General features: G+C 37.4%; 6 protein-coding genes, 2 long non-coding RNA genes, 1 other non-coding gene and 2 pseudogenes across 10 annotated transcripts; 4 read left to right on the plus strand and 7 right to left on the minus strand.

Annotated features, from left to right (window-relative positions):
- Positions 1–39,310: 39,310 nt before the first annotated feature.
- TRNAA-GGC lies at positions 39,311–39,381 on the minus strand. The gene has a single exon. It is a non-coding gene; the product is annotated as a tRNA-Ala (tRNA).
- Positions 39,382–39,466: 85 nt separating this feature from the next.
- LOC113298878 (nucleolar complex protein 4 homolog) lies at positions 39,467–44,526 on the plus strand. Its single transcript, XM_026547747.1, has 15 exons — positions 39,467–39,916; positions 39,998–40,090; positions 40,234–40,313; positions 40,577–40,635; positions 40,798–40,828; positions 40,968–41,068; positions 41,473–41,531; positions 41,839–41,940; positions 42,049–42,107; positions 42,189–42,363; positions 42,519–42,692; positions 43,233–43,392; positions 43,512–43,569; positions 43,658–43,763; positions 44,005–44,526. Exons 1-15 carry the CDS (start codon positions 39,557–39,559, stop codon positions 44,248–44,250), a joined length of 1,863 nt encoding a protein of 620 aa, XP_026403532.1. The 5' UTR covers positions 39,467–39,556; the 3' UTR covers positions 44,251–44,526.
- Positions 44,527–44,911: 385 nt separating this feature from the next.
- LOC113350083 (disease resistance protein RGA2-like) lies at positions 44,912–48,209 on the minus strand. Its single transcript, XM_026594159.1, has 6 exons — positions 47,883–48,209; positions 46,839–47,462; positions 46,668–46,740; positions 45,957–46,572; positions 45,426–45,489; positions 44,912–44,986 (listed from the first exon to the last, which is right to left on the minus strand). The coding sequence occupies exons 1-6, from the start codon at positions 48,207–48,209 to the stop codon at positions 44,912–44,914; spliced, it is 1,779 nt and encodes a 592-aa protein (XP_026449944.1).
- LOC113298886 (putative disease resistance protein RGA3) lies at positions 45,116–49,466 on the minus strand. The gene is made up of 2 exons (XM_026547754.1): positions 45,910–49,466; positions 45,116–45,489 (listed from the first exon to the last, which is right to left on the minus strand). The coding sequence occupies exon 1, from the start codon at positions 49,388–49,390 to the stop codon at positions 48,683–48,685; it is 708 nt and encodes a 235-aa protein (XP_026403539.1). The 5' UTR covers positions 49,391–49,466; the 3' UTR covers positions 45,116–45,489; positions 45,910–48,682.
- Positions 49,467–60,540: 11,074 nt separating this feature from the next.
- Positions 60,541–62,614, plus strand: LOC113332416. Its single transcript, XM_026578964.1, has 2 exons — positions 60,541–61,927; positions 62,467–62,614. The coding sequence occupies exon 1, from the start codon at positions 61,122–61,124 to the stop codon at positions 61,923–61,925; it is 804 nt and encodes a 267-aa protein (XP_026434749.1). The 5' UTR covers positions 60,541–61,121; the 3' UTR covers positions 61,926–61,927; positions 62,467–62,614.
- A 6,592-nt stretch (positions 62,615–69,206) lies between these two features.
- LOC113332424 lies at positions 69,207–70,777 on the minus strand. Of its 2 annotated transcripts, none has more exons than XR_003351499.1 (4): positions 70,682–70,777; positions 70,129–70,517; positions 69,882–69,979; positions 69,207–69,766 (listed from the first exon to the last, which is right to left on the minus strand). It is a non-coding gene; the product is annotated as an uncharacterized LOC113332424 (long non-coding RNA). The 2 variants fall into 2 exon arrangements; XR_003351500.1 differs by having other exon boundaries at positions 69,882–70,017.
- A 28,407-nt stretch (positions 70,778–99,184) lies between these two features.
- Positions 99,185–101,110, minus strand: LOC113350100. The gene is made up of 3 exons (XM_026594176.1): positions 100,761–101,110; positions 100,593–100,707; positions 99,185–99,193 (listed from the first exon to the last, which is right to left on the minus strand). The coding sequence occupies exons 1-3, from the start codon at positions 101,108–101,110 to the stop codon at positions 99,185–99,187; spliced, it is 474 nt and encodes a 157-aa protein (XP_026449961.1).
- Positions 101,111–101,640: 530 nt separating this feature from the next.
- Positions 101,641–102,394, plus strand: LOC113332431. The gene is made up of 2 exons (XR_003351501.1): positions 101,641–102,110; positions 102,200–102,394. It is a non-coding gene; the product is annotated as an uncharacterized LOC113332431 (long non-coding RNA).
- A 14,108-nt stretch (positions 102,395–116,502) lies between these two features.
- On the plus strand, positions 116,503–120,470 carry LOC113298902 (annotated as a pseudogene).
- Positions 120,471–120,875: 405 nt separating this feature from the next.
- LOC113298894 lies at positions 120,876–122,907 on the minus strand (annotated as a pseudogene).
- A 1,540-nt stretch (positions 122,908–124,447) lies between these two features.
- On the minus strand, positions 124,448–132,731 carry LOC113298909. Its single transcript, XM_026547782.1, has 2 exons — positions 130,789–132,731; positions 124,448–125,047 (listed from the first exon to the last, which is right to left on the minus strand). The coding sequence occupies exons 1-2, from the start codon at positions 130,859–130,861 to the stop codon at positions 124,719–124,721; spliced, it is 402 nt and encodes a 133-aa protein (XP_026403567.1). The 5' UTR covers positions 130,862–132,731; the 3' UTR covers positions 124,448–124,718.
- Between the last annotated feature and the right edge of the window lie 11,448 nt (positions 132,732–144,179).

Consider the following 144,179-nt stretch of genomic DNA (forward strand, 5'->3'; position numbering starts at 1 on the left):
GTTGTTTTTCTTAATGTAACCTCCACCTTCTCTCCCAACCAACCAAAGAACAAGCTATTCAAGTTTCGTTCAGTATTCTAAAGTGATTGGCAATCGTGACTTCCTATCAAACACCTTGAAGATAGAGGCTATACATGTATTGGTAGATCGTGCGCGTGCAAATTTCTTATCACTATGTGAATTGTGCTAGAATCAGGGTGCCTAAATATCTAGACTAAGACTCCTAATAATTACATATTTGCACAAGAGTCAACATTTCAAGGTAAATGAGCTCCATTTTTATTTTTTTTTTTTTTTTTTCAATTTTTCATTTTTTATTTTCATTTTTCATTTTTTTCAAAAAGAAGGAGTTCTTGTTTTCAATTATAACATGTGATCGTGGTATCTACTCTATACCCCCAAACCTAAACTAAATTGTCCTCAATGTTTCAAAAGATAACAAAATTATAATGCAACATATGAAGAGGAACATGCTAAGTAGAGTAAAAGGAGAGAGAATACCCGATTCGTCGAAAACACGAACGAACTCCATTATTCACCGGCTAGAATCCAACATTGTCACTTAGATCATATTGGATTAACAAAATATATACAAAAGAAACCAAAAAGTTTTAAAATTTATCTACTGGATTATATACAAAAAATTCACCATACACCAAAAGTCTAAAGAGTTGAGGATCAACCCAAAAGACAAAGTGTAGCGGTTTCAACAACTTCACACATGAAAGAAAAGCACGTGAAGCTGTGAAACCAAATGAGCTACTACCCCAAACCTGGATTTTACAGAAGATATAATTTTGAAAACAAAATCGCGCAGTTTTGGGGGTTCCTCATGCACAAGATCTAACTCAAACTGTACTTTGCTATGGACGGGCAAACATGCCATTTCCAACTGTGGTTCCTCAAAGATATTATATTTAGATGCAAAATGGTCCAAGAGGACTTGGGAAGCACACAGTTCCAAACCTAGATTAGGCATTCTCAGAAAAATTGGTTTTACAATATTGGTACAAACCAAATCTTGGTTGGGTGGAAGGCCATCAGATTGTGACTTATGTAGAGGAATAGGCACATCATTATCAATCAAATCAAAATCTCCTAAATCATCTACACATGTCACATCATGCTCACAATCATCAATCAAATTAGCAAGTTCACAATCAGAATCATCAACATCATCAACAGATTTATCCTCATGCATCGGCAAATCAGTGGAAACATAACATGGAATACTAGAAGAAATATCATTCATTAAGGTCGGGGCAGAGAAGCCTAATGTATTTGAACCCAAGGGTTCCATAACATCATCAGCATAGACATGTTCTTCTAATATAACATCACAATTATTATCATCCTCAACAAAACAAGAGTGTGCTTCCCTAAAAACCATAGTGTTTCTATTCCACTCATTTACCTCTAGATTAGGTTCATGTTCAATGTTACTAGCATGAGTAGGGTTAAAAACACTATTTTCATAATTAACTTCATTAGGGAGAAAAATGCTGCTATGATCATTCAATGTTTGCATTTCTAAACTAGCAGTGGTTCGTTTGAGGAGATTTTTAGCTTCCATCAGAAGTTGCTCACTAAAACTCATGGGAGTTTGAAATTGTTCGTCTTCCCATGGTGTTGATTGATACATGGGTGGATGGTCGTTAGGGTTTATAAATGATTGATCGCAACCTACAAAAGGTTTATTATGGTCCCAATAACTACCAGCATAATAATCTGTAGGTTCTTCAAACCTTGGAATTTCTCTAGTCCGCCTAAATTCATGGAAAATATAGCAATTCGCAATAATGTGGTCTAAGCCACCACATGCGGGACAAGCATAGATTTCAGGTTGCCTAGGAAAATTAGATGTGACAGATTCCTCATGTGATTGCATTTCTAAAGCTGCGACTCGAGCTTCTAATTGGTCCAAAAGAGATGATTGTGTGAGTGAGGCACTAGCAATATGTTCATTTTCACGTTGTGACGAATGATGCATGTGTGAATAGTCATTAGGGTTCATGTATTGAGGCTCGGGACTTTGAGAATGTCCATAATAATTCTTATAACTATTGACATCATGGTCCGTGGAAGGTTCATAACGTGAAGTTTGTCCATATGCAAGTTCTCTTAAGGATTTGTTGTGCTCCCCAACTGTAGAAAAAGATCTAGACATGATTGGGCTCAAAGGCTAAGTAAAGAGTTTACAAAGCTCAAAATTTGGTTTTTAAAGGGTTTGGATTTTTGGGAAAAATTTGGTTTTGGTGGGAGACATTTTTTTGGTTTTTTTAAAATTTGGGAGCAAGTTTGGTTTTAATGGGTTAAAGAAGAAAAAATTTGGTTGTTAAAATGGGAGCAAGTAAAATTTGGTTTTTGAATGGGAGAAAAGTTTTGGTTTTTGAAATTGGGAGCAAGCCCACTGTTGATTTTGTGTTTGCTTTGGCTCAGCTGGTTTTGAAAACGTTTGGTGAAACTGAGTCCAAAATCTCGGCCTAGAATTTGGGTACTCGGCCCACTAACGAGTTAACCTAGCGTGATCGGTTACAAGCTCAGCTGGGTTTAAAAACCCAGAATACAAAATACAAGTCCAAATTAAACAAGCTCACAAAAATTAAATACAAGCCCACAAATTAAACAAACAAGCCCACAAAAATTAATTACAAACCCAACAGAAAATAAAAAGCCCAAAAATTGGCTTTAATATTACAAGCCCACAATTAAAAATTGGAAGCCCACAATTCGGGTTCTCTGAATGGGTTTACCTTTTTAGCACAGCCCAGCTGCTCTGATATTGTTGCAAAAACCCAGTTGGGCTTTGGTTCTTTTCCTTGGTGGCGTCCCAGCGGAGGAAAAACTGGTTCAGAACAGCAGGTCCAACAGCAAATGAAGTGAAGCAGATGCAGATGCAAATGCTATGCAGTGAAAAGAAAAAATAGCTAATAAAACTACTAGAGAAACAAACCGAGTCCCCGGCAGCGGCGCCAAAAACTTGGTGGGCCCGAAGGTGTGTGAAAATTAAGCGATAAAACGGGCCTACAGTAATACCGCAAGTGCACGGTCGTCGGTTGTAGCTCGTGCAAGTACGGGTCGATCCACAGAGACTGGGGGTGTTTGGAGTTTCTAGCTATTTGGGCTCTAAATTGCTATTGGGCTTCTAATTGTGCTTTGGGCTTAGTGGATTTTTGTAACAATGAAATGGTTTTGGGCTCAGTGGGCTTTTGGATTGACTGTGAACTTATGGGCTTTTGGTCTTTTGAATTGCACTGGGCCTTGGGCTAACAGTGACTGTGAATTGGGCTCAATGTCTTTTGATGTGAATTGGGCCGTTGGGCCTTAGGTTTCTAAACAGATACAGTGGGCTTTTGTAATGACTGGACTTGTAGCCCAGAATTGAACTGGACCTGGAGCAGCAGTGGTGGCTTCAGCAGCAGCAGAAGCAGTGCACAGCAGCAGCAACAGCAAGTAGTAGCAGCTGGGGGAGAACTGCAGCAAGGCCAGGGAAGGAAAAGGGCAGAAAAGCCAAAAAGACCTAGTGCAGCTGGAGCTAAACAAGGCAGCAGAGCACTAGGCCAAGGTAAAACATGGATATTTACAATGGCAAAAGCAAACAGCAAACAACAATGACGATGGTGAAGGTGACAATGGCATATACATGGAAGCAACACAGGGAAAAAGGATGCGAATTTACAATGGCATGGCAGTGATAAATCAAAGGCAATGGCCAAGGGCCAAAGGCAAAGGAAGAACAGGGCACAAAACAGCTATAAAAACAGTGATAAGAAGCCACAAAAACAGATAGATAACAAAGAAGAACAGGAAAGATGCTAGGCAGTGGCTGTTTTTGGTTAAATCCTTGTCCCTAATGGAGCTAGGTGGAGGTTCTAGCCTGCCTATGTTCCAGGGCATACATAAATGGAATGGAAGGAGAAGAAGCTTGTCCAACTGTTTTACTCCTAGCATTGACTGTCTTTTAACAGCACACATCAATCACAAGCAACAGTGGACACTAAATTCCTCCATTTCTCAATCAGCTCAATTTACATGAATTCTAACCTAAACTTCCACCACTAACAGTGAACAACAAGTGATAAGAAAGGCACAAAACAGCAAACAACAATGGAGATAAACAGTGAAGCAAAGACAATAAAATGACAGTGTAATAAACCAAGGCCTAAGCCAAGGGCAGTGATGTGAAGAAAACAGTGAAGTAGAAATAAGAAACAATGAAGACAAGAGGATGATCACTAGGACGTTGAATCCACCATTAACCTAAGGGATATTCTAATCACAGCTAAAATACTTACCAAAGTGCTAATTGTCTGATTAAAGCACAACTAGTCTAAGGGCTTAGCAACACTGAACATGAGCTGCACATGATGAAGACTATCTCAGCTGGTTCATAACTTCATCTAATCCTAGCATTTGAGGTTCAGAACATGATAGACATGAAGATAAACATACATTAACAGTTGACAGTGAAACAAAACATGAATTTAAACACAATAACATGACATGGGAAGCACATAACAGTGGATAAACTTAGAACAATTGAGGAACTAAACATTAACATCACATAGTATTAAACATAAAACATCACAGTGAACATAAATGGAACATCACAAAAATTGGAGAGACTGGCTAATCCAGTTCTCCCAAAATCAAACCAAATGACACTGGCTATTCCAGCATATCCAAAACATTACACCCTCACTTTCTATTTAAATCAGAACACCCAATTAGGGTTTTTACACCAAACCCCCAAATTTAACAAAATTAGGGTTTATAGGAATTTGGGAAAAACTCACCATACCCTCTGAATTTGCTGTCCCCTCTGCAATTGAGCGCTGACTCATGCTTCAACTTGCTTCTGCTACTCGAACGCTGCTCCAATTTCCTTCTTCTCTCCACTGTGAAACCCTAGTTCCATCTCTGTCTTGGATGTAGCACCTAAGAGTGGTGGGTGCTAAGAACAAGAAGGAGAGTAACTAGGGTATGGTTGTTCTGATGATGGTCGGCTGGGGAGGTGATGGTGGCGATGGGTGAGGTGATGACTGCAACTGTCGGGGGAGGAAGAGGTTTTTGGGAGAATGGAATTTTGGGGAAGAAGAAGGTGGGTTGTTTTGGGTCGATGGGTTTGATGTTTAGGTTTGTGTCAGGTTCAGCGGAGTTTGATGAACAACGAGTGGAAGGCGTTGGATCATCAACTTCAGATTGAATCTAACGGCAAGATAGAAGAAGGCTCTGAGCGACCGTTGGATTAAGTGATACAACGAAGCTGACGGCTCCAGATGGAGTTAGGTACTATGGTGTTTGACCGGAGCTTTGGATTTTGATGCACAATGATGAGGCGACCGTTGGATGACAAGATGGATCCAATCTGACGGCTCTCATGGAAATGGGTATGGATAATGGAAATGGATTTGGGTAAGGGTTTTGGGCCTTGGGTATGCCAAGCCCATATATCTTTAAGAACAATTCTTCTCTTCAAGCCCACTTCTAGTTGATCCGGCTCTTGCAAACATCATTCTTCGCTTCCTCCTAGCGAGAGTCTTTGCCGTTTCTTTGCTTTTTTGCTCCCTGAGTTAACCAGGCTTTATTTAGTACCTAAAAATGCAAAATTAATTAAGAAAAGTATTTATTCTTGAAAACAACGAAAACACAGAATATGGGATAAAATGTAGAATTAATGCACAAAAGATGAGTTAAATGCCAAGAAAAATATATAGAAATATGCACTTTTAGCACTCATCAAATACCCCCAACCTGAATTTTACTTGTCCTCAAGTAAAACAAAACTAAGGAAATCCTACCTATACCACTGTCGCTGGTCTCTCGAATGCATTTAGCGTATGCACTAAGCCTTTTAAACCACTAAGTGTCCTAGGGACGAGTGAAGTCTCGTGAAGGTTTGCTTAGAACGTACCTACAAAGTTCTAGGACAAAATATAAGCTCATATTCCATCAAATGTGACATGTGCAAGACAGTTTAAGCTCACAGCAAATGGAGATGTCAATCTAGCTATCAAAGGCACAATCCTAGCACTGATAAAAATAAAGACATGTGATAAGAGTGTAAAGTGTATCTACACATGTGTAAAGAAAGATCGGATGTTATGACTACTAATCACCAAGATATAGTTTCTCAGGCTAAGAACCAAGGTCGAAATCTAGCTAGCTGTCCGGACTTTACGAGAATTGTGAATGAGTTGGAGGTATTTCACAATTACTCGCGTTGTACATCAATGGCATACACCCTTCCTTGCTTATTACAATGAAACAACAAAATGACTATTTACATGACTCTTATTTACATTGACTACTCTCTTTATTTTTGGGACAAGAGAGGATGGAATTGATAAATACTTGATTGATTTTTTCATTTTTTTTTTTTTTGATAAGGAAACACTTTTGATACATATACAAAAGGAAACAAAAAATTACATGACACTTTGCAAGAGGTAGCCCTTTTTGATGCACCCAGTTAAATTCGATGGTTGTTTTTCTTAATGTAACCTCCACCTTCTCTCCCAACCAACCAAAGAACAAGCTATTCAAGTTTCGTTCAGTATTCTAAAGTGATTGGCAATCGTGACTTCCTATCAAACACCTTGAAGATAGAGGCTATACATGTATTGGTAGATCGTGCGCGTGCAAATTTCTTATCACTATGTGAATTGTGCTAGAATCAGGGTGCCTAAATATCTAGACTAAGACTCCTAATAATTACATATTTGCACAAGAGTCAACATTTCAAGGTAAATGAGCTCCATTTTTATGTTTTTTTTTTTTTTCAATTTTTCATTTTTTATTTTCATTTTTCATTTTTTTCAAAAAGAAGGAGTTCTTGTTTTCAATTATAACATGTGATCGTGGTATCTACTCTATACCCCCAAACCTAAACTAAACATTGTCCTCAATGTTTCAAAAGATAACAAAATTATAATGCAACATATGAAGAGGAACATGCTAAGTAGAGTAAAAGGAGAGAGAATACCCGATTCGTCGAAAACACGAACCGAACTCCATTATTCACCGGCTAGAATCCAACATTGTCAACTTAGATCATATTGGATTAACAAAAATATATACAAAAGAAACCAAAAAGTTTTAAAATTTATCTACTGGATTATATACAAAAAATTCACCATACACCAAAAGTCTAAAGAGTTGAGGATCAACCCAAAAGACAAAGTGTAGCGGTTTCAACAACTTCACACATGAAAGAAAAGCACGTGAAGCTGTGAAACCAAATGAGCTACCCCCAAACCTGGATTTTACAGAAGATATAATTTTGAAAACAAAATCGCGCAGTTTTGGGGGTTCCTCATGCACAAGATCTAACTCAAACTGTACTTTGCTATGGACGGGCAAACATGCCATTTCCAACTGTGGTTCCTCAAAGATATTATATTTAGATGCAAAATGGTCCAAGAGGACTTGGGAAGCACACAGTTCCAAACCTAGATTAGGCATTCTCAGAAAAATTGGTTTTACAATATTGGTACAAACCAAATTGGTTGGGTGGAAGGCCATCAGATTGTGACTTATGTAGAGGAATAGGCACATCATTATCAATCAAATCAAAATCTCCTAAATCATCTACACATGTCACATCATGCTCACAATCATCAATCAAATTAGCAAGTTCACAATCAGAATCATCAACATCATCAACAGATTTATCCTCATGCATCGGCAAATCAGTGGAAACATAACATGGAATACTAGAAGAAATATCATTCATTAAGGTCGGGGCAGAGAAGCCTAATGTATTTGAACCCAAGGGTTCCATAACATCATCAGCATAGACATGTTCTTCTAATATAACATCACAATTATTATCATCCTCAACAAAACAAGAGTGTGCTTCCCTAAAAACCATAGTGTTTCTATTCCACTCATTTACCTCTAGATTAGGTTCATGTTCAATGTTACTAGCATGAGTAGGGTTAAAAACACTATTTTCATAATTAACTTCATTAGGGAGAAAAATGCTGCTATGATCATTCAATGTTTGCATTTCTAAACTAGCAGTGGTTCGTTTGAGGAGATTTTTAGCTTCCATCAGAAGTTGCTCACTAAAACTCATGGGAGTTTGAAATTGTTCGTCTTCCCATGGTGTTGATTGATACATGGGTGGATGGTCGTTAGGGTTTATAAATGATTGATCGCAACCTACAAAAGGTTGATTATGGTCCCAATAACTACCAGCATAATAATCTGTAGGTTCTTCAAACCTTGGAATTTCTCTAGTCCGCCTAAATTCATGGAAAATATAGCAATTCGCAATAATGTGGTCTAAGCCACCACATGCGGGACAAGCATAGATTTCAGGTTGCCTAGGAAAATTAGATGTGACAGATTCCTCATGTGATTGCATTTCTAAAGCTGCGACTCGAGCTTCTAATTGGTCCAAAAGAGATGATTGTGTGAGTGAGGCACTAGCAATATGTTCATTTTCACGTTGTGACGAATGATGCATGTGTGAATAGTCATTAGGGTTCATGTATTGAGGCTCGGGACTTTGAGAATGTCCATAATAATTCTTATAACTATTGACATCATGGTCCGTGGAAGGTTCATAACGTGAAGTTTGTCCATATGCAAGTTCTCTTAAGGATTTGTTGTGCTCCCCAACTGTAGAAAAAGATCTAGACATGATTGGGCTCAAAGGCTAAGTAAAGAGTTTACAAAGCTCAAAATTTGGTTTTTAAAGGGTTTGGATTTTTGGGAAAAATTTGGTTTTGGTGGGAGACATTTTTTGGTTTTTTTAAAATTTGGGAGCAAGTTTGGTTTTAATGGGTTAAAGAAGAAAAAATTTGGTTGTTAAAATGGGAGCAAGTAAAATTTGGTTTTTGAATGGGAGAAAAGTTTTGGTTTTTGAAATTGGGAGCAAGCCCACTGTTGATTTTGTGTTTGCTTTGGCTCAGCTGGTTTTGAAAACGTTTGGTGAAACTGAGTCCAAAATCTCGGCCTAGAATTTGGGTACTCGGCCCACTAACGAGTTAACCTAGCGTGATCGGTTACAAGCTCAGCTGGGTTTAAAAACCCAGAATACAAAATACAAGTCCAAATTAAACAAGCTCACAAAAATTAAATACAAGCCCACAAATTAAACAAACAAGCCCACAAAAATTAATTACAAACCCAACAGAAAATAAAAAGCCCAAAAATTGGCTTTAATATTACAAGCCCACAATTAAAAATTGGAAGCCCACAATTCGGGTTCTCTGAATGGGTTTACCTTTTTAGCACAGCCCAGCTGCTCTGATATTGTTGCAAAAACCCAGTTGGGCTTTGGTTCTTTTCCTTGGTGGCGTCCCAGCGGAGGAAAAACTGGTTCAGAACAGCAGGTCCAACAGCAAATGAAGTGAAGCAGATGCAGATGCAAATGCTATGCAGTGAAAAGAAAAAATAGCTAATAAAACTACTAGAGAAACAAACCGAGTCCCCGGCAGCGCGCCAAAAACTTGGTGGGCCCGAAGGTGTGTGAAAATTAAGCGATAAAAACGGGCCTACAGTAATACCGCAAGTGCACGGTCGTCGGTTGTAGCTCGTGCAAGTACGGGTCGATCCACAGAGACTGGGGGTGTTTGGAGTTTCTAGCTATTTGGGCTCTAAATTGCTATTGGGCTTCTAATTGTGCTTTGGGCTTAGTGGATTTTTGTAACAATGAAATGGTTTTGGGCTCAGTGGGCTTTTGGATTGACTGTGAACTTATGGGCTTTTGGTCTTTTGAATTGCACTGGGCCTTGGGCTAACAGTGACTGTGAATTGGGCTCAATGTCTTTTGATGTGAATTGGGCCGTTGGGCCTTAGGTTTCTAAACAGATACAGTGGGCTTTTGTAATGACTGGACTTGTAGCCCAGAATTGAACTGGACCTGGAGCAGCAGCAGTGGTGGCTTCAGCAGCAGCAGAAGCAGTGCACAGCAGCAGCAACAGCAACAGCAAGTAGTAGCAGCTGGGGGAGAACTAGCAGCAAGGCCAGGGAAGGAAAAGGGCAGAAAAGCCAAAAAGACCTAGTGCAGCTGGAGCTAAACAAGGCAGCAGAGCACTAGGCCAAGGTAAAACATGGATATTTACAATGGCAAAAGCAAACAGCAAACAACAATGACGATGGTGAAGGTGACAATGGCATATACATGGAAGCAACACAGGGAAAAAGGATGCGAATTTACAATGGCATGGCAGTGATAAATCAAAGGCAATGGCCAAGGGCCAAAGGCAAAGGAAGAACAGGGCACAAAACAGCTATAAAACAGTGATAAGAAGCCACAAAAACAGATAGATAACAAAGAAGAACAGGAAAGATGCTAGGCAGTGGCTGTTTTTGGTTAAATCCTTGTCCCTAATGGAGCTAGGTGGAGGTTCTAGCCTGCCTATGTTCCAGGGCATACATAAATGGAATGGAAGGAGAAGAAGCTTGTCCAACTGTTTTACTCCTAGCATTGACTGTCTTTTAACAGCACAATCAATCACAAGCAACAGTGGACACTAAATTCCTCCATTTCTCAATCAGCTCAATTTACATGAATTCTAACCTAAACTTCCACCACTAACAGTGAACAACAAGTGATAAGAAAGGCACAAAACAGCAAACAACAATGGAGATAAACAGTGAAGCAAAGACAATAAAATGACAGTGTAATAAACCAAGGCCTAAGCCAAGGGCAGTGATGTGAAGAAAACAGTGAAGTAGAAATAAGAAAACAATGAAGACAAGGGATGATCACTAGGACGTTGAATCCACCATTAACCTAAGGGATATTCTAATCACAGCTAAAATACTTACCAAAGTGCTAATTGTCTGATTAAAGCACAACTAGTCTAAGGGCTTAGCAACACTGAACATGAGCTGCACATGATGAAGACTATCTCAGCTGGTTCATAACTTCATCTAATCCTAGCATTTGAGGTTCAGAACATGATAGACATGAAGATAAACATACATTAACAGTTGACAGTGAAACAAAACATGAATTTAAACACAATAACATGACATGGGAAGCACATAACAGTGGATAAACTTAGAACAATTGAGGAACTAAACATTAACATCACATAGTATTAAACATAAAACATCACAGTGAACATAAATGGAACATCACAAAAATTGGAGAGACTGGCTAATCCAGTTATCCCAAAATCAAACCAAATGACACTGGCTATTCCAGCATATCCAAAACATTACACCCTCACTTTCTATTTATAATCAGAACACCCAATTAGGGTTTTTACACCAAACCCCCAAATTTAACAAAATTAGGGTTTATAGGAATTTGGGAAAAACTCACCATACCCTCTGAATTTGCTGTCCCCTCTGCAATTGAGCGCTGACTCATGCTTCAACTTGCTTCTGCTACTCGAACGCTGCTCCAATTTCCTTCTTCTCTCCACTGTGAAACCCTAGTTCCATCTCTGTCTTGGATGTAGCACCTAAGAGTGGTGGGTGCTAAGAACAAGAAGGAGAGTAACTAGGGTATGGTTGTTCTGATGATGGTCGGCTGGGGAGGTGATGGTGGCGATGGGTGAGGTGATGACTGCAACTGTCGGGGGAGGAAGAGGTTTTTGGGAGAATGGAATTTTGGGGAAGAAGAAGGTGGGTGTTTGTTTTGGGTCGATGGGTTTGATGTTTAGGTGTTGGTCAGGTTCAGCGGAGTTTGATGAACAACGAGTGGAAGGCGTTGGATCATCAACTTCAGATTGAATCTAACGGCAAGATAGAAGAAGGCTCTGAGCGACCGTTGGATTAAGTGATACAACGAAGATGACGGCTCCAGATGGAGTTAGGTACTATGGTGTTTGACCGGAGCTTTGGATTTTGATGCACAATGATGAGGCGACCGTTGGATGACAAGATGGATCCAATCTGACGGCTCTCATGGAAATGGGTATGGATAATGGAAATGGATTTGGGTAAGGGTTTTGGGCCTTGGGTATGCCAAGCCCATATATTCTTTAAGAACAATTCTTCTCTTCAAGCCCACTTCTAGTTGATCCGGCTCTTGCAAACATCATTCTTCGCTTCCTCCTAGCGAGAGTCTTTGCCGTTTCTTTGCTCTTTTTGCTCCCTGAGTTAACCAGGATTTATTTAGTACCTAAAAATGCAAAATTAATTAAGAAAAGTATTTATTCTTGAAAACAACGAAAACACAGAATATGGGATAAAATGTAGAATTAATGCACAAAAGATGAGTTAAATGCCAAGAAAAATATATAGAAATATGCACTTTTTAGCACTCATCAGTTTTCCCAGGCTATGATCCCCAGATTGACTTTGTTTTCCCACCAAATAGTTTTCTTCCAACTGTGGGAACGTTATATTCCAAATGTGTCGAATATTAAGTTGTGAGACTAGACTTAAATGCTTTAGGAAATTAGAATCGACACATTTGCTTAAGAATGACCACTACTCTCACTGTGGTCAATTATGTAAGTCAAACCTGATTGACTTAGAGGATCCTCAGTTATTTAGGTTATTATTATTTTGTGATTCTAAGTTCTTATTTGAGTTTTTCCAGACTCTAGGACCTAATAATTTGGATCCAACCTATGAGGAAATGCATCCGAGGAAAATATTTTATTTAGACCCTTTCATAGAACCTGAACCTGAACCACAATTAGATATAAATATCTTAATCAGGAAACTAGATAAGGGCATGTTATCCTTGTTCACTTTCTTGGGTTATTGTAGTTTCCTTTGGTCAGCTCTATTTCGTTTTGAAGACCCACAGTTATTTCGACTGTTACTTTATGGTTCGAGTAGACTAATCCTTTCCGATGTCTGGCTGAAGACTTTAAACTTAGCACTTCTTGGGAGGTAACCCAATCTCATGCAACACGGTAATATCTTTCCTTATCTCTTTTGCTTCAAATGGTAACAGTTTCTCCTTGTTCATGCTTTTAATTTCATCTTTAGAACATTGAGGACAATGTTAGATTTAAGTTTGGGGGTATGGGAGAAACTTTTTAGTTGCAGTATGAATAAATAAACTCCAGAGCCTAGAAATTTATGCGTATTTAGGATGACACTAACCAATCTAAGTGGATGGAAGCATTTTGGTTGTAGGAGTTGAGGAACCAATCTGACTAGATGGAAACATCTATAGAGTCTATTCATAAAAGCACAGAGCTCAGGTGTTATAAATAACATGATAGTTTCGCCATATCTCGTCGAGTCCTTTTCACTTTCTATTTTCAGTTTTCTTTTATTTCAAGTGATTTGGTGGGGCACACGATTCAAGTTGTTACCACTGCTAGGGTGAATTAGAGTGACTGAGTTACCAAAAAAAAAAAACCGGACCAGTTAGACCAATCGGAATAAGTATTAACACTTGGATAGCAATATGGTGTGTTCTCCCTGTTTCCGTCGCCTAAGCAAGCGTGGAATGCAGGACCCGTGGGAACTATCGTGTAATCTGCTGACAAGAAGCATGCGCTTGGATCAAAAAGATCTATTCATGCCGTTAAGTTAAAAAATAAAAAAAAATGGTTATTGTTATGTGTAGTCAACTGCTGGTTCCCTTGTATTTCCAGTTTGTTGATCTAGATTTAAGTTGTTGACCACTGGTTCCCTTGTATATGCCAGTGTGTTAATATTAGTCGGACCGGTATCTCAGTCATTTAGGTTAGGATCATCTTGGCAGAGGCCTTCAGACAGATATGGGAAACACCGTTCGCTTTTCAACCATCTACATTTTTCTTTTTCCATCTTCTTAATCTTTTCATGTGATTAGTCTGACTCCGAGTATGATGTCCATCGTGAAACTATCTTAGTAGAGCTCTGTCACTTATATGAATTTTAGTATGCTTGAGTGCAAACTCGTGTACAGCAATTGGAATTTCGCATCAGGGTTCTTCCTCTTAGAGTCAATAATTGTATGCCAACCAAGGAGGTTCTTTAGTGCTTTCCAAGGTTCTGCGTAGATAGCCAGGGTCTGGAGTATTGGTTTTGTGGGTACACCTCTGGTAAACGCTCCGGAGACAACACTCCGCCACTAGGGCCACCTAGGGGTTCAAATGATTTTCCTTTCTAGAATAAATTTGCTCGAGGACTAGCAAATAATAAGTTTGGGGGTATTTGATAGACGCATTTATGTGTCTATTTTGTTCTCAGTTTTCTGTATTGTTAGACTCGATTAAGTACTTATTGTGTTATTTTGTGTTCTTGTAGATGTTTTTAGAGAAATAAGCTCTTGCGGCGATATTGGCTCAAAAAGTGGTGTTTTATACCCTAGGATAGAGTACTAAAGGCACCCTAGAAATGCACCGGAAGCGTCCCAGAAATGTGCCCGAGGAATCCAGAAAAATTACTAATTCCACCCCAATTGCTAAAGGGACCCCAGGGAAGGATTAGGGGGAGGTCACTTTCTTCCCAGAATTTGAAAATAATATTTGGCGGGAAAATTTCTTTATGTACTGGCAGATTTGCCAATCGATTTTTGAAGGTGTTTTAAGGTGATTAAATCGCTGAAACTTAATGGGTATATGTGATATGTATATAAGAAGATATTTTGGTGGTTGGGATCGATCAAATTTGGCCTGATAATCGATTCTCGAAAACAGGAAAGAAGAGATATCGGTTAAACTTGGAAAGAAAATTACGTGAAGATGCTGCATGGGTTGTGGAAATTAAGTGCAGATATTCTCCTAGGTTGCGTATCAACATATTGTGGAAATTTTCAGGACAATTAACGCATGCATAGAAAGAAAATAGGAAATTATTCCCAAGAATAATTTTCCTTTACTGTGAAGATTTTGAGGAATTAATGGAGAGATTTGATGCGCCTAAAATGTATAAATAGTAGCTACATGAGTCCTGGAAGGGTTGTCGAGAGTTGGGAGGAGAAGAGAGGAAGCTGCAGAGGAAGAATCACGAATTCTCTCTGCTGCTGCTGCTGTTCGTGATGAAGATGAAGAACGGACTCGCAAGGGCAGTGGTTTATCAACAGTGAGAAAGACTCACAGGCGTGGGTCGTAGGTGTGGGTCTTAGAACCACAGCGACAATAGCACTTCTCTTTTATCGTTCATTTGTGACACTTACCGTGGGTCGCAGATTACAGTTTTACACCATTTTCTCCTTTTCTCTTCATTGTAAACACCATTTGAGCAATAAATAAATATTTTGAGCGTGTTTTTATCATGATGAGCTAAACCCAACACTGGGACGACGGAGGAGGTCGAATTTCATTCATGTGGTAATTTCATTAATTCTTTTATTTACTTTTTGCACTAATTTTAATTGAATTAAGATTTTAAATTAATTACTTGTGATTTCATTTGATGGAGTATGCTTAGTCCTAGGGATTTTTGATATGCCATGCTTAAGAAATACAAGTAATATTTTATAAAATCTATCTTGGCAATAAACTAGAGTTAATATTTGTTTTGTTTTGAACTATAATCGCCTAGAATTAAATTCTGAACCACTTGAAAATGAAAAATGGCCGAATCTTTAGTCCCAGTACCTCTCTACCAATTTGTCAATATATTTGTATATATATTTATTTTCTAAAACAATTATCCTTCACAAGTCCGAGAGTTTGAACCTCATTACTACAACCCCACGAAAAATCTTTAATCATTTTGGCGGCGCCGACGCGGATTTGTGCTTAGGTAGAATTTTTAGGTTTTTATTATTTTTTATTATTTTATTTGTTCCTTTTTACGTTTCTTTTTTGTCTTTGATTTACAGGTTCGAAGTGGAATACTAAGGACTTGGGAACAAAAAGCTTAAAGCTAAAAGCTAAAGGAGAAGAAAAAAAAGACATAATTTTTTTTTAGGATTTAATTTTTATAATTTTTTTTTTGTATATAGCTTTTATTTATTTTTTTAGAATTTATAAATAGGCTTTATTTTTCATAATTTTTGTATTTTTTTTGGACTTTTTATTTGGACTTTATTCTGGACAATTGGACTTTATTCTTTTTTTAACCCTACGGAAGGGTATTATTAAAAAAAAAAATTATATAAAATGTGTGCAGGGAAGGACGACGATTACTATATCGTCTCGGCCCCTCGGGTTCGTACATGACATAGGAGTCGTGGCCCGAGTCGACTTCAACGGTTCATCCCCCGTATGGTACGGGAGGTAAGTCCATCGAAACACTCGTGAATCTCCTGTAAGCGAGTTACTGTATTCCTTAAGGTGATTCATTGATTGAGGACGAATTTGGACTGTTTTTAAATTCCTAGTAAAGGGCAAGGCCTGACCAATACAAGATAAGGGTTCGGATTTCATCACCGCTCCCTTCTTGCCCGCCTTAGGAAAACAAAACCTAACGCGAACCCAAGCTTAAAATTAGGAATAGAACGAGACTGATAGGGTAACGAGCTTAATAGGAAACTCGTTCGAAAAATATTGGTTGCTCTTTAAGCACACCTCAAAGTTCATGATGGTTTCTGTGAGTTGAATGCGTGACTGCGCCGCCTTGTGATAGCAGTGAGGCCTTGGGTATCAAAGCTCCACTGAGCTTCCCTCGCCTCGATTCAACTTACATTAGCTCGGATTGATTCCAGAGGGGTGTGCTCAAATTGTAACGAATTCCTTTTCGAAGGAATAGAAGCTGGTCTAGAAAACAATCTAAGTGGAGCCATCATGCTTTTTGTTTGCTAGATTCTATAGGTTTGATTTTGTCGAGTCATCCTTGTTTGTGATTGTGTAGAATTCCATTGCAATTAAGAATGTCGAACTGGTATGATAGAAGCCAATACAATGAGTATCGACCTGAATTTGAATATGGACATCATCCTTTTTATGACCATGTTGGGAATAGTGGTTGGGAACGCCATCCTTTAGAAGGATATGGGTCATACCCTGGTGAGCCCAATTACTATCCACACATGCATCAGTCTTACGAGCAAGAATATTATAGTACTAGTTCTTCGTCTTTAGAGGATACAATCAAACTATTGAAAACTAGTCCCTATTATGATCCTTCTGTATCTGTTCTTCCTCTAGAAGAGTCTCTCAAACAATTAACTGAGAATACAAATAGGTTTGTGTTAGAAATGAATAAACAAAATGCACCCATGAGTGAACCTTCTATACACGATTACGTCAGGAATTCATGTGAGTCGGCCCAAAAGCTTTTGTTAGAGACCCAGAATAGAACTTCTCTAAAAGATCTAAATTTCCAAAATAGTGTTTCCAATTTTACCCTTGATGTAAATAGTGAATATTTGCCTAATTTAGAGGACGAGGTTAGAATAAAAGACACTACTTATTTAGATAAGGTTCAATCATCTTCGTACTATGATGATGAGGATAGCAGTAATGAAGAATCTAAAATATGTAGGCATAGTGATCAGGAGTCTAGGAATCCAATTGAGATGTATAGTGATTATATTGTTTCTATTTCAAATCCAAATAATTTTTATGATTATTCACCTATTCAAAAGGACGAGGATTTGATTAGGGATACCATCGTTTTAGACGATGTAGTTTTTCCTTTTGATTACGAAGCCGATAGTGGTTTAGAGGAACGGGTTCATTTCGAAAATACTGTTTTAGATTCTAGCGACTTAGAAACAATAGTCTTGGAAGAAGAAGATAGACCCGTAGAGATGAGTAAAGATGCACTACCTGATAATAACTTAGAAGAATCTCTTGAATATTTTAAGGACTCTGAAGATACGGAAATTCAAGAAATAATTAGAGGTCTATCTAGAGAGACTGAAAACTCTATGTTTGGGGGTGATTATCACTTCCCTAGTGCCTTACCTTTAACTCTCAGAAAGTCCCTACACTTAGGACTTGATATCTGTGCCTCGACCATTTTACAAGATTACCTTCATACTCGTTTTCCCGAGCCTAATGATGTCCATGAAGGAGTTCAGTCGTTAGAAACCCATCCTCTGGTTGATGTGCTTTGTGGTGGGCCCGAAGGTGTGTGAAAATTAAGCGATAAAAACGGGCCTACAGTAATACCGCAAGTGCACGGTCGTCGGTTGTAGCTCGTGCAAGTACGGGTCGATCCACAGAGACTGGGGGTGTTTGGAGTTTCTAGCTATTTGGGCTCTAAATTGCTATTGGGCTTCTAATTGTGCTTTGGGCTTAGTGGGTTTTTGTAACAATGAAATGGTTTTGGGCTCAGTGGGATTTTGGATTGACTGTGAACTTATGGGCTTTTGGTCTTTTGAAATGCACTGGGCCTTGGGCTAACAGTGACTGTGAATTGGGCTCAATGTCTTTTGATGTGAACTGGGCCGTTGGGCCTTAGGTTTCTAAACAGATACAGTGGGCTTTTGTAATGACTGGACTTGTAGCCCAGAATTGAACTGGACCTGGAGCAGCAGCAGTGGTGGCTTCAGCAGCAGCAGAAGCAGTGCACAGCAGCAGCAACAGCAACAGCAAGTAGTAGCATCTGGGGGAGAACTGGCAGCAAGGCCAGGGAAGGAAAAGGGCAGAAAAGCCAAAAAGACCTAGTGCAGCTGGAGCTAAACAAGGCAGCAGAGCACTAGGCCAAGGTAAAACATGGATATTTACAATGGCAAAAGCAAACAGCAAACAACAATGATGATGGTGAAGGTGACAATGGCATATACATGGAAGCAACACAGGGAAAAAGGATGCGAATTTACAATGGCATGGCAGTGATAAATCAAAGGCAATGGCCAAGGGCCAAAGGCAAAGGAAGAACAGGGCACAAAACAGCTATAAAAACAGTGATAAGAAGCCACAAAACAGATAGATAACAAAGAAGAACAGGAAAGATGCTAGGCAGTGGCTGTTTTTGGTTAAATCCTTGTCCCTAATGGAGCTAGGTGGAGGTTCTAGCCTGCCTATGTTCCAGGGCATACATAAATGGAATGGAAGGAGAAGAAGCTTGTCCAACTGTTTTACTCCTAGCATTGACTGTCTTTTAACAGCACAATCAATTACAAGCAACAGTGGACACTAAATTCCTCCATTTCTCAATCAGCTCAATTTACATGAATTCTAACCTAAACTTCCACCACTAACAGTGAACAACAAGTGATAAGAAAGGCACAAACAGCAAACAACAATGGAGATAAACAGTGAAGCAAAGACAATAAAATGACAGTGTAATAAACCAAGGCCTAAGCCAAGGGCAGTGATGTGAAGAAAACAGTGAAGTAGAAATAAGAAAACAATGAAGACAAGAGGATGATCACTAGGACGTTGAATCCACCATTAACCTAAGGGATATTCTAATCACAGCTAAAATACTTACCAAAGTGTTAATTGTCTGATTAAAGCACAACTAGTCTAAGGGCTTAGCAACACTGAACATGAGCTGCACATGATGAAGACTATCTCAGCCGGTTCATAACTTCATCTAATCCTAGCATTTGAGGTTCAGAACATGATAGACATGAAGATAAACATACATTAACAGTTGACAGTGAAACAAAACATGAATTTAAACACAATAACATGACATGGGAAGCACATAACAGTGGATAAACTTAGAACAATTGAGGAACTAAACATTAACATCACATAGTATTAAACATAAAACATCACAGTGAACATAAATGGAACAGCACAAAAATTGGAGAGACTGGCTAATCCAGTTCTCCCAAAATCAAACCAAATGACACTGGCTATTCCAGCATATCCAAAACATTACACCCTCACTTTCTATTTATAATCAGAACACCCAATTAGGGTTTTTACACCAAACCCCCAAATTTAACAAAATTAGGGTTTATAGGAATTTGGGAAAAACTCACCATACCCTCTGAATTTGCTGTCCCCTCTGCAATTGAGCGCTGACCCATGCTTCAACTTGCTTCTGCTACTCGAACGCTGCTCCAATTTCCTTCTTCTCTCCACTGTGAAACCCTAGTTCCATCTCTGTCTTGGATGTAGCACCTAAGAGTGGTGGGTGCTAAGAACAAGAAGGAGAGTAACTAGGGTATGGTTGTTCTGATGATGGTCGGCTGGGGAGGTGATGGTGGCGATGGGTGAGGTGATGACTGCAACTGTCGGGGGAGGAAGAGGTTTTTGGGAGAATGGAATTTTGGGGAAGAAGAAGGTGGGTCTGTTTTGGGTCGATGGGTTTGATGTTTAGGTGTTGGTCAGGTTCAGCGGAGTTTGATGAACAACGAGTGGAAGGGTTGGATCATCAACTTCAGATTGAATCTAACGGCAAGATAGAAGAAGGCTCTGAGCGACCGTTGGATTAAGTGATACAACGAAGATGACGGCTCCAGATGGAGTTAGGTACTATGGTGTTTGACCGGAGCTTTGGATTTTGATGCACAATGATGAGGCGACCGTTGGATGACAAGATGGATCCAATCTGACGGCTCTCATGGAAATGGGTATGGATAATGGAAATGGATTTGGGTAAGGGTTTTGGGCCTTGGGTATGCCAAGCCCATATATTCTTTAAGAACAATTCTTCTTCTTCAAGCCCACTTCTAGTTGATCCGGCTCTTGCAAACATCATTCTTCGCTTCCTCCTAGCGAGAGTCTTTGCCGTTTCTTTGCTCTTTTTGCTCCCTGAGTTAACCAGGCTTTATTTAGTACCTAAAAATGCAAAATTAATTAAGAAAAGTATTTATTCTTGAAAACAACGAAAACACAGAATATGGGATAAAATGTAGAATTAATGCACAAAAGATGAGTTAAATGCCAAGAAAAATATATAGAAATATGCACTTTTTAGCACTCATCAAATACCCCCAAACCTGAATTTTACTTGTCCTCAAGTAAAACAAAACTAAGGAAATCCTACCTATACCACTGTCGCTGGTCTCTCGAATGCATTTAGCGTATGCACTAAGCCTTTTAAACCACTAAGTGTCCCTAGTGGACGAGTGAAGTCTCGTGAAGGTTTGCTTAGAACGTACCTACAAAGTTCTAGGACAAAATATAAGCTCATATTCCATCAAATGTGACATGTGCAAGACAGTTTAAGCTCACAGCAAAATGGAGATGTCAATCTAGCTATCAAAGGCACAATCCTAGCACTGATAACAAATAAAGACATGTGATAAGAGTGTAAAGTGTATCTACACATGTGTAAAGAAAGATCGGATGTTATGACTAATCACCAAGAGATAGTTTCTCAGGCTAAGAACCAAGGTCGAAATCTAGCTAGCTGTCCGGACTTTACGAGAATTGTGAATGAGTTGGAGGTATTTCACAATTACTCGCGTTGTACATCAATGGCATACACCCTTCCTTGCTTATTACAATGAAACAACAAAATTACTATTTACATGACTCTTATTTACATTGACTACTCTCTTTTATTTTTGGAACAAGAGAGGATGGAATTGATAAATACTTGATTGATTTTTTCATTTTTTTTTTTTTTGATAAGGAAACACTTTTGATACATATACAAAAGGAAACAAAAAATTACATGACACTTTGCAAGAGGTAGCCCTTTTTGATGCACCCAGTTAAATTCGATGGTTGTTTTTCTTAATGTAACCTCCACCTTCTCTCCCAACCAACCAAAGAACAAGCTATTCAAGTTTCGTTCAGTATTCTAAAGTGATTGGAAATCGTGACTTCCTATCAAACACCTTGAAGATAGAGGCTATACATGTATTGGTAGATCGTGCGCGTGCAAATTTCTTATCACTATGTGAATTGTGCTAGAATCAGGGTGCCTAAATATCTAGACTAAGACTCCTAATAATTACATATTTGCACAAGAGTCAACATTTCAAGGTAAATGAGCTCCATTTTTATGTTTTTTTTTTTTTTTCAATTTTTCATTTTTTATTTTCATTTTTCATTTTTTTCAAAAAGAAGGAGTTCTTGTTTTCAATTATAACATGTGATCATGGTATCTACTCTATACCCCCAAACCTAAACTAAACATTGTCCTCAATGTTTCAAAAGATAACAAAATTATAATGCAACATATGAAGAGGAACATGCTAAGTAGAGTAAAAGGAGAGAGAATACCCGATTCGTCGAAAACACGAACCGAACTCCATTATTCACCGGCTAGAATCCAACATTGTCAACTTAGATATTGGATTAACAAAAATATATACAAAAGAAACCAAAAAGTTTTAAAATTTATCTACTGGATTATACAAAAAATTCACCATACACCAAAAGTCTAAGAGTTGAGGATCAACCCAAAAGACAAAGTGTAGCGGTTTCAACAACTTCACACATGAAAGAAAAGCACGTGAAGCTGTGAAACCAAATGAGCTACCCCCAAACCTGGATTTTACAGAAGATATAATTTTGAAAACAAAATCGCGCAGTTTTGGGGGTTCCTCATGCACAAGATCTAACTCAAACTGTACTTTGCTATGGACGGGCAAACATGCCATTTCCAACTGTGGTTCCTCAAAGATATTATATTTAGATGCAAAATGGTCCAAGAGGACTTGGGAAGCACACAGTTCCAAACCTAGATTAGGCATTCTCAGAAAAATTGGTTTTACAATATTGGTACAAACCAAATCTGGTTGGGTGGAAGGCCATCAGATTGTGACTTATGTAGAGGAATAGGCACATCATTATCAATCAAATCAAAATCTCCTAAATCATCTACACATGTCACATCATGCTCACAATCATCAATCAAATTAGCAAGTTCACAATCAGAATCATCAACATCATCAACAGATTTATCCTCATGCATCGGCAAATCAGTGGAAACATAACATGGAATACTAGAAGAAATATCATTCATTAAGGTCGGGGCAGAGAAGCCTAATGTATTTGAACCCAAGGGTTCCATAACATCATCAGCATAGACATGTTCTTCTAATATAACATCACAATTATTATCATCCTCAACAAAACAAGAGTGTGCTTCCCTAAAAACCATAGTGTTTCTATTCCACTCATTTACCTCTAGATTAGGTTCATGTTCAATGTTACTAGCATGAGTAGGGTTAAAAACACTATTTTCATAATTAACTTCATTAGGGAGAAAAATGCTGCTATGATCATTCAATGTTTGCATTTCTAAACTAGCAGTGGTTCGTTTGAGGAGATTTTTAGCTTCCATCAGAAGTTGCTCACTAAAACTCATGGGAGTTTGAAATTGTTCGTCTTCCCATGGTGTTGATTGATACATGGGTGGATGGTCGTTAGGGTTTATAAATGATTGATCGCAACCTACAAAAGGTTGATTATGGTCCCAATAACTACCAGCATAATAATCTGTAGGTTCTTCAAACCTTGGAATTTCTCTAGTCCGCCTAAATTCATGGAAAATATAGCAATTCGCAATAATGTGGTCTAAGCCACCACATGCGGGACAAGCATAGATTTCAGGTTGCCTAGGAAAATTAGATGTGACAGATTCCTCATGTGATTGCATTTCTAAAGCTGCGACTCGAGCTTCTAATTGGTCCAAAAGAGATGATTGTGTGAGTGAGGCACTAGCAATATGTTCATTTTCACGTTGTGACGAATGATGCATGTGTGAATAGTCATTAGGGTTCATGTATTGAGGCTCGGGACTTTGAGAATGTCCATAATAATTCTTATAACTATTGACATCATGGTCCGTGGAAGGTTCATAACGTGAAGTTTGTCCATATGCAAGTTCTCTTAAGGATTTGTTGTGCTCCCCAACTGTAGAAAAAGATCTAGACATGATTGGGCTCAAAGGCTAAGTAAAGAGTTTACAAAGCTCAAAATTTGGTTTTTAAAGGGTTTGGATTTTTGGGAAAAATTTGGTTTTGGTGGGAGACATTTTTTGGTTTTTTAAAATTTGGGAGCAAGTTTGGTTTTAATGGGTTAAAGAAGAAAAATTTGGTTGTTAAAATGGGAGCAAGTAAAATTTGGTTTTTGAATGGGAGAAAAGTTTTGGTTTTTGAAATTGGGAGCAAGCCCACTGTTGATTTTGTGTTTGCTTTGGCTCAGCTGGTTTTGAAAACGTTTGGTGAAACTGAGTCCAAAATCTCGGCCTAGAATTTGGGTACTCGGCCCACTAACGAGTTAACCTAGCGTGATCGGTTACAAGCTCAGCTGGGTTTAAAAACCCAGAATACAAAATACAAGTCCAAATTAAACAAGCTCACAAAAATTAAATACAAGCCCACAAATTAAACAAACAAGCCCACAAAAATTAATTACAAACCCAACAGAAAATAAAAAGCCCAAAAATTGGCTTTAATATTACAAGCCCACAATTAAAAATTGGAAGCCCACAATTCGGGTTCTCTGAATGGGTTTACCTTTTTAGCACAGCCCAGCTGCTCTGATATTGTTGCAAAAACCCAGTTGGGCTTTGGTTCTTTTCCTTGGTGGCGTCCCAGCGGAGGAAAAACTGGTTCAGAACAGCAGGTCCAACAGCAAATGAAGTGAAGCAGATGCAGATGCAAATGCTATGCAGTGAAAGAAAAAATAGCTAATAAAACTACTAGAGAAACAAACCGAGTCCCCGGCAGCGGCGCCAAAAACTTGGTGGGCCCGAAGGTGTGTGAAAATTAAGCGATAAAAACGGGCCTACAGTAATACCGCAAGTGCACGGTCGTCGGTTGTAGCTCGTGCAAGTACGGGTCGATCCACAGAGACTGGGGGTGTTTGGAGTTTCTAGCTATTTGGGCTCTAAATTGCTATTGGGCTTCTAATTGTGCTTTGGGCTTAGTGGATTTTTGTAACAATGAAATGGTTTTGGGCTCAGTGGGCTTTTGGATTGACTGTGAACTTATGGGCTTTTGGTCTTTTGAATTGCACTGGGCCTTGGGCTAACAGTGACTGTGAATTGGGCTCAATGTCTTTTGATGTGAATTGGGCCGTTGGGCCTTAGGTTTCTAAACAGATACAGTGGGCTTTTGTAATGACTGGACTTGTAGCCCAGAATTGAACTGGACCTGGAGCAGCAGCAGTGGTGGCTTCAGCAGCAGCAGAAGCAGTGCACAGCAGCAGCAACAGCAACAGCAAGTAGTAGCAGCTGGGGGAGAACTAGCAGCAAGGCCAGGGAAGGAAAAGGGCAGAAAAGCCAAAAAGACCTAGTGCAGCTGGAGCTAAACAAGGCAGCAGAGCACTAGGCCAAGGTAAAACATGGATATTTACAATGGCAAAAGCAAACAGCAAACAACAATGACGATGGTGAAGGTGACAATGGCATATACATGGAAGCAACACAGGGAAAAAGGATGCGAATTTACAATGGCATGGCAGTGATAAATCAAAGGCAATGGCCAAGGGCCAAAGGCAAAGGAAAACAGGGCACAAAACAGCTATAAAAACAGTGATAAGAAGCCACAAAAACAGATAGATAACAAAGAAGAACAGGAAAGATGCTAGGCAGTGGCTGTTTTTTTTAAATCCTTGTCCCTAATGGAGCTAGGTGGAGGTTCTAGCCTGCCTATGTTCCAGGGCATACATAAATGGAATGGAAGGAGAAGAAGCTTGTCCAACTGTTTTACTCCTAGCATTGACTGTCTTTTAACAGCACAATCAATCACAAGCAACAGTGGACACTAAATTCCTCCATTTCTCAATCAGCTCAATTTACATGAATTCTAACCTAAACTTCCACCACTAACAGTGAACAACAAGTGATAAGAAAGGCACAAACAGCAAACAACAATGGAGATAAACAGTGAAGCAAAGACAATAAAATGACAGTGTAATAAACCAAGGCCTAAGCCAAGGGCAGTGATGTGAAGAAAACAGTGAAGTAGAAATAAGAAAACAATGAAGACAAGAGGATGATCACTAGGACGTTGAATCCACCATTAACCTAAGGGATATTCTAATCACAGCTAAAATACTTACCAAAGTGCTAATTGTCTGATTAAAGCACAACTAGTCTAAGGGCTTAGCAACACTGAACATGAGCTGCACATGATGAAGACTATCTCAGCTGGTTCATAACTTCATCTAATCCTAGCATTTGAGGTTCAGAACATGATAGACATGAAGATAAACATACATTAACAGTTGACAGTGAAACAAAACATGAATTTAAACACAATAACATGACATGGGAAGCACATAACAGTGGATAAACTTAGAACAATTGAGGAACTAAACATTAACATCACATAGTATTAAACATAAAACATCACAGTGAACATAAATGGAACATCACAAAAATTGGAGAGACTGGCTAATCCAGTTCCCAAAATCAAACCAAATGACACTGGCTATTCCAGCATATCCAAAACATTACACCCTCACTTTCTATTTATAATCAGAACACCCAATTAGGGTTTTTACACCAAACCCCCAAATTTAACAAAATTAGGGTTTATAGGAATTTGGGAAAAACTCACCATACCCTCTGAATTTTGCTGTCCCCTCTGCAATTGAGCGCTGACCATGCTTCAACTTGCTTCTGCTACTCGAACGTGCTCCAATTTCCTTCTTCTCTCCACTGTGAAACCCTAGTTCCATCTCTGTCTTGGATGTAGCACCTAAGAGTGGTGGGTGCTAAGAACAAGAAGGAGAGTAACTAGGGTATGGTTGTTCTGATGATGGTCGGCTGGGGAGGTGATGGTGGCGATGGGTGAGGTGATGACTGCAACTGTCGGGGGAGGAAGAGGTTTTTGGGAGAATGGAATTTTGGGGAAGAAGAAGGTGGGTGTTTGTTTTGGGTCGATGGGTTTGATGTTTAGGTGTTGGTCAGGTTCAGCGGAGTTTGATGAACAACGAGTGGAAGGCGTTGGATCATCAACTTCAGATTGAATCTAACGGCAAGATAGAAGAAGGCTCTGAGCGACCGTTGGATTAAGTGATACAACGAAGCTGACGGCTCCAGATGGAGTTAGGTACTATGGTGTTTGACCGGAGCTTTGGATTTTGATGCACAATGATGAGGCGACCGTTGGATGACAAGATGGATCCAATCTGACGGCTCTCATGGAAATGGGTATGGATAATGGAAATGGATTTGGGTAAGGGTTTTGGGCCTTGGGTATGCCAAGCCCATATATTCTTTAAGAACAATTCTTCTCTTCAAGCCCACTTCTAGTTGATCCGGCTCTTGCAAACATCATTCTTCGCTTCCTCCTAGCGAGAGTCTTTGCCGTTTCTTTGCTCTTTTTGCTCCCTGAGTTAACCAGGCTTTATTTAGTACCTAAAAATGCAAAATTAATTAAGAAAAGTATTTATTCTTGAAAACAACGAAAACACAGAATATGGGATAAAATGTAGAATTAATGCACAAAAGATGAGTTAAATGCCAAGAAAAATATATAGAAATATGCACTTTTTAGCACTCATCAGTTTTTCCCAGGCTATGATCCCCAGATTGACTTTGTTTTCCCACCAAATAGTTTCTTCCAACTGTGGGAACGTTTATATTCCAAATGTGTCGAATATTAAGTTGTGAGACTAGACTTAAATGCTTTAGGAAATTAGAATCGACACATTTGCTTAAGAATGACCACTACTCTCACTGTGGTCAATTATGTAAGTCAAACCTGATTGACTTAGAGGATCCTCAGTTATTTAGGTTATTATTATTTTGTGATTCTAAGTTCTTATTTGAGTTTTTCCAGACTCTAGGACCTAATAATTTGGATCCAACCTATGAGGAAATGCATCCGAGGAAATATTTTATTTAGACCCTTTCATAGAACCTGAACCTGAACCACAATTAGATATAAATATCTTAATCAGGAAACTAGATAAGGGCATGTTATCCTTGTTCACTTTCTTGGGTTATTGTAGTTTCCTTTGGTCAGCTCTATTTCGTTTTGAAGACCCAAGTTATTTCGACTGTTACTTTATGGTTCGAGTAGACTAATCCTTTCCGATGTCTGGCTGAAGACTTTAAACTTAGCACTTCTTGGGAGGTAACCCAATCTCATGCAACACGGTAATATCTTTCCTTATCGCTTTTGCTTCAAATGGTAACAGTTTCTCCTTGTTCATGCTTTTAATTTCATCTTTAGAACATTGAGGACAATGTTAGATTTAAGTTTGGGGTATGGGAGAAACTTTTAGTTGCAGTATGAATAAATAAACTCCAGAGCCTAGAAATTTATGCGTATTTAGGATGGCACTAACCAATCTAAGTGGATGGAAGCATTTTGGTTGTAGGAGTTGAGGAACCAATCTGACTAGATGGAAACATCTATAGAGTCTATTCATAAAAGCACAGAGCTCAGGTGTTAGAAATAACATGATAGTTTCACCATATCTCGTCGAGTCCTTTTCACTTTCTATTTTCAGTTTTCTTTTATTTCAAGTGATTTGGTGGGGCACACGATTCAAGTTGTTACCACTGCTAGGGTGAATTAGAGTGACTGAGTTACCAAAAAAAAAAAAGACCAGACCAGTTAGACCAATCGGAATAAGTATTAACACTTGGATAGCAATATGCGTGTGTTCTCCCTGTTTCCGTCGCCTAAGCAAGCATGGAATGCAGGACCCGTGGGAACTATCGTGTAATCTGCTGACAAGAAGCATGCGCTTGGATCAAAAATATCTATTCATGCCGTTAAGTTAAAAAAAATGGTTATTGTTATGTGTAGTCAACTGCTGGTTCCCTTGTATTTGCCAGTTTGTTGATCTAGATTTAAGTTGTTGACCACTGGTTCCCTTGTATATGCCAGTGTGTTAATATTAGTCGGACCGGTATCTCAGTCATTTAGGTTAGGATCATCTTGGAAGAGGCCTTCAGACAGATATGGGAAACACCGTTCGCTTTTCAACCATCTACATTTTTCTTTTTCCATCTTCTTAATCTTTTCATGTGATTAGTCTGACTCCGAGTATGATGTCCATCGTGAAACTATCTTAGTAGAGCTCTGTCACTTATATGAATTTTAGTATGCTTGAGTGCAAACTCGTGTACAGCAATTGGAATTTCGCATCAGGGTTCTTCCTCTTAGAGTCAATAATTGTATGCCAACCAAGGAGGTTCTTTAGTGCTTTCCAAGGTTCTGCGTAGATAGCCAGGGTCTGGAGTATTTTTTGTGGGTACACCTCTGGTAAACGCTCCGGAGACAACACTCCGCCACTAGGGCCACCTAGGGGTTCAAATGATTTTCCTTTCTAGAATAAATTTGCTCGAGGACTAGCAAATAATAAGTTTGGGGGTATTTGATAGACGCATTTATGTGTCTTTTGTTCTCAGTTTTCTGTATTGTTAGACTCGATTAAGTACTTATTGTGTTATTTTGTGTTCTTGTAGATGTTTTTAGAGAAATAAGCTCTTGCGGCGATATTGGCTCAAAAAGTGGTGTTTTATACCCAGGATAGAGTACTAAAGGCACCCTAGAAATGCACCGGAAGCGTCCCAGAAATGTGCCCGAGGAATCCAGAAAAATTACTAATTCCACCCCAATTGCTAAAGGGACCCCAGGAGGATTAGGGGGAGGTCACTTTCTTCCCAGAATTTGAAAAAATATATTTGGCGGGAAAATTTCTTATGTACTGGCAGATTTGCCAATCGATTTTTGAAGGTGTTTTAAGGTGATTAAATCGCTGAAACTTAATGGGTATATGTGATATGTATATAAGAAGATATTTTGGTGGTTGGGATCGATCAAATTTGGCCTGATAATCGATTCTCGATTAAAACAGGAAAGAAGAGATATCGGTTAAACTTGGAAAGAAAATTACGTGAAGATGCTGCATGGGTTGTGGAAATTAAGTGCAGATATTCTCCTAGGTTGCGTATATCAACATATTGTGGAAATTTTCAGGACAATTAACGCATGCATAGAAAGAAAATAGGAAATTATTCCCAAGAATAATTTTCCTTTACTGTGAAGATTTTGAGGAATTATGGAGAGATTTGATGCGCCTAAAATGTATAAATAGTAGCTACATGAGGAAGGGTTGTCGAGAGTTGGGAGGAGAGAGAGAGAGAGGAAGCTGCAGAGAAGAAGAATCACGAACTCTCTGCTGCTGCTGCTGTTCGTGATGAAGATGAAGAACGGACTCGCAAGGGCAGTGGTTTATCAACAGTGAGAAAGACTCACAGGCGTGGGTCGTAGGTGTGGGTCTTAGAACCACAGCGACAATAGCACTTCTCTTTTATCGTTCATTTGTGACACTTACCGTGGGTCGCAGATTACAGTTTTACACCATTTTCTCCTTTTCTCTTCATTGTAAACACCATTTGAGCAAAAATAAATATTTTGAGCGTGTTTTTTATCATGATGAGCTAAACCCAACACTGGGACGAGGAGGAGGTCAATTTCATTCATGTGGTAATTTCATTAATTCTTTTATTTACTTTTTGCACTAATTTTAATTGAATTAAGATTTTAAATTAATTACTTGTGATTTCATTTGATGGAGTATGCTTAGTCCTAGGGATTTTTGATATGCCATGCTTAAAATACAAGTAATATTTATAAAATCTATCTTGGAATAAACTAGAGTTAATATTGTTTTGTTTTGAACTATAATCGCCTTGAATTAAATTCTGAACCACTTGAAAATGAAAAATGGCCGAATCTTTAGTCCCATACCTCTCTACCAATTGTCATATATTTGTATATATATTTATTTTCTAAAACAATTATCCTTCACAAGTCCGAGAGTTTGAACCTCATTACTACAACCCCACGAAAAATCTTTAATCATTTTGGGGCGGCGCCGACGCGGATTTGTGCTTAGGTAGAATTTTAGGTTTTTATTATTTTTTATTATTTTATTTGTTCCTTTTTACGTTTCTTTTTTTTGTCTTTGATTTACAGGTTCGAAGTGGAATACTAAGGACTTGGGAACAAAAAGCTTAAAGCTAAAAGCTAAAGGAGAAGAAAAAAAAAGACATAATTTTTTTTTAGGATTTAATTTTTATTTTTTTTTTGTATATAGCTTTTATTTATTTTTTTAGAATTTATAAATAGGCTTTATTTTTCATAATTTTTGTATTTTTTTTGGACTTTTTATTTGGACTTTATTCTGGACAATTGGACTTTATTCTTTTTTTAACCCTACGGAAGGGTATTATTAAAAAAAAAAAATTATATAAAATGTGTGCAGGGAAGGACGACGATTACTATATCGTCTCGGCCCCTCGGGTTCGTACATGACATAGGAGTCGTGGCCCGAGTCGACTTCAACGGTTCATCCCCCGTCTGGTACGGGAGGTAAGTCCATCGAAACACTCGTGAATCTCCTGTAAGCGAGTTACTGTATTCCTTAAGGTGATTCATTGAGGACGAATTTGGACTGTTTTTAAATTCCTAGTAAAGGGCAAGGCCTGGCCAATACAAGATAAGGGTTCGGATTTCATCACCGCTCCCTTCTTGCCCGCCTTAGGAAAACGAAACCTAACGCGAACCCAAGCTTAAAATTAGGAATAGAACGAGACCGATAGGGTAACGAGCTTAATAGGAAACTCGTTCGAAAAAAATTGGTTGCTCTTTAAGCACACCTCAAAGTTCATGATGGTTTCTGTGAGTTGAATGCGTGACTGCGCCGCCTTGTGATAGCGGTGAGGCCTTGGGTATCAAATCTCCACTGAGCTTCCCTCGCCTCGATTCAACTTACATTAGCTCGGATTGATTCCAGAGGGGTGTGCTCAAATTACGAATTCCTTTTCGAAGGAATAGAAGCTGGTCTAGAAAACAATCTAAGTGGAGCCATCATGCTTTTTGTTTGCTAGATTCTATAGGTTTGATTTGGTCGAGTCATCCTTGTTTGTGATTGTGTAGAATTCCTTTGCAATTAAGAATGTCGAACTGGTATGATAGAAGCCAATACAATGAGTATCGACCTGAATTTGAATATGGACATCATCCTTTTTATGACCATGTTTGGAATAGTGGTTGGGAACGCCATCCTTTGGAAGGATATGGGTCATACCCTGGTGAGCCCAATTACTATCCACACATGCATCAGTCTTACGAGCAAGAATATTATAGTACTAGTTCTTCGTCTCTAGAGGATACAATCAAACTATTGAAAACTAGTCCCTATTATGATCCTTCTGTACCTGTTCTTCCTCTAGAAGAGTCTCTCAAACAATTAACTGAGAATACAAATAGGTTTGTGTTAGAAATGAATAAACAAAATGCACCCATGAGTGAACCTTCTATACACGATTACGTCAGGAATTCATGTGAGTCGGCCCAAAAGCTTTTGTTAGAGACCCAGAATAGAACTTCTCTAAAAGATCTAAATTTCCAAAATAGTGTTTCCAATTTTACCCTTGATGTAAATAGTGAATATTTGCCTAATTTAGAGGACGAGGTTAGAATAAAAGACACTACTTATTTAGATAAGGTTCAATCATCTTCGTACTATGATGATGAGGATAGCAGTAATGAAGAATCTAAAATATGTAGGCATAGTGATCAGGAGTCTAGGAATCCAATTGAGATGTATAGTGATTATATTATTTCTAGTTCAAATCCAAATAATTTTTATGATTATTCACCTATTCAAAAGGACGAGGATTTGATTAGGGATACCATCGTTTTAGACGATGTAGTTTTTCCTTTTGATTACGAAGCCGATAGTGGTTTAGAGGAACGGGTTCATTTCGAAAATACTGTTTTAGAGTCTAGCGACTTAGAAACAATAGTCTTGGAAGAAGAAGATAGACCCGTAGAGATGAGTAAATATGCACTACCTGATAATAACTTAGAAGAATCTCTTGAATATTTTAAGGACTCTGAAGATACGGAAATTCAAGAAATAATTAGAGGTCTATCTAGAGAGACTGAAAACTCTAAGTTTGGGGGTGATTATCATTTCTCTAGTGCCTTACCTTTAACTCTCAGAAAGTCCCTACACTTAGGACTTGATATCTGTTCCTCGACCATTTTACAAGATTACCTTCATACTCGTTTTCCCGAGCCTAATGATGTCCATGAAGGAGTTCAGTCGTTAGAAACCCATCCTCTGGTTGATGTGGTTTTCCCAGGCTATGATCCCCAGATTGACTTTGTTTTCCCACCAAATAGTTTTCTTCCAACTGTGGGAACGTTTATATTCCAAATGTGTCGAATATTAAGTTGTGAGACTAGATCTAAATGCTTTAGGAAATTAGAATCGACACATTTGCTTAAGAATGACCACTACTCTCACTGTGGTCAATTATGTAAGTCAAACCTGATTGACTTAGAGGATCCTCAGTTATTTAGGTTATTATTATTTTGTGATTCTAAGTTCTTATTTGAGTTTTTCCAGACTCTAGGACCTAATAATTTGGATCCAACCTATGAGGAAATGCATCCGAGGAAAATATTTTATTTAGACCCTTTCATAGAACCTGAACCTGAACCACAATTAGATATAAATATCTTAATCAGGAAACTAGATAAGGGCATGTTATCCTTGTTCACTTTCTTGGGTTATTGTAGTTTCCTTTGGTCAGCTTTATTTCGTTTTGAAGACCCACAGTTATTTCGACTGTTACTTTATGGTTCGAGTAGACTAATCCTTTCCGATGTCTGGCTGAAGACTTTAAACTTAGCACTTCTTGGGAGGTAACCCAATCTCATGCAACACGGTAATATCTTTCCTTATCTCTTTTGCTCAAATGGTAACAGTTTCTCCTTGTTCATGCTTTTAATTTCATCTTTAGAACATTGAGGACAATGTTAGATTTAAGTTTGGGGGTACGGGAGAAACTTTTTAGTTGCAGTATGAATAAATAAACTCCAGAGCCTAGAAATTTATGCGTATTTAGGATGACACTAACCAATCTAAGTGGATGGAAGCATTTTGGTTGTAGGAGTTGAGGAACCAATCTGACTAGATGGAAACATCTATAGAGTCTATTCATAAAAGCACAGAGCTCAGGTGTTAGAAATAACATGATAGTTTCGCCATATCTCGTCGAGTCCTTTTCACTTTCTATTTTTCAGTTTTCTTTTATTTCAAGTGATTTGGTGGGGCACACGATTCAAGTTGTTACCACTGCTAGGGTGAATTAGAGTGACTGAGTTACCAAAAAAAAAAACCGGACCAGTTAGACCAATCGGAATAAGTATTAACACTTGGATAGCAATATGTGTGTGTTCTCCCTGTTTCCGTCGCCTAAGCAAGCGTGGAATGCAGGACCCGTGGGAACTATCGTGTAATCTGCTGACAAGAAGCATGCGCTTGGATCAAAAAGATCTATTCATGCCGTTAAGTTAAAAAAATAAAAAAAAAAATGGTTATTGTTATGTGTAGTCAACTGCTGGTTCCCTTGTATTTGCCAGTTTGTTGATCTAGATTTAAGTTGTTGACCACTGGTTCCCTTGTATATGCCAGTGTGTTAATATTAGTCGGACCGGTATCTCAGTCATTTAGGTTAGGATCATCTTGGCAGAGGCCTTCAGACAGATATGGGAAACACCGTTCGCTTTTCAACCATCTACATTTTTCTTTTTCCATCTTCTTAATCTTTTCATGTAATTAGTCTGACTCCGAGTATGATGTCCATCGTGAAACTATCTTAGTAGAGCTCTGTCACTTATATGAATTTTAGTATGCTTGAGTGCAAACTCGTGTACAGCAATTGGAATTTCGCATCAGGGTTCTTCCTCTTAGAGTCAATAATTGTATGCCAACCAAGGAGGTTCTTTAGTGCTTTCCAAGGTTCTGCGTAGATAGCCAGGGTCTGGAGTATTAATTTTGTGGGTACACCTCTGGTAAACCCTCCGGAGACAACACTCCGCCACTAGGGCCACCTAGGGGTTCAAATGATTTTCCTTTATAGAATAAATTTGCTCGAGGACTAGCAAATAATAAGTTTGGGGGTATTTGATAGACGCATTTATGTGTCTATTTTGTTCTCAGTTTTCTGTATTGTTAGACTCGATTAAGTACTTATTGTGTTATTTTGTGTTCTTGTAGATGTTTTTAGAGAAATAAGCTCTTGCGGCGATATTGGCTCAAAAAGTGGTGTTTTATACCCTAGGATAGAGTACTAAAGGCACCCTAGAAATGCACCGGAAGCGTCCCAGAAATGTGCCCGAGGAATCCAGAAAAATTACTAATTCCACCCCAATTTCTAAAGGGACCCCAGGGATGGATTAGGGGGAGGTCACTTTCTTCCCAGAATTTGAAAATAATATTTGGCGGGAAAATTTCATTATGTACTGGCAGATTTGCCAATCGATTTTTGAAGGTGTTTTAAGGTGATTAAATCGCTGAAACTTAATGGGTATATGTGATATGTATATAAGAAGATATTTTGGTGGTTGGGATCGATCAAATTTGGCCAGATAATCGATTCTCGATTAAAACATGAAAGAAGAGATATTGGTTAAACTTGGAAAGAAAATTACGTGAAGATGCTGCATGGGTTGTGGAAATTAAGTGCAGATATTCTCCTAGGTTGCGTATCAACATATTGTGGAAATTTTCAAGACAATTAACGCATGCATAGAAAGAAAATAGGAAATTATTCCCAAGAATAATTTTCCTTTACTGTGAAGATTTTGAGGAATTTATGGAGAGATTTGATGCGCCTAAAATGTATAAATAGTAGCTACATGAGTCCTGGAAGGGTTGTCGAGAGTTGGGAGGAGAAGAGAGGAAGCTGCAGAGGAAGAATCACGAATTCTCTCTGCTGCTGCTGCTGTTCATGATGAAGATGAAGAACGGACTCGCAAGGGCAGTGGTTTATCAACAGTGAGAAAGACTCACAGGCGTGGGTCGTAGGTGTGGGTCTTAGAACCACAGCGACAATAGCACTTCTCTTTTATCGTTCATTTGTGACACTTACCGTGGGTCGCAGATTACAGTTTTACACCATTTTCTCCTTTTCTCTTCATTGTAAACACCATTTGAGCAATAAATAAATATTTTGAGCGTGTTTTTATCATGATGAGCTAAACCCAACACTGGGACGACGGAGGAGGTCGAATTTCATTCATGTGGTAATTTCATTAATTCTTTTATTTACTTTTTGTACTAATTTTAATTGAATTAAGATTTTAAATTAATTACTTGTGATTTCATTTGATGGAGTATGCTTAGTCCTAGGGATTTTTGATATGCCATGCTTAAGAAATACAAGTAATATTTTATAAAATCTATCTTGACAATAAACTAGAGTTGATATTTTTTTTGTTTTGAACTATAATCGCCTAGAATTAAATTCTGAACCACTTGAAAATGAAAAATGGCCGAATCTTTAGTCCCAATACCTCTCGCCTATTGTTAATATTTTTTGTATATATTTTTATTTTTAAAAATCTATTCAATTCTGAGCAACGAACTTATACTACCACTTTCAACACTATAACAGCAAGCAAAGAACAACAAGGTGCAGGTTCTTTGGCATACAAATGATGCAAGTCCAAGAAGGTGAATTTTGCAACATGATTTGGAGGCCAAATCTATTAAAAGTTCTGATGTTGGCAAAGTGCAGTAAAGGCTATAAATTGTGGCGCATACCAAGAGTAGTATGAAGTCATAGAGTGCATACCTTAAGGCATGGCATGATTTGGCGTAGGCGCATATGATTGAAGAATGAGGCCAAGTTTTGTATAAGTCCTGTCAAGTTGCATGGTGCAACTAAAGTCGGAAAGTGAAGGCGTAAGACTATGGTAATGATCAGTGTGATCAGTTGGGAGGAATCATTGCTTGCGTGTACTTAGGCGCAAATGATTCAAGTGAAATTCAAGCCTAATTCAGGGAATTGGCGAGAAGAATTTCCAAGTTGCACTTGGGTGTTGATATATGATTTGCAATGGAGTTGAAAGCGGTCGCGACGCAACAACAAAGTTCAAGATCAGTAGGATCAATAGCAAGGCAGTAAAGCTAAGTGATGGCATAAAGTATTAGGCAAAGAAGTTTTGGAAAGACTGAAGGCCAAGCAAATTTTGCTGATTTCTGAGAAGGGCTCAGAAGCGTACAAGGCCAGAGAACAAGTATAAAGTTTATACTTGGTTGCGTTCAACGAGGACGTTGAACGGATTAGGTGGGGGAGGTCTGTGATGGTCCTGCAAGTGAGCATAATAATTATGCATCACAAAGTTGCAGGCCAAGTCAGTACTCCGCCGTAATGGTGCAATGCGAAGCCATAATAGCGCAACGCAAGCCATGATAGCGGTATTCTCTATATACCGTCAAGTGCTAAGAATGACATAACCCTGCAGGGCCAATGAAGTGCAAGAGTAGCACTACATTGTAAAGACATTTGGCTAAGTAATGAAGCTTATTGGCCGACACAATGAAGCTTCATTGAAGGATTGGCAAGACACGGCCAAAGTTGACAGATGCAACATGCGATGTTGGCATCGATGCATATCCATGGAATTGAGTTGGCCCAAGCTCAAGGATGATGCAAGAGCGAAGTATAGATCAAGAGTTGGTCCATGGAATTAGTTCAAGGCTGGCCAAAGCTTGAACAATGCAAACAAGTTGGTAATGCAAGAGTTGCATTGCTGTTGTCAAGCTAATTGGCGAAGTGAAGCATATATGACGCATGAGTAACTAGAGTGAGCTTAAGGAGCTGGCCTCGATGTTTGAAGCATAAGGATTGTCCGTGCATGAGTTTGGAATGATAAACATGCAGGGCCAAGATGTCTGAGCTTTGGAGCGAGGCAGAATTCAGTAAAGCACAACAATGGTGCAATACGGCTCAAGTGACGGTTACGAGTTGGTTATTGGCTTTGCAAGCATGCCAAATGTGTGAGACAAGAGAACTCGGTTATAGAAGGAGTATATAACCATTCATAACCACCAAGAACAAGTGTAGCACCTGTTGGCGTGACAACTCAAAAAGTGGCAGTTGAAAGTGGCCGTTATGGAAACTACTTGGACATTGGCTGTCCAAGGCTTGTGCAGCGGTTGCACAGAAGTTTTGGCCTTATCCTAGTTAGTATAAATAGCCTAAGAATAAATAATGTTAGTGTTGTTCGTTTGAGAGAAGAACCACTAATGTAGAGAAAGTTTTAGGCATTCACCAAGAGGGTGAAGGGCCTGTTTTGGTCCATGTGATGAACGAGTTTTGTAATCTTCCTTTAGTGCGATAAAATGGGTTTGTTGCAGTATTCTTTGTGTTCATTATGTTGCTGATGTTGTGTGAGAATTGGTTAAGTACATGGCAGAACCTCTTATGCTTATCGGGGCATGAAGAGTTAGAGAGAAAGAAGAAAAGACTTCCGTTGTGCAATGCCTTATGAGTGAAGGCAGATGCATACTTTGATGCAAGTGTGCAAGGCTGAGTGATTGTGGGTGAAGATGATTCACTGATCCACAATCATTGCCGGTCATGTCCCATGAAAATTTTAGGCGATTAAATGGGCATGTGACACCTTGGTATATACACCATGTCAAACACTCGCGCATACTGTTATCTTGCCTCTCAGAGTCAGACTACTTCGGTGCGAAAAGTGATTATTGGTAGCCTTTTCTCAACCGACCATGGTGATGTTTATCAGTTGGCTCTTCAGAAATTCATTCAGGTATGTGGTTTGCCTCCAACTTACTGCGTCGATGACACTGCCCCCCCTTCTATGCACTCCCTGGCAGTCACTTATTTTGATGCAGTTAAGAAGCAAATCCCTATCCAGTTTACATTATCTGCAAGAGATTCCATTCTGTGGCAATGTAACCAGGTTAAACATGCTCAAGATTATCTTTTGGATATTCCCATCAGTGGTTTGGATCAATGTCTTGGGCCTAGACAGTTTAGAGCAGTTGTTTGCTATCGCCTTGGTATCCCATTATTTGTTGAAGATGGGTTGTGTTCTTGTTGTAATAAACCTATGGACATTTTTGGTGATCATGCGCTACACTGTGCTAAGGATGTCGGAATTAAGTTTCGTCATGACGTGGTTCGTGACGTAACTGTGGATATCTGTTACAAAGCTGGTGTTCCTGCACGCAAGGAAGCTGCTTTGGGATTGTTGTCGGACGATGACAGGGATTTAAGGCCATCGGATATCCCAGTGCTTAACTGGGATAATGTCCAGGATGTGTGTATGGATGTTACAGGTGTGTCACCCTTCACTGGCGATGGAGTTCGCGCTTTCGTCCCAGCCCAGGCTATTTCAAGAGCAATTTCACGCAAGCGTACTAAATACTTGAATGAATGTGCTTCACATGGTTATGGTCTTGGTGTTTTAGATTTCACCACCTTAGGTGAGCTCAGTGAAGACTTTGTTTGTTTTTTCAAGCGTTTAAAGAACTGTTTAGTTAATAACGATGTTGGTTGTGGGCTAGGTAGGTTTATTTTTCATAGATTAGGTGTTGCTATTCAGAAAGGAGTTGGCGCCCAGCTTGTTGCTCGGCTGCCTACTAAAAAATCCGTTGTGTAATTTTTTTAGAATATAACATAATGATTTTCCAATAACCTTTCGGGTATCGAACTCATGATAAATGATAATAATATAATGTGAATAGAAGAGGCGAAAAAACAACTTGTTGTCTGGGTATAAAACATCGAACAACTTTTAGAAGTAAAAAAGTTAATCGGGTATAAACATCGAACAACTTTTAGAATTTAGAATCAACTTGAAGTAAAAAAAACAAACAAACATATTGTTTGCACCAGCCGGGAATCGAACCCGGGTCTGTACCGTGCCAGGGTACTATTCTATCACTAGACCACTCGTGCTGATGAGCCCAAGGGCTGACTTAGCATTTTTGGACAAGCAGATGCTCATTTTTCTAAAACCCTAGAGCCCAGCCCAAACCCTTTTTTTTCACGCTTTTTTCTTCTTCTCCATCTCTCCGTGCAGCAGTCGAAGATATTATCATAATTTCCTCACTCACAAATCAAGTTCTCAATCATGGCTTCGAAGCAAAAGAAATCAAAACAATACAGTATTGAGAAAGTGAAAAAACTAGGGCAAGAACTTTTAACCTCAAGAGCTCACATTAACAACATACCAATACTTCTTACAATCATATCTCCATCTTCATCTCCTGAATATGTTTTTGAATCCATCATCTCTTTACAATCTTTCTTTATTCCTGTTCTCTCTGATCTTCCTCCTTCTTCTTCATCTAAATCTACATTGAATACAAGAAAATCATCAGTTGTAGACGCTGATTTAGAATACAAAAATATGCTTCGATTGTGGTTTGATGAGTTTGTTAATTCTCTTATTGCTGTTGCTGTTTCTGAAGATTCTACTGATGACCTAAAAGTAAGCAGTTGTTTTGTTGGTTCTTTTATTGAATTTGGTTTTTGTTTTTCTTGTTCTTACTTTCGTTGTTTTGGTTTTTAGGATGTTGCATTGGATTCTATAATGGATTTTGTGAAGCGGGAGAAAGGTGGGAAATTTGATTCTTCTTTATACAACAGGTTTCTTAAGTCTGTGGTAAGTTCCATACACTACTGTGTTTTTTTGCTTATCTTTGTTGCTTTGAATTTGGGTTCCTCTAATCCGTTCATTGAGTATGTTTAATTGAACTTTTTGTGTTTGTTAATTTCATTTATTATTTGGTTGTTCACTAATTGCAGGTTTATTCAACAGCCTCCACTGATTTCTTACTCAACAGGCCACCCAACTCAGAAGATTTTTTCAAGTATATGGATGTCTGGTATGATACATTTACTTACCATGTTTGTGTATCTGGTGCTTAACTGCTTATTCTGATGAATGATTGTGAATATATAATTGATGACTGATGCATTTTTTTCAGCACTAAAACACTTTGAACTACCTCTTGATTTTTTTTTTTCCTTCTTTTGATTACTGAAGCGAAATTCACTAACACTTTGCTTCTTGATATTGCCTAAATTATATGAAACATAACACGGTTGTTATCAGACCCACTCATTAGTTTTTCTTTTAATCTTGCAGTTATTTTACGTATATTAGTTTGAAAAAGCTGTCCAAGGATTTGGGGAATGATGCTTCAGGTGCATGCACTATTTTGTCAAGTTTTTAGCCTTTTTTTATCTTCTCCTCTTTCATTGATCATATACAGAATCCACAAGCTGATATGCGCCTCATTTTGTCTCTCTTTTCTTGCATTCTGATTTGGACTTTCTGCTTTTTGTACCATGGCTATGTGATCATAGATGATGGAAGTGAGGTGTTATCTAAATCGAGGTTAGTTTCATCTGGATTAATCTATGATTTCTCTGTCTCTAACAAACACTTTGTTCATCTCTTTCTATATTTTTGTACTTTGGGCTATAAACTTTTGTTTTATAAATAAGTGGCTTAACTATGTTATTCTGCTTTGCAGCGATGCCGAGTTTGCCTCCCGCAATATTTATTCTATCTTATCCAACATTCCTCTAGAGATGTTGGAGGAGAAATCTGACTATAAGACATGGAGCGAGTTAGGTGAGTAAAATTTTGTTGGTTATAAAAAATGAAACAATTATTCTCTTGAAGTAATTCAATGCAACACTGCAAAAAGGAATTGTTTTGTAGATTATTGGGAATTTTGTACTCCTCCTAGTTTACTTGCCAAAATTGAGTTTTTTTTAACAAAAGTGTACCAAAAAATTACTATATTTCCCACTAAAATTATCTAATCAGCAAGAAAGAAATAAAAACTAGGATACAAAAACTTGTATAGTAAACAAGTGATTTGAAAGATTGATGGTGTATGTGGAAGTATCTTGAATTTGTTTCAAGTTTTTGCAAAATCCTATTTTGGCAAGTAAACTAGGACGGAGGGAGTATAATTTTGAATGAAGTAAGTGCTCTAACTCCTGAGGTTGTCTCTCAATGTGTTATACTAGGATTTCTATCCAAGGAGGATGAGGAAAATCCTGTTAAATCGAAGAAACAAAAGAATAGTGTAAGTACATTTCTTGTTTCAACTTTTTCAGTATTTTTTTTTCCAGATGCTAGAGTTACAACTTAAAGTTACCTTCTATTCTTCATATCAGTGTTTTCTACTTTTTAAGATAACATATGTTTTGTAACTAGCATAAGGTAGATACTTGGTGGATGAGGACAATCCTTGCTTCCAATTGTTAATTATCTGAGTATTTCATCAAATTCTTAAAATGAAACTAATAGCAATCAGGATTTTTCTTGTTTTGTACTTACCATCCTATCAGTATGTACTTCAATCGGGCACCCAAATTTTCGGGCTTGTGCAGGTCTTGTCATCATCTCGTATTGTTAAAAAGATGAAGTTGAAGTTCACCAATGCGTGGTTATCATTTCTTAGATTAAAACTCCCGCTCGATCTGTACAAGGAGGTAACCTTTGCAACTTTCTTAATCCGTAGTCTGTCTGTACTCCTAGTTTAATGGCTTGTTGTATAACTATTTTGACCGCTGGCTCCCTTGTTCTATTACAACCCTCAGGTTCTCATTGCTCTCCATGATAAAGTGGTTCCATTTCTTTCGAATCCCGTGATGTTATGGTAAATCTGTGACCTTCGTTTATACAGATTCTTGATTTGAGATTCTGAGTGAAACCTAATTCATTGTTTGGCAATATGCAGTGACTTCTTAACAAGATCGTATGCCATTGGTGGCGTTGTCAGTGTAATGGCTCTTAGCAGCCTCCACATTCTTATGACAAAACATGGGCTAGAGTATCCTGATTTCTACCCAAAGCTCTATACGTTGTTGGTTCCTTCAGTCTTCATGGCAAAACATCGGGCAAAATTTTTTGAGGTAATTTTTGACTTCTACCCAAACTTAGATACACAGACTTAGAAAATAGTTGTGACTGGAAAGCAGTATAATGGGGAGCTTAATAGATTACTTTTGCATATGTATGACTTTATAGATTATTCTTTTGACACTAACTCACACCTTTGGCAATGCAGCTCCTGGACTCTTGCTTAAAGTCTAATATGGTCTCAGCATATTTGGCATCTGCATTTACTAAGAAGTTGAGTAGACTGGCGCTCGTTGTACCTCCCTCTGGAGCGTTAATCATTATTGCTCTAATTCACAATCTCTTGAGGAGACATCCATCAATCAACTGTTTGGTCCACCAGGTAAACCAGCAATTCTCTTTTTCCATTTACATCTGCCTCAGAATTGGGTGTTAAATGTCTGTCTAAAGAAACACTAGAATAAGTGAGGGTTGGATTACTCACCTTAAAAGGAATTGAAATACCTTCCTGACTCTCGATATTCGTTGTTGTGGGAAGCTAGTGTTAGCTTGGTGCGTAAATTGTCTGTTGCAAAACATTTTTTCACACTCATCATGGATGCCAATCTTAAATATCTGGGTTTTAGTGTTTAGCGTGGGACATTAATTTCATATTCACAAGACCCTCTCTCTGCACAAATTTCTTTCATTGTCCTGCTACACCTTTCCAACAAGCTTCTTGGCTCTATATGTTACATTTAGTTGTGTGCTTAGCTTGAATGATTGTGTTATCTTGCTCTCTATTGAGTCTCCGATTTACTTTTCCTTGTTAAAATTCTGCGGTCGAGAATTTTACAGTTATACACATTCTGTGATAGAGAAATTTTGTGTGATAGAGAAATTTTGGATATTAAAGTTGTTCTGTGTTTTTATGTATGCGTAGCAAGCTGATGATGAATTTGATGGAGATGTCGCAATAGATGAAAATGAACCTGGCGAGAAGAGTCTTAAGTCTGGAAGCGATCAGGATACATCCAGTAAAAAATCAGGCGTCGATCTCTTCAACATTGAAGAGAGTGATCCTGCCAAATCTAATGCCTTGAGTAATTTTCTATTTCTACTTGTAAAAATGACACTTGAAAAGAGTTTTTTATGTGGTAGAAAAACTGCAAAATAACCGTCTCCCAAAGCTTTGTACACTAACGCAAGTACTTTATAACAGGAAGTTCTCTGTGGGAGATTGACACCCTTCGCCACCATTACTGCCCTCCCGTTTCAAGGTTATATTTCTTCTCCTTTAACCCATTTGTATTTGTTATTGGTCATTATAGTAATTATATTCTCACACGTCGTCCTTTTGAGTTGCAGATTCGTTTTGGACCTTGAAAATGACTTAACAGTTAGATCCAAAACCCAAGAAATGGGTGTGAGTGATTTCAGCTCAGGTTCATATGCCACAATATTTAGAGCAGAGGTAAGATCATGTGATAATCTCTATAGAGTTTATAGGCAGGTTGGCATGTTGACACAATATTTTCTTCAATACTATTATTGGCATGTTGACAACTTGTTACCACGATTACGGTACCAGTACTGAAGCAGTTAATCCTCATATCATTGTAATGTTAACCGAGGCTGTTGATACAATCTTCTACAAAATCTTACTACCAATAATTTCTTTTGTGATCATGTCTGAAATCGTGAATTTTGTGCAGACCGCCAGGAGGATAAAGCAGGTCCCACTTGCATTCTACAACACCATTCCAACTTCTCTTTTCCCAGAGGGTGAATTTGCTGGTTGGACATTCAAATTTGATGAAGACGAGTATAACAAAAGGAAACTGGAATCTGTTAATGCCGAGAATGGTTTAGTTTCCACCACTGAGGACGGTTTAGTTTCCACCACTGAGGACGATAACAACATCAAGTCCATAAAGAAACAAAAAGTCGCATCCTCCTGAAATCCATGTTATCCAATTTTGCTCTGTGGAAATAGTATCTATGTACTTCTATTTTGTACGACAACAGTGTATCACAGTGTATTGTTGATTTTCTGGAGACCCTCTAAAATGATGTTTTAGAGATTCCCTCTCCGACAAAGAACTGCTTGTTTGATTAGCGAGTGTAGTTTATAACATCTGTTTAAGTTAATTTTTCAATACTGCAAATCCATTATGGATTTGGTAATGCTACTCCTAGTTCTTAGTACGTAATGCATGTTTTGGTTTGCCTTCTGTTACTGTTTTTCTTCCGTCTGTCCATTTCCTATATGAGCCCATTTCTTGGTCTAATCAGCACCAAACCACGTCATACACTCCATGTGTTGGATGCTTATGATGAGGTAACAATAAGATAGATAAGGTTCACTATCAAATCCACTTGCACTTCGTTTAAAGATGCCTCCTAAAATTAAAGATATCAAAATTAGATGAAGGATAAATTTCTGTTGCAAACGACTAATGGTAGCAGTAGAGGAACGTCTTCCTTTACACTATAGATGAGTTAAAAATTGTAGGAAGAGAGGATGAAGCCTTCGGATTAAGATGCTAATGAACATTAATTCCAAGTGAACTGGAAAGGACTGTATTTCGATGTGGCGAGCGAAGTGTTCCTCCATTCTGATCAATATTTCATAACATCAGAAGCCACCGAGTACCAAACCAGAGGAGAATGAAAAAGATGAGAACGAATAACCACCTGCAGTAGTAATTTGGAACCATAGGCTACTTTTTCAATATGCAAACGCTTAAAACAACAAACACCAACAGCGGATGACAAGGCAGGGTAGTGAGATTTATAAATGAAATCTATCAACAACAAAGAAGAAAAACAGGAAAACAACACAAATTTTTTTCTATTTTGATTCATAAAGAGAATTCATTGAGGATGCAGAGAATACATCAGAATCTTGAATACATCACAAAATTAAAGATAGCAGTTAAGAAGCATATGCTTAGAAAGCAAAGAAGAGAAAGTGACCAGTCAGAAGACAAAATTAGTGCAACAGAGAACATAAAAAAAAGTTGAGAGAAGGGTATGTAATGGGAATTATGCCGCTATGACGGTCAAAGAGCGATGAAGGAGTGGACTCAGGAAGAGTAGAGAGAAGGAGACTACACAAGTCCCAGCGACGTACGTGCAAAGACGACTGCAAAAGAGAAGATAATTTCCGCACACCAGCAACAACATGCCTCAAAAACCTGCAAGCACAAAGAATTATTGTAAACGGACATTGTACACACTGAATTCTTGATACGGCAACGGACAGACTTCAAGTTCAAAACTGCACTTCACCAACGCCTAACCTAACGTATTACTCTAGGCAGTTATCTGCATTCTACGTGTACAACAATCCTGGATCAAGACCAACTATGGATTTGGTTTTGCATTTACCCAAAATGTGAGCAGGACAGGACTTTTAACAAAAGCAAACACTGGGCATATAAAGAGAATTTTCTATTCTAAGTTCAGATATCCGTTAAGCTTGAGGGTAAATAAAACGCAAACCAGCAGAGCACCATAACTCAAGAAACATAAAGGGCATATAAAGAGAAATTTCTATTCTAAGTTCAGATATCCGCTAAGCTTGAGGGTAAATAAAACGCAAAACAGCAGAATACCATAATTCAATCAGGTACTGCACGAGGGAAGGAAGGACTTCCACCACCGAGTCGTTTTTTCTTCAAGAAAATCAACATCGAATTCTTCAACAAATGAGAGAGATTCCTTAAGATCATAGGGAACCGACTCCTTGCTTAGCTCTTTGCATCGGTGAATAGACAATTTTCGGAGAGTAGTGAACGGTCGCAAATCTGGTAAAGCCGTCAAGACGGGGCAAAGCGCTAAAGTCAGCCATCTCAAAGAAGTGTTGTTGTTGCTGCTGTTTAGTACCTCATCATTGCGGAAACCTCGGAAATTAGAGCATCCGCAAATGCTAAGACGATGTGCGCTGTGTTGCACTAGTTCGCCCACTGGTGGTAAATAAAATAAGTCCGGAGATTCAAGTATAATAATATGTCCTGTCAGACCTCTTACTCCTCTGATATCATCATGCAAAAACAATTCTTCAAGAGAAGCATGTCCTGTCAGACTTCTTACTCCTCCTTCCTTGACCAAAGAGTTTACCATATCATCGTTGATATCATGCAAAAACAATTCTTCAAGAGAAGCCATCAAAGTTATTGGTGACTTTCTCAACTTCTTGCAACCTCTGACCTCCAATCGTAGAAGTGAAGGGAAACAAGAAGAAGAAGAAGAAGAAGAAGAAGGAGGAGCAACCCATTCTACTAGGTTTTCCAAGTTGAGATTCAATGAATATAAACAAGGGAAAAAAAACTGTCCTCCTTCGGCTTTGTTTGTTGATGATAAAACTCTTCACCGAGACGCTTCACTGATCTCATATCACCAAGCATCAAAACCCCAAGAGATGGGAGCATGCCCAATGCTGGAAGCTGCTCACATTTACCAAGACTTAGTAAAGTTAACGAACGCAGATGCGGAAGGCAAAGTGATAGAGAAGAACCAACCATCCACTTTGAAAGCTTTGCACCGGAGAATCCATATGTAACAAACCTGGGGGAGGCTGCAGACCCTCCAACACCAAGGTATCATCCACGCTTCTGTATTGCGTTTTTTCTTCCTCTTCCTTCTCTTCTTCTACACTAATGGGAAGCCAAGATAGACGCAAAGAGCGAAGGTGCTGCTTGTCCTTTAGCCTTGCTGTCTCGGCGCCTTCTTTTCCTCCCCTCACGTTCTCAACTTTCACTATGAGTAAATCTTGAAGAGCATTTAAGTCTGCTAAATCATCGACACCACTACCACTGTTGGGACTTCCATTTTCAACAATGTAATCCAGTTTTTCAAGGCCAGTAAGTCTATCTACACCTTTAGGCATTCTATTTCTATTATCGTAACTGTCGTACCTAAAGATTCGGAGCTTCGTCCAGTTGTTAATTTCCTTTGGAAGCTCACAATGTTCTCCCAAAGTCACCAGCTCCAGATTGCAGAGTTTGTCGATGCATGATGGTGGTAAAACTTGGACCCGACTATTCTTCAAATGAAGATGCCTTAATCTTGTCAATGATCCTAGCTCTCTAGGTAAGGCCTCCAGTCTACTACAGTTGTACAAGTCCAGCGTCCTTAAGTTGGTGATACGAGTGACTGAGTCGGGGACCTTGGAGATCAGTGTAGATGAAAGATTAAAGTATCAAAGTTTTTCCAACTCTTCGATATCTTCGGGTATGACATGAATGTCCGTAGCCGACAAATCTATGTGCCTCAAATGTTTTAATGAACCTATTTCATTAAGAAGACATTTCGGAATTCCTGAACACTTACGCAGCACTAGGGTTTCTAAGAAGTATAACTGATTCAACGATATCTTAGGAGATAATATAGTGAACAAAAGGTCTAGGTACCTTAAGTGCGTCAGATTGGAAATAGACGGAGTAGACCATAAGTTGGAGAAATCAGGTTCCGAAGAGAGTGAGCATATGCTGAAACAATCTCTGTTGTTAACACACAAAACTCGAAGGCACGTATGCTGAAACAGAGAATCAATATAGGGAAAGCCCTTTTGGTTGGGAGCTATAACTGTGCGCAATTTTGTGGCATTAGTAAGCGGATCAAGAGATGCTGAAGTTCCCTCACCAGATTGGAGCCGTACACGATGAACCTTTGAGATATTTTCCTCCTTCTCTCCAAGCATCACAGTCATAAACTCATCACGATGTAGAAGGCTGGTTGCAAGATCATGCACCAAATCGTGCATCTTGCATCTGTGAATAGCACCGAAGGCATCCAACTCGACGTCTTGAAAGAAACCACTCCAAACCAAATTTTCAAAATATGCATTACCCAAATCTTCAGATGATACTGGCTTTCCTCCACGGCCTGATGAGGTAAGGAATCCTTCGGCCATCTATAATCCAACAAGCATTTCTCTTTCTATCACCCAGTTCTTTGGAAATATACAACAATACGAGAAACAAGTTTGTAAAGGAGAAGACAGGCAATCATAGCTTAATTTCAGTATGGAAAAATGAGCTTTTCGTGTTCCTCCGACTCATCCCACAAGCTGTTATCGTTTAAGATTGCTAACCAGGATGACTTCCAAGTGATATTGCTGCAAGGGGTAACCCGTTACACTTTGTTGCTATATCTTTACCAATCCTGATCATATTTTGTGTCAGTTCTTCTGCTCCGCCTACTTTCTTTTGTAAAATGGACCAGCAAACTCCATCTGATAACCTATCCAAACTGTAGATGTTACCTCTGACCAAAGCCGCAACCTTTTGGCTGCGCGTAGTGATCAATAACTTGCTTCCGCAGCCACCATAGTCGAGGAAACTCTTGAGCTTTTGCCAATCCTTATCATACTCATTCCATAAATTATCAAGAACAATCAAAAAACTTTTTTCCGCTAAGCATGTCTCTGACTTGTCGTGTGAGGGCTTCGACATTTGATGGATTGTCATAATGCACATTTGATGGATCATCATAATGCTTGCCAGTAATCGACTGTACAATCTGTCCTAAAATCTTGTACACATCAAAAATCTCTGAGAGGCACACCCAAGCTTTTAGCTCAAAGCTTGAGGGTGCATCTTTGTATACCAATTTGGCAACCACAGTCCTGCCCAAACCTCCCATGCCCACGATGGATAATGTAGACACGCTATTTGTTTCGTCAGAAGAAGCAATTACAGGTAATGAAGGGGAAAGTGTTTGGTTCATGAACTGCAGTATTTCCCTAACTGCTTTCTCCCTACCAAAGACTTCTGGATCTCTCCCATGAGATGATTCTAGCCTATTACCGTACTCTGCACTAGTCTGATTGTTCTGGTAAGTAGTTCCAGCCCTTTTCACCTTATAATGTTCACAATTCCTATGAATTTCATCTAAATTTCCATTGATCGAACTAATTTTACGGGACATTTGGAAAGCAAATAACGCTGGGAAAGCAAATAACGCTGGGTTGGAGAGTGAAAGTAGGGATTTTACCTTGTGCTTTTGATAATGCTTTGATTGATAAGAAAAATCATCCATGACATCTTGAATATCATAAACAACAAACTGAAGCTTTTGCAACCACTTTTCCATTTCAAGATTCTTACCCCCTTCTTCATCAGCAGCCGAATCAAACAGATCTTCAATTGCTTCCAAAGTCCTCCCCAGCTTGACCACTCCTCACCTACGCCCCATGCTCGCTTAGTTTCTTCAGAAATTGCACTGATTGAAGGTTTCAATACCGCAAGAGCAGCGCCGGCTGCAGCTGCAGCTACAGGCATGATCGCAAACCCTAGGAACAAACCGCAAAATGAAAAGAAGGGTGAGTGTTTTTGAGAGAGATGGAGAACCCTAGATTTTACTCGTTCAATTGGGGATCTCGGAGAGAAAATGAAAATAAGGGGGCTACGAGTGTTATATCCATCCCAACCCGAATTGGATAAAGATGAAAATTCTATAATGCCCTTCCCTAATTTAGGCTTACTTTGGTGGAACAACTTTTGCGATGTGCGCTGCCATGGTGTGCATCTTTAAGCCTCCTCTTTGGCTCAATAATTCTTATTCAAACAAAAATCAACTTGCTAATCCTAGCCAAATTGGGGTTCACCCATATTAATTGGGGTATACCTAATGAGATAAGACCCGGCTCATTATGAAGTAAAATACAACACCCTTTAATCATTTACATTTTGATTGGTTAATATGTTCTTGTATAATTAGCATTAAAAAAAGGGATAATTGGCCTTTGGTACTCAGGTTTTGTCCAAAACTAGGCTTTGGTCTAATATTTGTCCAACGTTGGTGCTTGGTACCTGGACTGGACGTTGACCTACGTTGACTAGGTTAAATATTGACTTCTGTTTAAAAATTACTAATAAACTAATTTATTAATTAAACTACAAAATAAAATTATATTATACTATGCATTTACTATAATAACCTTGGCTTTCTTAACATTTACATAATCAATCTTCTCCAAGCCCATCACTGCCACCGTCTTTCTCTCTTTCACTCTAATAATTCGTACCACCTGTTCTTCGGCTTCTCAAGCTTTGATTTCAAACCACCAGATATTGAACCATCAGAAGACTCCTCCAATCATATTTTATCTCCATCTCAGCTTCAATTCCACCAAACTGCTTCTCCGTCGCAAACTCAACGTCACCACCCATGGTGTTCACCACAAATAGCAGAACCCTAATTTCAGAACCTCCAATTTCTTCCTCAACCTGTTTCATGGTAGGAATTTTGTTTTCTGTTCAATTCGTCCACCCACAGCGACCACAAAACCCTTGATTTCTTCTCTCTGTTTGATTGGAAATCTTAAATTCATTTACTTCTCGTCTTTGATTAATACATTAATAGATCTCTTTCTTCCACCAAGAATCCCGTTAATTCGACCATCTTTTCTTCATACCAACGGCCCTGAAAATCCAAATCAAGCCAATCAAAATAGCAGCAACAAATCAAAATCCTTGACTTTAAAACTAAACTCTCTCAGAAGAATCCTAATTCATCATCTTGTTATTCTCGATTCCAGGATGATTCTTGATAACAAAATCCAAAAGAACCCTATATTCATATCATCTTCATCTTATCAACTAATGAACTTCACAATAAAATATTTTGAACAATTCACAAATAAGATTGTTCAATTGCAAGACACCCAATTACAAATATCAAATACAAATCTAAATTTCAATTTCAGACCCACGAATTACTAACCCTAAAAGTGAAATTGAATGGGAGCAATTTGGAATTGTTTCGGAGTGATTTGAGGGAAAGAAGAAAATAAATTCGACATTGGTTCTGATTCAGCTAATCTGTCAATAACGAAGGAAAAAAAATAAGAAGAAAATGTCGGAGGCAGTGGTGGGGGAGAGAGGAAGAAGATAAAACGAGAAAGAAGAGATTAAGGTTAAGTTATTATGAAAAAAAATTGGTCGTCGAGATAACAAGGATCTAACGGTTTAAATAAAATAATGAAAATAATTCAGGTCCTTTAAATAAAATTCTACTTAACCTAGTCAACATAGGTCAACGTGCAGTCCAGGTACCAAGCACTAACATTGGACAAATGTTAGACCAAAGCCTAGTCTTGGACAAAATCCGAGTACCAAAGGCCAATTATCCCTTAAAAAATCTGATTAGGTTAATTAATTGAGTTTAGATTAATTAATTGAGTAGATTAAAAGTTCTGAAGTTATGAATTCAAGTTATGAAAAAAAAATTTGATTGAACTCATGTGGAAAGATTTTTGATGAAGAAAATTTGTTTTGAAAATATCTTTTGCAACGGAATGAAAGCACACTACCCAAACACTTTTAAAAAAGGGATTGCAAGGTTGTTGAATGAAACCATACTCAAATTAAGAAGGTAACGACTAACTTTAATCGGCAGGGTCGCATTCAAATACCATGCGGCTTATAATAAAACATAACACAGGAATACAAATGATTTTCCAAACAATTAGTCGGCAGGGTCTATAGTCCATAAAATGCCGACTAATACGCAGCCGACAGGGTAGGTATTCAAATACCATGATGGACTCAGAAAACATTTTCAAAGCATTAGTTGGTAGGGTAAAAATTTTGAAACCAACGATTGTTAAAAACACATTTAGCCGGCATGGTATTAAGGTTGAATATCGTGTCGACCATATAAATGGTATTTCCAAATATGAAAAGCTGGCATGGTATTCAACCTAGGAAGAAAGCGACTACATCTAAACATGAAAAGTCGTCAAGGTCACGGAACAAACACCATGCAGGCGTCGCAACTGCATATTCACAAGTTCGTTTTTTCTAACCTGATTTGACATGCAAACATAAACTGAAGCATTAGATAGTTTTTAAAGAATTAATCGACAATGAAAAATTCTAATCGACGATTTTTTTTCATTTGAAAAGGGTAAAATATAGAGAAGAAGAAGGGAATTGATTATTAGATTGGTGAAGAAGAAGTAGGAAAAGAATAAGGTTTGGATCTAAAACCAAAAATGGGTACTTTTGGTTATTATTAAGGGGAGGGTAATTAGGTAACTTCATACATATTAGACACCCCTCAACCCACTATTATGGTTGGGAACAAAATAGATATACCCTAGTTAATCTGCGTATACCCCAATTTGGCCAGACTTTTTAATTTGAGGAGGGATCCCTTGACAGTCTCCTAATTGACAAGATTTAACAGCCTTATTTCAGCCGTTGGATCATGAAATGCTGCTGACACAAAGACGGTTGAGATACATCCATTAAATTCGGGTCATCATATATACCCACGATAAAATACTCTTAAACTTCTTTGGTTTTCTCTGTACCCTCCCTCTCCCATGGGTTTTCTCTCATTCTTCTGTTCTTTTTAACAGTGAAAGTTTTCCCAATCAAAATTAAAATGAGGAGAAGACTATCATGTTTGGTATAGTTTTCAAAAACAGTTTTCTGTTTTTAAAAACAGAGAAAACAGAAAACAGGAGAAAACGCGTTTGGTAAGGACATTTTCAGAAAATGTTTTCTATCTGTTTTCTGTTTTTAAAAACAAAAAAATGAAAACAACAAATTATTGTTTTCTGTGTTTTCTCTTTTTTTCTTTTCTTTATTCTTTTCTTCTTTTCAGAACAAAGTAAGAGATGGGGAATGACTGCAAGTGAGTCATGGCTAATATCACTATCTCTTAGACGAATCTTTACATTTGATCTGATTTAGTTGGTTTTCCTTGTTTTCAAAAACAGTTTACCAAACAATTTTTAGAAAATGAAAACAAGGAAAAAAGGGTATGTTTTTAAAACAGTGGAAAACTATTTTTGAAAACTGTTTTTCAAAACTGTACCAAACAGGCCCTAAATATTGGGACCTTTTGATATCTCATATTTTCTGGTTCAGAGGAATCAATTGAGCACAAATTCAATTTAATGAATGTAAGAATCTAGTTGCAGGTCATGTTTTAAATTAGATCATTTGATTAATTAAGGAAACAGAAACCCTTCCCACAACTGACAAATTCCCCACTACGGATAATATATGGTAACAAAACCTCAAAATCAATTGGAATTAGGGATGGCCATTTGCCCCATCCAAACACATCCTCGTGGGTACCCGTTTCTATTGGGTAGGGTTTCACCCGTACAAACGGGATGGGGTTGGGTATGGGTAATATCCAAAATCAGTGAAGTGGGAATGGGGCGGGGATGGGATTCTAGGTCCCCGTCCCATACCCGCCCCGTACCTTCCCATTTTAGGGTTTTATATTTTTAGTTTTAGGTATTTTAATCCTACGATTCATATTAACGGAAACAAAGTATAAAAAAAACGTAAAAGTTTTATCTAATTTTTTATTTTATTCTTATCAATTTATCATCTACTACCGGCGGCAAGGAAGAGGGCGATCAGGTATACCAAAAAACTATGAATCTCTTCCATTGTATTGATTATATTATATTATTTAAGCTTTCTTTATTATATATATAATTAAGAAATTTATATTTTTAAAGGAAGAGAGATTTTTAATTAGGCTAGCGATTCTAATTGAATTAATCAGTTTTCCTAAGTATAAGAAACTGAAGCAGACGATGGGGGATCCATATGGAGGAAGATACTTGATAAGAAATAATTAAGAACTAAAATGAATGATGCTCGTTTATAGACCAATTTTTTTTTCTTTGTTTGTTTTACGATGAATTTATGAGTTTGGGATTTTAGAACTCATTTTCTTAGACTATTATTCTTATTGGCTGAACTTAAATATTGATTATTAAATTAACTCTTCATATTTGAACTTAATGTTATGGGTAACCCATGGAAAACGCCCCCCGTACGGGTATTTCCCATACCCGCCCCGTCCCAGATCAAGCGGATAATGGGGAGGGTGTGGGGTTTTTTTTTGAACGGGGCAGTGACTGGGATACAAGATCCCCGCCCCATACCCGTCCCATGACCATCCCTAATTGGAATAAGTCTGTCCTCCCATCATCCAAGCAATCGAAGTAAACAAGAAAGGGTTTTTTCTCTTTCATCCTAGCTATCAATAATGGATATTATTATATCCAAGGATAAAAATAGAATCTTGTAAGGATTACTATAACTCAGACTATATTTTCTTCAGAAAATTCTAATCTCACCTATTTTTCCTAGGGAAAATGTTTTAGGATTTATCAAAAACTCCAAAGATCGACTTTATATAAAGTAGGAGTAACCGATTTTTTTTTCCTTTAAGATCTTGATGATTGCTCCGAGTTTCAGAACAATCGATCTACATCAAGTCAGTTTAGGAAGATGAAGAACGGTTTGTGCACCAGAAGAGATGAAGGAAAGTCGAGAATTAACTAATTTCAATATGGGCACTGGGAAACCCGGAGTAACCCGGATTCAAATGTAAATTATCAACCGTTCATAAATAATAATCCTACGGCTGAAGACAGGCCGTCAAATCTTGTAAATATGGAGCCTGTCAACGGATCGCTCCTCTTTTAATTTAGTCTCAATAATCATTAATTAGCTTAATTTAACTCACTAATCATTACACTAACTTAATTAGAAAGGGTAAATTTGTATTAAATAAATATTTAGATAAGGGGTGCTTTACTTTACTTCCAAATGACAAACTTAAAAAGAATCACTAATTAAATCATTTGCCAAATATGTGAATTCAAACTAAAATATCAACACATGGGTCACATAACGCATGCAACTGATTAATTGGACGACCGAAGGGAGTCCTTCTATATGTTCACCATGGTGGCTAAAAATGCAATTGCATGCAACGCTTTTTTTTTTTTTTAATTTCGTTGCAAAAATTGAACGTCGATTGGTCTTTTTTTTTCGAAATTGGATAGGCAATAGGAGAGTCATCAAACCAGGTTACTTTTAGGCGCAATTAAAACGATCTTAGGTCGAACCAATTAACGGTAATTGCGTCGTGAAAATGGCAATAAAAACGTCACTTATATTTTTAATTTAGATCATGACCGTTGGTTACCAAAACAATTCAGCCACAAGATTTAAAGTTACTGTTGTTATTAAAAATTTGTTACAACAATGTCACAAGTCAAGTATATACAAGTATAACTGTTATAGGTGTTATTGAATTACTGATACCAAAATTGTTCCAAAAACTATTATAAAATTCCGTCCCTACTATTCCACCAAAAAGCTCCAAACTTCGGGTCCCCTTCTTTGCATTGCGGTAATCTAGTTATTATCAGAATCGGGTTCCCTCCAACTGAAGTAACTAAAGTTGCATTATTGTCGATATGAGTTACATTATAATCAAAAAGACTAAGGCCTTAGCATGCGTTAGTTGGCAATGAAAAAGGGACATATTTGATTTGGAAATTGCAAGGTTTTTAGAGCCGCCTATAAAATTGAATTTGACAACAAAAGATCTCAATCGTAAGCTTAAAAACTAAGCCTGCAATAGCATCCAATTCAAAATCTATCTCTCCCTCTCTGGAAACACCATTCTTACAAATGCTAGGAAAATAAAGAGTTGTAAACGTACCATGTCGCCATGCAAGAAAAAAAATGACGTATTTCTTATCACTTCTGCAAAACATTTGAAAAGATTTCTCGTCTAAAAATTTAATAAGAGGAAGGAAGATCCGATTGCATTTTCTTATTAGAGATAGAGAGTGTGGGTGAAAAATACCGCACACTCATTAGTTATGCAAAGTGGTCCATTTAGTATCAAGCGAATACGAACGCATACATATCTAAGATGACGAAATAGATGACGTCACCAAGTCACAAATGATATATAATACTTTATGCAGCCATATTTTGGTTTATGCATCACTAATTTTCCGCTGTAACTAATAAAATGATGTACTCCCTACGTTACAAGAAAAGTGATATTTTCACTCATGGAAGTGCTATCCCGCACTACTTTGCGGGTAGCCTTCCCGCTCTAGAGGCCTCTAAAACCGTTACATCACCATGTCCTACATCTAAAACCCAGATCTAGAAGCCTTGAACCCTTAAAGGAAAGTGGACATCACCATGATGACACATGGAAGACCATTCCAAGTTGGTGTTTCCTTTTTCTAACACTTGTTAAGATGGCTTGGCTATTGGTGGTCATACTTCTAGCTCGATTTCCCTGGACAACTCATCGCTGAGAAGTCTGAAGAAAAGATTAAAAGACAAGTTGTCTAATGAAGTTTATATTAGGTCTTATGACACTTTAGATGGGGAAGTATCAAGCAAGCAAATTGGGAACAAAGAACTGGTGAAGGGGACCAATACCATGCATGACAGCCGTGATGAGAATGAAATTAATGAAATGCACCAAGAGAATTCTGTTGGAAGTGATGATGGGGCGTCACAAACAAGTACTGGTAAGAAGCAATCACGCCGTGATGATGACGATGCTTTGGAGATGGCAAAAGGTTTATATGAGATATTTAAGGTACTTTACAACAAACTCAAAGAATCCGGTAATTATTCGGGGACTGAGTTTTCAATAAAGGAAATCAATTTTGTGTCGGATTCAGTTTTTCTCATGCGTATGCGTTTAGAGATGAAATGGCTCAAGGATATGGTGCTAAAAATTAATGTTTGGATGTATTGGTTTTGTGTCGAATGGGTTTCCATTTGTTTAAATGTTTAAGATATTTTCGTGGAATTTTAATGGTCTTAAAGACCCGAACATTGATAGGGATATCGACACAGCACTTACCAAGTTGAAAGAGTTAGATGATCTAGATGATGAAAGGGATCTTACCGAAGTGGAAGAAAACATGATTATGACGGCTAAAGTGGAGTTTGACGCGGCTCATCATCGTCAAAGTATAATGATGCGAAGAAAGTGAAGAATCAGATTCTTCCGAGATGGAGATAGAAATACCAAACATTTTCATCATGTTTTGTAGGGTCTTAGAGCATTTTCATCATGTGGTGTAGGGTCCATCTTCCGTATCAATGGACAATGGACAGGAAACAAAGAAGAAATCAAGATGGGTATTGCAAATCATTTTGAGTTAGCATTTAAAGAAATTTCAAACAATCATCCAAGAATAAAAAATATGTGTCTAAAGCGTATTGATGAGAATGCTAGCATATGGTTGGAGAGACCTTTTAGTGAAGAGGAAATTAAGAATGCTATTAAAAATTTGGGAATTGATCTTGCTCCAGGTCTGGATGGATATCATATGAAGTTTTTCATCGTTTGTTGGGATTTTCTTAAACAAGATTTGATAAAAAGGTATTCGAAGAATTTCCTGACCACAATGTTCTTCATAAGTCTTTGAAAAACAATTTTCTTGTGCTTATCCCTGAGAAGGCAGGTGTAGAGGAAGTAAAAGATTTTCGGCCTATTAGCCTTATATGGAGTGTCTACAAAATCATCTCAAAGGTATTAGCAGAACGCTTAAGGGTATATCTTCATACTCTCATCTCAACATCTCAAATCTAGTCTTATCAGAAGAAGACAAACTCTTGATGGAATATTAATAGAAAATAAATGTATAGATTCTAGACTTCTTCAAAAGTTACCGGGGATGGTTTGCAAGCTCGATTTTGAAAAAGGCATTTGATAATGTAAATTGGAATTTTTAAATGAAGTTTTATTCAAAATGGGATTTGGTAGTGTTTGGAGAGCTTGGATTAGAAATTGTTTAACTTTCACAAAGTCCTTTTTTCTTGTCAATGTATCGTCTTACGGTTACTTTGGTAGTGATAAGGGATTATGTCAAGGAGATCCACTATCTCCTTTTCATTTTACTATCATTGGTGAAGTACTAAGTTGTATGTTGAGTAAAGCACAAGATTTTGATCAATATCAGATTTCTCGGTGAAGGAGGGGAGAACAAAAATATATCATTTGCAATTTGCCGATGATAATATTATTCTTCTTGATGCAAAAAGAGAACAAGTTGATGCTCTTCGTTACCTACTTCTTTTCTTCGATCTAACTTCGGGATTGAAGAAAAATTTCTCTACGAGTAGCTTATTTTGGGTCGGGGTCGAAGAAGGAATTGAATATTATGCTAACATGTTAGGATGAAAGTATGTTGGGAAAAGATGTTTGAAATTTGTACGAAAAGAGTTGCTACTTGGAATGGGAAAACACTAGCAAGAGGAGGCAAGCTAATTCTCTTCAAAAGTGTTTTGGATAGTCTCCCCATTTATGATCTCTCAATTTTTCTTTCCCCGTGCTCAATTACTAAGAAAATTGATAAAGTCGTGAGAGATTTCTTATGGGATGATGCTCCTAATAGCAAAAGAATCCAAAATATATGTTGGAAAATTGCTACAAAATCAAAGGAAAAGGGTGGTCTTGGTACACGGAGAACCAAGCAAGTGAACTCGTCGTTTCTAAAGAGATGGTGGTGGCGTTTTGGTTTGGAGAAAGATGCGTTGTGGATGGAGATTGTAGTTTACCGGTTGAGAAACTCTCAATCCCAAAGGACCAAAAGGTGATATATTGTCTTTTAATATCTATAATGAGCTTGAAGATTTCAACAAAAATATCGGATTCAAGATTGGTGAGGGAAAGGAAACTAGATTTTGGGAAGATTATGTTGGGTAAATACCTTTGTTACCGATTCTCCAATAATACGACTCGTGTATTATCCACCGATCAGTTACAACTCGTTGTAACATGGTTTTCGTTTATGTATTACATCTTGTAATACCAACAAGAAAACAAGAAAAAAATGATAGAAAAAGATGAGATATCTAAACAAAACTTAAACAAGCTTACTTGGGTGTATTGAGGCGAGTAATCTCTTTGCTTAAGACATTTGATGCCCTGTATAAAATGATGTTACAGATTTAGCGGCATATGTCTCCAACATTCAACAATACCTCGATATTTTTCGTAGCACTTCGATAACACCGAACAACAAACACGAATGGATGTAGCACAAAATCTTCTTTAACTCTTGAAGACACATGCAAACTCTTAAATTTCTAGTACAAGTTTTATGACTCTAAAAACATACTTGCAATGGAGAATGAGTGGGGTTTATATGATTAGAGGTGACTCTTGGAGAAGTCCTTTCATGAAGAGTCACAGCCCTTAGTGGAGAGTCACATCCCTTGGGATAAGACACTAATGTTGAAAAGACTCAAGTGAGTTGACACACCTATTCATATTTTCATTCAAAAATTCCAACAATCCCCCACATTGAATAAAAATTCATGCAAGTTTAATGCAGACGCTAGAAAGAGTTTGTGCATGGAATATCACTGCATCGGGAAAGATAGCTTTTGGCTTTGAATCTTCGGTAGTGAATACCTACCGGGTTTACTAGTTGTTCGGTGAACGCGATGTCTTGAACCGCCCAACTTTATGATGTAAACAGATGCAATAGATATCACACAGTTTATTTCCTTACATATCCGGTTCTCGGTTGTGTTCATTTCGGCCCTGAACGATGTTGGTTTTCATGAATGCTCTAGATTAACTTAGCCTTATAGTTATCATAGAAGCGGCCCCACTTCACACTCATATAAGTGATCTCCTATTTTAAAAGTATCCTGCCATACTTTCTTAGTGAAAACTAAGCCATATGAATTATTAAGAGGAATTCTCAACCTCTTACTTGACAGGAAACACTGTTTCATCATACAAATGGGAAAGAGAGTAACTCTCACAATATATCCGTTGAATATAAATTTATAGCTTGGTTGTCCCTTTTGAACCTAGATAACCATGGGATCTCCAATCGCTAGGTTGGGTGTCCGCTATAAATACTACTCTTTATAGGCTTATCCCATTTCCCTCGATGACGCAATTATACGCTCTCTAGAATTCGTATCATTTTACGGCTTGATACAAATTCACATACACAATTTCTTTTGGATGCGCGCATTTGAGAGAAATTGCTTTACCATACTAAGTCCTCAATTTATTTACCGAGACGTACCGTAATTCCAAACTATGTGTTATTTCCAACATGCTATACTTTGGCCGTAAGTATATATGCAAGGAAAATCCAAAATCACTTCTACTTTACCTCCGACTTTGCGTCCAAAGCTCCGGAGTCCACTGTTGACCTCCCTATCAACCTTTGTTTCGATTATTTCCTTGCCAAGCATTTCTTCTACGTTAAGCACATAGTTTTCCATAAATGATTTTGAATCATCACTTCCTACTGCACGTCACCATGTCTGCTCTAGACATAGAGTACAATTTATTTTGTACAAAACTTTATGTACAAATTAGTCTCCTACAATTCTGACATAAGGAGCCCTCTACTTTCTCTCTACGACTTTAAGCAGGAGAGAGAAGCAGCGGAGAGAGAGAAGCAGCGGAGCGAGTCAACTCGGAGCGATGGATTTTCATGGACCGAGGTCAGATTTTCCTGGTGATCATCAAGCTTGGACGTTAGTTACTGGTAAGAGATCTACATTTTCGAAAAGGAAGAATGTTGCTGGCAATTCTTCTAAGGCTGGTTGCGAAGTGGAAGCAAAAATCTTTTCGTTGGAAGTGGGTTATGGCATTAAGAAAGCGGTCAAACTCCTTGTCAAAGGACCACTGGAGAAGAAGTCTTTCATAGTGGATATCAACTATAAACCTTTGCCATTCTCAACAAGAATCTCGTCATCGGAAAATCAATCTGAAGTAGTTGAATCGGCAATGAGTCGTGTTCGTGTCATCATGCCTCAATTGCACACCAGTCCTGGTGAGTCATCGACTATCGACAAAAATCTGACTCCTGTTTCAGAGTCTGATAAAGGTGTTAACGTTGTCAACCGTGTATTGGAGAATTAGCGCGGTTGTTGGTACTTCTGAAAAAGGCGTGTCACAAGTCAACAGCGCGGAGAAGACTAGGTCATTTACTGACGTGGTTCGTTCTACTCCACATTTTAATGTTCCTCGTAACATGCGTCCAACGGAAATTATTTCTAATGGGCTCATTTCTGATAAAGCAATTTCGTCTGGGCCGTCAGATACAAATCAAAAGCCCTCTAGCCAATCCAAATCTCTTGATTCCAAATTGAAGCAAACGGGGTTTTTGCCTTCAGGGTTCATTGAACAGAAAAATTATAGTTCAAAGATTTACTTCGATGTTAGTTCTTCATCTCAATCTTCTCCCAGTTCTAATTCTAACCAAAGTCGATCTTGGGAAGATAATTTCTCTAGCGATAATGCTATTATTCAAGAGCGTGGGGTTTTATCTTCGGTTTCTACTGAAGAAAAGGAGAAGAGAAATTTAGGATTGATCTCGGAAGAGGTATCAAATTCAACTGGGTATTCTGAATCAATGGTGGAGGACTCAAATATTAACGATGATCCTACTCAATCTCTCGATGATATCAGTGAGTTCACCTCTGGTTTCAATTTCCCCAGCGGAGATGACAAAGAAAAGGTCGGCCTTGTCTCATCGAAATCTTCGGTGGATAACCAAATCCGTACTCAATGTAATCCTGATCCTAAACATGTTCCTATCTCTACTCCTTCCGCTGATTATTTCGCCCAAGCCTTGGAAGACAAAGAGAAAGAAGCCGTTGTTACTCAATATATGAAAGATAGGTACCTACCTGCTATTGAGATGATCAAAGCAGTAAATGATGTTTCTGGTATCGGAGGGGATATCGATGATATTATTCGAATGTTGATTAGGTCTGCTATTAAAAAGCCAGAGGTTTTCAACTTCGAGTGCAGGGCGGCAGTACTTGTTGTTTAATGGTATGTCTTTTTTGGGTCTCTTTCTTTTTCATTGTTTTAATGTTAGACATCATTACTTGGAATGTGAAAAGCCTTAGAGCATCCACAATGGACGAGTATAACCAAAAATTTGGGATGAGATCGTGACGCAGTGGGACGGAGTAAAGATCAAATCCCAGCCAAAGATCAAATTCCAGACCATATTTGGTCGCGACCAAATACCAAATCCTAATATAGTTGGGCGTAAATTTAAAGTACGCTTGTTGCTGGGCGTAAATTTAAAGTACGCGCGTTAACGGGCGGAGATTTAAATTACGCCCGATGAAAATTCAAATTAAAAAAAAAAAAAAAATTGGCGTAAATTTAAAGTACGCCTGGTGATTGATTGGGCGGACATTTGAGATACGCCCGATGAAATTTTTTTGGGGCGGAGATTTAAATTACGCGCGACCAAATTTTAATCGGGACCGTTACGTGACAACACGGACTAAACCCAAAATTTGATCTTTTTTTTGATCTTTGATCTTTGGTTTTGATCGCACCACTGCAATTGCTCTTAGGGATGCAAAGAGGAGGGCAAGAAATAAAAGGTGGTGCCTTATCCATAAACCTGACATTATTGTGTTTCAAGAAACTTTGCTTACCAAGTGCACTGACTCCATTATTGGACAAATTTGGGGGCCAAGTCTAGTTGAGTGGATTGCTCTTGATTCCGTCGGTAGATCAGGTGGTATCTTGGTTCTCTGGAATCCTAATAAAATTGAGATGATTGATTATATTGTTGGAACTTTCTCTATTAATATTGGTTTAAAAATTGCTTTGAAAACTTCAAGTGGCTTCTTTCTGGAGTATACGGTTCTTGCAGTGTGGTGGAGAGACGTAGATTATGGAAGGAACTTAGCTTAATGAATGAAATTTGGGCTTGGCCTTGGTGTATTTGCGGGGATTTCAATGAAGTGAGATTTATGGCGGAAAGAAAAGGTTGCACTGGAATTTCAAGGGGAATGCAGGACTTCGGTGAATTCGTTGACAACCATAATCTAATGTTGGAAACAATATAGAAAATTCACAAAATAAATCTCAAACAGCTGAGTCGCAGACTAGGTCGCTATCTTTAAGGTATTTCGCGACTATGCCTCTTTGATTGTGCTAGCAGTCAAAATTGTCGAAAAATCTATGGGATAAAACAGCTGATATTCTCTTGTTCGATTTCTCTGCACTATGTGAAATCGAATCACAATACTCTTTCTACACTTGCTCAGAACTCAAAAATAGATGTAAAACTCACATCCTCTGCAAAACTAGTCTAATATAGCTCAAGAGAATCAATCAAATTTAATGAAAATAAATTTTGAGTAACTCCCTTCAATTAACTTTCCGTAAGAAAACGGGAAGAAAAGACTGTCAAAATTAAAGACAATTAATTAGAGAATAATTACCATAAACGTTTTTCAAAACCAAAAGTCAGATGTGCAAAAATAATAAGTTTTTGAATCATAGACCTTCCAAGACCCCAAAGACTCCGCTCTCCTGAATTTTGGGAGCCCAAAATAATATACCACACTATCTCTCTAAGTTTGGTATAATATTACAAAATTATGTTTTTAAATATACATACCCAACATCTAACTGACCTACCAATTCAAGGTGCTAAATATACTTGGATTAGTAGTTCGTCCATTCATTCTAGAAGCAAGCTTGACCGGTTTGTGGTTAATGGGGATTGGGATGCTCACTTTCCTTGCATTTCAGTAAAGGCCATGGCTCGTCCTATGTCAGATCACAAGCCTATTGTTCTTAGCTGCAACATTGAGGATTGGGTCCGCCTCCGTGGAGATTCGAGGGTATGTGGTTACTTGACAACCCTCTTCTTGACTTAATGGCAGGCTGGTGGAATTCGTTTGAGATTGTAGGTCCACCGGGTTTTCAGTTGGCTAAAAAGCTTCAACTTTTGAAAGCTAAATTAAGGATCTGGAATAGGGATGTTTTTGGCAATATTAATCGCAAATTCGAGTGAACTCTGGAGCAAATTAAGTTATTGGATCAACTCTTGGACGAAGGTACTATTACTGATGAGCAATCTGTCTCAAGGAACCAATTGAAGATTAAATTTGAAGACACTGCAGATATGCAAGAGATGCACATAAAAGCTAAATCTAGAGTCCAGTGGCAGTTAGACGGTGACAGGAACACAGAATTTTTTCATCGCATTGCTAAATCCAGAAGAAGGAGAAATACCAATGCTCGTATACGTATCAATGGCTCTTGGGTGGAAGACCAAAGCACTATCAAAAACAGTATCGTGGACCATTTTCACAATAGATTCAAGCTTGAGGACGACACCAAATTCTCGTTGGACAATTTAGGCCTTAATTCCATCTCGTTTGCGGAGAATCAAGGTATTGAAAAACCTATCGACGAAGACGAGTTCTTTGCTGCTCTTAAATTTCTAGGCCAAGACGGGGGTCCTGGGCCTGATGGCTTTCATGCGAATGTTATTGTCAAATGTTGGAGCTTTATGAAGTTCGACATTATGAGGGTGGTAAAAAGGTTTGAGGAATCTGGCAGGGGGTTAGTCCACGAGTGAGTTGGAGGGAGTTTAATGTATTTTGAATCTTAGGGATTTTGAGGGAGTGTAAGAGAGTATAGGGAGTTTGAGAGAGTTTGGTGTGTTGAGTGTAGGGAGTTTGAGAGACTCTCCCAAAATCTCTACTTTTTTGAGAGATTTGGAGTGAGGCAAAAATACATTATAAACTCCCTAGAACTCCCCAGAACTCCCCCAAAAAAACAAACTCCCTATCATTCTAATTTTTACCACTAACAGGGAGTTTAAGAGTTTCTTTCAAACTCCCCCACGACTAACGGGGTTTTTTAAGGAGTTTGGGAGACTCTTCTAAACTCTCCCACGACTAATGGGGATTTTGAGAGACTCCCTCGAACTCCCTCACGACTAACGGGAAAAAACACAACTACACCCAACTCCCTTGAGGACTAACACCCTGTGGGTTTATAGATTGGAGACTTAAGTCTACTTTCATATCGCTTCTGCCTAAGAAATTGGTTGTGGAAGAGATTAAAGACCTGCGACCTATTAGCTTGTCCAATACAATCTTTAAAGCTATTTCTAAAGTGTTAGCCGATAGATTGAAGGGATTGCTTCCAAATCTCATCTCTGGTTCGCAATCTGCGTTCATAAAAGGTAGGCAAATCCTTGACAGTATATTGATCGCAAATGAGTGTTTGGACTCAAGGATTAAATCTAAAAAGCCTGGTATTATTTGTAAGATCGATCTCGAGAAAGCGTTTGACAACGTTAAATGGTCTTTCGTCGACGAAGTTCTTCGGCAGATGGGTTTTGGTTCTACTTGGCGGATGTGGATAAAGGGGTGTATTCAGAAAATTCCTCTCTGTTTTGGTCAATGGTAGCTCTTGCGGAAATTTTTTGAGTGAGAAGGGTTTGCGCCAAGGAGATCCTCTATCTCCGTTTCTTTTCTTACTTGTTTCTGAGGTGCTCAGCATGATGTTATCCAAGTCCTTGGTGGCTGGAAAGCTGGGAGGGTTTAACGTGAAGGAAGATGGCACCAAGATAAACAATCCGCAATTTGCTGACGACACGTTAGTGTTCCTTGAAGCAGATTTGGAGCAGGTCAGATATTTGAAGTACATTCTTCTCTCTTTTGAATTTGTTTCAGGTTTAAGTACAAATTTTAGCAAATGTAGTCTGTTTGCGGTCGAGGAAGTGAACAATCTTGATTCTATGGCTGCTGTTTTTGGCTGCAATTCTGATTCGTTCTCATCTATTTATCTCGGTCTTCCATTGGGTGAGCATGCTCTTTCTAAAGAAAAGTGGGATCGCATTGTAGATATTTGCAAGTCAAGATTAGCCACTTGGAAAAGAAGCACGCTTTCGAAAGCTGGTAAACTAACTCTAATTAAAAGCGTGTTATTAAGCTTACCCATCTACTACTTTTCTTTGCTTATGGCTCCTTCTTCGGTGATTCAAAAAATCGAAAAAACAATTAGAGATTTCTTGTGGCACAATTCCGCGGAGAAGAAAAACATTCATTGGGTTCGCTGGTCCAAGTTAGGCTTTCCTATCAGTAAGGGAGGTTTGGGTATTCGTCACATCAGGTCAATCAACAAAGCCCTGTTGAAGAAATGGTGGTGGAGGTTAGGGAAGGAAAGAAATTCTTTGTGGGCTAAGATTATTTTCGAGAAGCATGGCTGCATTGATCTTGGGTGGAGGACTAAAAAACCAACTTCCTCTCATGGGGTTAGTGTTTGGAAAAATATAGCTAAAATCGAAGAAGATTTCTTTAAGAATACTCAATTTAGAATTGGTAATGGTAGCCAAATTCGTTTGTGGGAGGACAAATGGTGCGTCCAAGGGACCTTAAATTCTACTTTTCCGAGACTTTATGCGATTGCTAATAGCAAAAACAGTTCCCTGCTATCTTTGTTTGCTCCGGATGATTCTGGATTTCATTGTAAGTTAAATTTTTCTAGAAGAAGGTTATATGATGCAGAGATCAATGAGCTCACTTCTTTGTTGCAAATTTTGAATTCTGTGGTCTTTTTTCCTGAAGAAGACGATGAGCTTGTTTGGGTTGGAGATAAAACAGGGATATTCTCCGTGAAGTCTGCTTATTTGAATGACTGTCCGGCTCCTTCCACTATCGTTTTTCCTAGTAAGAAAATCTGGTCACAGTGTTGGCCTCATAAAGTGGGATTTTTTCTTTGGCAATTGGTGCAAAACAAGCTGCCGACCATCGTTAATCTTCAAAAGAGGAAATGTGTTCTTGCTGCTTCCCCAGGTAATCCCCCGTCTTCTCTTTGTCCCCTTTGTACCATGGTAAATGAGACTGGTAATCATCTCTTTTGGGATTGCAACTATACCAAGCAAATTTGGACATACTTTTGTGATCAAGCCAACATTCAACTGCCAGCTTTTACCAACCTTCTAGATTTGCATAAGGATAGGTCTTGTTTTAATGGCTCTTTCATTGGAAAAGCTGTTTGGAATGTTATCCCTGCGAGCATTTGTTGGAATGTTTGGTTAGAACGCAATTCTCGTTGTTTCAGTGATAAAAGAAGAGTCGTGGATGCTATCATTACTGAAATTAAAGTCAGCTCCTATCATTGGGCTTCGGCCAATCGTATTTCTGTCAATTTTGTTCTCCAGGATGTTATTGCAAACTGGAGAACCTTATTGTTTGAACCTCCTTAGTTTGTGGGGATTTTCGGGTTTCTTTTGTTTCGCCTTGTCTTCCCCACCCTTTGTACGGTGGCTTGCTTTGTTGTTGTTGTAATTAGCCTTTTTCTTAATATAATTCTTATTTACCGAGCAAAACAAAAAAATTCTGACATAAATTATAGGATCTGTAATTTTACTACCTCTTCCATATGGTGACCCCCACAGTTCCGAGGTACTCTGCATGCAGTTAGGAGATTCGTCTTTCTTGTCGCAAAACAACCAAAATTAGTTAATTTCATTCGCCATGAATACCAAACTTAGATCAATTTGTTGTTCAGCAAGACTTGCCCCCACAATTCTGAGGTACACTTGGGGATATTTCCAAAAGAATTTTATGTCCCTTCAAGTTCTGAAAGATAATCAACATCACCCTCTGATGATTCTAATTGCACCCTTCCAAAACAAGATTAAATTACTTTGAGTAATTCAAATGAGACATATAAACCAATCTAAATAATGGACTAATCCCCAAAAGTTTTAATTAATTGATCTCCGGTTGTAGATTAAGATTAACCCTCAATAATCATAGATCAAGTAATCATATAGCAACCTTCCCAGTATACTATTTATGTGCTCCATTTTCTGGCACGAGTTCCGGAAATTCAAACTCAATCAAACACCCACACAGTTACGGGATTCTAATACACCGATTAGCCCCCACAGTCCAGAAGTGCACTAAAATTTAGAAATTTATTTCTCATTTCTTTCAATGATATGTATTTCTTTCGAAATTGCCGCATTTCCCATGGATGCTAGCGTTTCTTATTTTGGATAATTGAGAGCCTAATCTTTTACCCAACAGGATATGCCAACATTATTCAAACATGGGGGAATGCTTAGCGTAGGCCATACACTGTTGCAACAACTATTCAATTTGTTACAGGTTTGTAATACTTCTTACTTGGCCCTATTGTCCCGACCCCTCCTTTCGTGACCGTCTCTAACTGTCATGAAACCGAAAGAAGTTAAACAAATTTTAACTACAATCGATCAAAATGATTTTCGTGTGGAGAAATCAATCACCACTTTCGATGTTCTTGTTTCACAGTCGAAAGGCATCAAACTATTCTCTCTTACTGCCAGTAGCACCAGAGAACCCGTTTAAAAAAATAACATGACAACGAGCTTTAAACGTGTAAGTTGACATGGGCAGTTATCGTGATCAGCCACATGAAAAGGTACATCGTTTGTGCCATTGTGCATTCAAGTATAAGTATTTTATGCCTTGGCCAGGCAAAGTCACAAGTACGCATCATCAGTACGTAACTTTCAATAATACCTTGACCAAAATATTAAATGATGCCTCTCCTGCTCCCACAAACAACAAAACTCTAGCCATCAAATGAAGCCTTTCGTATCTTGACTCCATGTAGAGATTTTCAAAAATGGGGGATCCAAGATTAAAAAACATATCTACAAGTTCTATCTTGACCAGAGTATCAAAAGAGCAACCGAGAAGTCAGACTTTTTACAGGAACAGGAACGGACTTTCCGGTTCGTCAGAATTTTCCAGTAATTATACCCAACTTTAAGTAATTCGTAAAAATACTTCCACATATCCGAAAATCTGAAATCTTTTAATGAGTATCGTCAAGATGTCCCTTATACTCGTGAAGGACAAGCCATGTTTATAAGTTGTGAAGCAAAAGTGCCTACATTTTGTGTAGCAAATTGTTTTTGCTTTTAATACGTGTGATGAATACTGACCCAATGAGGAGAACATAATTTGTTGTTGAATAAGTTGAAAATTGGTAATTAAATACTCCCTCCGTTACTTTTTAATAGGCCAATTTTTTTTTTGAGAAAATTAAGGAAATTAAAAGAACTAATTATTGAAAGTGGTCCTCTAGACACTTGTCAATAAAAGAAGTGAAGTGAAATGGTCCCCATAAAACACTTGTCAGCCAAAGAAATAAGTGAAATGGTCCACATAACACTTGTCATCAAAAGAAGTTAAAAGAAAAGTGGTCCCAAAAAATTAAAGTAATATTTGACTTTCCCAATTAGGAAACTGGCCTATTTTTTTGAAATATTTATTTATAGAAACTGGCCTATTAATAAGTAACGGAGGGAGTAACATAAATTATCTGAAACAAAGCTAATATGTGAGTACATGATAATAAACCTGACAGTCTCCCACGTACACAACGGGAAAACATAACATGTTAGACAAAGCACTTCCTTTCATATCCGGATCTCGATTTGGTACATTTCCGGTAAACTGGTAATATCCGCGTAAGCAGCCATGCTCCGGTTGAGGTTTCTTCAACGCGTCATCACAACAGATAACCCTTTTAATAACTGAAATCTACCAGTCAAGAGGAAAAGAAACCCTTGAAATTCTGTAGGATGTTACCTGGACCGGTGGGTAAACAATTGGGGACTACATGGAATCTTACATGGTACTATAATAAACTTGACGGTTTTTTTTAATTGTTTCTTGGTCCCATACGCCATACCTGACTGCTTTACGTTTTTAACTCTTCCAATGTTTTCGTTACAATCTTACATTCAATATCAATCAACTGTAAGTGATGTTACTTGGTTATTATAGAAGGAATGAAAATGCTTAGCATCTCAGTTGAGTTAATAACATTAGTGAATCCCTGCATTATAAACAACAAGGAGAACATATTAAAGTTGGTCCCACAGGGAAAACAGACAATGGTAAGCAACTTCATTTCTTCACAGTATCGAGGATGGTCTTAGATATACGCATACCAGTGAAGTAACAATAACGGAAACCCAAGCAGATTAGTCGGATCCTTCGAAATTGAGAAGTGTGTGCCAAGGTTGATGAAATTGAGGTGTGTATGATCCTTCATAGTAAGTAAGAGATCATAATGAAGCCACGGTGCTTTATGGGCAGTATACAAATTGCGGATATGAAAAAAATTGTAAGCATGCTAAGAAGTAAGAACATTATGACTGTATGATCATGATTATGGAAAATTGCCAAGAAAAGTACCTCAAAAAGTGCCTCCAATTCCAATTCTTTGATAATGTTATTGATATTTCTCGCGAAAAGTGTTCTAAAAGGATGTTTACCTAACGGGTGCTCCCCAACAGCTGCTGCATTCAGTCCTTGTTCTACAAATTCTGCATTCCTTTAATCCCCCACCTCGAGTTATATTCCTCCACTGCTGCTAAACAGATCAAACTCTTCTAATTCGTGTTAATACAGGGCTTGGCGATATCATCAAGGTTATCAATCCAAGAGAGGAAGTCATCGTCATCCGGAAGTAGGTTTCCGTTAGTCTGGACCTCAAGTTCTTCAAGAGATTAAAAAGGTTCCTCCTCCTTACTTAGAGGTCACAGTATCAACAGATTATGGAATACCATTTCATGATAGTCTAACTGCACGAAAAATATAGAGGTTAACTAACAAAACTTGAACCAGGGATGTATGATAAGAAAATAATGTAGCCAAGCAAAGTTAGCCAGTTCTTGGTCTAGTTAATCCAACAATTGATTCAGGATATTAGAATCCTTTTAGCCAAGCCAAATGGCAAAGTACTCACTAACAGCCAAACATCCCATTGAGCAGCCATGAATGCTCCCAAATGTCATGTCACAGTCGCGACAAAGCTACGATCCTCACGAAAAGAAAACCACCTGAAAGAAGCAGATTGTGTTCAAATTAATGAATGCAAATGTTTGCACAACCTCTTGGAGAAAATGTCACATATTTAAAGAACTATAAAGTTCTTAACTAACAGCCATATTTCTAAGTTTGAGCAAGAGGTGCCACAGAAAAATGCTTAAAGTAATCATTGTACTAAATGAGATGCCAACAATGTGCATGAATACAAACACTAACCAGATTTGGCATAGCCAGCAAACCGCATATTTTCAGTATTAAGTGGTTTAGGACACCATTACACTAAGCATTAAAAGACACTCATAATTGCAGTCACTGGTTCCATATTTACTAGGTGGTTTAGCTGCTATGTGACGTTAAATACTTCTGCTGTTGTAATCCTTGGCTGTTCATACTGGAAATTATTGGGTAATTTAGATAATAGAAAGATCAAAATGGTGAACAAGACAGAAATTTAGAAAATGGTGATCAGAAATCTCGTAATCATGCTTCGAAGATTCCAATAGTTTATGAAGAAAAAATTGTTGGTATAAAAAACCAGATTTTATATTCAGTAAAACTTCTTACTTTGGTGATCAAAATAATAACAACAAAAATATCAAGACAAATGAAAGCAAGATTGTGCAAAATAAACTTGATTATGTAATTTGGTCGCAATGTTAATTGCTCCTATGCACTGCCCTTATCACTTGGGCATTTTTCCGAACACTATGAACACAATGTTTTTACAGCAAGTTAAGAATAGGACTTTTTTTTAGAAAATGGAGCTGTGATATCACCTTTCCGAGATCTCTTCCTTTTTGGACCAGCTCGTAAAGGGCAAGGATCGACTGAACTTGTTAGACTAAATACAGAAAGACCACCAACAGCAGCAATGTGCACCTGATGTAATATTTCTCAAGTCAGTATGCATATAGGTCTAACAATATATTCAAGTAAAACTCTTGGTAGAAGAAGTGAAAATAATAGGTACTGATCAACGCAGACGAAATAAAAGGTACTTATCCATAAGCACTCTTTCTACCCGAGTAACATTTTCAAGATGGTCTACCATAAGGTCGTGCAGCTCGCCATGACAAACGAAATTTCTGTTAGTTATTGAAGACTAATTAATTATTTTCTAAAGTTAACCGTGGTTATTTAGGGAAGGGGTTAGAATTCTTGGTGGCCAAGTTTGTAACCTATATAAATAGGTAGTTAGGCCTTGTATAATTAGTGCATTGTGTAGAAAACGATTAATAGATCGGTGAGAGATTTCTTGTATAGCTTTTAGGTCTAAAGCTAGGGTTTCGTTGTGATAGCATATTGGTGAGGAACAAGAGACAAGGTTGTCGTCTCGGGTAATTGTTGCGGTGTAACCAAGGGTTTGCTGGGATTCACACGACGCTGTAATCGTTTTTCTTCATAGTGGATTTGAGTTGGTGCGGCTCAAAGTGGACGTAGACAATATATACAAGTTGTATGTATTGGTCGAACCACTATAAATCTTGTGTCTTGTGAGTTGATTTATCTTTCTCGTATTATTATAGTTGCTTGTGCTTGGTTTACTTATTATTCATCATAATATCTCAAGATCCGTTATTCCGCGGTTATTAGTGATTCCCTAAGAAAATCCTGACAACTGGTATCAGAGCTCGGGTTAGAGCTTTAGGGTTTATCATAGTACGATTGGAGTGGGAGTTATGGGTGATAATAACGAAAGTACGGTAGCTAGGGTTAAAGTTTTTAATGGGAAGAACATTGCGTTTTGGAAGTCTCAGATGGAAGACTACCTATATGAGAAAGACATTGCTGATCCATTGGGTGGAGTTGCGAAAAAGGGAGCACGCAAAGACGATGAATGGACAACTCTTGATCGCAAATGTGTAGTCGTGATCCGTAGATGTCTAACGGAGGAAGTCTACAATAACGTACAAGAGGAAACTAGTACGAAGGATCTTATGGATAAACTTGAAAAGTTATATCAAAAGTCATCAGCCTCGGGGAAGATTATGTTGTGTGAACAATTATTTAATCTGAAGATGCAAGAAGGCGAAGTGACTTCAACACATCTTGGGAATTTTAAATCAATTATTTCCAAGCTTTCAAAAGTTAGTATTACTTTTGATGATGAAGTTCAAGCTTTGCGGTTGTTGTCGTCATTACCAAAGAGTTGGGAGACTGCAAGGACAACCATTAGCGATTCCGCAGGGAGTGAGAAGTTGAAGCTTGATGATGTGCAACAAAGGTTAATTGCTGAAGAGGAGAGAAGAATAAAACAAGGTTACGGTTCTAGTACTTCAAGCTCGGCCTTAAGTATGCAAGAAGAAGATAGAGGCAGGAGTTCAAATCGGAACAACAACAAATCCAGATGGAAGTCTAGAGGAAAGTCTAGGGGAGATCTCAATCCCGTCCTAGATGTGTTGTTGAGTGTTGGGTGTGTAAGAAAGCAGGACACTTTAAGCGCGATTGTCCGGAAAACAAAGGTGCTAATAATGGTGGAAACAAAGGTAATCAAGAAGAGGTCAACGTAGTTGCGGCTGCAGAACCGGTGAAGGTCCTTGTTGATAACAAGAAGGTGATTACGGAAGGTTTTATACTACTCTCTGAGGACAAGCAAGATGAGTCTTGGATTATAGACTCAGGAGCTTCTTTCCATGCAACGGGTGATAAGAGTATTATGATCTTTTATAAAGAAGGATATTATGGCCAAGTATTCTTAGGTGACGGTGAAGCATGCGACATCATCGGTTTGGGTGATGTGATCTTGAAAGTCAATGGTTCGACATGGAAATTGAAGGATGTACGACACGTTCCAAATTTGAAGAAGAACTTGGTGTCTGTGGGCCAAGTTTGCGATGATGACTGTGAAGTTGTGTTAACGAAACACAATTGGAAAGTAAAGAAAGGGACTATGGTATTAGCTCGTGGAGTTAGAGTCAATACTCTATATCGGACTTCAGATGGAACTACTTTAGCAGTGGCTAGTAGCGGTGAAGCCACTAACTTATGGCATAGAAGATTAGGACACATGAGTGAGAAGAACATGAAGATTCTATGTTCGGGAGGATATCTACCTAAGGTGAAGTCTGTTGATATGAGTTTTTGTGAAGACTGTGTTCTTGGAAAACAAAAACGGGTTAGTTTCAGCAGAGGAGGAAGAGACTTGAGAAGTGCAAAACTTGATTTGGTTCACATGGATGTATGGGGACCAATTGATGTTGCATCTCACAGCGGGTTCCAATATTATGTCACCTTTATTGATGATCACTCAAGGAAGGTGTGGCTTTACTTCATGAAGAATAAGTTCGAGGTGTATGAAGTGTTTAAGAAGTGGAAAGCTTTGGTTGAAACAGAAACTGGTCTGAAGTTGAAGTGTCTAAGGTCAGACAACGGTGGTGAGTATGACAAAACAGAATTCTTACAGTTATGTGCTACGAATGGAATTCGTTTGGAGAGGACAATTCCAAGGACTTCACAGGAGAATGAAGTAGCAAAATGTATGAATTGGACGTTGAATGCACGTGCAAGGTGCATGAGGTTGCAGTCTGGTTTGCCCGAGACCTTCTGGGCACATGCAACAGAGACGGTTGCTTATCTAATTAACAGGACACCTAGTAGTCCATTAGATATGAAGATACCAGAGGAGGTTTGGACTGGCAAAAAGGTAAATCTTTCCTATTTGAAAGTTTTTGGCTGTGTTGGTTATATTCATTTAGTCCCGGTGAGAGGTCTAAGATAGGTGCTCAAGCAAAGAAGTGTATATTCCTTGGTTATGGAATTTGACGCTTTTGGGTATAAACTTTGGGACTATGAGGGTCACAAAGTTATTAGAAGTAGAGATGTCACTTTTAATGAGAATGAGCTGTACAAGGACAGGAATACAACACAAGTTGAAGATGTCAGGTCAAACAACGTCAATAAGGAGTTGTATATCGATATTGATGATGTTTCTGGAAGAAGTGTGGAACAAGAAGAACATGATGTTGCTGATGGCAGAGAAGTACAAGTTGAATAGACTTTTACTGCAGTGGGAGTTATTCCTACAGTTTCACAAGAAGTACGAAGATCGTCAAGAACTCCTAAACCAAACCCAAGGTATGCTTTGAATTATCTATTACTTACGAATGGAGGCGAACCTGAAGATATTAAGGAAGCACTAGCGACTGATAATTCAGGCAAGTGGAAACTTGCTATGGAGGATGAGATAAATTCACTTGATGAGAATGACACTTGGGTGTTAATAAAATTACCAAGAGGTAAGAAGGCGTTGCATAACAAGTGGGTTTATCGGATGAAATCTGAAGCAAATGGAGAAATTCGCTACAAGGCGAGGTTGGTTGTGAAAGGTTTCCAGCAAAAACATGGTGTTGATTACAACGAGATATTTTCTCCAGTTGTGAAGATGACAACTATTCGAGTAGTGTTAGTTCTAGTGGCTTCTGAAGATCTCTACCTTGAACAGTTGGATGTAAAGACAACTTTTCTTCATGGTGACCTAGATGAAGAAATTTACATGAAGCATCCAGAAGGATTCATAGTAAAAGGCAAGGAAGAGATGGTGTGCAAGCTAAAGAAGAGTTTGTATGGTTTAAAACAAGCCCCGAGACAGTGGTACAAGAAGTTTGATAACTTCATGCATAGAATTGGTTACTCACGGTGTAATGCAGATCATTGTTGTTACTTCAAAAGGAATGATTCTGACTACATCATATTACTACTGTATGTGGATGATATGTTGGTTGCCGGAACATCTCTACAAGAAGTTGAGAATTTGAAGAAACAATTATCAAGCGAGTTTGCTATGAAAGATCTTTGTGAAGCAAAGCAGATTCTTGGTATGAGGATCATAAGAGACAGAGCTAAGGGTGAACTTATGCTTAGTCAGGATGAATATATTGAACGAGTGTTGAAAAGGTTCAATATGGAGAATGTTAAACCAGTTAGTTCTCCACTTTAAAGTCAAATTCGTCTTTCAAGTATGCAGTGTGCGAAGACAGATGAAGAAAAGGAGTACATGACTAACGTACCATATTATTAGGCTATTGGGAGTCTAATGTATGCTACGGTGTGCACGAGACCGGATATTGCACATGCAGTGGGAGTAGTGAGTATATATGAAAGAAACCCATGAAAACAAGATTGGGAAGCTGTGAAGTGGATTCTCAGGTATTTGAGAGGTAACACAAACGTACCATTGTGCTATGGAAAAGGTGGTTCTATCTTGAGGGGTTATGTGGATGCAGACTTCGCAGGTTATGTAGATAAAAGGCGAAGTACGACCGGTTATGTTTATACTATGGGGTCAGCTGCAGTGAGTTGGAACTCAAGGTTACAGAAGTTGGTGACATTGTCTACTACGGAAGCGGAGTACGTAGCGGCGACGGAAGCGAGCAAGGAGATGATTTGGTTACAAGGATTATTAACTGAGTTGGGAAAGGAACAAGAAGATAATGTTCTGTTTAGCGACAGTCAAAGTGCTATACATTTAGCCAAGAACTCAGCATATCATGTTAGGACGAAGCATATAGATATCCGTTATCATTTCATTCGGGATCTCTTAGAAGAAGGAAAGTTGAAGCTCGAGAAGATTCTTGGTTCAAAGAATCCGGCGGATATGTTTACCAAGGGAGTTACATCAGACAAGCTAAAGCTCTGCAAGGCTGTAGTTGGTCTCTCAGAATGAGGATCTGGGAGGGGAGCCGCACTAACAAGGAAGATGTTTTAGCACCGTCAATCCAAAGTTGAAGAATGAAAGACAATCAATAAGTCTTCAAAGTGGGAGATTGTTAGTTATTGAAGACTAATTAATTATTTCCTAAAGTTAGCCGTGGTTATTTAGGGAAGGGGTTTCCTAAACCGGTTAGAATTCTTGGTGGCCAAGTTTGTAACCTATATAAATAGGTAGTTAGGCCTTATAGAATTAGTGCATTGTGTAGAAAACGATTAAGAGATCGGTGAGAGATTTCTTGTATAGCTTTTAGGTCTAAAGCTAGGGTTTCATTGTGAGAGAATATTGGTGAGGAACAAGAGACAAGGTTATCGTCTCGGGTAATTGTTGCGGTGTAACCAAGGGTTTTCTGGGATTCACACGACGCTGTAATCGTTTTTCTTCATAGTGGATTTGAGTTGGTGCGGCTCAAAGTGGACGTAGACAATATATACAAGTTGTATGTATTGGTCGAACCACTATAAATCTTGTGTCCTGTGATTTGATTTATCTTTCTCATATTATTATAGTTGCTTGTGCTTGGTTTACTTATTATTCATCATAATATCTCAAGATCCGTTATTCCGCGGTTGTCAGTGATTCCCTAAGAAAATCCTGACAATTTCATGCTTCGGGTACCTGTTAGAATGGATAAGAAATCGTAATGGACTGTATTTAATCTATTTTACTTTGAATTGGTACCTTGAATCTAACGAAATGACATAAAATACTATCATAGTAAGGAACTTACGAGTCCAGATAAACAGAATAGTCTTGCTCCTTCGGTTAATTAAAAGTTCCATTAATTCCAACTTGCTTCTTTTGAAACTGATCTTACCTGTAGGCACGAATGTAATCACTTAGCCTTTCAAACCCAACATATACATCAATGAGCAAAATCACAACATATACATCAATTAGCATTATTCGGACACTCTACAATAAAATAAAATAAATTCGTTCAATCAAAAAAGAAAAACATTGATGAGACTATGAAACCAAACCAAACCGACAATAAATTAAAATTTTCCTAATGCTCTACTGGTGACCTAATCAACTGCTTGGACTTCCCAACTTAGTAGAACAGAGATCAATAATGCAATTAGAAGCACAAACTAAACGAATCTGTCATCAACTTTAATAAGTAAAATTACCTTACCCTGCGAGGTTCATGGACAACAATTACACAAGGAGGTAGTTCTTCTTCTTCGACTTTAAGATCAATACAAGCAGATACATCTTTCTGCTCATCAATAGTTATAGCTGCTTGAGATTGTAATCAAGCAGACTGCTGTTGGTGGTGATTTTAAATACTTTCACAGATGCCAACAAATTACAAGTCTCAAAACTAAGTCTTATGGGCTAGATTTGGCTGCTAGATTAACCAAAAAAGAAATAAGATCTACTGTTAAAAAAATAGTTTGAAATTAAATCTAAATTTTCACACTTTCATTAACAATTTTTTTTTTGTTTTTTTGAAAATTCCGTTTTATATAATATTAACAAATTGTCTTTAAAAAAAAATCTATTGATAAAAGTTCCACAATATTAGGAAAGAACAAAAGTAAATAAAATAAAATCAGATTACACAACTGTATCAAGAACATTAAAATTAAAGATAAAGGAGAAAGGATTCATAGCAATCTCTAGGTTTCTACCATAACAAACACAACATCTTCCCAACATCGTTTTGCAAAGACCCATGAAACTTGCAAAGACGGTACTCTTTTTGGTGCCTTCACGTGTAGATCTTGTGGTGTCGTCTTACGGGTATGTCTGTCTTGTGGTGGTGGCCTCCTCTTTACTCTGTCTTGGTTTGCAGCTGCAAGAATTGATTTGCCATCTCTAGGAAATTCGGTTAGCCAATGTGGTGGTGGCCTCTTCCTTGATCTGTCTTGGTTTGCAGCTGCAAGAACTGATTTGCCATCGCTAGGAAAATCGTCTTCAACCATATTCATATGCTGCATAAAGCTTTGAGATTTTTTTTCTTCCAATAATCAGAGAAAGAAAAGCAGAACGAATTGATTTTTATTTTTATTCCTTAAAGATTTTGATAAGAAATATGTGAGAAACAAGAACATATGATGGCATATATACACACGGATCCTTTTAACTTGGTAAACAAAACACAGAAGCCGTCTAGAATCAGGAAGGATCGCTATACTTTGGTAATTTCCTTAATTCGTTTTGGGAAACGGAAAAGTCGCAATCTCGTTTAGAGTCCAATTTTGTGCACGAAACAAATCGATCTCATTGGTTGCCCAATACCGTCCGTGAACTTAAATTTATTTTCTTTTTTACTAGTATTTTAATTCTTCTGAAATATAAAATTGGTAAGCAGTATATATTCTCCCCTAAAATTTAGTGATATCAAAACGGACTCCCATGAGCCCTCTGCGCCTGCTAATAATTCTGCGACACGTGTCTTGTGGGTTAACTGTAAATAACAGCTTTTATATTTCGTATATTTGATCTTGCTAATAAGGTATAATATCGAGAAATTAAAGGATCTTACATTTATTATACATACTATTTTTTTGGATAAGTATAACATCATCATTTGTTAAGACGTACAGGAAGTAGTATCGGTTGAATGAGTATTGATCAATAGATTTCAAAAAAAATTTCCTCAGATAAATAGACCGGATAAATATGAAGTCCTTAATTTTCTCTTCCGTTTTAAGTTTATTCTTCCCTTACTTAGCATAATGATCGAATATGGTAAAAAGATACGTCGTTAGTTACAGTTAACCCGCAAAATACGTGTCGCAGGCTTATTGGCATGCACAGGGGGCTCATGGGACTCCGGAAAACTAGTTGTTAAAAGATTTTCTTGCTTCAAAAAAAAAAAAAAATTGGGAGATTTTTTTGGAAAATCAGTAACTTCAAAATTTAAACTCAAACTCTCCAATTTCAAAACTACGAAGAGAATCGGGCTAAACTGGATCATATAAAGTATATCGACAAGTCTAAACTGGATCACATGAAGTATATATTCTCTTATATGATCACATTGTTATCTTTCATTCTTGGGTGATCAATTAATGCTGTCCCGGGACTAGTAGAATAGGAATATATACATGGTAATAATCAGTTGTTTACAAAAGATATGATTATGTACAAAATCGAGGTCGTATAATCGTTCTATCAAAAATGTTCTCCTCGTAGCGTAGCTTGCACTGTTCATCATCTTCTACACAATTAGTTTGAGGAATTAACGTTGGTTCATCCATACAAGTTGTTGTTTGCCGAGGCAAAAAATGACAACTTTTTTGTTGCGGTGGTGGTATTTCACTGATTGAATGCCATTTCTTAATTTTTTGTGATGTAAGGTGTTGATGTGAGTTATGAACCTCCTTCCTTTGGCCGGGAGGAAAAGGAGGTTAGAGCATTTCCAATGGAGTATGGGTATTTAGCATATGTGGAGACCTAAAAAATGGTATTTAACAACACAAACCAGGATTTTATGGTTGGGGGCTAAATTCTTTTTCCAATTAATACTATGTTTTGTTTTTCCAATTGCAAAAACTATAATTGCACGCTAGTTTGCGACTTAATATGCTGCCTTTTTTTTCTTTTTTTTTGCTGCATAGACTTCAATTCAGAGTTTTTCCCTGAGCACCTCTCGGAGGTGGCTGCGGTTTTATTGTTGCACATTCGTTTTTGACCTTATAATGTTGCTTCGATCTCATCTTATGCCTTCTGATATATTTGTTTTCGCAGGGGGAGAAAAAGCGAAAGCTAACTAATTAAGCAGTGATAATCTAGTCAAGTGGTGTATATGTATCCAACTATTGTTAGCGATTTTGGACTAAGGATAACCAATTAAGTAGACACAAGGAAGTGGGAAGTCTTTACATTACTCTCCACACCCTTTGCTAGTTAATTAATATACATGAGTGATAAAGGATCTAAAAGGAGTACACAAAAATTGACTCCTTATCAGGCTGCATATGTTTCAGGAAGACTTAACAGTGAGAATATTGTTATTGCTCAAGAAATTATACATTCAATGAAGAAAAAAAGATGAGAGAATGGATGGATGGACCTAAAACTAGACATGTCAAAGGAATTTGACAGGTTAGAATGGTTTGTCTTGATTAAAGTTCTTTCTTATTTTGGTTTTAATGATGATTTTTGTGATCTTATACAATAATGCATCAGTACAACCCAGCTATCAGTCATGATCAATTGGTCTCCTTGTGACACTTTCACTCCAACAAGAGAGATTAAGCAAGGTGATCTACTGTCACCTTGCCTATTTATACTGGCTATGTAATTTCTCTCAAGACAACTCACAACAGCACAACAAGAAAAAATGTATTACAGTGGTTGCTTTATCTCCGTCCATTAACCATATGCTTTTTCCAGATGATTGCTTGATCTTTACTCAAGCAAATGTCAATTCGGTTAACAACTTATTGGAGCTACTTCAAAACTTCAGCTCACAGTCAGGACATGTTATCCACTTTGAGAAAAGTGTTGTCTACATCAACAAAAAAAACAAAGACAGATGTCGCAGAGACACTCAAAAAAAATCTTGGAGTCAAAAGCATGAACTCTAAGGAGAAGTATTTATGTTTATCTCTCATCATTAGTCACTCAAAACAGGAGTCCTTCAAAAATATCAAAGAAAATTTTGAAAGCAGATTTAATGCTTGGTCTTCTATTTCTCTTTCATAGGCAGGCAAAGGCACAATGATTAAGCATGTTCTCAATGTTGTTCCTATTTACCAAATGGGAACTTTTAAGTTACCAGCAAATATCTTTCAGCGACTTACAAGCATTGATAGGAAATTCTTTTGAGGATATCATAACAACAGAGGTCATAATTCTACAGCTTGGATGAATGTTTGCAGACCCACCAAAATGGGTGGTCTAGCTTTTAGAGATCTGAAAAAAGCTTAATTTGGCTCTTCTCGCCAAATTGGCTTGGAGAATATGTAGTGAGCCTGACACTCTAATGGCCCAAACTCTCTCAAGCAAATACTTCAAAACTGGAGATTTACTTCATCAATCTATCATCGTTAAAAATTGCTCCTACACATGGAATGGGATTTCAAAAGGTCTAGAGATTTTTCAACAGAATTATTTCATGGAAATTAACAATGGCAGGAAAAAAAAATCTGGAAAGATAGATGGATATCTGGTATGCCTCATCCTCCTACTCCTCAAAATGACATTTTTAGGTTTTATGAATTTGTTGAAGAGCTAGTGGTACCTGAATCTGCACAATGGAACATTCATCTTATCAATTTTTTATTTGATGCTGACACTGCACTCAAAATTTAAACACTTTATATAGAAAACAGTAAAGAGCACACCATGATCTGGATGCCTGCAAAAGATTGACTTTCTATGTGAAGAGCACTTACAAAATGTTGTCCTACAATGATAGAGAAGTTCAAGTAGATGGAAGAACAATTGATAGGAAAGTTTGGAAAGCTCTCTGGAGTTGTAAAGCTGCTCAGAGTATTAAAATTTTCACATGAAATGCACAAGGGAACTACATTCAACTAAATACAAGAGGGAAATGTTCAACAACAGTCTTGAAGCTAACTATGATGTTTGTGGTAGTAAAGAAGAAACAATAAAACATATCATCTTTGAATGTATACATGCCAGGGCAGTATGAAGGTGTATTAACATCAACATAGATGCGCTCAGAGATAATTGTAACACAGTCTCTGAATGTGTGACTATTTGGTTTTCTTCTTCTAATCACAATAAGGAAGATAGATGGCTTTATTCCCTTATGATCGGAGATTAGATAATATGGAAGGATCGTTGCGATGTTGTTTTCAAGGGAGTTTCACTTAACCCTTTCAACACAGTACACTGAATACATTATCATCTTGCGTCTCATATGCATGAATCTCAGAATGTTGTTTTAATAAGTACTAAATTAACTGGATGGAAACCTCCATTATAAAAAAAAAGTTAAATTTAATGTGGACGGCTCTTGTGATCTTGATACTAACCAATTTGGAACTGGTATTGTTCTGCGTGTTTCTACAGGTCGATGCATTGGCACCAAAGTAACCTATGGAAATGGAGCACCAAGTCCAGAGGTTGTTGAGTGTATGGCTATACGTGAGGCGTTACCATAGGAAGAAAGCTTAAATCACACAAGGATACAAATAGAGGCAGACGCAAAGCTTGTTATACAATCCATAAATGGCCATTCACTTGTCATCCAATGGGAGAATAAAAATCTAATAAAAAAGATTAAGCACTTAAGTTATAATTTTAATTTATGCACTTTTGATTATGTCAGTAGAGATGACAATCAAGTGGCTGACGCGTTAGCTAAGTCAGCTAGAGAAGCAAAAATCTCAATTGAATGTTTTAGTATTGATTCTACTATATGTAATCTCCTAACAGGAGATCAAAACTCTATTCATTAATAAATAAAAAAATCTTTATCAAAAACAAAAAAACAAAACAAAATTGATACACGATTTTCGGAATAAGAATTCACAAAAAAAAGGAAATAACATTAAGAGAAACACCATAAATATGTGCTTTTTACCTTAACCTTTGAACGATTGAGATGATATTATCAAAGATCAATTCATGTTGGACTGAGTTTTAATCTCCTTACCTAAATCATATCTTGCTAATCGGCTAATGCAAATTTCTGCTTGTGCTAAATTTTACCGGTGTTAAAAATTACATAGACAAAACATCTTTTTAGAAATTTTAGGGTGGGCTTTAGCCTAGATAAGCCACCCCCTAATACCGTACCCGCATAGAATCCAAATACAAATTTAAATCTAGCTTTGATAAGCATTTAAAGTGGTAGTTGTATCCGTATCTATTTTGATATACTTGTCGCTTATGTATAGAAACAAAATCTAAAAAATTAATTAAAATAATAAAAAATTGATGACGTGCGTATGGATGAGAGTCTCCAAAAATCCATACTTTCCTCGAACTAAAACTTTCACGTCATATTAAATTTTGAGTATCCAACCACCACTGGAGAGGTTCTTTTTGTTGGGAGTTTCTAAAATCCTACGTGGAATCAATATTTTTTAAAGCCCATACTCCATTGGAGATGCTCTTATGCAGCAATAATTAGGCATCCTGATGCTAAATCTGTAGTCGCTTTAGCTGGGTGTTCTATTGTTGTGTTTGAGGATTTTTTTTCACACGCTTCCGAGTATCAAGAAGGGCTTAGAGCGAATCACGATGTATGTAGTTGCGTAATTTCCCACAACTACACCCTTGTAATGATAATAACACAAATCTTAAGTTATATTGATAAGTAGTAATTATATAAGTGTCCCTCGGTTTCATGGGTTTCACAAATACCCTTATGACACGACAAAAATACCCTTCTCAATCCATAAGCCCATCAGGGCCCATTAAGGATTATGCAACTTTACATAAATATCTTCCTATATATTTATTAATTTAAATGAATTATTAACAACATGATTAAAAACATAAATAGAGATAGAGAGAGAAGCCGTACTTCAACATGATTAAAAACACTAGATTTTTTCTAAAAATCTAGTGTTTGATACAACAGAATATAGTTTCTTAATAGGTTTCTTATTTTGCGGAATCTGTATTCATCGATTTAGTCAACCAAATCTGAAGATTTGAGAACGTTTTCTTTACTAACAACAGAATCAACAGCATCTGCTGGATCTGTTTTTCTGAAACAAATTGGTAATGGTGATTCGTAATTTAAGATAAATATATACGTGTATGATATTTACATGTTCAATTCGGAGTTTCTAAATCTTCATCTTTGATTTCAGTTTTATTTCATATTTTTTGTTGCAGAGATCGTGCTTTCGAGAAGCTTGAATTTGTGTGTTTGATTTTAATAGATTCATTGGTTGATTTACATATCGTGATTCATCTCTTAAACATGTAATATTTAATTTTTCATTTTTTCGGTTTTTGATTTTGAATTTGTTGTTTTATTTAGATCTGTTACTATGAACCAGTTCTTGTTTTTTACTTAGATTTGTTACTATGAATCAGTTCTCGTCATGATTTTAGCTTCAACGAAATTTCTATGAACTATTCCTCATGCATGATTTATGTGTTTATTTATTTGATGAATTATTAGAGAATAGTGAATGTTGATGAATCAATTTTGGCATCAATTAGAAGTTAGAAGTTAGTGTAATCAATCAGAAGTTAGAAGTCAGTGTTGATAAACTCATTTTACATATATCTGAGTTAGTGTAACCATGTTTTTTGTTGATAAACTCAGTTTATATATCTAAATTTGCATACTCAATTTGCATAGTTAACGTTCAATATTGAATATAACTTTCACGAGGGGGCGTAGCCCCCGGGAGATGTGCGACGTAATTGAATTTGTAACTAAGATTAGGTTTAGGCTGTTTTCTTATGGTTTGCATTGAAATTTATAACATGGAGCATGTATATTTCATGTAGCAGGTTAACGTTTGCACTGATTGCATACTAATATGATGTATGATGTTGTTTATGCTGTTTTTTTGTAGCAAATTCTTCGTTGTTAACATAGTTGTTTCATTGTTTGACACTGGAATTTGTTCAATATCTTCAGATTATTGTATCAACATTGGTTGTTGATGCAGGTTTACTGGATCAAATTTCACTTTTGATACAAGTAACTGTTGGAGAAAATAATTTTAACAAAGGATGTTTTGGTCTTGGTGTGGTTTGATGTAATGACCTAATGGTCTAAGGATACTTACTCATTTTTGTGAGTGAATGAAATGATCCTTTAGTCCCACGTAGTGGAAAACTAAAGAGGAGTTCCACTATATAATAATTTTCTTATGGATATATTGACAAACGGGGGTGGAAGGGGTGGGCCGAAATATACATGTTTCGACCCTTCTACATGCGCGTATACCATGAACCAAGTCCCGTGTCTACTAGAATTTATTTTTGTAAATTTTTCTTTAGGAAGTTAATTCCAAAAATATGTTCTTAAGAGTTTTATTTATGGGAGAATTTCTTTTCCACGTTTAATTGTTTTACAAGAAACAAAAACTTGGTTTACAAGAAATCCGAAACCCTAGAGGTTAATTTTCTTATATGAATACTAAAGGTTTTCATAGTTGAAAAACATACGAAGTGCATCCTATTTTCTTTCTTCTTTTCTTCATCTTTTTTCTTTTGTGCGACGTGTTTTTCATCCAATCCATGTTGCTAAGTACAAGTGTAGGTAGCTAGCGTTGTGCTAACACGAGCTATATCGAGCACTCTCATCCTGGACACATCTTCGTCGTGAGGGGTTTATCATTGCTCAATGTTGAACACACCCCCAAACTAATGTGTTAAGTACAACTTGTGGAACCTGTGATTCTGCCCTATTCAAGTTGTTTGTGGTAAAGTTATTTTTCGTTCAGTCCTTTATATCTAACGAGTTGTTCATTGTTGCAAGATAACAAAAATCTAAACACATTACTCTTTCTTGTACAATGGAAAATAACGACGTAGAAAGACCACAAAATTTTAACGGAAAGGATTTCAAGAGATGGTAATCCAAGATGTTGTTTTATCCGAATCATCATGAATTAGGCTCAATACTGGTTCTTTTTGATGAATTGATGAACACTGAAGGTTTGACTAAGTAGGAGCTTGAGTATTCAAGGAGGTATAATTTTCTAGCTAAAAATCATATCATGAATGGTTTGGAAGATGCGATGTATGATTTTTACAATGTTAAAGATAATTTCAGTGCTTATGATTTGTGGACTGCGTTAGAAGCAAAGTACCAAGCTGAGACTGCAGGGAGTAAGAAATTTCAGGTGGCGAAGTTTATGGATTTCAAGATGATGGATGAATGAAAATCATGTTGTTGATCAGTTCCTTGAATTTCAGCAAATCATTAACGAGATTATGGTTGAAGGTATGGTTATTCATGAGACGTTTCAAGTATCTTCCATAATTGAGACGTTACCATCTTCTTGGACGGAGTATAAGGAAACCTAAGACATGAAACTGGTGAGACAAACGTGGTTGAATTGGAATTGAAGACTCAAGTGGAAGAATTTTTGTGCTCCAAGGATAATAACGTATCTTCTGCAAGGTACATGAGTAACAAAGCTCATGTGACTGAACACAAATATTCTAAAGATGGAAAAGGTGAGAGTAAAAATCATAACTCTAAGCGTGGTCCTCCCAAAAAAGGTACGTTTAGACAACCAAAGTCTAGCATTACTAAAATTAAGGGTACTTGTTATGCGTGTGGAGTTATTGGCCATGTAGAAGATCACTGTATACATCGTAAGGAAAAGAAGGATAACGCTAACTTGGTTGAAAAGAACAAGGACGAGTTTTTTTTTGTTATAATGTCTGAAATTATTTTGGTGACCAATGTGATGGACTGGTTGGAAGACTCTGGAGCCACCAAGAATGTTTGTGGGAATAGAGACCTGTTAACCTCCTACCAGAGGGTAGGGGAAGGCGAGAAACTCTATATGGGTAAGTCATATGCATCAGAGGTTGCAGGAAAAGGAAAGGTCGTTCTGAAGCTCACATCTTTCAAGACTCTCACATTGAATGAAGTTCTTCATGTTACCTTCAATAAGAATGTCAAGACTCTAAACCCTTAGAATTAATCCTTCACACCTAGTTGATATGAAGTTAGTTCAAACAATAGTTGGTAAGAAATTGTTTGTTACTTTTATAGATGATTGTACGAGGTACTATCATGTTTATTTTCTTAGAGGGAAGGACGAGATCATATAGAACTCCATATGATTTATGGAAAGGTAGAAACCCATCTTATGCTTACTTGAAAGTTTGGAGGTGCTTGGAAAAGGTGGTCATCCCTCCTCCTAAGAAAACTAATATAGGACCCAAAACCGTTGATTGTGTTTTTATAGGGTATCTTGAGCATACCAGTTCTTATAGGTATATAATTTTGATTTATGAAATTTGTGACATAGGGTTGAATACTATCATGAAGTCTAAGGATGCCGATCACTACAATAAAACTTAGATTGCAATGCAGCTTCAGAAAGTAATTGTATTGCACCTTCAGAAATGGATTGTATTGCATTGTAGGGTCCAATTATGGGAGCTTATTTATAACAGTAGAAAAACATTTTTTTTTAAACTATATTTTTTTATCAACGTCGAATCAACATTATAAAATATGTTAGAATTAACACACCTTGCAAAGTCATTACCGTTACAGTGAATCGTCAAGGTTTAAAGCCGTTATTCTACATGTTACAAAGGATAGACACGTGGTAAACGTCAAACGCTACACTCAGCTGTTACAAATCGAATCGTTAGAGCAAGTTGTTATATCCGAAATGTTACAATCAATCATCAACGTTTGAAGCCGTCACATTACATGTTACGGATAATTGACACGTATCATACGGTAACTGTTACACTGAACTGTCACGTTAGTGAATCGTTACAATAACTGTTAAACATTATATGTTACAATCAACTAAAACAACGATTAAAATTGTTGTTGTAGCTGTTACAAGAAAATGACAGGTGGAAAATAAGCCAACCGTTACACATAAAATCTCTGTTACAGTATCTGTTACATTGAACTGTTACAATCTAACCGTTACGACATACACAATAACAGTTATCCGTTACAACAAAATGATATCAGATAAATCTTGTGCTGACTAGATAACCGTTGGTGTATTTATTCCAACGAATGAAACTGTTATTTAATAAAAATTTATTGTAACGAAATGAACAGTTGAAAAATTATTGTAACACTAATTATAAAGGCACATTTCCAACGTTTTTTTGACGTTATAATATATAGATACTAATGTTTTTTCAACGTTACAAAATCCCTGATTTTGTGTAGTGTAAACACTCAACCAAATCTCTCACACCATATCAAGAGTTACGCTTACCTCCCCTCCCATTAGCCGGTGAACAAAACCCTCGCTCCTGAATGGCTGAAAAACAAGTTAGCCCGACCCCTTACATTTCGTTGTCTTTAATTGGAAATCAAATTTTTTTCGATCTTATTCTCCAAATTGAGCGATGACGTTCACCCTCTTTTTTTGTTGGGTGTCGATGAAACCCTTAATCTTGATTGGTTGAAACTTTTAGAAAAATTCTTATACTGCGTTTACATTATTTTAATCAAATTTGGACCCTAAGATTTGCTAAAAACTAAAATCAAGATTTTTTAAAACCGGAAAAAATAAACCAAAAATATTTTAAACGCGGCATTTACTTATTTTTAAATTATTTAATCCTATTAATTTCCATAAAAAAGGATTTTTGTGCGAAAAATCTGTGAAAAACTCTTATTATTTCCGTATTTTTGTTTTTAAGTCAAATCTTAACCTAAATTTTTATGCTAAATTGTTTTGATTTTTATTTTATGATGAGATATGAAGAAAATAAAATAGCGTGAATTAGTTTTTTAGGGAAGTTATTTAGCCTATTTATAGGTGCAAAGATCTTTTAAGATCTTATGGAATTATGTTTTAGGGTGTTGACGGTAAGTAGATACGTTTAATAAGGTGACAAAATCTGCGTATAGTTATATATGTGCAAAGTATTCCTTGAATACCAAAACTTCCTTTCGATTATGATTATATTTCCCATAATCATAGGATATTTCAACACAATCATAGGTAAATTTTTGTTAGCAACTCTAGGAACTTGCACAATTTTTTTGTGTTGGTATGTATATTTAGATTACTCCAAATATAGAGGTTGATTTGTTGGCAACTTATGCCAAATTTAGTGAAAGACTGAAAGAATTCTTTTGTGTCGGTATGTATATTTAGATTACTCCAAATATAGAGGTTGATTTGTTGGAAACTTATGCCAAATTTAGTGAAAGAATCAGAGAAATTTCATTATCCTTTTGGTTATTTCTGTTTAGATATTTAGGTGGATGATATTGTCTGATTTTATTTTTTATTGTCATTGTTTAAGTCAGTATTTAAGTTTTCTATTTTGATTGCAGTTGAGAGGATAATTTGAAGATTGTATTTTAATTCATATTGTGAGTGTATTTTTTAATGATTTATGTTTTTCTGATGTTGTAGGTGAAAAGAGAGTAATTAAAAGATTGTGGTTTACTTATCTACCGGCACAGAAGGATCATATCTAGCATTTGGGTTAATATTCAACGTCTTCTTTAATTTGTAGTTTTAACCCCTTTCTCCAATTTGTATTTGAATGTGTGTCTTAATATGTTATTGATTTCCTCTCTTCCCCGTTTATATTGAGGTTACAGGAGTTAATTTTATCATCCACCTGATGCAGAACAAGCAAGCAAACTGTCTATGGCTTTTTTTATACCAATATGAGGAGACTCCTATTGGGATATCTTAGGTTGTGCAATATTAAATATTATCATTGGCATTAATGCATTGAACTCCATTCAGTCGTTAAATTTGGAGCATAGGTTATAATCTGCTTACCTATTTTATTTTATTTTTTGCATCTCTACGAGTGGTCGTCCTTTTCTTTTGGACAAGTGAGATTCTTTTTCTAAAATAAACGAAGGTTAAGGATGATTGGGCCGACCGACCGGAGAGCCCGAAGGAAGCGAGTCCCTTTTATGATAATTTTTTTTTTGGTAAAATGAAGAGTAACACAAATATTCAAATAATATTTGAAATTTTTGTGTTCATGGTTACTTTTTCAATAGACAATATTTATCCCTCTTGTTTAGTCCAATTACTATAACTCCTTGTGTATCTTGTTTTTTCAGAGGTATAATTGGAATGTAAACTAGAATATAACATATCTAAAAATCCGCGCCTTGGAATTTTAAATTTTTTATCTCGTTGGAAATATTGAAAATACCTAGTCAACGAGTACAAACGACAATATCAAATGTAGAATTTTTACTAAAAATTTGGAAGTGTTTATCCTTTTAGGCACAATTTTTGAAAATTAAATGCATAGCCATTATGCGAACCACCACAAAGGATGCATAACGCATTATGCAAGCATATTTTGGTTTATGCATCAACTAGTTTTCCGTTTCAAGAAAAGTGATAATTTCAATCCGTTTCAGGAAAATTGATACTTTCATCCTGTTTTAAAAAAAGATATACTTTCATCTCGTTTCAGAAAAAGAGATATTTTCACCTCGTTTCAGGAAGAAAGAAGTATACACTTTTTCAATTTGGCCTATTTTTACGTAAAAATGAAACTGTGAAAAAAATGCATAAAAGTTTATACAGTCGTATTTTGGTTCAGCATCCACTAATTCGGTTGTGCAACGACTAAAACGATGTATATGGCTCAAAAATAACATTCTAGCAATATATATATATACACACACACATATATATACAACGCATTATGCAATCAACGGTTTTTGGTTTTTCTTCGTTCCGCCCTCCCTACCGTCACATCGGTGTTCTAGTAAAAATAATTTTGGTTTTTTGTTAAATCTGTTTAACGTGATCTTATGATTCTGTTTAATTATTATATATTATCTAGTTAATATGTAATTTTCCATATTTCTTGATACACCTAGAAAGATGGATAATACCAGACCGATACCCAGACAGAAGGATACTATCAGTAAACATGTGAAATTTCAGATTTATTCACGTACAACTGAGTAGGGAAACATCTACATCAAGAATGGAACAACGCATAGTTAGTTCATAGAGATGTTAAATCAAGCAGTGTAATTTTAATGCCAAACTAGGTGATTTCGGGTTGTTGACCATGGTCTAGGTTCTAAAACCTTATGTCCACAAATATAGCAGTGGGAAATGGTTAGAGCTGAGTCATGATGTTTTTTTTTTATTTTAAATTAGATGATTTGTTGTAGTAGAGTAATAGGGAAAGGTAGAGACAGAGAGTTTCTGTTCATAACAGTAATAAGGTTACATGGATACAATAACATATATATACATGGAAAGGCAAACCCTAGTTGGGTCACACATCTATGGGTCGTAGGCCCTACAACACTCCCCCTTGTGCGGTCCAACATAACTTCACATGCAGTGCTTCAGATATAGTGCTTCGAATGTAGTTCTTCAAATGTCGTTCTTTCCTTGATGACTTGTGCCGAAATCAATTGCCTCATTAAAACATTGACAAGGGAAAAACCTAGTGGGATAAAACCTTGGTACATCTCTTCACATGTAGTACTTCACATGCTGTCTCGTATTTTACATGTAGATCATCACATGCAATACGATCTTTAAAGATCGACGCGTCAAAGTTAATTGCCTCGTTAAAACTTCGTCAGGGAAACACAAAGGGACAAAACCTGAACTAAAGAAAAATAGTACAATATTAATTAAAATTAGAACATAGTTGGATGCGTATACGTTGCCTCAGTAAAACCTGGACAAGGAAAACCCAGTGGGATTAAACCTTGACGAAGGGAAAAGAGTACAACGTGACAGATGCAAGTAAAGGTAATTTGTTGCAGATGATCACTTTGCTCCGTTGAAGTTGACTAGTTTCTTCACAACTTCTAAGACAGAAAATCCTCGTGGGAAAGACAATAGCCTTAGCTAGGAAATTATACTCCCAGTTTTTGTTGTTGTCTCATTAAAAACCTTGTCGAGTGACAAAACCCTGTGGGAAAAACTATTATCGATCGAAGGGAAAAAGAGTACAACACAACTCAATTTCGAAGTAAAATATGTCGACATCATATCCTTAGATCCTCCCCCTGATTACTTTCAGAGTTTTTCCAGACAGTTCCTTTAGTCATGTACTTTTCGAAACTGAATTTCGGCAATGACTTAGAAAATAGTCTACCATATCTCCCCCTGATTACTTTCGTTGCAAAAGAGATTATTGTTCCTCCATAATCAACAACTTTTGGGTTGCAGTTCCTTTAGCATTCCTTTTTTTATGTCTTTGCAGGGATAAAACAAACTCATGCCAGTGGTTACTTTTAAGTATATGGTTACGTCCATTATACCATTCTAATGACGTTGCATAAGTGTTGAACTATATATAACAAGTTCACTGAGGATGAAACATTTGGTCGAGTACATTATGCTAAGTACAACAATGTGTCTATTGCACTTAGATAGGGGAATTTCATATCCCAACACATATTCGTCATCTTTCTTTAGACGAAATGGTCATTTAATTATTTTGTACTTCAACTAATCATGGGAGTGCTATCATGATGCATGTCTTTGTTAAATTTCCTGACAACTTTAGACATATGAAAACTGGTGGAATAATATACCACAAGCTCAGTATTCGTTCGAGCTTTCCCAAGATTTTTCATCTCAAATTCGGATTTCAAATAGCTTTTAAGGTCTCTTATTACATCAAGAGTACCCATCATGTCTGTACCATCGACATAGATATCTACAATTCGAAATCAAGAGTTTTCTTGTGAATACGCAATGAAAAATAACTTACTTTTCTATCCCCTCCAAATCAAATAGTCACTTAGACGGGTATACCACATCTGCCTGATTGCTTCAATCTATAATTGAGCGTTCTATTTAATTGTAAACACACTATATGGTTTGCGTCACTTTATTTGGGAAACAAAAGGATATCAAGTACTTTTGTAAATATCTACTATCTCTTGATTCTTTCAGAGATATACATATGCTGCATTTCAAGTCCTTTTGAAATTACCAAGCTAACTAAGTAGCGGAACGCTATAACGTTCATTACTAGAGGACAATTACAGGGCTTTGTAAGAAACCTCGCGCCAAAAGGCGAGTCTTGATACTTTGAGACTTCATTCTTCCCACTGTGGTTTATGACGAATAAATCATGTATGTCCCATAGGCTTTACACTTGGTTGGTTAGCACTACCACACCAAATACCTGTATATTTTTCAAAGAACTAAGTTCTACCTGGATTGTGTGGGCCAAATATGCTCTTTGTTGACATTAAATAATAAAAAGCATGGTTCGATCTCATACTGCTAAATTTCCTTGAGAAACTATATATAAAAATAATCCTTAATATGCTCGCACAATCTTTCCATTGAATCGTGTGTGTTCTCATAATCCTTTAGGATTTCATTGTTCTCTGGAATCATTAAACTTCGGAGCATCCTCCAGTTTTGATTCATGGACATAGTCAGAGAAAATCAAATGAGATGATTCCATTAATGATACAAAGTATAGGTTGTGCCTCACTCATCTACTTCCTTTATAGGTGAGCATTGATCGAACATGGTGGTCTCTCCATCTTCCTTTATGGAGTCACGACCTCAACCACACTTCCACTAAGTCTAGTTGCAACACCTTAGTCTATGGTGTCTATCCCTTATTAAGGATTCGTAACCTTGCAGGTAGGTTTGCAGCTGGTATGTGTGATCTCATCACTTTAGCGACATCAGTGTACATTCTGAAAATCGATTATTCTTTGTCACTTCACATCTACATTTGTGGAGTATTAGAATCAATATGACACACAGTGGGAACACACCACGAAAATTCCTTTCGTTCCCTTAGAATATAGTTTTTCTTATCTCCCCCTAACGACGGGAAGATTGTTTTATTAAAATGACAACCCGCAAATCTAGCGGTAAGAGATCTCCTACTAGAGGTTTTAAAAATACGGATAATTATTGAAAATTCTTGTCCAACATAGTCACTTAATCATTTTGATGACCCGTCATAGTACGATGTGGAGTCGTAAGGGAACATATATAGTGCAATCAAAATTGCGTAAGAACAAAAAAATGTCAGGCTTAGATCCAATTACAAACTGGTACGCAAAGAATGGTTGACCAATTGTAGGTCTAAAACGAATAAGTGAAAATGCGTGTAACATTGCATATTCCCCAAGCAGTTAAAGGTAGGTTTGTACGCATAAACATACCTTAGGCACCATCTGTAACCTTTGATGATAGCCTTTGCGAGACCATGGGGTATAGGATGCTCTACATTGATCCTATTAAACATGCAATAACCATCAAGTCCTTTTGATGTGCACTAGATATCATTTTCAAGGGGTGTTGAGCCCTTATATGTATATGTGCTAGTAGTATTCCAAACGCAAAACTTCTTAGGAATTATAATTAGTCCAAAATGTCAAAACATTCGCCAGAGTCATAAGTCACTTTAATGGTCCGTATTCTGCATGAATATTTTTCTAAATTTTACTGTGTTATCTTTGTAATATGGAGTGTTTACCATTTGCAACTTAGGATGGTCTCGATCCTGTTTTATTGAAGACTTTGTAAAATGAATGATATGCTCTCTTATTTAAAAGCATAATGGGAAAGGGAAGGAGGTTGTGCATCTAGTGCTTTAGAAAACACTTATTGAGGGATATGTTATTACTTCGCATTCTGTCAATCTTTTTCTCGTCCACTCAAACACAATGATGTACGTATGAGTTCTTTCAAAACAAAATCATGTCACAACCAAAGTTCCTTTATGGTTATGTCAAAGTCTGTATGAGTCAATTCCCAACATTTCATCGTCGGAGTCAACATGACTCCAATAATCCAAACACTATAGTGATTTTCATTTCACTAGATTGACTCATTAATTTCTCTAAAGTATGTTTCCTTCCAAATACATTAAAGGCTATAAAACATGCAATCAATTATATTCTCATCATTGTGAGTTTCCACATGATTTTTACTTGCATATGTTTCTTTGGAATTTAACAAGGTGTGATTATCTCTCGGTACATGTAGAGATTTTGTGATGTCTTTGTTCTATCTTGAACAAATTTTGAGCAATGTTGCGCCCGATGATCCAATCATTGTAGTCACATTATAAGGAAATAGTTCAACAACTAATTTAAATTCCTTAAGAGTTTCGTGTAATAAGTGGTGTGACCTTATTACGTAACAAAAGAAACTCTATATTACTTTAGAGTGTTACCGTTCATGAAGATGATATACATTTCATCATAATGTACGAATTATCCTTATAACTTAAGTACTTTTGAGTATATCTCAAGTTCTTTAGAGTATTTCAATCTCATGAAAATGATATACTTTTCATTCCGTAAGTGCAAACAATGAATTTAATTCTTTGTAAAAGAAAATTTTTTATTTTAGCCAATGAAATATATGTCAAACTATCATGTAGACAACTTTTTAGGATCAAAATATAGAATCTAACCATACGAATTAGATTGAATAAAGATAAGAAAAAAAATGGGTAAGTGTATTGACTTGGAAAATTTCTTCTTTCCATTAATGTTGATGTCTAGGGCATGACCTTCTCCAAGAATATAGTGTGTTCATCTTCCTTTAAACTCCCTATATATCTTGTAGTTGACTACTAATATATGATACTTGCATTACAACGCTTGTATCATTCTCAGAAAAATGCTTATACCAATATTTGCAACTCTTTTTGGTATGATTCAGATTACATATTTTTCCCATTATAGGTAGATACATTTACTTTGTATCATTACTACTGGAGCAAGAATTACATCTCTGACTCGTGGAAACTTTTGTGAGTATCTTCCAAAAAACGTGAGGTGTGCTTTTAATTATAACATATCATTGTCAAAGTTATTGACTCATCATAGTCTAACAAGTGGATTACATCCCACTGAACATTCAAGTTTGGGGGAAAATGAATGTTTTGACAAACTTCCTCCAAAGCATTACATCGTCTGAAGTTAATATGTCGCCTTGGAAATGTTGAACGTATGGCTTCCTCTTTGAAAGGTGTATCTTTACAAGTTAAAGATTTTTATGACGAAAGTATTTTACTTTTGCACACAAACTTCCACTTCATAGACTCTTTAATGGTACTCAAATACTTATGAGTTCAAAAGGTCAAATTAGAGCCGAATTGGTTTAGTCAAAGTCTGGTCAAGACCCGGTCCATTGGGTTGACAAGGTCATGGTTAATGAATGTAAATATATATGTTCCATTATATATGAAATATCTAGGCCCATTGATAAGTTTGAAACTATTAGCACATGAGCCCTGAACATATCGTTAACCCTAAAAATTGACAAATTTTTTCTTTCAATTGTTCTGATAACATACAAATGCATCATCGTCCGATCATGATGAAACTTTTACAATAGATTAAAAATATTTTTTATACAAACATATTAAAATTTCAAAGACATCCAAAGGCAAGATAAAAATATATATATGCCGCCATATGACTGTTCCGATTCACGTTTATGTGGACACAATAGGAAATATCACGTACTTTGGAGTACTTTCCATGGTTGGATCTTTATGAAATTTTTACACTATCTATATTAGGATAACATATACCACATATAAAACTTACATAATAATCCAACGGTTAAAATTATACTAAACTTAGGTGTTTCTACGTTGTTATCATTAGGGTTTTCTGAACGAAGACAGTTCTACTAAAATAATAATTTGGAGGTTTCATCAAATTCCGATTTGATTGAAATTTTGAAGGAATAAATAAAGACTAATTGGGTTAAACATACTAATTTTTCGTGAGAATCTAACGGTGAAATCTCTATATTTGATAATCATGCTTTCGTGGAACCCTAATATATACTATGAAACGAAATTTATTTGTTCAAAAGAAATACCCGGTAACGCATCCACGGAAAAAAAAAAAATCAAACCGACCCGATATAGATCTGCGATATAGCTCCGTGCATGATAACGTGTTGTAGTAGAATAATAGGGAAAGGTAAAGAAACATAGAGTTTCTATTCATAACAGTAATACGGTTACATGGATACAATAATATATATATACATGGAAATGCAAACCCTAATTGGGCTGCACATCTATGGGCCGTAGGCCCTACAACATGATTCATATTTTCTTGAGGAATGTGTATTTGTTACTTCTAGGTGACTGTTATTCGGAGGATAACTTTGTACTTGTTCGGGGACAAAATAATTATGTCTGACCAAGATCAAACATGGATGTTATTGCCAATGAAAACATCTCTAAGCCAGTAGCGACTGTTACCGGCTTACCCATGTGGCTTGTTATGTAACAAAACTCTTATAGCCAAGTCATCTTAACAAGTGTTAAAAAAGGAAACACCAACTCGGCATGGTCTTCCATGTGTCATCATGGTGATACCCAAATCTAGATCTCACTTGAGTTTATTACTCGATGTTTGTAAAGCTTTGACATAATTTCCCAATGAATCTCTGAGTATATTAGAATGGGTGGTAGTAGTAGACGAGCAAAAGAAGAAGAACTTCTTCTTTAACATTGGAAGTTGTTTGGTATTAAACGGTTGAGCTGAAGAAACAACTTGAAGTCAATGTACCTGAGTGTAACCAATTTCCTACTACCTATTCGGACTAGATGCAATACCTCCTTCAGCTATATTCAAGCACTTTTAGAACTCCAAGCAGACCACCAATTTTCTTTAAGAATTCTTCTCGAAAATATTCTTGCAAAACACAAATTCTCTTTAGAAGTTATTCTCGAAAATCTTCTGGAAGAACAGAGTTCTCTTCAGAAGCACTCTCAAAAATCTTCTAGCAGAATTTTAGTTCTCTTTAAAAGATGCAACAGCATGGTTGATACATTTCGATCTTTTGTATTAACAAAACACCGATTTGATTTCCCTTTTGATGTGAATCAAGGTTTTCGAAATCTTGTGTTTTTTTTTGAGAAAAGCAATTGCTAGGTAAAAGTAATATCAAAACAAACTTGTAGGTTAGAGTTTATTATACTCTTCAAAAATAGGAAGATAAACCTAATTATTCTACAACAAGTACAACTAGAATAAATCTACAGATATCTTGTTTATAACTTATTAAGGATTTTTTTTATGAGACATCTTAATTAAATTTTTCTTTCTAGTTTCGGTTTCGACCAACTAGTGTCGGTATACGATCGAGAACTGAAATCTATCAAAACCTAGGGTTTATGATCAACAACTCTTGAATGGTCTTATATCATAAGAGAAGACCTTAGAATAGACAAGAGGTTAAAAACCTTGATTACAAATTGCAAAAAAAATAACGAAGATTATTACTAACTCGGCTTTGCGATCCCCAGAGCAAAGACTTTTATCTCACTCTTGTTCACGAAGAACAGAAGACATGTAAAACAACCTTGTGAACCTTACACCAATTTTCCAAGGGATGAAAAATATGTTATTCACAAACCCTTTATTTATAGTAAACAAGGTAGCTTGAAAGCTAAAGGGTAAGCTATTTTCCCTTTTCAAGACTCTCCTAATTTTGGGAGTCTTTCCTAAGTTACAAATATCTTGCTTGAATAATTAAATAAATAATTATTAGCATATATTGTATTTATGTCACAATTTAACTTAGGAAGGAAATATAAAATATGGTAATAAAAAATATTTGCGGTTTCCTCGTAAACAAAACTTCTGGTGTCTGTGTTATTTATTTTCCGCATTATATTTTGTTATATAATTGAAATACCACAGGTTGGATGAACAACCTTTTTTCAGCCAAGGTATAATGCTGAACAACACTTTTATATTTAGAAACTTCTAAAAAACACAAAAATATATGGAACCATGTATTTTTTAGGCTTAAGCAGTTCTTTCAATGTAAGAATGATACTTGTATATACTTGCCTATGTGAATGAATGAGGAGACAAACTTTAGTTCAATTTGTTATTGTATGGATTCCAAAATTAGTGAATGTGTGTACTGTGGAATGGGATTGAATTATGGGTTTCAGATTCAGTATTGCAGGTTCAGAAATGAATTGCAGTGCATATTCAGAAATGAATTGCAGTGCATCTTCAGAAATGGATTGCATTGCATTGCAGGGTCCAATTATAAGAGCTTATTTATAACAATAGAAAAACGTTATTTTTTTCTTGAAAACTATATTTTTTTATCAACGTCGAATCAACGTTATAAAATATGTTAGTAATTAGCACACCTGGCAAAGTCATTACCGTTACAATGAATAGTCAACTTCTAAATCCATTAGTCTACATGTTACAAAGGATAGACACGTGGTAAACGTCAAACGTTACAGTCAGCTGTCACAAATCGAATCTTCACAGCAAGTTGTTATATCCGAAATGTTATAATCAATCACCAACGTTTTAAGCCGTTACATTACATGTTGCTGCTAATTGACACGTGTCGTACACTGATTTGTCACGGTAGTGAATCGTTACAATAACTGTTAAATATTATCTGTTACAATCAACTAAAACAACGATTAAAATCGTTTTTGTAGTTGTTACAAGAAAAGGACATGTGGCAATAAGTCAACCGTTGCACACAAAATCTCCGTTATAGTATATGTTACACCGAACTGTTACATTTTAACCGTTACGACATACACAATAACAGCTATCCGTTATAAAAAAATGACATCAGATAAATCTTGTGCTGAATAGATAACCATTGGTGTATTTATTCTAAAGAATGAAACCGTTATTTAATAGAAGTTTATTGTAACGAAATGAACCGTTGGAAAATTATTGTAATACTAATAATAACGGCACATTTCCAACGTATTTTTGACGTTACAATATATGGATACTAACGTTTTTTCAAGTTTATAAAATCCCTGATTTCGTGTAGTGTAAACACACAACCAAATTTCTCACACCATATCGAGAATTACGCTTACCTCCCCTCCCAATGGACGGTGAACAAAACTCTCACTCATGATTGGCTGAAAAACAAGTTAGCCCGACCCCTTACATTTCGTGGTCGTTAATTGGAAATCAAAGTGATTTGATCTTATGCTCCAAATTGAGGGATAACGTTCACCCTCTTTCTGTGTTGGGTGTCGACGAAACCCTAAATCCTGATTGGTTGAAATTTTTAGCAAAATTCTTATACTGCATTTACATTATTTTAATCAAATTTGGACCGTAAGGTTTGCTAAAAACTAAAATCAAGACTTTTTAAAACCGAAAATATTTTAATCATGGCATTTAGTTATTTTTAAATTATTTAATCCAATGGATTTCCATAAAAAAAGGATATTTGTGCGAAAAATATGTGAAACGATCTTATTATTTTCGTATTTGTTTTTAAGTCAAATCTTTTATGCTATATTATTTTGATTTTTATTTTATGCTGAGATGTTAAGAAAATAAAATAGCGTGAATTTAGCGTGGAGTAGTTTTTTTAGGGAAGTTATTTAGCCTATTTATAGGTGCCAAGATCTTTCGAGATCTTATGGAATTATGTTTTTAGGGTGTTGACGGGTAAGCAGATACGTTTAATAAGATGAGAGAATCTGCGTATAGTTTTTTTTTTTTTTTTTTGAAGCAAAAAATCAGTTTTATTTGATAAATCTCAGGTTGAAGGTTTACATTCTTAGCATCTTCATCTAACTGACTTAAGATAACATCTGGTGGTTCTAAACCCCAAGTTTTAGTAACACCATTCACTCTAGATAATTTTGAAAGAATATCAGCAACCCTGTTCCTTTTTTTTTTGGAACATAACAAAGTTTACATGAACTAAAAATTTTGAAATACTGTTTGATGTCATTGATCAAGTTTTTCATCCTCCAATCAATAATTTCTTGATCTTTATATACTGCATCTACTACTAACTTCGCGTCAAGCTCAAAGATCACCTTGGATAGATTTTGTTCTTTAGACCATTGCACAGCTTCCCAAAGTCCCAATCCTTCAGCGTGTTCCGCGTTCCTGATCCTCCTCAAGTGGATGCACTTTGCTGCTCGTTGTGTTCCTGCACAATTTCGCACAATTAGTCCAATGCCACCAAGATTATTAACAGACTGAAAAGAACCATCACTATTAATTGTAAGATAATCATTAGGGGGAGGTTTCCAGTGATCAATCTCTTGACCATTGTTATTCATTGTAGAATGTGTGTTCTGAGAAGACGCATGATCTTCAAAACACACTATGAGTATAGTTATATGTGAAAAGTATTCCTTGAATACCAAAACTTCCTTTCGACTATGATATGTCGCATGAATCATTAGATATATATTTCCCATAATCATAGAATATTTCCACACAATCATAGGTACATTTTTGTTAGCAACTCTAGGAACTGGCACAATTTTTTTTGTGATGGTATGTATATTTAGATTACTCCAAATATAGAGGTTGATTTGTTGGAAACTTATGCCAAATTTAGTGAAAGACTGGAAGAATTCTTTTGTGTTGGTGTGTATATTTAGATTACTCCAAATATAGAGGTTGATTTGTTGGAAACTTATGCCAAATTTAGTGAAAGAATCCGAGAAATTTCATTATCCTTTTGGTTATTTTTGTTTAGATATTTAGGTGGATGATATTGTTCGATTTTCTTTTTTTTTTTTGCCATTGTTTAAGTCGGTATTTAAGTTTTCAATTTTGATTTTTTTTTTAATGAACGATTTACTGTTTTGATTGCAGTCGAGAGAGTAATTTGAAGATTGTATTTTGATTCATATTGCGAGTATATTTATTAATGATATATGTTTTTATGATTTTGTAGGTTTGAATAGAGTGATTAAAAGATTGTGGTTTACTTATCTACCAGCATAAAAGGATCATATCTAGCATTTGCATTAGTATTCAACGTCTTCTTTAATTTGTATATTTATCCCCTTTCTCCGATTTGTATTTGAATGTGTGTTCTAATATGTTATTGATTTCCATTCTTCCCCCTTTATATTGATGTTGCAGGTGTTAATTTTATCATCCACCTGATGCCGAACAAACAAGCAAACTGTTTATGCCTTTTTTGATACCAACATAATAACATCTTGGAGGAGACTCCTATTGGGATATCTTAGGTTGTGCGATATTACGTATTATCATTGGTGTTAATGCATTCAACTCCATTTAGTTGTTAAATTTGGAACACAGGTTACAATCTTCTCACCTATTCTTGTTTTGTCTTTTTTTCATCTGTACGAGTGGTCGTCCTTTTTCTAATGGATCTTTTTCTAAAATAGACGAAGGTTAAGGATTATTAGGCCGACCGACCGGAGGGCCTGAAGGGCCCGAAGAAAGGAAATCCTTTTTATGGACATTTTTTTGTAAAATAAATATAGGAACACAAATATTCAATTTGAACTTTCAAAAAAAAAAATGAAAAAAAAAAATCAAATCAATTTGATGGATAATACCAATTTGATACCCAGGCAGAAGGATACTACCAGTAAACATATGAAATTTCAGATTTATTCACGTACATCTGAGTGGGGGAAACATCTACATGAAAAATGGAACGATGTGTAGTTCGTTCATAGAGATGTTAAATCAAGCAGTTAGTGTAATTTGTTGACGATGGTCTAGGTTCTAAATCCGAAATGGATAGAGCTGAGTCATGATGTTTTTTTTTTTAAATTTTAAATTAGATGATTCACATTTTCTTGAGGAATGTGTATTTGGTACTTCTAGGTGAATGCTATTCAGAGGATTACTTTGTACTTGTTCGGGGACCAAATAACTACGTCTGACCAAGGTCAAACATGGATGTCCTCGCCAATGACAGTAGCGACTGTTACCGGTTTACCCATCCATATGGTTTGTCATGTAACAAAACTCTAGCCAAGTCATCTTAACAAGTGTTAAAAAAAGGAAACAACAACTCGGCATGGTCCTCCATGTGTCATCATGGCGATACCCAAATCTAGATCTCACTCGAGTTTCTTACTGAGCAGAAAATGAAACTGGAATTGGAAGTTCAAGCAGACTTGAGATGCACTCAATTAAAAGAGAAGATTCAGTGTCGAGAGGAGGAAACTAATAAGATGGAATTTGAGCTTAATCTCATCAGATTCTTAGTTTCTATAATGGCAGGTGTAATCCGACTTGATTCGGGAGAGTCAATACACAAGTGAATCTGACTCGATGTTCAATCATTTAATCTGACTCAGCACTCAACCACCTTAATTAATGTCCCCACTTTGGTTACTAGCAAAAGCAACTGAGCTCGACGATGTTTCTTCCAACTTGGAGGTATATTACAGAAATGGTGTTTGAAGTAGATATTATTGTTACTGGTGCAGGTGTAAATAATCCACGAGTCTAGGTGGAGCAATCCTAGGTAGTGAAGCGTCGATAGCAGATGGACCGTGAAGCACCAAATCATATTACCTGGCCTTGGCGCGAGAAAAGAAATACCAAGGGAACATCGGGAGAAAGTATTGCTAGGCTCGGTTCAGAACCTCGGGCTAAACCCTATTCCTAACCCGAGAAGAACATCAAGATGGATGCACCACAACTTACACTGTAACTTAGATGTATCATCACTCACGGTTATAAATAGAGGGCCCTGTAGAGAGTTGAGAGGTAAGTAATCAGTGAGGGAAGAGAGAACACCAAGAGCTCAAGAGTGAGACTTGAGATTTTGTAAGAAGAGACGTCCTTTGTAACCTTGAATCAAGTAACAAGATCATCCCTTTACCCTCGTGGACGTAGATAATCATACCGAACCACGTATCTCTTGTGTTCTTGTGCTTCTCTTATTTGTTTACTTCATTGAGAGTGTGTATGCTTATCTTCGGATGTAGTTGTAGGGTTTTCTGCATCTACATTCTGGCGCCGACTAAGGGGATCGTGTAACATCTTTTGATACCTTGCATCAAAGCCATTAAAGAGAGATTCAAAAGCTCCTAAAAACATCTTTTGATGTTAGTTGACGCTAAGTGAAAGACTCTTATGGTTGAGAAATATGAGTCTTTAAAAGCTTTTTTTTTCTTGTTTTTCTTTCTTTTTCGAGACTCGGTTTTGTTACTTTTGTTTTCATCTAACTTTCGTCGAGTTTGTAAAGTTCTGATTTAGACTCACAAAATACCGTCAACAGTCAGAGATATTTTTCTCTTGTAAAACAAGATTCCCGTTGCATATTAATCAAACTTTTCTTTATCTTACGATTTCGAGTAAAAAAAGCTTGTGATGTATGTTTTTTGAAAACTTTCTCTTTATGTCAAAACCCTTGAAATAGTTTTCATTAAGAGTTCAGATTTAATTTTTGATCGGTTGTATTTTCTTTTTTGACTAAATCAAGTGGTTAGAAAGACTTGAAACTCCCAAAAGAATCATCTTTACTGCTTGGTAGAAGCTAGAAAAAACTTCATCTCGCTGGTCATGTTACGTCATGGGTTACTTCATCATAATAGTAGCAGCGGCAAAATTAGCTCGAAATCTAGTTATGCCGTGTTTGGGAGCTTTGACTACATAAAGCTTAGCTAGGGAATTTTTTTCTCTAACTTGAGCAGGATTATCTCAAGATGTATTAATAAAGATGATGTTTGTATTTCCGTTATATCCATCACGGGTTTATCATATATTATGTTTATCTCTCCATATTTTAAATCTGTATTTTTATAAAATAATTATGTATTATGAATAAAATTGTTGGAGAAAAAAATAAAAACATAATAAAAAAGTTAAAAAAATTAAAAAAATTTTAATTAATTAAAATAACTACCTCTATAACCGTCTAACCCAGGCAAGGATATTGGTATCCTGGCTATTTTGGAGAATAGCATAACCTTGCTTTTTTAGCTTCCTAAAATCACGGAAGATTTAGTTGTTCATATCCTAGACTAGAATTAGAACAACACAAACATAATTTAAATGTACTTTCTTGATAACCCAACCTAGGATAGGCATTTCCAAGGGGACAAACACGACCTTAGGGTTTTCCAAAGCTATGTCTATAAGGGGTACGATGAGCACTTTGACAATAGTCTCATCTTAACCCTGTCACAAGAGCCCTACAACATCATCACAAACCAAAAGGAATAGAAAACTCGTTTGGACAACTTGTGTTGTTGAGACACCGACAGATCGATTGACGGAGGTCATCACCACAAATCTTAGTCAAGAAAGTAATTTTCCGACCGAACATGGATAATTAATGATTTCCGACATAAAAAATGTTAGGACAAATGATGATTAATGCATACTAAAAGTACTGAAAGGGACGTAACAAAACAGTATTTCAAAAGATTGTCTTATTTGTCAAAACAACCTTTTTTGCGGAGTTCAGCAAGTTGAAGTAAAAAGGAATCGTACTTGGGTGAACTTTTTCCTTTTCTGAAATTCAGAGTTGTTGTACTTCGTCCTTAACTTTTTCAAAAACAGTCCAAAGTGAGGCGCTGTCTATTTTTCTGGCGTAGGTAGGGAAGGGCGAGCGAAAGAATATCAATCATACCCGAGCCGATGGCGAGTACTTCCGGAACGGGCAGGATCCTGAGGAATCGAACTGTAACAGGAACTAGCGCGTAGGAAAGAGTAACGGACTCTCGACAACAGAAAAGTCGACAACATCAACAAGAAGAGTCCCGGGCACCAGGTGGAGGTATGGTAATTTTTGATGAGGAAGTCGACTTAGGCCAAGACGATGATCTCACCCTAAGATAACTAAGGATCGACCCGAGTAAACTGAGGCGAGAGGAGATGATAGATGGAATGGCTGCATCGTACACTGAGGAAGACGAGGAAGCACGAATGATGCGAGAGGACCATAGACGAGTTAGGCAACGTGCAAAATATCGGATGGCTTTGGAACAAGAAGGCGAGTACACCTAGAATTGGGTACCACCACCCGAGACATCCCACCAATCGCAACCTCTACCCCGTATCTCCTCCAGTGGCACCACCAGTCCCACCACCCAATATGGTAGGGAACCAAGAAAATGGTCATTCCAGTCACGAGAGCACTGACCCGACACTGCTGGCAATTCTGGCCAATCAGAGGAGACAGGAAGATATGATGAGGGAATTACAGAGAAGGAACCTGGCGCTGGAGCATGAAAACTATCAACTTCGAAATCAGAGATCTGGGTCACAAGGGTCATCGAGCCGAGGAGCTTCCAGCAGCCACACCCGATCAGGACGGACTCACACTCCGCCCCTGGGCCGAGGACGTGTACCCGACTCTAACTGAACCAGAAGCGGGTACGGTCCACCCGATAATTCTTCGACCGATGAAGAAGTGCATACTGGGAGACCCGAGGGGAGGGACTGAGGCTAAGCTTAAGCAACTTGAGGAGATGGTTAAGAAATTGGCTGGAAGTGGCGAGGACGATAAGTTGGCAGAGGTGATTAGTGAAGCACAGAAAACTCCCTTCACCAAGGAACTTGAAAGAGCACCGTTCCCTCCAAAGTGTACACTCCCAACCTTCCCATCCAGGTTTGACGGCACCGGCAACGCAGGAGAGCACATCAAGATGTATAGCATGTCCCTATTACAATGGAAGAACTACGACATAGTTATGTGTAAGTTCTTCCCAGCCAGTTTGGAAGGCGAGGCGAAAAATTGGTTCTATACTTTGCCCGATGAGTCTATTGGAAGTTATGGCGTTCTAGTGGAAACATTCCTCGAAACATACATGCATAACAGTATTTCTCGCCCAAGAGTGAACAAACTGTTCACACTGGCACGAAGGTTCAGGGAACCTTTAAGATATCTAACGGACAGATGGAGGAAGCTGTGCACCGATATCGGGAAAGTACCGATCGACCAACAGATTTTCGGGTTCGAAAACTCTTTAGGAAAATCTGACCCTATTTGGATAGCAATGTATACTGAGAAGCCGCAGACGTTAAGAGGGATGAGGAAGATGCAAGAACATTACATTTCCTTGGAAGAGATACAAGAAGGAGCGCATGATAGAGGAGTACAATAAGCCAGTGCGTCGGTGGAACCTGCTCCTCGAGAAGACCCAAAATGATCAGAAAAGGCCCATGGCACCACAGCCAGGCTCAGGCAAGAAAGAATGGGTCGAGAAAGGAAAGAAACCTCTCCACAAACCAAAGACGTAACGCCCCTGAATGCACCATTGGAAGAAATATTCAAGGAAGTGGAAAAGCGAAACGACATTAGATACCCTAAGACTAGGGGAATCCAGTTTGACGAGACAAGAAACCATCCCGAGTTCTGTCATTACCACCAATACCGAGGTCACTCGACCAATAACTACCGAGAGGTAAAAGATATTTTCCAGCATTTGATCCGAGATGGCTACTTACGATATTTTGTCAAGACAACGCCGACATCGACCCAGCAGCCCGATGCTCCCGTGCATCAAGTGAGGATCGACCGAGGAACTCAGTTCACCTGCAACACCATTTCACACTCGGCGACCCTAGTATTCGACTTAGGGGGCAGTATCACTTCTAGAATCCATAAGAGAGATCGGACGGGAAAAGAGATTCTTAGTGTAGCTAAATCCTTGCCTATGGAACCCTGGATGATGCATCCGATCACCTTCTCGGCCAAGGATGTCCCATCGAATGGCCAAGCACATGGAGATCCCTTAGTAGTTACCTTACTCATCGAGGAGTGAGGGGTGAAAAGGATACTGATGGAAAGTGAGAGCTCAGCCGAGGTCCTATTTTACGACACGTTCAAGAGGATGGAGCTATCAGATGATATTTTGATCCCCTAAACATATCGGATCTATGGATTCAACGGTACAGTGACCGCGCCAAAGGGGGAGGTCACTCTCGGAGTCTCGGGCGGACAGGGATACTTGGATACACTTACCACCTTCTGCGTAGTGGATGTCGTATCGCCTTATGAGGCTATCCTTGGCAGGCCTTGGATCGCGGGTATCAAAGGTATGGCGTCGGCATACCATCAGAAATTAAGGTTCCCATCTTACCGAGGGGTTGTGGAGGTACTAGGCGACCCACAGGCTGCAAGGCAGTGCATGCATCTGGATATTCAACAAAATGAGGAAAGACGGTCAAAACAGCGCCGAGAAAAGAACAAAGCCAAAGAGACTAAAGCAGCGGAAGAGTTGGAGAATGTGCTCTCACAGGCCATTGCGACCTACGAAACAGACAAGCAAGAAATTTTGTAGCAATCAAAGGAAGCGACGTCGGTCGAAGAATCAAAGCCCAACTTCTCGGCCTTAGAGACTACCCAACAAATCAACTTAGGGACCGAGGAGGAACCTAAGGTAGTAAAAATTGGAACCTTACTATCATACGAACAAACAGAACAACTAATAGCTTTGTTAAAAGAACACCTGGATGTGTTCGCCTGGAAAATGCATGACATGGAGGGTATCGATCCGAAAGTATGCTCACACCACCTAAGGATAGATCCTAAATTCAGGCCGATCCGAAAAAAAAATGCGGAGAATAGCACCAGAGTTGCAGGCAGCGGTAGAGGCCGAGTTAAAGAAGCTACATATAGCAGGGATCATTCGGAAGGCTCAATACCCCTAGTGGATATCTAATATGGTGATATTCCCTAAAAGAAACGGAGGGGTCAGAATATGCATCGACTTCAGCGACTTGAACAAGGCCTGCCCGAAAGACAGTTTTCCCCTCCCTAGCATCGATCAATTGGTAGAGTCCATAGTCGGGTACAAGGCGGTAACACTGATGGATGGATACTCGGTGTATAATCAAATTCCCTTAGCACCCGAGGATCAAGAACATACGTCTTTCTTCACACCTAAGGGGCTATATTGCTACACCAAAATGCCATTCGGATTGAAGAACGCCGACGCCACTTATCAAAGGTTGGTGGAGGACATGTTTGAGGACAAAATACATGACACCATCGAAGTGTATGTGGACGATATGTTAGTCAAAAGAAAGGTAGCAGAAAATCATATTGATGATCTTAGGGCCATATTTCGATCCATGAGAAAATATAAGATGCGAGTGAACCCGGCCAAATGCACCTTTTGGGTTACATTGAGTAAGTTTCTGGGATACATAATCACTGATAAAGGTGTAGAGGCCGATCCAAAAAAGATTAGGGCTGTGTTGGAGATGTCGTCCCCGGTAACAATCAAAGATGTACAACGGCTGAACGGAAACTTGGCGACACTAGGGCGATTCATCTCACGATCCTCAGACAAATGTAAGGATTTCTTCGGGACGTTAAAGAAGGGAGAAAAATTCAAATAGAGCGAGGAATGTGAGGATGCATTTCAAAAGATTAAGCTACACCTCGCAAGCCTACCAGTTTTACAAAGACCCGATCCCGATGAAGTGCTTACCCTATATCTCGGGGCAACGGGTTATGCCATAAGCGCAGTTTTAGTCAAGAGTGTTGGGATCGAGGAGGAGCCCGTGTACTTCATAAGCAAAACCATGAACCCCACTGAGAGAAATTACACCAGAATTGAGCAGCTAATACTAGCCATGGTATTTGCAACACAAAAACTTCGAACGTACTTCCAGACCCACATAATTCGAGTGCTTACAAAGTCTTCCATAGAATCAGTGCTCGACAATGCAGCAAGGTCAGAACGGATTCTAAATGGAGCGCTCAAATCAAGCAGTTCGACATCTTCTATGAGATGAGAACAACAGTAAAGGCACAGGCAGTGGCCGACTTTCTCGCAGACTTCCCCTTAGATGATGAGGAAGATTTTGAAGATATCCTGGGCATGGAAGAAGACCGAGAAGACCCCTCCGACCTCCTTGAAACCTGCAGCCCGACACGATGGGAAGTCTTCGTCGACGGGTCGTCCAATAAAGATGGGTCAGGCCTAGGGTTAGTCTTCACCACACCAAAGGGGAAGAAGATGGTTCATTCTTTCAGGTTGGAGTTTAAGGCAACAAACAATGTCACCGAGTACGAAACCGTGATACATGCTTTACGAATGATAGTGGAAATGGGGATCCACGACGTGAGACTAACCAGTGACTCCCGGCTAGTCTTTGGGCAGATCACCGAGCAATATGCTATACATGATCCAGTGTTACAGAAGTATTGGGAGCTCGCCCAATTCTATATCGGCCAAATACCAAACATATAATCTTGACATATTTGTAGGAAAGACAACCGACATTCAGATGCACTGTCATATATCGCCTCCATGCTAACGGATTCAAGCATTGAGGGCATAAGAGTCATGAGAATCATGATGAAATCCGTCCTTGATCCAGTAGATGCAAGAGCATATGTAGCGGTAACTACAACTGACAAATACGAGAGCGGCGATTAGAATAAACACATTCACTAATATTTGGAAACGGGAGAATTGCCTAAAGGACGTCCTGAGATCAACAAAATTAAAAGCAAAACAGCGGCATACGAACTACGAGACGGTGTTCTGTATAGGAAATCCTACCTAGGACCACTATTGAGGTGCCTAAGCAAATAAGAAGGACACTCAATCCTAAATGAACTACATTATGGGGCGGCGGCCAATCACAGCTCGGGTCGAAGTCTGGCAGCCCGAGCTAAGACCATGGGATATTTCTGGACATACATGAATGATGGCGCAAAACACATGGCATTAATCTGCAATGAATGCCAAAAATTTGGAAAAAAGATACATGCACCTGCAGTAACTTTGAACTCGGTAATCAGCCCCTGGCCCTTTGCCAAGTGGGGGATCGATATCGTGGGAACCTTACACGTCGGGTCCGAGCAGAGAAAATACTTGATCGTGGCCACTGACTACTTCACAAAATGGGTGGAAGTGGCACCTCTAAGGCACATTCGAGATAAAGATGTCTTTTGCTTCATCTGGGAGCACATTATCTGTCGTTTTGGCGTGACGACGGCAATTGTCTCGGACAATGAAAACAACTCCAAAGAAAGAACATCGACCTGCTGTTTAACACCTATAACATCCGTAAAAGCAAGGCTATGCCTATTTACCCGCAAATTAATGAGCAAGCCGAGATCACAAACAAAACCATAGCCGACAACCTAAAGAAGAAGTTGGATGGAGAATATGGCGAATGGTGCGAGGATCTCTACAATGTTCTATGGGCATATAGGACCACCCGCAGGGACACAACCGACTTATCACCCTTCATGCTAACATATGGGACCGAAGCTATCCTCCCAACTGAGGCAATGATACCTACTACAAGGAATGAGGTGTGGAGAAGGAACATCTCGGCATACCTCATTTTGGCTAAGCTGGATGATTTAGAAGAAACTAGAGAAATGGCCCTACAAAAAATGGAGAACTACCAAAGGAGGTTACAACGTGAATATAACAAACAGGTTCGACCGAGAGAATTTCAACCCGAAAAATTGGTATTGAAGGAGCTACCCAGTTATGAACGTGATGAGAAGGGTGGGAAGTTGGCGGCAAGATGGGGCGGACCCTACACTATAGTGGAAAAAGTCGGCGAAGGAGCGTATAAGATATTGAAACCAGACGGAACACCCGAGCCGAGACCGTGGAACACCCAACATCTGAAGCTATATCACCCATGAGAGGTGTATCAACAGGTATGATATTCTGTCATTTATTTCCTTAAAAATCCACGTGGGTAGGGAATGTGACAATTGCGTCTAATGGACATTCGTACTCGGGGCGACGGCAGTGTGCAAGTGCCGAGGTGGCTTACACTCGAATGGACATTCTTACTCGGGGCGATGGCAGTGGGCAAGTGCCGAGGTAGTCTAAGGGCCCTGGTGGTTGGAAACCAATGGCCTATTATCGGGGCATGAGTACCCGATAGTCGAGCATACAACATTGCTCCCATTGCAAGTGGCCGAAATCACTTGCCCAAGCTAGTTAATTGATAACTTCTTGGGGTATCGAGCCAATAAAACCTAGGAATTACCGAATACCCTACCACTAGATCTAAATGACGGTGATGAGATACCTCAATCGGGACATGGCATTGGGCCCGATGACCCTCCCTGTTGAGTGTGTTCGAAAGAAATGGACTTTACACTAACTAGTTCAACCACTTTCATGCAGGAAAACGTCGACATGCTTTGACAAAACAACGAAAGATAATCGTAACAACAAGCATGAAAATGTCAGAAGTTCAGTAAACAAACTGGTTGGTGACGCAACACCCCTTAAAAAGAAAATGTTAGAGAAAATAAGGATGTTCAAACGATTTACAACCCAACATAAGGAGCATAATAGTGGCGCAGCACTACAAAAGATCTACTCAGGCCTTTGGCGGAACTGATCCCAAACCAACCTTCTTAGCAGCAGCATCGACTCGCTTCTTATCCATGACTGCCTTCACACCTTCTTTGACCTTGACGATAAGCTCAGTATTGAACTTCTCTTTCTCGGCCGCAAGATCCTGAGTCAATTGAAGAGATGCCGCCTCAGCAATGGCCACCTGCCCGAGTAGATGGGTCTCTCTCGCCTTTAACCGAGCAGCTTCCACCTCCAACGACTTCACTTTTCCTTGTTCAACTACGAATAAGAAAGACGATTAGTAACAGGGGCACCAACATCATAACACCAAAACACGAGCAAACACAACACAATATGGTCTACAACACCTTCTAGCAAAGGAAAAACTACTTTAACGGTCTCCTCGGACTTAAGTATACTACACTCAAGGGATGAAATCTTGTAAGTTAACTCATGATAACGTTGTTCATTAAACTCATTTGTGGGGAAATATTTCTTATGATCACTCCAATCGGCCTTTTGTCGATCATGTGCCTTCTGCAGACTTAACAACTGAGCCCGAACCCATTCTAACTCTTCGGATACTTGGACCAAAGTTTGAAACCTCCCTTGTAATTCCTGATTGGACCTATCAGCAACGTCTTTTTCCTCTAAAATGCGCTGACGATCAGTATGCAAATCCACGTTCTGACGCCTTAAACGTTCACACTGGACCTCCAAATTATCGACCAACAGAGCCCTATCGGCGGAAACACCTTGAGCACGGGAAAGACTCACTCGCATATTATCTATCTCCTCGGGCACATATTCGAAGGTCTCATAGCGGTATAGTTTGTCTCGGAGCTCCTCAAGTTCGGTTTCTTGACGATCAATTTTGTCATCCTTGTTAACGATTCTTTGACGAAGATTCTCAACATGGCTCAGCTCAATATCCAGTTTTCTCTTTAACAAACGATATTCAGAAGTTGCATCGGCATCTATACTAGACATCTAGGCTAACAAGATAATACTAAGTTTAGGATATTGGCACTACAGAATCAATCATAGCTACTTAAGTTCTAAACAAATACCTTGGGTCTCGGACAATCGTTTCTATAACTCTCGGGCTCGGTCCTGCTCTTGCTTTAATTGGAGACGAAGACTCTCCTTCTCTGCTGGTTCCTTTCGCCGAAGAGCAGCCTCCAACAACTCCTTATTGACAACCTGAAAACAATATGAACGTCAGCAACCACTCCACGTTTTAAATGTATGAATAAAAAAACAAAACTCACCATTTTATCAAAGATGCCCTTCAGACCGGCAGAGTACAAAGATACAACACTGATCATCTGATCATCAGACAATGAGGCAAAGTCGGAAGAAGTGAGAGCCCCGAGAGAATTGCACATCGGACCCGAGATAGTAAAGAAGGTATCCCCACCCGAGCTCGGGGCAGGAATAACAGGAGAGACCTTTTCCAACAACACACCCTCAAGGGTAACATTTTCTTCACCAACACCAGACTCATCCTCTTTATCGCCCACACCACCAGTACTATCCTCCTCTTCAAAAAGATCGTCATCATCCTCACCATCAGAAACAAGGAGAACAACACCATCGGCAAGAGTGACACTTCTACTAACAGACTGTTGGGGCATAACTTCCCCTGGGGCAGATTCATTGACCTTCGATTCTTTTTCCCCTCCACTAGGCTTACCACCTACAACGGTAGAAAAAACATCAGAAGATTTATGAGACAACTTCCTCAGGAAATGATACAAGGGAAGCCGCTCGTCGGGGTCCTCACCCTCAATCGCCAGAGCATTCTCCACATCTCTCCCACCAGCTTTCGATTTCTGCACATGAGTCTTCGTTAGATCCATTCAAGGTAACAAATAGGGGAAAGTACATGTACTGTAGGAAGAGCAGTATATTTGTTACCTTCCCTGCCTCTCCCTCGACTCCTGTGCTAGGACCCCTATCCTTCTTCTTAGAAACCGAAGCTTTAAACTGACTACTTTGAGACTGAGACTGCAAAACAACAATGAATCAAAACATGGCCCATCTGGATACCCGGGCCGACAAAGTTAAAACAGACGAAGCGACTTACTCGATCAACATTGACTTCCCAGAACGGGTAGGACTCGGCTGGAGGAGGTAATTAGCCATTTAGAAGAGGACCGCAGATAACAAGCGGAACTCGATCCCAAGCCACATCACTGGTATGTCGGGCATGCTTGTTAGTCGTCTTCCCCTCAGGGTCCTCGTCCAGGAGAAGCTTCTTGAAACCATCAGGGATAGTCTTATTACTATGAGGACTAGCAGCAAAACCGACGAGGTCACCATTAGTGGAAGTCTCACTCCGATAATTGGAAGCAAAACTGGCGGGGGTATAGTCGCCTGCTTCGTACGGATCATAGGTTGACCAGGCCGTAGGAGTGCAACTGCCCCGACTTCGTCTCTCCCACTCGTTTATGAGACGAAAAGTATTACCATTCCACTGAGCTAAGGCACGCTGAGGACGAAGCTTTGAAAGAGCCTCATACATGAATGGACGGCTAGGGTTGTACAGGGGGAAGCGTAGCCCGAGCTCCAATTGACCTTTGGTGATGACGGTCGCCTCAGCCGAGTGAGGGAAATTCATAACATCATTTCTCTTCAGAACACCCCTTTGGCCCGACAAGAGTCTGATGTCGTAACCATGAAGATCAAAATCACTCTTCAACTGCTTGATGAACTGTTCATCAGTCAAGTCTTTGGCAACTTTCTTGTCATTCCTACATACAAATGAAGGAGAACCATCAAAGAGGATAGAATTAAGGGCACGTGAATCATGGTTAGAAGGACTGTCAATAAGAAACAAGGAATCAAGAGGAGCGCCATCATCATCAGAAAAGGTATAACTCACACACCTCTTTTCTGTCATGGAAGGGGTTGAAGAAGCCATTGAAGAACAGAAACAGCAAAACTCGAACCAAAAGGTATGAAGACAATCAGCGAAGACACAAGGGCAGCAACAAGGGGAATCACGAAATAAACGAAGGATGATTCACTTTCTCAAGAAAATCAGAAGATGAAGAAACAATGGAGCAGCAGTTGAGGGAAGAAGGAGAAGGTTGTTCTCTGAAAAAGACGAAGTGGAAAACTAAGAGTTTAAGGGACAAATTTATACCTTCAGCAGTTGTAACCGATGGAGAAGGTCAAACAAGTCATAAAGACAATCGTAGTGGGGAACATCATGGAGTGAAACACGGCATGGAAGCGGACGTGGTAGACGAAGAAGTTTCTTCCCCTTGTGTCGGTCACACGAGTGAAAGAAGGGGCATAAATGTAGGTGTAAATAATCCACAAGTCCAGGTGGAGCAATCTTAGATAGTGAAGCGTCGATAGCAGATGGACCGCGAAGCACCAAATCATATTACCTGGCCTTGGCGCGAGAAAAGAGATACCAGGGGAACATCGGGAGAAAGTATTTCTAGGCTCGGTTCAGAACCTCGGGCTAAACCCTATTCCTAACCCGAGAAGAACATCAAGATGGATGCACCACAACTTACACTGTAACTTAGATGTATCATAACTCAGGGTTATAAATAGAGGGCCGTGTAGAGAGTTGAGAGGTAAGTAATCAGTGAGGGAAGAGAGAACACCAAGAGCTTAAGAGTGAGACTTGAGAGTTTGTAAGAAGAGACGTCCTTTGTAACCTTGAATCAAGTAATAAGATCATCCCTTTACCCCCGTGGACGTAGGTAATCATACTGAACCACGTATATCTTGTGTTCTTGTGCTTCTCTTATTTATTTACTTCATTAGGAGTGTGTATGCTTATCTTCGGATGTAGTTGTAGAGTTTTCCGCATCTACAACTGATGCAGCTGAAATCCTGAAGAAATTAGTGTCTGTTGCTGCTCAAGATATTGCTCTTGCTTAAGGTGTTGAGGATGATCTGAGAAAGCTTAAAAGAACCTTGGCGATGATTCCTTTTTTAGATAAAGAGGAGTGATTTTATTAAGAAATACCAGGATCCAAAAGCCTGTCTAACACTGTTTGGATGTGAGTAACATCATGACTGAATTTTTCTACAAGAAATTTATTCTTCCTAACTACTTTAGAAATTGAATCTGCTGTAGAATTTAAAGATCTACTCACATAAAAAATCTTAGAAACATTAAAAGAGATAAGCAATTGTTTGATCTCTTGAATAATTTTCTTATTCTCCCATCTAACTGTTAGAGAGTTGGATTTTGGTCGAGAAGGCTTAAAGATGTTGCTTATGTCGCACACAAATGGATAAGGAAACCCAATGAATGTTTTCCACGTAGCTAAAACGAGAAGTTTTATTGTAAGAAATTGAAATGGACGGTTTAGATTATACCCTGTGACGAATCTCCCAGATATAACAAGGTTTGTGGGGACACTCCAGCAAACCTAAAAACTGTGCCGCTCAAGTATAATAAATCGACGGAGGAATCGGTTTTCAGAAGTTGGGAGAAACCAAAAATGGAGAAGAGAAAGAGCAAAGTAATAGCGTGTTTGGCTGTGTGGATTATAACTATCTTTTCCATTTTCGTGTCAATCTCTTGTGTTGATGATAAATGTGGAGCTTGTAATGCTGTTGCTGTAAGTATGAATGATCTCACCTTATTTCTAATTAGATCTCTTGATTTTAGGGATACCTTCAAACTTTGGATCTAATATCTTTATTTTCTGGTTATTCCAGGAAGAGCTAGAACTTGGACTCTCCAATGTAAGATGATTTTAATTTTCTATTTCCTTGCCTGTAATTTCACTTTGTTGTTTTTTATATTGAAATTTTAAAAATTGGAAATTGCCTGGGATTAGTTAGAAATTGGAATTTTAGGGTGTGCTTGGTATCCAGTAAACAATTGAAGACATTAATGTTAAATGTTGGCTGTAATTAGCAATGAGACTTGAACATGTGAAGTTAAAAGGTGAGAAAATTTCAATCATTTTGGAAAGCTTGAAGTTTCTACAGCCCTTTAGTTCTTACTCTTTTTCTTTTTCTGAATCATCCTTTAGTTCTTAATGTCTGCATTTGTAAACTGAACTTCACAAACTAGATTCAGTCGTTACATTGATTTTGAATGATTATGCAAGTTTTTTTACGGTCACCGAGCACTCAGCCTTACTGTCACAAAATGAATTTCTGTAATAAAAGTAAAAGCAGTGTTATTTTGACCGATCATGGAAAACTGATTAACAAGTCTGAAAGACATTCAAGGGATTTTAAACATGTGGGGTAATAGGGCTAGTGGGTCTCACGATCAATCGAGATTGATAGATCATTTCCGTTGGGTGTGGGACTTACTTGTCCTACTACCTCGCATGTTTAGGATCTTATCCTTTGAATGTGTCGTGGTCTCTTTACTCAGAGCCAGATCATGTTATTGGTCTTCCATGGATGTATGTACTGGGCCATCTTGAATAAACTTTTGTTGTGCTTGGTATCTAGTGCAAAAATTGGTGACAGAGGTTAAGAAATTGTAACTTTAAGATAGTATTTATAACGTGCCTTTAGAATAAGAAGCTAATAGGCTGAAAATCTTGGACCATTTCTTGAACGTGGTAATCCTTACAGCCTTATTGTCTCCTTCAGCTTTACAAACTGGTAGCATTTGGTACATTGATCGGCAAGTTATACACAGACTTGTAAGAATAACTTCACAGAAAATCAAGGCACAATCTTCCACTGTTTGAGCAATGCTATTTTGACTTGTCGGCGAGATTGAGAGACATTCAAGGGGTGTAATCCTGATCATGCAGTGTGATAGGATCAGTGGGCCTCACACTCTATGGTTAGGATTTATTAGGCTATGTGGGATCAAGCTTTTGGACCGAGAAGTTGAGACTGATCCTGTCTGTATGGAGTGGAGCTTACTAATTCTATTATCTTTCTGGTTTAGCATCTCATCTTTTGAAAGTCTCTTAGTATCTCTGGGATGCTTAAAACTTACCAGCAGCATCGTTGACATTCAAGAGATCTGATTCTAAATACATGGGGTAATAGAGTCAGTGAGTCTCACACACTACAACTTTAGATCTATAAGGCTGCGAGGTCCAAATTTTTTGGGCCGAAACCTTAGATCATGTCCGTAAGGCGTGAGGCCTACTAGCTCCATGCTACCACAAGTTTAGTATCTCGTCCCTTGAATGTGTCTTGGTCTCTCGTGTTGGATTCTCTAAATTTGACTAAATATCAGTGTCGAGATACTCTTGGTGTGCTAAGTTTGTTTCCGTCTTTTACTATTTTCTTTAATGCCTTTACTTGCTTCCGTTCTTATAAACTTCTTTGAATACCTTCTGTCTGTTATCTTGTATATTTGTTTTAGGAAAAACCAAGAAATCATTTGGATATGAGACACCGTTTGGATTCTACAGGTCAACGCAGGGGAAAGGTAATTGATTACAGGTATAAAAAATCCTCATTTTGCTGGTAAAACGGTATAAAATTAAGCGTCTAGTTCAGTTTTTAAAATTGATTAACAAACTCTTCATGAGGCTCAAAAGTCAATCACTAGTTTAAGACTGTTGATTACGTTTCCCCCTGGTGTTTTCCTATAGACTTCCTTAACAAGGATCGCCTTACCCTTCCCTGACCTCAGTGGCTTGGCTTCTATGTTTTTCCAACCCCTATAACTATAACTACCATTCTAGAAATACTTGTCTTTTATGTACCATTTTCAAACATTTATTACCAGCATTCTATGACTTATGAGATAAGATCAGTTTTCTGAGATATTAACATGTTTAGTTTGTAATTTCATTATTTGTAATTCCAATGACAATAAAGAGGTTCAGTGATCTTGTTTGTATCATTAGATATTCTGATGCTGAACTTGTCTCTTTATTTATGAGTGTTGTTGATTAAACTATAAACATTTATTTTAAACAGAGTGAGCGAATTGAGAGTTGTTGAACTCTTAGATGGACTCTGTGAAAAGATGCAAGAGTATACTCTTGAGAAGGTAATTACTTTTTTGTATCACCAGAATGATTTTTGGCAATTGGATTTGGTTTTACTATCCATGATATATCCTTGCTGAACAAGTGGCATAGTTGTTTGGACTATAGAAGGATTAATTATACTCCCAAGCAGCTGATGCCTCAAAGTTTTGTTTATGCAGATAGGTTCCACTAGAGAATGGATCAAAGTAGTAGACTGGAACATCCTTTCAATCGGTATGAAGGCTTCAAATCTCCAATTTTACCAGTGACTGCTTGTACTCCATGCATTCTCTCCTCCACTCTTGTTGGGCTTCCGTGTGAATTGCTTTCTGAGTAATTTTATTTCTGTCTGATGATAGATAAACAAGAAGCACGAGTGCATTCGAAACATCTCTTCTTATTGTGGAAGGTGAGAACTTAACTTAAGCTCAGCATATATGATTCTGATTTCCACATTTCATTTGGTTACTGATATATGTAGTTTATATTGCCCAGATTACTAGAAGAAACAGAAGACGAGGTGAGTAGTCAAGTTATGATTTTATGTTTTCTTTGCACGGTGAAGTTTATTTTTATTTTTTTTTAAATACGAAAGATGAATTTGCTTAAAATCAACCTCCTGAATATTATTAAGTATCTAACTGAAATTATTCCGTTATTTATTCCTATTTAAATTAGCTGAACATAGCTAAGGCAACACAATGAAATCAACTTGAATTGACCAAATATTCCTCCTGTATACTACTAAGCAGGCAGCAAGATGAAGTTATCTTTTGGTGTTGTAACATTTGATTAGTGATTGAATTCTAATGACCTCCATTGTCTTGTGCAGCTAACTGAGTTGATAAAGAAAGGATCTATTAAATCAGGAGATGTAAGCAAGGTTCTCTGTCAAGATCTTAGCAAACACTGCGACAAGACAAGGTAATCTGGAACCAAGAACCTGGAATTAGTGTTCAGATCTGAATGCTTCCACATGGTTACTTTTTTGTGCGACAGTTCAAAATAGTTAATTGATTGTTAAATCATTACTGCAAAATACAGGGCTTCTCAACAATTAGATGCTGAAAATGATGACTTGGACAAAGAATTATGATAGGGATTCAAACTCATATCATGGGCGGTGAATATTTGGAGGCAAGATATGGAATTTGGATCAGTTCTACCAGTTTGTCACTGTCTGAAATTTGGGTGTGACAATTTCCAAGTTTAGCCGACTACTTCTTTGCATTTTTCCAACTCTATTTGTCAGTTGGCGAACTTGAATTTCGAGGAGCATTTGGTATAGACCTTTACTCCTTTAGATACAGTTAAAAGTTTTCTTTTTTGCTTAGTACTTGTCTTCAGCCATAGTTTCGGTTTGCTGGTTAACTTAGATTTGAATATGAATTGGAGCAAGAATTTTAGCATTTTTATTCAACCAAAATATCATAAATGAGAGACGTTTACACAATTTTTTATTAACCCAATCATTGCTGAATGTCAGCCATCCCCAAAGATAACAATCACTCTTTGATAAATCCCACAACAACAGACCAAAACAATGCCGATGCTGACTCCAATATCTTATATACAGGCTCTTCCCATGGTCTTTATTGATCCCCTTGTCCATTGTCACACATTACTGCCTAGCGCATCTTGGAGAAAATTCAATCCTTCTGCAGATATGCTCCTCCGAACTCTAAATCTGGGGATCTCTAACCTAGGAGGGTTGGGAGAAAAACATACCACAATAACTGTTAAATTATCCCATGCCTTCCAATTAAGAGCTTCTTTGACTAGCGCTATTGCACATTTCTCTGGGTCATTGTGAAGCATTAGCTCTCTCCTTACAATTGTTACAGCGCACTGGTTGCCTACAACATCCCACAACCCATCACATCCCATTATCAAGAATTCATCTTCTTCTGTTAGAATTGTTTCCTGCAACTATTGATCCCCTTGTCCATTGTGACACATTACTGCCTAGCGCATCTTGGAGAAAATTCAATCCTTCTGCAGATATGCTCCCCCGAACTCTAAATCTGGGGATCTCTAACCTAGGAGGAGGGTTGGGAGAAAAACATACCACAATAACTGTTAAATTATCACATGCCTTCCAATTAAGAGCTTCTTTGACTAGCGCTATTGCACATTTCTCTGGGTCATTGTGAAGCATTAGCTCTCTCCTTACAATTGTTACAGCGCACTGGTTGCCTACAACATCCCACAACCCATCACATCCCATTATCAAGAATTCATCTTCTTCTGTTAGAATTGTTTCCTGCAACTCCGGCTCTGCACTTAAAGGACATGCAATTCCTTTCGGACCCTTCATGTGCCAATCTCCAAGGGCTCTTGCAACTGATAGTTGTCCATTAAGATAGCCATCACACACAAAACCACCGAGGTTCACGATTCTTAATAGTTCGGAGTTACAATCAGGTTTGTGGTCTTTTGATAGTACTACTGCTTTACCCCGTCTACCCAACACAGCTCGGCAATCCCCAGCATTGGCAATTAACAGCTTCCTGCATCAGGTAAAGGATGTTCTTAAGGTAAGATTTTGATGAATAAATCAAGTCAACAACGAAATTGGGCAACATTTTCCTATCCTCACCTTCCAGATATTAGAGCAGTCAAAGCAGTAGTGCCAGAAGAGCTGTCGAGAGAATGATCATCAGAGAATGCATGATCGACATTAACAAAAGCACTCCTAATAGCGTTCTCCACACAGTTCGGGAAGTGAGCATCCTCAACTATAAACTTTAAAATGTTTTCTCGAACAAAAGTTGCGGCATCCAATCCACCATGACCATCAAATACCTGAATCAATATATGTATATAAGGAATCATTTCATCATCCTAAAATTATAAGAGAGCGAGATGCTTTCAGATTCTAGTTGAAAGGTGCAAGAATACAGAACTCGAAAAACCAGTTAGATAATGTGTTTGTGAAGTGTAGATGTTAAGAAGTAAGTACCCACCCCATAGAAAGCTCTCGGAGAAGGAAAGTCCAATGCTGCATCATGTTCAAGAAGATTGTCTATACAAATATGTTCATCTTCCATCTGTCGTTTTACTGGTCCTTGCACAGAACAACTTCCTGATCTAATTACAGGTACAAAAAGAAGAAGAATCATCTCCATCTACACAAGACTTCACACCATTTCTGTGGGTATCCAACTCCTGGCCAAAACAGGTAGGAACCAGTAAATTACCAATCAAAATTCTGTCTTTTCTAGTTCACAGATACATCAAGCAAAACTCATTATAACAAACTGAAACTGAAGATGTTAAGTTTAACTCACCAATTCAGAAGCAACCAACACAGCAGAGCTCATACAATGCCGTAAACTAGAGAGATGTCTCGGCGGTTTACCAATCTTAATCTGTTTTAATGCTTCTCCTAAAACGTCTGAACTTTCGTCTTGGATTGTAGATGATCCTCCATGTTCATATTCTAGTATAGGAAATGGTGGTGAAAACTCAGTCCCAGCTAACATATTCTTCCAAACACAAAAATTCACTTCCTTTCTTCTTCTTTTTTAAATTTATGCCACACAAAAATAATAAGATCTCCCACTAATAACTTAAACGATCACCCTTTGATAATTTAATTCAGTTACTATAAACCCAAATACTTGAACGCCTGATCTGCCTGAAAAAACCACTGTAAAACCTTCGACTTAGTATAATCATCCAAAATTCAATCAAACAAAATATAAACCCACAAATTCAACTCAATCATCAAATCCATCAGAAAATCAATGAAATTTCACAAAATTTCAACACTTTCAAGTTCAGGAAAACCAAAAGATCAAAACCCATGTAACCAAATTCCCACAAAATCAATTGATGATTCCTAAAATAAATTGATTCATAAAACACCCAGAAGAATAATGATAGATATCATAGTAACAATTATGTGTGAAAAAAGAAAAAGACATAAACAGAATTGAACAGAGATACAGTAGAAAGTTTATTTGATTGATAGATACTTGCCTTTTTATCTGGTACCGAAATTTGAAAGCAACCTTGTAAAAAGAGATAGAATAGAAGAAGAACCGATAATGAGAAAGAAACAAAGTTATAATCAACAGAACAATTTTTTTAATTAGACTCCTTTTTATATACGTCACGGGCCGAAACTGTTTTACCGGTTTATCCGGTCTCCTTCCGGAAAAACTGTCTTTTTTATGATGCTGGTGACGATTTAGTAGTTGGTACAGGTGTCTATTCCCTATGGGCTGATTATTTAATTTTGGATAAAATTCTCAGTCATTCGTCAAATCTGTAGCTCTGTCTTGTTCGTGACCGTTTGATTTTGGATTATAAATCATCATGGGGTTTGTTATCTTGGTCATAAATTCTTTTCCCCTCTAAGAAACTTTGTATGATTGTTGCGGTTGGTAACGACAAATATATGCACTTGATGATTGGGATTTGTGGTTAATGTGGTGGCTTGTTAGTGGCTCATATTCAGCTGCTTTGTGATGATTTTAATTTTACTGTCGTGAGTTAAATCTGTGTTTAGTTGTAAAAATCGTTTCATTCGTAGATGGAATTAGCAATTGTCAAACAAACCGACTAAACACCTTCAATAAACAAAGTAATAGTATAAACAAACCGACTAAGAAATCAGAAGTCGTTGCCTGAGATAGGGGTGTAAATATTACCCGGAAAAACTCAGTCTGTCCGTACCCGTCCAAGCCCGCCTGTACCTGAAATTGCCCAAAGCCTGTTATGGCCCGTTGCGGGCTACCCGGCCTGGCCTGGATTAATTTATTGGGCGGTCTCGGGCTTTGCGATTAATTATGATGCCCGGCCTGATACCCGGCCTGAAAGCCTTATATGTGCCATTAATCATTTAATATCCTCTTAAAAAGACTTAAAAGTTACAGTTTTATAATTGTCAATTTTGTGTCAAGAAAAATAAAATATATAATTGTTTTTACTTATAATTAACCTTTTCAAAACATTAATGATAATATATTTTCTTATTAGAAAGTTTATTGTACTCTAATTAATTATTTATCATATGCTAAAATTAAAAATTTGTCAGTGTAATTTAAATATAAAATAATACTATCACTTACGATATGTGATGTTGGAAAGGAAAGGATATTGTATTTAATACTGTTCATTTGAAAATTTAAACTTAAAAAAAAAATTCAAAATAGTGGCCTGTCCGGCCCGATCCGGCCTGCCCGTATAAAAAGCGGGCTTTGGGCGGTCTTTGGGTAGCAAATTATCTACTTGTACCCGGCCTGTCCGGCCTGAATTTGTTTACGGGCTCACAAATATTAATCCTGGCCTGCCCGGCCTGTCTTAGTTTTTGGGTCGGGCGGCCCGGCCTGCCCGAATTTACACCCCTAGCCTGAGATGCCCAAGTAAACGAAAGAAACGTCAACACACTGCATCAGCATATAAGTAATCTATATACACACACAATGTATATATTTGCATAGGACGACCTTTACTGAGCGACTTGTTTTCTTTTTGAAAATAAGATTTATATTACTAGGCCCTCGTTAATCTGCTAATTCAGGCTCTTCAGAGACTAACTCATGGTGAGTTGCTCGTCCAATGACTGAATTTGATGGATTAATCATGGTTGAACAAGATACAAAGGTACTGTTATTAGAGTTACATAATTCATATGCTTTGACTGTGTCAAAAACAATTGCAGGAATTAAAAAGCTACGAGCTTGATCAGTCTAAGAAGTTGTGTTACTTGATCGTCGCCCTTCTTTTGCCAACAAGTCTGCCACCTTGTTTGCACGTCTGTCTACATACTGAAAACCTTTAAAAGAAACTAGATTAACTGCTATTTGTTGGACTTCTTCCAAGATTGCTAAACACTGCCAATTCACATCTTTTGTCTTTCCCTGTAGAAACTTTATGGTTGCCTGGTTATCTCCTTCTATCTCCAAGTTTTGAACATTATGTTTGATGGCCCATTGCACTGTTCTTAGCAGAGCTACAGCTTCAGCCTCTTGAGCTGAGAAGGTCCTGCACCATCCGCATTCTGCTGCTCGAAAAGTACCTGAAGAATTTCGAAGGACCAAACCAAAACCAGCATTAGTATGCTCTGAAATCCAAGAAGCATCGCAATTTAACTTAACAGTAATCATTCTTGGGAATTGCCAGTAATGTAAGGTTTTGATATGACTGATATTAACTTGAGATGTGTTGTGCAATTGTATTGGATGCCAATAATCGTAATGTCTTATTATGTCTAAGGAAAGTTGTGTAGGGGTTCTAGATTTATCCTCAAATATTCTAAGGCGTCGCTCTTTCCAAATAAACCAACATTTGGTTGCAGCAAGAGCCATAGAAATTGAGTTTGCATCTCATGTTAACCATTCATTGTATCTATGCAGGAAAGTATTATGCAAATTATCAGAATTTTGAGATTGAGATACCCCTGTGAGGCCATTGGCTGAAGATGCCAAATCTCCTTTGCATAAGCACATTCAAAAAAGAGATGGTAAGTAGTTTCAACAGCACTGTTACAGAAAACACACTTATTATCTATGGATCTGATCTTTTGTCTAGTTGGTAATGCATCTTGTAAGCATTTCCATATAAACAATTTGATCCTTTGTGAAGTGTCCATAGTCCACAGACCTTTCCAATTTTTTTTAGTTTGGACAGGAGTTGAAGAAGAAGGATCAGAGAGTTTAGCATAAAGTGATTTAACACAGAATTCTCCATTCTTTGTTAATGTCCACCTAAGTTTATCTCTTTTCAGAGAACCTTCAGGTGTAGTGTATAATCTAATGTTTGTAATTTCTTGTACAGTTGAGTTATCAAATAACGAGCGTAACAGGCCAGTATTCCACTTATTTGTGTTTGAGTTTATGAGCTCAGACACAAGTGTTATAATAGTGTTTCTAGATGGGAAGGACTCAACCAAAGTCTCTCTTCTAGCTGGAAGCCAAAAATCATACCAAATGTTGATTAGTAAGCCATTACCTACTTCCCATATGATATACTTTTTAATGTGTGCTATTCCTTGTAAAATACACTTCCAAATCCAAGAAGCTTTTGATTTCTTTTTGGAGTGCAAAGCTCCTGATTTCTTGAAGTATTTGCCTTTAAGAATTTGAGCCCAAAGGTCATCAGGATTACTAACTAATCTCCAAGCTATTCTACTGATCATAGCTTGGTTGACCTTGTTTGCTTCTTTAAAGCATAATCCCCCTTGGTCTATTGGATTACATAAGAAATCAAAAAATTTAATATAAATACCCTTAGAATTAGTATTTTTTTCCCCACCAAAAGTCCCTATGAATGTCGTTAATTCTTTTAGTTATTTTTTTGGGAAGAACAAAGCATCCCATACTAAAAATAGGCATGCTGGATAAAACAGATTTGTTTAAAACAATTTTACTTGGCTGTGACAAGATCTTGCCAAGCCAGTTTTTTATTTTTTGCTCCATTTTTTCTATATTTTGTCAAAGGTTTTTAATTTAGATTTATCTATGAAAAGAGGTACACCTAAATTTGTATCTTTAAAGTTAATTTTCTTAATCTTCATCAATCTACAAATGATGCCTATGTGTTTCTTATGCACTTTTTTGCTAAAAAAGAGTCCTGACTTTTCAAAGTTTATGACTTGACCTGATGCTGCACTAAAAATATGTATGGCTTGTAATAAGTTTTGGCAACTACCCAGATCGGCCATAGTGAAGAGCAACAGATCATCAGTGAAAAAAAGGTGAGAGATTGGAGGGGAATTAGGAGAAAGTTTTATCCCCTGAACTTTTTCAATGGTTTGAAGATGAGTTAACAGACGCGAAAAGACCTCCATGCAAAGTATGAATAGGTAGAGAGATAAAGGGTCTCCCTGCCTGATGCCCCTAGAAGGATTGAACTCTCTACAAGGTTGTCCATTGAGAAGGACAGCAATGGAAGACGTAGATAGACATTGTTGTATAAGCTGACACCACTATTCAGAGAAGCCAAAAGCAGTTAGAGTTTTTATTAAGAAATTCCAATTGACTCTATTGAAAGCTTTCGACATGTCAATTTTGAGTCCTATATTGCTTGTTTTCTTTTTACTTTTTTGCATAGAGTGAACTACTTCATGAGTTACTATTATGTTATCTGAAATCTGCCTAGAAGAGAGAAAAGTTGACTGTAGGGGTTAGATAATTTTTTCAAGAGTTTTCTTGAACCTGTTGGCCAAAATCTTTGTTATTACTTTATAAGGGGTGTTGCACAAGCCAATGGACCTAAAGTCAGCAGGGGATTTAGGGTGTTTTTTTTTTGGAATTAAGAACAAGAAAGTTCTATTTAGGTCTGGGTGCAAGTGTCTAGTTATGAAGAAGTCTTGTTATGACTGAGACTAACTGAGGGCCGACTATCCCCCAGTTGTGTTTAAAGAAACTCACCAGGAAGCCATCAGGTCCCGGTGCTTTGTTAGGTTTCAGTTCTTTAACTACTTCCCAAATTTCCTGTGCAGTTGGAATACTTGTCAGCTCTAGATTTTCCCCCATAGAAATACAAGGTTTAATATGTGAAAAAATATGTTCATCTGAAGTAGAAGGACTTTCAATGAACAGATCAGAGAAATAAGAAGCAAAGACTTCTTCAATCTCTGATCTTGTTGAGACAACATTAGTATCCTTATCTTGGATGCACTCTATATGATTTCTTTTCCTTCTCTTCAGAGTAGTAACATGAAAGAAAGTTGTACTTCTTTCCCCTAAAGTTATTGTGTTATTTCTAGATTGCTGCCTAGCTATTTCTTCTTGTGTATCATTCAGTGCCTCCAACTCTAGTAGTTTTTTGTTAGTCAGAGAAGAAACTGCAGCAGAGGCAGGTTGAGCATTAAGATTGTCAATTACTTTTAGAAGTAATTTGATTTTTTTGTTAGGATTTCCAAAAACAACTTTTTCCAGTTACTAAGATTTTGAGTTAGTGTTGAAATATTTGCAATTAGATCTAATATTGTGTTCCCAGAATTTAGAGTCCAAGAGTTCTTGATAACCTCTAAACAGGATGGTTCTTTTAACCATGTATCGTAAAATTTAAAGGAAGGAGGAGAGAAAGAAGTAGAAGGTTTTAGAGATAGGAATATTGGTCCATGGTCTGAACCAACAACCACCAAGTTCTTGATAGACGCATTTATATGTCTATTTTGTTCTCAATGTTATGTATTGTTAGACTCAATTAAATACTTATTGTGTTATTTTATATTTTTGTAGATGTTTTTGGAAAAATAAGCTCTAGCGGCGAAATTGGCACGAAAAGTGGTGTTTTACACCCTAGGATAGAGTACTAAAGACACCCCAGAAACGCACCAGAGGAACCCAGAAAAAGTGTTGGAAACACCCCAGAAAAATTACTAAAGGCACCCTAAGGGACATGTGTTATTCGGACTCCAGCAACGGATAAGGGGGCGACCACTGGATAAGGGGGCGACCTTCTTCACAAATTCAAAAAAATATTTTGGCGGGAAAATATTTGCTCTTCACTGGCAGATTTTCTCGATTGCATTGGGACGTGCTTTTGTGCGATTCAATCGCTGAAACTTTGTGGAAAGATGTAATATATTATAACAGAGCTGGTACGGGTGATTGTTTCGACTGAATTTGGCTGGATAATCACGTGGAAGAAATCAGGGCAACACGGGTTTGAAAATGATATTCACGGATTTTCAGCAAGTTTGATGTGTGCTGCTCGTGTTTGGATGACACTTAGTCATTGAAGATGCGTGTAGAAGCTAAATAAGGGAGTATCAGAAGCTGTTTACGCGTGGAGAATCATTTCAGGGAAGAAAATATTCGGAAAATATTTTCTTTTAACACCGGGTAATGGAGGATCATGGAGAGTTAATGAGCGTGATTTCTTGTCGTTGTTGGGTATAAATAGGTTCCCTGGGTGTCCTAGAAGGGGCGTCGAGAGTTTGGGGTCGATAGGAGAGCTCAGGAGCGAGAAATCAAGAGTTGATGAAACTCTGTTTCTGCTCCTGCTGATGATGAAGAACACCAAGAACACGAAGAACAGACTCGCAGGGACAGTCGTTTATCAACAGTGAAACATACTCACAGTCGTGGGTTGTAGGTGTGGGTCTTAGAACCACAGCGACAATAGCACTTCTCTTTTATCGTTCTTTTGTGACGCTTCCTGTGGGTCGCACATTAGCTGTTTACACCATTTTCTCTTCTTCTCTTCATTGTAAACACCATTTGAGCAATAAATAAATATTTTGAGCGTGTTTTTATCATGATGAGCTAAACCCAACACTGGGACGACGGAGGAGGGTGAATTTCATACACGGGTAAATTTATTTTATTCTTTTTTATGACTTTGCATTAATTTAAAATTGAAATATGATTTGAATTAATTGGTTGTTATTTAATTTGATGATGTATGCTTAGCTTAGGTGTTTTGATACATCATGCTTAAGACTTACAATCGATGTTTTGAGAATCTATCTTGGCAAAATCAGAGTCCATGTTAATTTTATTGAGTTTTACATTGTCAAAGAATATATGAATGAACCCTGTGTAGTGAATTCGGCCAAATCCTTAGTCCCAGTACCTCTCGCCCATTGTTAATATTTTTGTATATATAGTTTTATTAAATCTAAAATTTCATTTCCTTCACAAGTCTGAAAAGAATCTTTTTACCACTATCACTACAACAATTTTGAAAATCACATCAGTTCTCTAAGGAAGCTTCTTTAAATTCTAAGTTCCAGTGAGCATTAGCCATGGCCCTGTCAAGCCTTTGCTTGATGTTAGCCATGCCTTCTCTTTTATTACTCCAAGTAAAAATATTGCCTTTGAAACCCAGGCCCTCTAGACATGTTCTTTGAAGTAAGTTTAAAATTGGTTCCATTTTAGTTCTGTTGAAGGGAAGACCTCCTTCCTTTTCCTTACTATTAAAGATAATGTTAAGATCACCTATAACTAGCCAAGGCATTGAATTGAGATTGATTCTATGAGCAATGTTTTCTAGGTTTCCCATGATCTCTAATTTCATGTCATGCTTTGGAGAACCATAAAAACAGGTGAGCAACCATTCCTTTGAATGGAAATTATTTTTGACTATAACATTAATCATATTGAGGTTCCATTGAAGAATTTCAAAGTGGAAACCATCTATCCAAGCAAGGGCTAAGCCTCCAGCTGTACCTTCTGGGTCTACAATATGAAAGTTTGGAAAAAAAGTTTAAAGTTTTTCTTACTGAACTCCTTTGAGATTCAGTCTCAGATAAGAATAATATATCAGACTTTTCTATATCCAATAATGATTTTAAATGCTGTTGTGTTGATTTCTGACCACACCCTTGTGTGTTCCATGCTAAAATTTTCAGGATCAGAGCAGAGCTACAAGTTATCCTGATATTGCCTAAGTTTTAACAGTGCTACTGAGATAGTGTTTCTAAAAAAAACAAGGGAACCAAAGAAGCAGGTTTTAAGTTAATCTATATGTTTTTAGAGCTAGGTTGTACTTTAGAAAGTGTGAATCTATTCTAACACAGGTTTGAAGAAAAGAAAAGGGACAAAAAACATACGCAAATTGTTGTTCTTGAGTCTATTGAAACCTCAGCTTATAAGCCTAGACTAAAAGGCAGAATGATATGATTTAGTAATGCTAGCAATAGCTAAGATCTAACATGTATGTAAGAAGAGGATGCACGAAAATTGTAAAACATTTCACAAGATAAAGCAAACAAACTATCTTAAATGAATGGTGTGAAATCAAAAGCTTGAGGGGAAGACAACCTTATCTGCAAGAAACAATTAGGGCCCCTCAAGCTTTTGTTACCTGTATATTCCTGCTGTGAATTCTTGTTTGTTGAAACAGTAGAAGTCGCTTTAGAATGAATCACCAGTAACATACACGGAAAATCTTGAATAGAAGAAAATTACGAGGAAATAAAATGAAGATTAAGACCGGAGACAAATGGAGAAAAGAAATCGAGAGATGAAGTCAACTTACCTTTGGGTTTTATCGGGTCAGAGGAACATAGGTTTAGATGTGATTTTATGACTGACAAAAAAAGTGATGATGATTCTATTCAAATTAATTTGTAAAACGCAGAAGTAATCAAACTGAAACAATGGGTGTTACCATTGGTTCTTATCGAAAAACAATCAAGCAAAGGCGAAGACACATCTTATAAGTATAGCAATAAACAGATAAAATTTACTGGAAAGGGAAACACCTTATCAGCTAATTCCCATTAATCACTAGTGTCCTGGTTCATAATTCTCTAAAAAACTATATGTGAACACCCTTACAGCCATCTTACAACCAGAAACCGATCTTTTGATATACAACAAGCCCCCCAAAAATTAACCTATCAACTTTACATTTAACAATTTTCTTAGTAAGAACAACTACTTTGATCCTACCAGTATTATCTCTTTTAGATTTCTAAATGATTAGACCAACCTGGATTTTAAAATTAATTAAGAAAAAACCATTCAAAGTCCCATTTTCTAAAAAAATTTAATAGAAGATATAACAGATCTCTTAATCTTCTTCAAAAGAAACCATTGCTATAATTGAAAGTGCATAAATGAAGAAACAGTTTTTCAATAAGCAACTTCGCCTTTTTCGAAGCGCTAAGCCCTATTCATCTAAGAGCTTATGAAAACATTTTTAAGATCTAAAACTTTGAAAATTAAACATGATTCCTTTAAAACCAAGTGCACATACACTTGTTTCATAAATCACCTAGCCAGGAAGACTTGAAAAATTACCAAGAACAGATGCACATACATCTGAACAGGAGGATAGAGTTGTGAATTACTTACTTTAAGATGCCAACCATTTTTGGTGCAGAAATGCCAACCCAAGTGCTCAACAACACCAAAATTTAACTATACTGATTTTAAGGCTAAGTAAGGTAAAGTTTTCAAAATGAATACTAACCAAAATGATGCAACCAACCTACAGTTTTGGAAGAAAAACATTCAAGAGAGGATGCATGAGAACACAGATACCGAAGGACCATAATTCAGTACTTTTACCAAACAACTTAGGGGCAACAAAGAAAAAAACAGACCCAATCAACATTGGGATTTTAGGCAAAGGAAATTCGATTGCAAAATTCAAATCCACAGACCCAATCATAATTTGGATACCAAAAACTACTTAATTGATCTACAAACCAGGATCACACGAAAAAATAATCACAAACTCAACGGCTTCAGACCAAAAGTACTAGCATACCGAGAAACAACCTAAGAGAGGAAAGATAATCAATGATTCTATGCCTAGCTAAATCTTATTAGAACACAAAATAAATTTGAAAGAGAAATCATAAATCCCCTGTTGTTGTTGTACCTAATACAGCAGTACCCCCAACAACCTTAAGAAGGGAAAAATAGATTCAATCAAAAGATGGAGCAACAGTCCGTGGAAATACGTGTGTCGATTGAAATCACAGCTTGTATTTCACTTACCCGAACTAAAGAGATTCAATCCAAACCCAAAAAAAGAAAAGAAACAACGATCCGAGAAAATACCTGTGTCAAATGGAACCACAGCTTGTCTTTCTAGAACTCGAAAAGAAGAGAGGATTCAGAATAAAGCAAAAAAGAAAAAAGAGAAAAAACAAGATTAAAAACCTAAATTTTCATCACCACTTTGTCAATCAAAAACGTCCAGATCCGTTCCTCGTATCTCATGACCCGTTAATCACCCGCAGGTTTGCCTATAGATTACTCTTCCATGGCGAAATACTGTGAAGATTTTTTTTTGTTTTGTTTCGAAAAAACAGCAGCTTTACTGAGCGACTTTAGTTTATAAAAAAGAAGAAAACGTTAAAAGTGTTTTTTATAATTTAAGTTGCGTATATATCAAGTAGGGAAAATGTACCCGATAATCTTTATTCTATCACAAAATTGCGTATGTATCAGTGGATTCATTCAAATGTGTTATTTTGAAGGGGATAAGCAAATCACAAAATTGGTTAAAAAGAACAAAATCAATAATTTTCGGGTGAAAATGACATATAGGTTTTGATACTGTTTAAATGGACAAAAATTTAAAAATAGCCAGGATGTAAACAGTTTCATCCTAACCATTTTCAAATACTTTTTCTTATTTTTAATTTACATCAGGATGCATCCAGTTTCATTCTTGCTATTTTTTAAGTTTAAGTTAGGATGAATCCAGTTTCATCCTTACTATTTTTTTGGTGTCCATTTCACCCATACAAGCTTTTACTCGTCCTTTTGAACCATGTTTTAAATATATTTGGACAAATGACCCATTTTCCGTAAGCTTATCAGGTTTTGGATAGTGGGAAACCAGGTTTTTTGCAGTAGTAGGGAAAGAATTTACCATTGCAAAACTGAACATTCATTACGACTCTCTGATACCCCACTCGAAAAACTGAACTTTCAAATTTTTCGAACCAAATCGATTTTACCGAGCAAATGTTCATCGATTTAATCCAAACTGCTTTATATCTCTATACTTCAAGGGTCATCGGATCCGAAGATAATTTCCATCATTACAATATCTCTTGTCAGCCGTTAAAAAAAAACAATATCTTTTGTCAGAGTAGTCGGATACCATCCACTATCGGCCTTTGATGCGTGTCGTAACCACAACAAATTAATCAAGATATTTTCCACTAATTAACTGGTAATATTGCGGTAGTAAGGATCGTTCCCACATAGACTTGTCTAATTGATAGGTTATTTATATTAGCAAAATAAAGAAAAACACAAAGAGGGGATTGGTTGTAAGATAAATAAAAAGAATAAAAGAAAGATGATCAAGGAGTCCTTCGCCGTTACGAAGCGTTCATCGAATAAGTATACTTATCTATTTTCCATCAAAATCATTCATCACCAACCGTAGAATAACAGTTAGATCAGTGTTATCCCCAAAACTCCTTCTATCACTGGATACAGAAGTTCTCGATTACCAGATTCTATTCAACGAATCACCATGTAGTAGATCGCTCAAGGTGTAACCCAATCGAACGCTTTAATCTTTGTGAATTCAGGTTGATCCCAGTAGTTTAACTCTTAGATCAAGGTCCACTTGCTGATGTTATCTTCACTCGCAATTGCTCCACAGAATCCCTCTGCAAGGTCTCGCGATTTCTACTTGTGTAGAGAGTTAATCGACGATTACTTATCTCATAACTTCTAATAGCAATAGAATGACCAATAGACTAATCTAGTTGCGCACCCAAACCAATCTAAGAATCAGTCATAAACCCTGGATATAGAAAAGACAATCGATGATAATTAAAACTTCAAACAAACTTGTATTAACAAATCAGACTTCACGTCTAGAACATTGAATTCATCCTTAATCAAAGAAGGTTTAGCTACACATATTACAAGAATAATAGGTTCCCCCCTAAAGGGGTAAACCCTAGGTTTAGATGTAGAAGATGTAATATGGGAGGTAGAATTGTGTTTCCAAAGGTATGGTATGTGATATATGAGATGCTCTTCTTAAGTCTCTGGATGTCTTCTTATATAGAACTCTCAAAATTAGGCTTAGAATCCTTCCGGGACCGTGTTTCCTTGAGATAGAAGTCAATTTCGCGTCCAAATATGTCCCAGGAAGTTGTCAGGTTCGGCTCATAACTTACTGACTTTTGCCGCACGAACCTGACAAGTGAAATTTACTCCAGGTGAGTGTTAGGTTCGACTCACTTGATTAGATTACTTTGAGACGAACATCCTCCTGTATACTCTTCGAAAATATTAATTTTTAAGCTTCAGGTTCGGCTGACTCGAACTGATGAAGTTATCAGCCGAACCTCTCTTTGTAACTTCAAGTATTTCAACCTTTTTTTCCCATAACTTCTTCGTCTGATGTCGGAATAACTTCATTATTTTTGCGTTCACCTTGTATTCTCGTTCTCTACAAGATGGTATTAAAAACTTCTAGATTTGAATGAGTTGAATTTGGATTTTGGCCTTCCTTCATTAATAAACTCCACTTCTTTGCTCATTTAAGCACTTTGTAGCTCCTTTTCGGATTCACCTAATATGACACATAAACTAAAAGTAATCATAATAACAAGTAATATGTAAGAATGATAGCTTAAACATGTATGAAATTGAAATTCTAAACATGTGAAAAGATGAGGGTACCCAAATATACCTCAATCTAAAACTTTTCCACTTATAAGTCCTTTCTCTGATAGACTGAGTCGAGACAATACAACTAATTGGTTCACACTTCATGTGATCGTCTACGGATACGAGATCGAGACAATACGACAACAAGGTAACTTGTGTGATTGACTATGGATACAAGATCGAGACAATACAACAACGAAGTATGTTTACTTGATAATAGGTTCGGACTTAACCAAAATCTAGGGAATGTCTATCAAGTAAAATAGGAATTAACGTTTGTGTAATTTACTTTAAATTATAATAACAACAATTATAATTGCGGAAAATAAAAGTAAATGACACAACAAGATTTTGTTAACGATGTAATCTCAAATGCAGAAAAACCCAGGGACCTAGTCCAGAATTGAATACTCTCAGAATTAAGCCGCTATACAAAATCAAACCAACTTCGTATAATTGAGACCAGGCAACTAAACCTATAGTTCACCTAGTTTCCTCAGTATCCCTGCGCCTCCAGCTTGTTAATAAGTCACGCACTTGGAACAATTCCTTTGGTTCGTATTCCAAACAGTAAAGGAACAACAAATCTGTTCGGTGAAAACTCTTTTCAAACAACGTGATATGAGTTTGACAAAGGCTCTTTCGTTTAACCAATAAACTCCTTTGTTGGGTCCTTAGATCAATCTCTCAACAACTACCAAAGTAATTGTTAGACTATGCAATCAATACTATTAATCACAAAGAAGTGTATTGATGCCGATCTACTCAACTAATCAATCCAATCTATCACAAAGATAAACCGATTATAGTTGGATCCATTTCCATCCGAAACAAGTATTGTGCACCCCAAAGATTATGAACCCAAAAAGTCTTCTTGTCTTCAAATCTTCTTTAATCTTCAATCATCACCTGCACACAATCAACTTGAATCTCTTGTGATTAATCACACACACATAACAGAGTCTGTTAACGTTGGATTATCACAAGAAGTCTTTAGATCTACAAACAGTCTAAAGATCCCCGTCGAAACTTCGATCTAGTTTGAGTGACTCTTATATCAGAAGAGAAGATTCTCAAGCATAAACAAACTAGGTGCAATTAAAGTTCAACAACCGTTAGTCAATAAAATCAATCGAAAACTAATAATAAACCGCAATTATCTAGTTTCCCACCAACGGTACTAATAGAGCTTCTCAATCCCAAAGAAGTCATTAAACTGAGCGGTCGTAAGAGATTTCGCCTAATTAGGTTACTTTCCTCTCCGAATAGGCAGCTCCACCAGTAACAACACAACTAGGTAGTTTTGCTGGCTCTGGGGATTAGTTTGCTAGAAATGCAAACTTCAATATTTATAGACAACGAAGTTTGGACACTAAGGAATTTCCAAAACCGAATATTCTCAAAGATATGCAATAAATTCATAATTCCTGGAAATGCACTGTCCAGATATTGACCGAAATCCCAATAGAACAATCTATAATCAGTAAATGCACATTACTAATTATTATTTTCTAAAGATATGCATTTAATTGATGGAGATTAAATAGCATATAAACTCTAAAAAACCTTAATTAAAAGATTCTCAATTTATTTCGATCATGGGATTCTCCTTTAGCTATTAAGGAAGATCTTTGAACAATTAATGATAAGAATTATTACACATGTTCAAAGTATGTCGACATCTTTACTTTGCAAGTCCTTTTTCATACTTACAATCTTGGAAACGATTTGCCACACTTCCAAACAAGTTTAGAACTGGTTCGTATGAATTCCAAGAACTATGTGATTGATTATCCTATCAAATCACCAATTATGGGTTTCACGGTTCTACCAAAACAAGTTCGGTTCTACCTCCATGTGAGTATTGTGCATAGTCACTCTAGTTAACAAAATTCGGTTAACTAGGTACTAGGATCGGTTCCCCACAACTTATGGTAACTACCTGTATTCGGTTGCACATGTCCATAGGATCGGTTCCCCAAAAACTAAAAACTTGTTGCACATGTTCATAGGATCGGTTCCCCCATCTACTAAAAATGTGTTGCACCTCTTACAAGGATCGATTCCATCTTGCAAATTTGTTGCACCTCTTACTAGGATCGGTTCCCCAATGACTAGATAAAAGTTGTTATTTACAAGGCATCGATCTTACCATCTTGAGTGATTACTTAAGATCGGTTTCACTAATAAAAGTCATACTAATACATAAGTCAGGCCTTGTGAATAGTTTTACCAAGATACATAAACAACTTTATGAGCGGTTATACTAAACACACATATTGGTAATTCAAAATAGATTTGCAACGAATAACAATACCAATAAGCCTAGTGATTTCCCTTTCGATTCGCAAAACAAGTTTATGAACTTACTTCCTTTAAACGAATGTAAAACATTGTTTCTTGGGATGAAATCTTCACTCATACCCATACATAATCACAATAGCATTGATATGATCATGTCGATGTCTTATATACAAACTTTAATGGTTAAGCAATAAACCTCGTATTGTATTCGTAAATATTATGTCTAACTAGAGTTTCATACACAGCTTCGCAGTTATGTTTTCAATATGCACGACTTGAAATATACGTTAGGGAATGAAACAGTTCAAGTCAAATATTACTAACCTCAAGAAGAAGGATGATGTTGTCGTTGTAGCTCCATACTTCTTCACATTCTTCAAGTCTTCATGTAATACTTGTAAGTCTCATATCCTAACACTTTCAAGCTAACCTATATGAAGTTGACTCTAGTATGTAATCAAGCGACTCTTTAAATGAGTTTTGATTCACTAAAATATGATAAACAAACTTGACATACCAACTTGGTGGGTTCAACCGAGCTATGCTCTAACAATCTCCCCCTTTGTCAATTTTAGTGACAAAACTCTTACATCATATGGATAAACAAATTACAAAAATTCATTATACTCATACGCTTGATTCCAAGTTCAACAGCACAAAACCTGCATTAAATTCAATCCTTAAATGTCGTTGCTGACATTATAATAACAAAGCTAATACTCCCCCTAAAGGTAAGATAGGTAGATTATCAATCCGCACGTCTTTGTTATTTCCATGTAGTTCCTCATAACTACATATCATATGGTATGTGACTCCCCCTTAGTCTATGCTTTCACTCTTTTTGTTAGAATAAACGTTTTATCACAAATGTCCTTTCCCTTAGTGATACCAACTCACAATAAGTCAATATCACTTGTTTACTTCATATATTTCTCCCCCTTTTTGTCACAAAATGATAAAGAAACGAAAAAATAAAGGACAAACCGAAAGGATCTTACAAATCTCACAAAGAGAATTTACAAACCTATAAGAGTTGAGCACGAAGTTTTTACACACCATTTTAGATGACCAATATCAAAACCGAAACTACAAGTAATTTGGTTTTAACATGTTATCTAAGAAACAATTGACCGAAGCAATTTTCCCTAATAGTTTAGCATATCAAAAATCGACTAAGCACCTTAGTTCTTTTGCTAAACTGATTGTACAAATACAAATGCTTGTTCGATAAGACCAAAATAAAGATCATAATTAACTTTATTTTTCTCATCAGACTCTAATTATTCTCAAAAATAACTTAGACCTCTTTTGACAAGACAAGACAAGTGAAAGGTCTAACTAAGTATTTCTTGTCAAGGCATTCGATTAGACTTGAATAACCAAATCCTACTACTTTGATAAGTCTAACTAAGATTCGAAAAACATAGTTTCTCTTATCCGGAAATCACTTGGACTAAACAAATGATCCCGAAACATTTTTCTTAAGCCATAAACAATCCATACAAACCAAATAAATCAACTTGCATAATCATTTATCTTAACCGGAAGCAATTGAAACAAACATAGACATATTATAGCATTGCAATTGCATCGAAATTTTGTAAGCCTAAACAATTGATACCAAACAATAACGAAAGATAACAATAGTTTTTGTTAACCGGAAACAACTGAATCACAATCAAACATCCATACACAAATAATGGAATCAACATCAATTGTACCGAAATTTTGTTAAGCAAAAGCAATAAAGATATGAAATAAAATCATGCTTTTCTTAAACAGGAAAACAATTAACTAACAAGATTGTTACCTCAAATGTCGCACCCTCTTCTCCCCTTAAGATATGTCATTAAGCGCAAGTTCACTTAGAACTTTCCCCCATTAAAGTTGTCATCCTCCCGCCAAAACAAAAGAACAACAACAAAGAGCAACCATTACCAGAGAAAGGTTGAAAACCGGTTTTTAACTATTGCAAGCAAAAGTTGAAATCCCCGAAACACATATGTTTTTATGCTAAACCAAATGATTCAACATATTGTGACTTTTTCACATATTGTTTCTACATGAACCCCTCATGATCCTTTGGTAAAGCCTACCAACATGGGCTAGAACTTAATCCCGCAAAATCAAAATGTCACCCAAACCATAAGGGTTCACATATATGAGATCTAATGTCAAGGTAATGAAATCGAAATCAAAGATCCCATAAAAATACATAACAATAAGATAAAGCATTCAAGCACATGCTATGTAATCAAAAACTATCTGTTAGAGCATTGCTCGGTTGAACTCGCATGCATTGCTATCTCAAGCATGTTTGTTAATGTTAGTCATTAAAACTATAAGTCTTGATTTCTAGCCTATTTATAGATGTCTCGGACTAGGATATAGATAGTATAGTTGATCTTAGATCTCTCGGCGTTCATCTCTTGAAGACGAAGAACTACTAAGGGGAGCTTGTGGAACTTCTTCGACAAAAAGGTATGTGGAGACTTGAACTCATTTATCACTTGGAAAGTCTATTTCTACTATCTCCTATATTGAGACATAAGTCGTGTTACGATATAGTTTTCTCTATACACATTTGAGATTTCGAGCTGAGTATATCTCGCTTACATATTTCTCGAAATATGTGTCGTAAGCTTTCGCTTCAACCCAGTTCATCTTATATCATGAGAAAATTTCCGAGTAACATCTTACATGGTTTGTGTGATACAATCATTTGATGTAGGCTTGGAATGTTTCGATAATGATTATTTTAATATCTAGAAAATTGCTTTGATGCTAATAGTATGTGAAAACGACTATTGTCATTATAGAAGGATGTTTCAATGATTGAAATAAAAAGTTGATGATGTAACCATCTTTGGATATAAGCATATATAGTGTGTTCACACATTAGTGTATGAATTCATAAACTGGGAACCAAGAGTATGCATATGCGTGTATACGAAATTGGTGAAGGAGACCAGATAAGTATGCGTACCCGTACGCATACTGGCGGAAGTTTTCGAACCGAAAATTTCTGCCGAGTGTGGAAACTTAACAAACTCAAAATCCGGTTGCTTAAGTACGCACACCCGTACGCATACTTAAGCTGGTTACTTTGTCAAATCGGTCAGTTCATGGACTTAAACATTTAAATCATAAGAAATGAATCTTTGCAAACCGTGGCTATATGTTCATGATTGATTCAAGTGAATCAAACCGGTTTGGTTTCGATTGTGTTTTCTATACAATTGAACAACTCTTTAACTAGTTTCGTTTGAGTCATTTGAACTAATTATGGTTAAGATGAATAAGGTTGATATGAGAGTAATCATATGGATAACCTCGGTTAACTATTTGTGAACCAACCTGGTGTACACGTTTAGGTACGGCCACATTTCATTTGTGTGTAACAAGCTAAGTTCGATCTAACGGTTGAAAGATATTAGCTTGGTTGAATCAGGTTTTTCATCTAACGGTGAATATTGAATGCTTTGTTACCAAGGTAACTTGGATTGCAAACCCTGATTTGAAAACTATATAAAGGAGAACTCTAGCAACTGGGAAACCTAATCCCCACGCCTCTTCTGTGTTACTAGTTGTATAACTAGAGTCGATTCTCCTTTAACCTTAGGTTTCTTCTCGAGACCATGTAGGTTAACGACTTGAAGACTTCATTGGGATTGTGAAGCCAGACCCAACTATTATCTTTGTAGTTGCGTGATCTGATCTTGTTGTTTCTATCGTGTTGAGTGCAATTGAAATAATTGGCTCGAGATTTAATATCCATAATAACTTGTTTCGCTAGTCAATTAAGTTTATTGTAAGGTGATTGATAATTCTAGGCTGTTCTTTGGGAATATAAGTCCGGGTTATCAATTGGTTCATGTTCACCTTGATTTATCAAAAGACGGAATAAAAACTCTTGGGTATTTCTGTGGGAGACAATTTTATTCAATCCTATAGACTTTTCTGTGTGAGACAGATTTGTCTATCAAGTCTTCGACTTTGGGTCGTAGCAACTCTTGGTTGTGGGTGAGATCAACCAAGGGAATCAAGTGCGTAGTATCCTGCTGGGATCAGAGATGTAAGGAGCGCAATTGTACCTTGAATCAGTGTGAGATTGATTGGGGTTCAACTACAGTCCAGTCCGAAGTTAATTGGTAGTAGGCTAGTGTCTGTAGCGGCTTAATACAATGTGGTGTTCAATCTGGACTAGGTCCTGGGGTTTTTCTGCATGTGCGGTTTCCTCGTTAATAAAATTCTGGTGTATGTGTTATTTCTTTTCCGCATTATATTTTGTTATATAATTGAGATATCACAGGTTGTGCGTTAAGATAAATCAATTAGAATATCCAACCTTGGGTTGTTGATTTACATTGATTGACAGTTGAACATTGGTCTTTGGTACCGTTCAAATACTTCCTCTTATATTTAATCGGGCTCGCAGATTTCTATTTGTTGATTGTGGATTGAATTAAGAGTTAGAGATATTAAACTCTTTGATATACTTTATTCTAGATTGAGTCTGACTGTCTAGTTGATTCTCTAGAAAGTGTATTGGAGTAAGTCCTCTCATATTGCCAAACGAATTGTTGGGTGTGGTTGTTAGACCCCGCATTTTCAATTGGTATCAAAGCAGGCAAACACGTTTAAAACCTCATAAGTCTGTGTTTGTAGCAATCTGATTATTATGGACGAGTCTATCTCTAATAACGTATCAGGTCATAAATTACCAGATGATTTTCAAAACTTGAATTCACCTGAGAAAACTGTCACATCTAGGTTAGTATCTAAACATTCTCTTAATGTAGAATTGTTGAAGTCTGGGAAACACGCCTATAAGAACAGTTGGATGAACTTTCTGATGAAGGTGATTTATTTATTGATAGAGATGTTGATAAGGAAGTGTCGGAGTATGTTAAGCTTTTAAATTCGTTGGAAAAGAAAAAGATGACAACTTCTCGTGTCACACCTTTTCTGACTAATCTCTGTCTTACAAACAAGAAATTAAGAAGATGTTACGCTGGTGTTTATGTTTCGAATCGTTCTAACGAATCGATCCTCAAGGATTCCGAGGAAAACCTACGTATGAAGTCACTTGAATGTGATAATCTTTATCAAAAGTACTTTTTGTTGGAAGAGAAACTTGCAGAATCTGAAGCAAGGATTAACTCTCAGCAAGCAAGTTTTGATGACATGGAAAGCGCTTATCTCGCTCGAGAAAAACGCCTTGAGGCTGATTTAACTGTTGCTCTTGATAAAATCAAGATGTTGGAAGATGACTTGAAAAAGTTCAATACTAGTTCAAGCAAATTAACCACTATGCTAGGAGAAAGTAAAAATCACCGTGATACACGAGGATTGGGCTATAAGGGAATAGATGCTCCAAGTACTAGCAAAGAGGTAAAATTTGTCAAGGCTAGTGATTCTTCTCGACAAAAGGTTTCCACTGATAGAAAAAGTGAAATACCTTAGCAGTTAAGGTTCAAAAGATCAAAGTATATCAACCTCCAAAGTTAGCACATACGGATCGAGGTAAGAACATTCCTTATGTTTGCCACTATTGCGGAAATAAAGGTCACTTGGAAGAAGATGTCGTTTCCGTATAAGGAATGAGAAACTTCATGATGTTCTTGTTTGGGCATCACAAGTAGTTGTGAAAACCAAGATCATATGTTAAGACTAATCCCCTTAACGTTACAGGTTTTAAATGTCCAACCTTTAGGCAAAGGAATCAGTGTTGTGATAAGCCTAGATTTGCCTATAAATGTCATACGAATCCTTTTCACAATCGTAATGGTTATGAAAAGGATAACTTCATAAAGAAGAAGACAAGATCTGTTGCTCCCAATTAGAGAAAGACTAACTTGTAAAAAATAGTCAATCAAATTCTCTTTCGAGAAATCTTGACGAGAGTAATGGGAAGAAGGTTCTGGTTGTTCCTAAACACACTCAGAAGTGGGTTCCAAATAAAGTCAATGATGCTTTGAGTGTGAAAATGAATGATCTCCCAGAAAATTCCATGACTATGGAGAAGGCAGTATTCATGATGTTGGAACTTAAAGAGTTCTTTGGAAAGATGGATTTGGATGTGAAAGGTTCTAAAAACGATCTCTTTCATGATAATCCAAAAGTCACTTATGGTGAGCAAGATATTGTTCACCTCAACACAACCTGAGTGTGTTGAAAGTGCATCCTCACCAAGGAATGCCCTGCTATGTATATAGTGAGGGAAACACAAGAATTGGGGCGCACATATTATGTTCGGTAAGGGTGTAGAATTCGATTGGATTCTTCTAAAAAGGTATGTCTATAAACTTGAGCAATATTTGTGTTTTTATTTTGCTTAGAGTACTTATAATGATCCATGTACCTTGCTTATAGTTCATTTCTATCTAACTTGATCTGTGCTTAAGGTTCTTAAATGTTTAGGTTTGAAAATAATAGTTCGGGATGTTGGACTACATGGTACACATACCAGGTATGCATAACATCATTTAAAATAAAAATACATTGGTTTAAGTACGCATACCCGTTTTCATACTGCTCCAGGATACGAAAATTTGTTTGCAAACCTGTATGCACACTTGACGTCGATATTCAATAAATTTGTTTTGGTCGTAACTTCCTCGTCCGAACTCGGAATGACCTCATTATTTTTGAATTCTCTTCCTATTTGAATTCTCTTCAAAATGGTGATGAGAAATCCTAAATTTGAATAAGTTGAGGTTGGTCGTTGTCTCGTATCTTGTTTTTGAGTAATTTGCTCCGTTTCGTCGCACTTGTTCTACTTCCGTC

Source organism: Papaver somniferum, chromosome 1, assembly GCF_003573695.1.
Source record: "Papaver somniferum cultivar HN1 chromosome 1, ASM357369v1, whole genome shotgun sequence".
Taxonomy (NCBI): Eukaryota; Viridiplantae; Streptophyta; class Magnoliopsida; order Ranunculales; family Papaveraceae; genus Papaver; species Papaver somniferum.

Coding starts and splice junctions, on each gene's coding strand:
- LOC113350083 (XM_026594159.1), bottom strand. CDS start 48,209: ATGGCCGAAGGATTCCTTACCTCATCAGGCCGTGGAGGAAAGCCAGTA. Junction 47,463..47,882: donor ATGCCACAAAATTGCGCACA/GTTATAGCTCCC, acceptor CTGATCTCCAAG/GTCCCCGACTCAGTCACTCG. Junction 45,490..45,956: donor CTTGAAGAAAAAACGACTCG/GTGGTGGAAGTC, acceptor TTGTGCTTGCAG/GTTTTTGAGGCATGTTGTTG.
- LOC113350100 (XM_026594176.1), bottom strand. CDS start 101,110: ATGAATAACAATGGTCAAGAGATTGATCACTGGAAACCTCCCCCTAAT. Junction 100,708..100,760: donor TTGATCAATGACATCAAACA/GTATTTCAAAAT, acceptor CAAAAAAAAAAG/GAACAGGGTTGCTGATATTC.
- LOC113298886 (XM_026547754.1), bottom strand. CDS start 49,390: ATGGAAAAGTGGTTGCAAAAGCTTCAGTTTGTTGTTTATGATATTCAA.
- LOC113298909 (XM_026547782.1), bottom strand. CDS start 130,861: ATGTTACTGGTGATTCATTCTAAAGCGACTTCTACTGTTTCAACAAAC. Junction 125,048..130,788: donor TTCACAGCAGGAATATACAG/GTAACAAAAGCT, acceptor GAAATTCTTCAG/GTACTTTTCGAGCAGCAGAA.
- LOC113298878 (XM_026547747.1), top strand. CDS start 39,557: ATGGCTTCGAAGCAAAAGAAATCAAAACAATACAGTATTGAGAAAGTG. Junction 42,108..42,188: donor TCGAATCCCGTGATGTTATG/GTAAATCTGTGA, acceptor GGCAATATGCAG/TGACTTCTTAACAAGATCGT. Junction 42,693..43,232: donor TCAACTGTTTGGTCCACCAG/GTAAACCAGCAA, acceptor ATGTATGCGTAG/CAAGCTGATGATGAATTTGA.
- LOC113332416 (XM_026578964.1), top strand. CDS start 61,122: ATGCGTCCAACGGAAATTATTTCTAATGGGCTCATTTCTGATAAAGCA.